This window comes from Micromys minutus, assembly GCF_963924665.1.
Source record: "Micromys minutus genome assembly, chromosome: 16".
Lineage (NCBI taxonomy): Eukaryota > Metazoa > Chordata > Mammalia > Rodentia > Muridae > Micromys > Micromys minutus.
The window spans coordinates 52750032-52872694 of record NC_137985.1 but is presented as its reverse complement, the minus strand read 5'-3'; the positions used below and the strand labels follow the sequence as shown (position 1 = coordinate 52872694).

General features: G+C 50.8%; 1 protein-coding gene across 3 annotated transcripts; it reads left to right on the top strand.

Moving 5' to 3' along the window:
• Positions 1-4051: 4051 nt before the first annotated feature.
• On the top strand, positions 4052-108405 carry CORO2B (coronin 2B). 3 transcript variants are annotated; one of them, XR_013975351.1, is made up of 13 exons: positions 4052-4355; positions 49990-50190; positions 82908-83024; positions 95775-95924; positions 96811-96975; positions 97937-98053; positions 98245-98349; positions 99303-99399; positions 101043-101155; positions 101438-101528; positions 101741-101880; positions 106143-106317; positions 106493-106515. XR_013975351.1 is itself a non-coding variant. In XM_080929671.1 (13 exons), exons 3-13 carry the CDS (start codon positions 49990-49992, stop codon positions 106622-106624), a joined length of 1428 nt encoding a protein of 475 aa, XP_080785797.1. In that variant the 5' UTR covers positions 4052-4355; positions 5109-5176; the 3' UTR covers positions 106625-108405. The 3 variants fall into 3 exon arrangements, 2 of the variants coding, with proteins under 2 accessions (XP_080785797.1, XP_080785796.1); XM_080929671.1 differs by lacking the exon at positions 106143-106317 and adding an exon at positions 5109-5176 and having other exon boundaries at positions 106493-108405; XM_080929670.1 differs by lacking the exon at positions 106143-106317 and having other exon boundaries at positions 106493-108405.
• Positions 108406-122663: the final 14258 nt, after the last annotated feature.

Below are 122663 nucleotides of genomic sequence, written 5' to 3'. Positions count from 1 at the left end.
CACACTGAGATGACAGGGCACAGGCGGCACAGGAAGGGGAGCAAGAGCAGAGGTCAAGGTGGAGAGAGCCCATGGCAGCAGGTGAGCGAAGGGTGGGTGCTGGGGGATTGCCCCACAGTGACTGTGACAGGGTCAGCGGGAGCAGTGGAGACAGAGGCTGCGGGACAGAGAGATGGGGAAGGAAAAGACAGCCGAGCAAAGCAGCTGCTGTGTCCAGAAAAGCCAGTCCCTGGAGTTCCACAGCTCACTCATTCATCCTTACAGGAATTGAGACACACACACAACACCACACTCACACACACACAACACCACACTCACACACACACACACACACACACAACACCACACTCACACACACACGCACTCACACATACACACACAAAACACCACACTCACACCATACCACACACACACTCACACGCACTCACACATACACTCACACACCAGAGAGAAAAAGTGTGAAATTCTGATCAAGCACACAGAACGGGCTCTGAGAAGCATCAAGGCTGGGGATTAAAACCTCCCTGGATGAACCTGGGAGGGCTTCCTGGAGGAAGAGGGAGGGAAGGAGGAGGAGGAAGCAGGAGGAGGAGGAGGAAGCAGCCGATAGAGCTGCAGGTCAAGGGTTAGGTGAGACAGTAGACCTAGAGGGACAAAAAGGCCGGTCCCCAGTCTGGTCTGGGCTCGGTCTGAGGGACAGCCGAGGGCCACTGGAAGATCTCAGCAAACACAGATCCACGTGCAGGAGCAGAAGTGCAGGAACTTCTAGCTAGAGGACAGATGGCGAGCGCCGGAGGCAGGCAGCCAAGGCCTAGTGAAGCACAAGAAAATGCTGAGGTCGAGGGAAGATGGAGAGGGGGGGAACGCTGGCTGCTGCTGCCGCTGACCAGCAAGACAGGCAGAGGACGGGACACCTCCTCTCTGGCTCCCGGCTCTTTGTTGTAGGACAGCCTCCGTCTTTAGAACCCAGGGAGACACACTGCTGTGGGTCTTTCCTGGGAACCTGGAGTCTCCTGCGGGCCAGGAGCAAGCCTTCCTCGCTCTGTACTGTGGCACCGAATACAGGGCTGGCCAAGGCTGGGCAAGGGAGTGTCTTTGGCGAGTGAATCCACTTGTCTAGAGGACCTAACGTTTGCTCATGGAGAAGGACCTGAGTAAGATGGCTACTGGGGCCAGTGCCGGGCAGCCGGAAGCTACCCAGAATCCCCTAGGTGTGTCTGCCTTGGAGAAAGGGGCCGGAGTAATCAGAGCTCATTAAAGACAAGTAAACAGAAGTCATAACACAGCGTGACTCGGTGACTCAGGGAGCATCAGGACATCTGCCTAGAGGATGCAGTTTGAGTTGGGCTTTGGAGGACAAGTATGAGCTTTGCCATGCTAAGAACAAGGGAGAAAGGCATGGAGGTTGGGGAGAGAGAATGGGAAAGCCTTGGGGCATCGATTAGACGCCTCTAAAAGACACGGTGGTCGATTATGGTCGCTGCACCTCTTTACCGTGTGATTTGTAACACGCAGCCAGGGCTTGCCTATGTTTGATTTTACATATAGCTCAGTGCATGATCCAAAGAGCTCAGACTAGAGCTACGTGAATACCGTGAATACCGCTACAAGTAAGAGGTAGTTACTCCTGGACTTCTGGTAAAGAACAGCGCTAAGGAAGAGTGTGGTTGAGCATTCTGCCCTGCGTGACTGACAGCAGCCAGGTGACTCTATGCATCCTCTTCCAATGGACCCCAGCAGTGCCCTCAAAAACATCTTTTTGCCAACATTGGGGGGCCACTGTATCTCCTCCGGCGGGTCTCTCTCCATCTGTGTTCTCAAGCTTGCCTCCAAGTGGACCAAACCAAGATGGGCACTGTGGCTGGAGCACGGCCATGATGGTACTCGCAGTGCACCATGGGAATGCTCACAGCTCTGAGTCCCTCCTTCCGGCTGATCCTGCACGTGGCTCCAGAGGACCGGGCTTCTTGCCGGAGCATCCTGCTTATCCAGGTCCTCTTTCTGTCTGCAGGGATGAAGATATGACAGAAGGTGTGAGCCAGCAGCCATGTGAGGGATTCAGTGTCTCCTGTCTGTCCCGGAAATGGCAGATTGATGTTCCTAATTGCATTTGGCTCAAGATAACATTAAGTATTTGTCTTACTCCCAGAGCCCACAACAAGAGCAGACAGTGGGGAAGGTGCCAAAAGGCATGCTGGGTAACTGAGGATGGCAATCTGGGATGTGAGATGGGTGATGGGTGTTGGTTGCTGGTGTTTTTGGCTGGCCTTTCAGTGTTTTCTGTAGGGTCATAGGGCTGGATGGAGTAGCCGGCCAGCGATGACTCCGTCCTCCTCTGCTAAGGCTACCGTCCCAACATGGAATCCAAATCCTTCCGAGAGTGATGAACTGGCTGATGGGAAACGTTTTTATGGGTCTAGTTTACATTTCTTTTGCTGATAGAACACTTATTTTGCTTGAATTGCCGTGTGTGTGTGTGTGTGTGTGTGTGTGTGTGTGTGTGTGTGTGTGTGTGGTATGTGCATGCTTCTGATAGCCAGAAGTCCACAATGGGTATCTTCTCAAATATGCTATTGTTGAGGCAGGGTCATGCAGGGAGAGAAATCATACCCAGGGGCCAATTAGCTCCCTGCTGTACTGTAACAACATGTGGAGAAAACCCAGACACTCTGAACTAAGTGTACTAGTTAGTACACTTAGTGTGGTTTCAGGTAAGGGTGGGGTTCCAGAAATGGGGTACAGAGGATGAGGCAGGCATTCCTGGGGCAAAGGGGCTGAGGGAGGTATCACATGACTACACCTAGAAAGGGTCTGGCGCAGTGCCAGTGCCTGAGGCCTGAAGTTACATCTGCTCTCCCTGGAGACCTAGTAAGTTGCAGCCATGCCCCTGGAGACTGACAGGTGTTCATACCCCTCCCAAGACGCGGAAGAGGTCCTGCAGCAGCTGTGGAGGAGCTCTGAAGCTCACAAACGCAAGTCCTGGCTCTGACACTGTCAGGACAGGTATGTCCCTCCCAAATCTGCTCACTCTTTGGGCTGCCGAAAACAAAACAAAGAACAAAACAAACCAAAAACCCACCCACCACCAACAAACAAACAAAAAATCCCAACCACGACAAAACAAAGCAAACCTGTAAATAAAGATATCAGGACCTATGCCAAAGCACTTCATAGAAGTTGTCCCTGTGTGATTGTGGTACTGGTCCAGAAATACAGCCGCGGGGTGAGGCAAGCACCCTACCCCTTGTTCCTGCACCTTCCTCCGAGGCAGGAGCTCATCTGGGGTCTGGGCCTGCTAAACCCGCTGAACTGCAGTGAAGAAACTCTGAGAGCAGGTGGCACACTTCAGAACCCCGGGAAAGAGAGAGGTGCCCAGAATACCTCGTTCCCTCCTCCCTTCTCCGTGGCTGCTGCACCTCCTTATCTGTCCCAACCGGTTTTGCCCAGTACTCGCGTGGCCAAATTCAGGTAATTGTACTTCAAATTCCTGCAGCTGCTGCAGGGTGCTGCAGGTGACCTGGCTGGGACTTGCCTAAGAAAACCTGCACCTGTCATCTCCCCAGTGGTTTGGACACTCTTGAGGAGGGTCAGTCCTGTCCCTCGTATAGAGAGCTCCCCTGTGTCCCTATAACTATAGAACACAGAGTCTGCAAAGGGGGCCTCTAGGAAGCTTGCCACCAAGCGGAGAGCTTCGGAGCGAGCCTGGCAAAGCCAAGAGCCAACTGGGCCCTGTGCCCTAAGTACTTTCCACTCATGGTCCTGCCACTTGCTACGTATCACGGACCACGTTGTCCTTAGGCGAGCTCATTTCTGAGACGCAAAGGAGTGCTTCCAAGAGCCCTCCTGGCTACCCTGAACTCCTGTGGCAGCTGTGGGACCCGTAGCGGGTGGACTTTGGGAACCTCCAGGGGGCGACCAGCCCTGGGAAAGCATCTCCGGCCGCGCGCCGCGCCCGTCCAGCTTGTGACTTCACCGGGCGCCCGGAGCCAACGCGGCAAGGAAGGCCCGGTCCCCGCCCACGGCCCCGGCCGCAGGTGCCAGGAGCCCGAGGGGGGCGCGCCTGGACGCGCGGGGCTGGGGACCGTCAGGCGCCCGGACTGCGCTCCCGCCTCTGCCTCCGCCTCCTCTTTGTAGCGAGTCCCCGGTCGGTCCTCCCCGCCCCCCGCGCGGCCCGCCGCCCGCCTTTCTTCCTGCCTCGCCTTCCTGCGGCGCGGCGGCCTCATCTATTATAGATGCTCGGCCGCGGCTGACATCAGCCAGCGGCCTCCCGAGCGCGCGGTCCCCAGCCCGGCCCAGCCGCCCGCCGCCGCCCGCGCGCAGCCCTGCCACCCGCTTTCTGTATGACTGTCACAAAGGTAAGCAGCACAGATCGTCGCCACGCTGGGGACCCGCGGGTGCTACGGCCCCCCAGGCAGGGATTGAGGGGCGCAGGAAGGGATTACGCGCGCACGCGCGCGGTCCAGCTCTTAGGAGTCGTTCGCCCCCCGGGGACTACAAGATGCCAGGAGGGGATGCTCTTTTGCATCCTGAACGGGGCGGGCCACATCTCTGTGACCCCCGGGACAGCATTTTTAACCCTTGTGGAAGGTGCTGCAGTTTTAACCCCTGGAGAGCTGCTTCGGGTTGGCAGGCGCACTGGGTGTCTGTCCCTCAGTGTCACGCGCCGCCGTGAGGACTGAGGGCCCCTGTGCTGATGATGCAGGGTGGGCTGGCCATCCTGGTCAGGCACACAAGAGAGATGAACCCCACCTGCCTGTCTATGCCATTTACCCCAGAAGCCTGGGCCCCACTCCAAAGCTACCCTATAGAGGCGCTACCCGATCCCTGAGTGGCAGCCAGAAACAGGAAAGGTTCTACTGCACCCGGTGGGATGGGCAGGGAGTGTGGCAGAGAAGAGAAGGTAAGCATCCTGGCACACTCCAGGTTGGAAGAGGTTCTTGGGCTTGTCACAGGAGCCCAGGCTTGTTGAAGAACTTTTTTTGGAATGTCAAAGCTGCAGGCAGGTGAGGCTGAGGAGTAATTCATGGGCCCGTTTGGGGGCCTAAGTGTTAAGGCTGGAGATGACCTTGCAGGGATTGACCCGGCCACCTCTCCTGTCATGTACACAGGTTCAGACAACTTTTCTCCCTTGGATGCAAAACTCTGTTGAACTGAGGAGAAGCCGAGGTTCGGAGAGGTGAGATCTTGCCTAAGATCACATAGCAAATATAGATATGGCAGAATTGGGATTTACCCTCAGTCTTCAGCTGAGACTTTGGTCTGACCGACTGTGGGGCTCCCACGGCAGAGGGACACTGTCTGGAGGCCTAGGGAGCTGAGGTCATGGAAGTGGGACTCACTTGGCCCACTGTCAGATCTTGCCCTTAGGCACACAGATGATTCTCACACTCCCTGACCAGCCCCCAACAAGCCCTTCCGTGTGTCTCTTGTCTCCTGCTCATACCAATGTGGCTTCAGCTTAAGCTAGATCAGAGGATTAAATGAAATCCCCACTTTAACCCTGACTTCTCTCTCTGTACCAGGCTTGCACGGCACAACCCCGTTCTTGTAAGGCACAGGGAGGCCTACTGAACAAGGCTCTCCATTATCCCAAGAGTCAGAAGACATGGCCTCTAGTCCTAGGTTGGCCACTGCCTGTATGACCTTGGACCCATCATTTTTTTCCCTCAGGCTTTGGGCAGAGTTAGCTCCAATGATCCATGTCTTCTATTCTAACAAGGTATATTTGGGACTGTCATCTGGGGGTGATCCCGTTACTCGCAGGCTAAAGAGGAGAACCCAACAAAGAAAGTGGGAGACGGGGGTCACTGTAGGGGAGAGAGTGACTAGGGATGATCCCCTGGTCATCTTGCTCCAGAGGAAGTCATGGTGTCCCTCTGTGTCCCCTGACAGAATCCTCTGGGCCAGTGCACAGCAGAAGTCACAGCACTGAGCTCTCAGGGACAGTAGAGAGGATAAAAGCTGGCAGAAAGTCGCTAGTGTCAGCCGGAACTGAGTCCCAGTTGCACACTGACCACCCTGTCTTTCAAATGTCCCCAACCCATTCCTCATGGGGACCCACAAATGCCTAGGGAGGTGCGGAGGGACATCTGCCCTAAGTGCCACCAGCCACCAGCCATGCTGTGACTCTCTAGCCTGGTGACATTGTAGGACATTTTTCTTATGATGTGCATGTATCTCTACTGACTGTGTTTTACCAAGCTATCCTAATTCCTTTATGGGGCTGGGGGGTGAGAAACAGTGGAGGGAAGGACCAGGTGCGGCTTCCCAGTCTGAAAATACTGGTCGAGCCCATGCCTCGACTTTTCTACAAAGCTAGCTCCTTAGAAGAGCCCAGAGACTGCTTCCTGGTGAGGGGCGCTCCCTGTCACTTTTTGTGCTCAGTTCCCATGTCTGCCCTTCCTGGTGTTCCATCTCGATCCAGTCCCAGTCACTCCTGGGCTGATATCCCCCCCCCCCCACAACATCTGAACCTCTGTCAGGTAGATCAGAGGGTAAGAGGAATCAGAATTGTGTGCAAAGCGCAAGTTCATGTGCTGAAAGAAGAGTCTGGTCGGTCTCTATGAAGATGTTTGATGATTCCTTGCTTGCCTTTTACCTGAGATATTACTAAGGGTGGGGCTTGCAGGTCTAGGAAGAGGTCTCTGACGCTGGCCAGGCTTCCGATTCCCCTTTATACTGTGTTGAGCTACAGCAGTGATTCTCACCATGGGCCGCGACCCCTTTGGAGTTGCACATCCGATATTTACATTACGATTCCTAACAGTAGCAACATGACAGTTAGGAAGTTAGCAACAGAAGTAACTTTATTTAGGCTCACCACAGCACAAGGAACTGTAAGGACCTCGGCATTAGGAAGGTTGGGAGCCACTGGGTGAGTTAGTGAGCTAGCTTTTCAGGCTCTGAGGCGAACCTGGAGATCACAATGTACCCTGGTGGCAGGAACTTGCTGAACATGAGGAGGACCTCGGGTTAGCGTGTAGGTGGAGACGACCCACTATGGCAGCCACTTCCTATCTGAAAGGTGACTCCAGGAAAGGGGTGACATTGCCACCATGTCTGTGGTCTTCTTTGTAGGCCAGCCTTCTCCCTCCTGCCTTAATCACAGTCTCCACCTGATCACAGGAGCACCTGGCTTCCACTGACAGGGAAGGGGCTGTGGGTGGCATGGCCCTGCCCAGGAAAAGCTGTTTGGGGCATCGGGGAGCCACCAGCAGAGAGCAGAATGTTATTGTGGGCGCCAAACATCCTACCCTTTTCCTTGGAAACTGAGGGACCCGAAATCCTTCCAGCACAGGTCATGACCTGCTCCAGCCATTTATCTCCTCGTGTGTGTGTGTGTGTGTGTGTGTGTGTGTGTACACGTGTGCGTGCAAAGGCCAAAATAATAATGAAGTCTCACTGTCAGGATGGTGAAGGAGTTCAAACCCACGGTCGAGTCTGGATCTCAACAGCCCATGGTTACTTCCTCCCTTTCCTCTACCTCTGACCAGGAGGTGAGCTAAAGCCTGCTCCAATGACCCCGAACTGCCAGAGGAAACCCAGCTAGCTCTTCATCCCGCAGCGCCTCAAGCCCCCCCTTGCCTCTTGTTCTGCTTCCGTGTGCCTGGTACTCTGGTGCAGGGAGGCATGTGGCTGAGCCAGTCAGCATTCACTCAGTCCCCACCCCCAGGACACCTACCTAGACCTGCCCATGGCTTGTTACCAGGGACAGAGACATAGTCCATACCCTCCGGGACCTCAGAGGAGCAGGGTCGGAAAAGATGAGACAGAGTCCCAAGGTAGAGCTCAAGGGTGCACAGGTGGAGGTCAGGAGGAGCCAGTCCTGCCTGCATGCTGTAAGCGCTCAGTGAATGCAGGCTCCTTCCTGCCTGCATGCTGTAAGCGCTCAATAAATGCAGGCTCCTTCCTTCCTTCTTCTATCTTTCTTCACATCTCTGCCACAAGGTAGTAAAACTCATTCTAGAAAAGTCATTAGGCCTTAGTTACTGCTAGACCCATAGGCCCCGTGTTCTCTAATGGCAGACCCCAGCCCTTGGCACCTGTGGCCACTCTTAGACTTGTCTGGGAAGGACTGTGAGGTAGTGGAGAGTTTGCCAGTTAGGGGCGAGCTGCTGGCAGGACCCCTGGCCTGGCAGCCTGGGGCCTGGAGGCTCAGGGATGGAGTGAACTTTTCCACGGCTCTTGGGCAGACACGGCCCCAGCCAGCACACAACTACTGGAACCACAGCTGCCAACTGTCTCACTCCTGGCACAAGGGCAGCCATGGCTGATTTGCATCTGCCTGGCTCGAAGAGCTGTTGAGCTGTCCAGAAGATGAGGCAATGCGTAGACTCCTTGTGTGCCCGGCCTTGCTCCTTCCCCCTTCTGGAGAGTAGCCTACACTGCCCTGAGCTTACTAGGTGGCCTCTGGGGACCCGGGCCCCAGCTCTAGAGCATCCTGCAGCCAGGGCAGCTGGAAGCAGCTGCCTCAGGGCAAGCAGTCCCTGCCAGGGCAGGGCAGATGCAAAGCCAGGGGCTGCCACATGAGCAGGAGCTGTTTAGAATGAGCCTCCCTTTGTGGGTCTGAAGTGGCACCAGCTGCCTGGGGGCATGAAAGAGTGGGGGAGGGGAGCGGCCGCTGGCTCTTCCTTCTTTCCCTCACCCCTGCAGGGGCCCTGGGGGACTTTGTAATCAGTTTCTGGCCTGGTCCTTCCTTCTAATTAATTAAGGAAGCACTGGGGGAGCTTCGGGGGCTTTGCTGGGGACTCAGTTTACAGAGTGTGTGCACACGAACTGCAGCCCCCCCATCCCCCATCTGCACCCCGGAGAGCCCTCTTGATTTGAGGTTGAGTAACAGAGTCTTGTGGGTGGAGAGGTCACCACACCCTAATCACAGAGCTGATGTGGGTCAGAGGCGAAGAAAGCAAGTCCCAGTTCTGACTTGGAAGCTCTCAGCCTTTTCAGTCTCCTCTTCCTAGTCACCATCCCCCAACGCAGAGGGACTAACGTGTGTGGTGTGTGTGCCTCGCACAACTGGGAGGTGAGTGTATCGTGTGTTCGAAGGACAGAAGACACCTTGTCCAGCACGTGGAGTCTGACAGGAGGCTACTGGGGCAATGCTGCCGGGCTGGTCATGCCAGACTCAGCTCCACTCCCCTGGCACCGAGAATGAAAAACTGGTGCAAACCCATCCGAAAGCAGGCTTCTCTTCTAGTTCCCGGTGAAGGAGGTGCCCATGGCACCCGAAGGCAAATCTGAGGTCAGAGCCATAGCCTGCTCTCATTTGCCTGCTCTGTGTCTTGGGCAAGCTACCTGATCTCTCTGAATGTGCGTCTCCATCTAGTAGCTGGGACTGGTAACAGGAACGTTCACAGGGACTATTGCTAGCTCTGAAGGAGCCTATCGGTGTAGAGGACTTACCACACCTTCCTGGCAGTGGGTTTGATACACCAGGAAGGAAGGAACTGAGCTAGTATCCTGAGCCCCATGAAATCAGCTACTTGGGGGCCTGGACCAACCTCCATTCTGCCTTGACCTGGAGAGTCAGGAGGTGATTTGAAGTGTGTTAAGGATGGAGAGGAGGTAGCAGGTGAAACGGGTCACCTAGGAGTGGGTGAGAGGTCAGGATGTGCAAATGTCTGGAATTGAACTCCAGTGCCCATGGGGACTTTGCACAGCTCAAGGAGAAGTGTGGAATATGGGTGTCTTCTCCTTTAATACCCAGGATGCCCTGCTGCAGGATGCTCTGAAGAACCCAGCACTCCAAAGCCAGATGACTTGCAGAAGGTAGATCAGACAGTGCAGGCTGGTCCACACCTAGGCCTCCTCACCGGGGCTTTCTTCCCTCCCCGGCCCAAGAGTCAGCAATGGGACAATGACCCTAACCTGGCCAAGGGAAGTGGACATGATGTGGTCAGTCACTCTGGCCCAGGCTGCAGAGTGAGGTCGTTTGTTTCCAGATGGGCTCTGGAAAAAGGCAAGCTGGCTCGGCAGAGAGATTCCTGCCTTCCAGTCCCTCAGGCTCAGTCACGGCAGTTTGCATTCTTGGAGCCTTTCTTACTATCTAGACTGGGCTTTGGATTTAAAGTGGTCCTCTGAGGAAGTAAGCACTCAAGGCCACTGCCCCACAGTTGGGCATCTGCACACTGGCGTGTCGAGAAGATAGGAACTGAACAACCACCACAGCACACGTGGCACAGGCGGAAATGCACAGGGGCCTGTGAGGACAAGGGTTCGAACCCCAGGTGCTCTGGCTGCACAGAGACAAAGGGAAAACCACGTCTCCACTGAGGAGGGTTTCTGGGACCCCATGCTCAGGGTTAACGCCAGGAAAGCCTAGTTCACAGGGTCAAGCTCCCGGAAACTGGGCCCCACAGCAACATCTGAGGGATAGCGATGGTGCTGGTCCTGTCTGTTCCTTCCATTAGCTCCTAAGTGCTGCTGGGTTAGGAAGCTCTCACTCCCTGTGTCGGTTCCTGTTTTCAAGGGCAGTAAGAGAGGGAGCTAATGCTTCCAACATGCTTAGGATATGTCGTGTGTGTGTGTGTGTGTGTGTGCGTGTGTGTGTGTGTGTGTGTGTGCTTGTGTGTGTGTATGTGTGTGTGTGTGTGAGTGTGTGTGTGTGTGTGTGTGCGTGTGTGTGTGTGTGTGTGTGAGTGTGTGTGAAAGAGAGAGACAGAGACATACAGAGAAGAGACACAGAGGGAAAGAGACAAAAAGAAAGAGACAGGCAGAGAGACAGAAACATACAGAGAGACAGAGCAACAGAGACAGAGAGACAAAGAGACAGAAAGAAGGAGGACAGAGAGAGAGACAGAGAGAGGGAGGGAAAGGGCACACGTAAAACTGGCCTGGAACCCACTGATTCAGACTTGTCTGGCCAGCAAGGCCCAGTGCCCCTCCCAGTCTGCCTCCTGAGCTCTGGGCTTACAGTGTGCCACCATACGGAGTTCCAACCCAAGTCTTTATGCTTACAAAGCAAGCATCCTACAGACTGAATTATCGCCCACACCCACGCTATAAGGATCTTAAGAGGGGCTGAGAGTGTGGCTCACTGATAGAGCACTTGCCCGGCAATGACAGGGCCTAGGTTCTATCCCTAGCACTGCGAAAAATTCATTTACATTATTCGTGTACCAATCAACCTACGAGGTCCTTGACCATGGGAGATCCCACAGTCTCAGAAACTGAGGCGAGGAAGGAAGAGGGATAACTAAGGGCACACAGCAAGTCTTCGGCTCAGCCTGACTCCCGGGCCTTTGGTCTAACTACTATCAGGCAAGGCAGCAAGCCCAGAGCATGGCCAGAGCGAGAGAGCCCGAGGCGGAAGACTCAGGCCTTGTCCTTTGCACTGTCCTTTGCCTGTGCAGGGCTGGACGGGGCCCTGGGCATCTCTGAGCACTCCAGCATCCTCTCTCGCTGCAGTGGGTGCTTCGTAGATGTCACAGGGGAGATGGTCTACTGTGTGGTGCCCGCTCCCCCGGCCCCGCCAGTGTGTTGCTGTCTGCAATGCTATGCGGTCTTAATAGCTGGCTCGTGTCCCCCTACTGCAGTCCCGACCAGAATTGATTCATAACGTGTGGGCAGAAAGGAAGCTCTTCCAAACAGCCCCTGTTCCTGCTCGGAGTAGAGGAGTTGCTGTTCTCTCTCCCTGTTTGGTCGCTCTGTGCCGTTTCAAGATGCTTGGGACGCACACTATGCCTGTGAAAGACTGTGTTTCTGGGGAGATGGCTCCATCAGTGAAGTGTTTGCCTAAGCGTGACGACCTAAGTTGGGACCTCCAAGACCTTAGTAAGAAGCTAGGAGTGGCTACATGTGCTGCAATCCTAGGGCTGGACAGAGACGTGAAGATCTGGACCTTGCCGGCCAGCTGGTCTAGCCTAATTGGTGAGCTTTAGGTTTAGTGAGAGGCCTTCTCAAAAGGGAAGGTGGGGATCAACTGAGGAAGACAACACACACACACACACACCCCGCAGCTGAGCGCCTCACAGAAGGAGGAGGTTCCACCCAGTCCCAGAGTCTGATCCTGTCATGTAGGTCACCATCAGTAGATGAACAGAAAGGAGCCTTGGTATGGACACACTCTGATCCCTGGGGTGCCAGCCTGCTTTGCCTTGGGGTTCCTGAGAGGGAATACCCTTGCTAGCGTAACAAACTTAAGCCCTAACAAGCCACTTGAATGCCTTGTATTTTCTTCATAACTAAACGGCTTTGGGATCCAGGAGCTGGCAGGACGGCAGGGACATGGAAAGATGTTGGCAAAGAAGGGGACAGAAGAGCTCCCGGGGGCTTCGCTTGTGTCCCTCCACTGACCACAGGAAAGGCTCCTTTGCAGAAATCCCCAGTGAAAGCCGGAAGAGGGTTTCTGCAGACCTGAGAGGTCATCTGCTAACTTCGTCGTCTTCTGTCTTCTAAAGACCCTGTCCCTCCCTACCTTCCTGTCGTAATCATTGTGACCTCTGAGAACAGACCCCAGTTACTATGGATTCAGGTTACTTTGAGGTCTGAGCTAGCCTTTCTTTCAGGATCCTAGGGCGCACAATTTCTCTGTCCTTGGATGCCCAGCATCCCTGCCGGGAGGGAGGGCCCAACAAGTGTGATGTATATGCTACTGATTTTTTTAAACATGGTTTCGGGGTCAGCCTCAAACTGATATGTAGCTAATGATGACCCTGGACTCTTGGTTCTTCTGCCTCCCTCCAGTGAGAGTCAGGATTCAGGCATCCAACCCCATTCCGGGCTTACAAGGTGCCAGGGATTGAACACACGTCTTTGTAATTGCTAGGCAAGAACTCTCCCCACCGGACGTGAGCAAACCCAAGGTATCGGCCAGATGCTGCTGCTGGGGCTCAGGTCTCACTGAAGACGTGTAGGGATGCACCCCACTCCCACTGCCCCTATTTGCCAAGGAACCAATAGCTACCCAGAAGCTCTGGCTGAGAGGGCCCCGGGAAGGATATATATAGCTCTGTGGGGTGAGGATTCCTGTTCCCCAAGCTAGTGAGTTGCAGTGAAGGTGGGGGTTCTCAGCTTGTACTTGCCTGATGCTAGCAGTTCAAGGGCCGGTTTGAAGAATGAGGGTGGGGGTCTAGAGTCTTGAGAAGATTGGACAGGGGCCCTGAGTGGAGAGAGTCGGCTCTTCAGAGGACCAGCAGAGATTCCCTGTTTAGAGGCCTGGTTTCAGCAGTGGCAGAGACAGTAGGAGCAAGCTCTGATCTCTTCTCCACCAGCTTCCTGGGACTGTGGAGGTCTGCCAGGCTGCCAACTGTGGCCGCTGCAGTCCCCGTTGGAAGCCTCTTCCTTGCATGCTGGGCTCTAGCCAGCTCTCCCCCCCCCTTTATTCATTGAGGCCCTGGGTTGGGAGCCTGGGTTGCTAAGAGCTTTCTTCTGGCCAGCCCCTATCACCAGCCTGAGGAGAGGAACAGGAAAGTTAATGGCTGAAATTCTGGCTTGAGGGAGAGAAAGAGAAGATGGGGGAGGGGAAGGAATGGTTACTTGGGAGCAGGAAACAATACCACCCCTGTGGGGCCCAGGAGGACCATCTTGACGGAGTTGGGACTGTGTGGACCTTGGCTTTAAATAAAAGTGGGAAAAAGGGTTCTCAAAGGCCTGACCCTCCACTGTGCACTACGTAGCCCCGACTTCATGCACCCCAAAACTCTGCCGTGACCCACATTTTTCAGTTGGGGAAACTGAGTGCCCAGGAAAGTGCACAAAACTAGGTTCACCCTGGCTCTCAGCAGGAAAGGCTAAGGATGCTGTCTGCATAGCCTCAGGCATCTACGGACCTTTGAGGAGCCCCCTCTCTCCGCTCCCTGCCCCTCAGCCTGGCCGTGGGGCGAACAGTGAATGGGACCCAGGCTTTTCTTGATTTGCCTTTTCAAGCTTCCAGCTTAGGCCCAGTTAGAGTCCAGCCCCTTTCAGACCTTGAATTTATCCCCAGGGTACCCTCGAACTCCTAACCCTCCGGCCCATGCCTCCCCAGAACTGGGACTGCAGTGTGTGCCGCCACACAGTGATCTCATCTTGTTCTTGTTGAAGTGCAGTGCTGGGGTCAAGCCCAGAACCCTGTTCATGCCAGGCAAGTTCTCCACCAAATGAGCTACGTCCCCAGACCCTTGGAGGGGACTTTCAGCAGTTGTCATTTTCTGGGCCTGGCCTTCAGAATGAAGCCCCCTAAGGGCCGAAAAACCAGGAGAGGTTCTTGAAGTGAAAGCTTGGCAGGGTGAGCTCTAGTGTCCGTCCACAGTTGAGCAGGTCTGAAGAGAGGCACAGCCAGGTTCTCCGGCCTGGCCAGCTCTGACCAGCTCTGACCAGCTCTGACTAGATCTGGCCAGCTCTGACCAGCTCTGACCAGCTCTGGCTGGCTCTGCACTGGCCGCCTTCCTCCCCCAGCCCCTGTTCAAACACAGAGACATGCCTCTGAAGATTGTGAGCTAGGCTTCCAGCTGCCCTGGGGATGCATACAGGGTTAAGCCGAAGCACTGTGTGTCTCTGTAGGAAGACAGGCCACTCAGAAGAACAGATGGATGCTGGGATACAGGGATGCTGGGGAAGAGGATGCCAGGCAGGGCACAGAGGACAGCGATTTGAGTACCTGCTCAGAATGGTGGTGCTCTGAGGAGTGGGCTGGGACTGTGGGACAGTATCTGAAGGAAAGCCTGGCTCCGTCTTCAGGATGCTTGGGTGAGGACAGGGGAGGGTCAAGATAGCCACTCCAGAAGGAGGAGTGTGAACAACAGTGGGGACGGGGCACACATTAAGTTCAGTGTGTTAAGACAAAAGCCGGGAGCTACTGGACTGGGGGCATGAGCAGGGAGGCTGAGCCATGGCAGAGAGGCAGGGAAGAGCCATGGTGGACGCCAAGCCTTACAGAGGCTTCAAGAAGTAACCCCGTGTGCAGGATTAGAGGGCCTGCCTCCACCTTGTGGCCCTGGAGACAGAAAAGAAGCATACACTCCCAGCACCTTTCTTATTTCCACACCAGGATACTGTCCTGCCCTTTATACAGATACAGGGGAGCTGGGTAAGGCCCATCTCCTCCCAGGAAGACATGGCCAAGGCACAGTGACAAGGCCGTGTGGGATGCCTGCCTGAATCCTGCCCTCACTTCCTGTGTGGCCTTGGGTTGCCTCTGCAACTGGGTTCGGGAGCCCTGGGGCTGTCCTGCTGTGGCCTTCGTTTATCTTCCTCTTCTTTCTGAGTTCCCAGACCCTGAAGCCTGCATCTCTTTCTGAGTGGTCTTCCACCATGCACACCCCCTATCCCTCTCATCCTTCCTTGTTCTGGGAGGACCTCAGGAGACTTCCGGTAGAAGGGCAGAGTTCAAGCCCCGCCGCCCACCCTCCCTGTGGCCTGAGAAAAGGCCTTCAACTGTCTCTTTGCTTCTCTGGGCTTATTGCTGCATCTTGTGTAACCTGGTAGCCATGATCTACGAGGAGGGCTCTTCCCAGCCAGGACCTTGCCTGGTTGTGTCCTTAGAGCTCTCTGATGAAATTCTCAGTGGTATCCGGGAGGGTGAGGTCACACAAGAACCTTCTGGAGTGGTAGTGGTTGCAGGAGTGAATGCGTGTATAAACATCCACCGCTCCATCTCTCCAAACCAAGGGTTTGTGCAGTAGGTCATGGCTCCTATATTTTACATATATGTCAAAGCATAAATAGGCGCACAGCGTTCCCTGGCTCTCATAAACTGCCTGTTCTCAGACGCTGCTTTGTGTGACAGCCCGCCCAGATATGGGGGTGGGAACCAGGTCTGGGGTCAGCACTAGGACCTTGGAAGTGCCAGGTCTGACCTCCTCCTGTCTCTGGGGCGAGCTTGTGGACCTGAACCCTGGATGTGGACTGATTCATTCACCGTCCTTCCGTGGCCATCTCGAAATTGTTCCGAGTTTTGCAAACAGATCGGTCTTTGGTCTTGTATCTTGGCATTCATCGAGAGCACTGAGGATCTCAGGGAGCTGTCCTAGGTGGCAGCGTGTTTCCTAGAGATCCCTCAACAGCCAGGTCTGGTTCTGTCCCTTAGACAGCAGGTGACACAGACATTGCTGTTGGCTGTCTTGGGACAGTGAGACGAAAGAGCACGCCATAGGAGTGGTCCTTGGGAGGTTGGAATGGAGAGCCACGGGGAGGAGGAGGGAAGGACGAGGCACTGTGGGGCAGCGATCAAGTTGGAGGTGACAGTGACGCTTGTGAGCTGGTGGGACAGGGAGAAAACGGAGGATCTAGGCTTCCAGGGTAAGGGGAGCAGAGTCCTGTGGTTGGGATGCAGGGTGGGGCTGGAGGGCAGCGTAGGAAATTACCTTCTGAAGACCAGAATCCCGTTGGCAAACAGGAGCCACTGAATATTCCAGATCCAAGAACAATGTGCCCTACAAACATTGGAATAAATAAACTAAAGGGGCTGGTGGGGGGGGGGGGTCACTCTTGGGGACTTTGGCTTTCCAAGCAGCTCAGGGCTCCAGGTAGAGGCTACTCCTACTTCTGGGGGTGGGGGACCCCCCTGAAGTACAGTCTTGGGCAGTCGTGACTGAAGTGGGCCCAAGAACAGCAGACAGAGCGGGAGTCCTCTGGATGGGTGGTGCTTAGGAATTCTTCTTTCTGACAGGGACATCCAGACTCCAGCTCATTGCAGGTTACGCCCCATGAGCAGCCTCAGCAGGAAGGGCGGTTTCCTGCCATCCCCTGTCCCCCACTGCCCTGGGGGCTCTGCAGAGCTGGGGGTGGGAAGTTCTTCATGGGAGAGACGCCCGGCTCCTGGTTTAGCAGCAGATCAAAAGCAGATCTGTTTGCTTGTGTTGCCTGAAATGTTTACAGGAAGATGAGAAAGTAGCTCTGTTTATTGAACATATCCTCCAGGGCAGAAGCCACAGGGAAATTCAGCTTCTGGTGTCTCAGTGAGCAGTCCTGGGCTTGGTCTGGGTTTTAAGGCAGGCAAAGCCTGAGAGTTTGGAGGAAGGAGAGAGGATGCTGAAGAGACCAGAGGGTCCCCTCATCCTTCCTGACTGCCCACCCCCACCTCCGGGGCTCCAGAAAGCCTTTCCCCAACTTCAAACAGCAATTGGAATCTCAGCCTGTCTCCTGCTATGAGCTCTGCCTGTCCTGCTGTGTGGCCTTAGGCAACTTACCCACCCTCACTGGGCCTTTAACTCCAATTTTGAAAGGAAGGAGTTATCAATCCAGTCCTGTCTGCTCCTTGACAGTGTTCAGAGGATCTGAAGGAGTCTGGTGTGGTCAGGCATGTGGAAGAATCGTTGCACTGTGCCTAGGCACCATATGCAAGGCTTAATGCCAGGAAAATGGCTGAAAGGGAAGTCCACAGCCCAGGTGAGCCTGTGGGCTCAGAACAGAGGGCAGGCCCACTGATATAGGCACTCCCCTGCCTCAGTGGCTGGGACAAAGGGCCCCTTCCTCCTTTAGCTAAGCCTTAACATCCTTGTCCTGAGAATGTTGGCAGGATTTCCTCCCAGGAAGGAGATCCGGTGTTCGGTTTACTTCCCCTGGGAGTTGCAGGCACCGAGGAGTAAGGTAGCGATCCGTCCTGACAGTGTGACAGGCGAATCTCCAGACGTGAAAGCCTGCGGCTCCACGCCAAGCTGGACAGTAGAGTCAGCTCAGCCGTCACTGTCTGCCCTGGGACCCTCCTGGACTGATGTCCTATTCTCAACTCCATGACTAGCCTGCTGTCCCTGGTCCAGGATAGATTTTTATTCCTGGTCTAGTTAATCAGTTTCCTTAGAGCAATCAAGGCTACACACAAACCTGCAACCAGTAAGCACCTGCTGTATGTCAGCCATTCCTCCTGGCTCAGGACAACAGATTTGTCTAGTTTTTAAGGGGGTACGTGATTGAGGGTTGAGCGAGACCCAGGAAGCCTGCTCAGGTTCTAGGAAGAGGGGAACAGTCTTGAGTATGAATGAATGTGACCGATAAGCTGTGGGGGCTGGAAAGATGGGAGGCCGTGAAGACCAGGTCGGGGGCGTGGCCTGTTCGGGGGCGTGGTCTGTTAGGGGTGTGGCCTGTTCAGCTGTGCAGCATTGCACCACAGGGAGAAAAACATGCTGCAGCCAAGCAGCCCAGTGGACTCTGCAGCATCTCTTACTAAGGGTGTGCTAGGCCAGCAAATGTTCTACACGCTGATCAAAACAGAAGAGGTCCCTGCCCTTAGGACAGGCCCAGGAGGGCGGGGGAGGCTGTACAGAGCACCAATAAACATCCCATCAGTTGGAAGTAAATGGCATTAAGAAATACACAGTCAGGCAAGGGCTGTGGTGACGGAGCAGCTTTGGATAGAGTGGACGGAAGAGAAGGGTGGAGCAAGGGGAGTCTGAAGACTCTGGCGGAGGGAGAGAGGCCGGCTGGAAGGCTGGGAAGACCGTGCCTGCCACGGACCGAGGAGAAAGCATCTCTGCCTCTAGCTACTGACTGACAGAGAGCTTCGGGAAGAAGCTAAAGCTGGAGGCTGAGCCCAGCACCCACGGTGAGCTATGCTGGTCGGAGCCAGGGCAGAGAGCTGTGGGAAGAGATGCCCTCAACAGGTGCATGAACGTTGCTGACCAAGTGGGACCAAGAATGCTGCTACCAAATGGCATACAGGGTACCCCGGACATTTGGGAGCCAGGCACTACTGCAGAGGGATGGATGCCTTCATCCACTGCTCAGGTTTGCTGACCTGTGGTCCACGGAGGACCCTCCAGACCGGGTCATGTGTTCGTGTCCCACTAGCTGCATTAAGAAGGCACATCCTCAGGGCTGTCTTTCCTGTCTCCCAGCATCTACTCATTAGTATTTGTTAACATAAGCCCCCCCACGCACACGCACACACCCACACGTGCTACACACACACGTGAACATGAACACACACTCGCGTGTGCACGAACACATGTACACACACGCACGCGCGCGCGCGCGCGCGCGCACACACACACACACACACACACACACACACACACCCTGTGGGTAAGTGGAGCTCTGGCTGAGTAAAACAGAGAGCTCTTCAGTCACAGACTTCTCAGTCAAGCAAAAGAGACAGGGAAAATGGCTCGCTGCTTTTCTGGCTTTGGGGCACAGCGATTCCGGGCCGGCCTGGTTTAGGTGGTGGAGATACTGTGAATTTTACATCTCCCTGGAAAGCCAGGGGCAGGGTGAGAAACACTGGGTTTCCTCATCGCCACCCTGGCCTGGCCTACCTGGAGTCTTCTACCCAGGGTCTCCCAGCATCCTGCCTGCTGCCTTTAACGCTGTGCCTATTTTGCGGAGGGGCACACTGAGGCTTACAGAGATTAGGTAACTCAGCCAAGGTCACCCGGCAGACTGAGGTGGCTCTGGATTCTGTCACACGTCTTATAACGTTTGCCTCTCTCAAAAGTCCTGCTTTTAGCCAGTAAGGCCTTCTGATGGCTGCTCTTCCCCATCACAAAAGGGAAAAAAAGGGGGAAACGAACAAACAAACCCTCCTGTTGCCATGGAGCGCAGGGCTGTCACCAGAGTGACTGTGGTAAACCAGGGCAGAAAGAAGAGGGCTCGGGCCGAAGTCCAGCTGTGTTCTGTGCCCATCCCTGCTCCTCATTCCCAGAGAGCAAGCACAGTGTGATGCACGGCCTTTGATGCGGGGGCGGGCGGAGTGCGCGGTTCAGAGCCGTTGTGGGGGGCCATGCACCAAGGTGCAAGTCGGCCAGGGCGAAGGCATGACGCTGGAGTGCTAAAGGCTTGGCATACCAGCCCAACCTCTGATACTAGAAGCTAGCCTACTGGAGGTAAGTGCCCATGAGAGGTGAGCACCTGGTGGGGGGCACTTCCTGTTCTAGAGCCCGCCCTCTCTACCGTTCCTTCCCTCCTGTCTAAAGGCCCAGTCTTCCCCTGTGGCCAGAGCTGGCAGCATGTCTGCCTTTCCCCCTCGCTCCTCTCTGCTGGGCTCATTGCCGGGTGCATTCCGGCGGGGAAACAGGACAGGTGTGGAGGTGACTGAGGCCCGGGAGGATACTCTGCAGGAGAAATCCTGTACTGACGAGGGTTGCTGGGATCTGAAATGGTGATTTCTTTTGAGAGAAGCTGCTGAGGACTGAAGTTGAGGTAGTCATGTTGTAGGTTCACCAGGGAGGGCCTGGCTGGAACCGAGGAACAGGAAGTAAAGGAGGGACCTGTTTTGGGACTCTGTAAACCCCACCCCACGGTTACCTGGCAACAGCCAGGTATGCTCCGCCCCAGTTACCTGACACTATACAAGGGGATGCTTACCCCCCTCCTCTCTAGGTCTCTTAGCCTCTTGGTCTCTTGTTCTCTCTTGCTCTCTCTGGTTCTCCCCTCCCATCTTGCCCCTCCTCTCCCCATTCCCTTCCCCCCTCTCCAGGTGCTATGGCCGGCCTCTGCTTCTCTACACCCCTCTCTTTCCGCCTCTCTGCCTCTACCACCCTCTTAACTCCTCCCCCCATGCCCTGAATAAACTCTGTTCTGTACTATTCCGTCTTGTGGCTGGTCCCTCAGGGGGAAAGGATGCCTCAACATGGGTTCCCCAGAGGCATGCCCCTGGCCCCCATGCCTCGTCGCACCCCCCCCCACGCTCACATCATCTTTTCCCTAACTACCTGCCCGTCAGCATCCTTCTGACCTAACCGCTCACCTGGACGTTGGGTGCCTTCCGTCTCTGGCCGCTGCTCACTTTAACTTTGGTTAGATCGCTCTCTGTTCTGCTTGCTGGCCTCAAACTCAGTCTCGGCCGGAGAAACTTCCTGTTCTTATCCTTCACAGCCAAGTCAACATGAGCTCTGGCCTCACGTTCCTGCCAGAAGAGATGGTTGTATCAGAATGTGTCACCCTTGCTGCAATAGAGGGAGGCCTGGGGCAGGAAGTAGGGATGCCTCCAGACAGGCTTCTTCTATGCCTGGCCCTGTGCGTTCAGTTAAAGCAGAGGCTCTTGACTCTCCTAATGCTGAGACCCTTTATTACAGTTTCTCATGTCGTGGTGACCCGCAGCTATAAGATTATTTTGTTGCTTCTTTCTAACTAATTTTGCTACTGTTACGAGCCGTGATGTATTTTCTGATGGTCTTGGGTGGCCCTTTTGAAAGGGTTGTTCGACCTCCAAAGGGGTTGCCACCCCAAAGGTTGAGATGAGAATATTGCATGACGTTCTTGTGTTTCTCTCCAGAAAGTCAGATCATCTCCTCTGTGTGCAGCGTAGCTTCAGTCACGTGAGGTGCACTGCCTGGCACATTTTCTAGGAAGTACAGAAGACAGCCTCTCCCCTGTCTCAGGAAGGGAAGCATCTAGAATAAATTGGGGCCTCACTCTTCACCCGCTTCTTACCCAGGCTGAGGCAGGGCTGCCCTGGAACAGTTTTAAAGGAGAAATGCTCCCCAGGACAAGTCAGTTCTCCATCCTAGAGCGGCAGGCCCTGGTGACCCTATGATTACAGTGTCCCCTCATAGGCTCAGTCCTCCCCTGGGAGATGCCACATGCCTTCCGGACATCCGGGTCTCATTATGCCAGGATTCAAAAATCCATCTTGTCTAATTGCGCTCCGGGCCTGAGTGAATTCAGAGACTATTATCCAGGCTCTGGGGGGGCCTGGGTCTCCATGGCAACAGATGATGCGTCCTAATGAACTATGTCCTTGGAGACTGGCTGGGGGTGGGGGTCCCCTGCCTGTCTATTTGTGTAAACTACTTCTGCTGTCTCTGCTTCTGAGATAGGCCCCCCTGAGAAGGGGCACAGGGCTAGGTAGAGGACACAGAGAGAAACTGCAAGTTGCCCCACGGTATGACCTTGTACTGTGTGGAAGGAAGAATGTTCTAGCTCAGCCCACAGCTGCTGCCAAACAAACGAACACCTTTTCATATAAAGTGCACATGCATACTCAGGCACACGACACACAAGCATACATGTATACATGTGTATATTTGCACGTGTATGAACACACACATGCATATGTCCATGCATACATGTGCACACACACACCACTTTTTCTGCAGAGCTTAAGCACTACTTTTTTTTGGGGGGGGGCAGCTTTGTTCCTAAAACAAGTGTTGTTCCTTTGACTCTTGGGCACCTCCTCCAGGAAGCCCCTTTGGGTTGACTGCCTCTTCTGATTCCAGAATGATACCTGGCTAATGCATGCTTCAGAGAGCTCTCTTGCAGTCCAGACCCAGGCCTGCACCTCACAAAGGATGCACTACTTCTCGGCTGTGTGGTGACAGCTCCTCCAGTGTGGGTCTCTTGCCCACCCCCACCCCCAGGATTTGTCCAGCTGGAGAAAGAGTTTGTCAGTAATCCCTTTCTCCTAAACCCGGGGCATGTCTATTGAAGTGGTTCCTGGGAACTCCAGCCAACCCTGATGCCCCTCGTGGTGGTTATGACGGCCTCCAAAGGAAGAAGGTGTCCTAAAACCAGAGCTCTGGAAAAGGAGGGAAGATAAAGGAAGCCCCAGTGACGTCAGCCTGGTGGCAGCAGCGTGTGGGTGGGTATGGGAGAGAGGGAGGGGTGCAGACCCAAGCATTTCTCTTCTGCCACCGCCCCTCACCCCTGCCCTGCTGACTGTGGGTTTTTAGAAAGAGAGGAGGACACTGGCGGGTTGGTTTTTAATTAAAAGGGACTGGACAGCTCCCAGCTACCCTTTAGGGCAGTGGCATTCCTGGGGTGTTGTGCCTCCACCTAGAAGAACAAGGTGGCACCCAGGTGTGTGGGCGGCCAGCAGAGCGGCCAGAAAGCCTGTGCAGAGAACCGAGGTTTCTGCGGATCTGCATCTCTTCCCCTCCCCACCCCCACCTTCTAGGGCTCGCCCACTCCTAAGCTTCCAACGTGCCCCGGAACCAAGCCTGAATCAGCTGCAGCTGCATCCAAAGTGACCTTGCTGCTCTGGCCTTGGGGCTGTTGGCAAGTGGCCTGTGGCGGGAACTCACAGATGTGGACCTGCCTGTCCTGGACTCCATCCATCCCCTAAGTGTTGCCTGTTAGAAGGCGCTGGAGATGAAGCCTTACAGTCAAGGGCAGTGTGGGAGCAAGGTTGCTGGGGCAACCACCAGAGACAGTAAGGAATGCTGGGAGGAAGGGGAGGTGGTTAGGGCATCACAGGAAGTTTGCTTCAGGTTGTGACACCAATGGCAGCCAAAGGGGAGGGTGAGTGACCCGTATTCGGAGGCTGAGAAAACAGCCTCACATGCAAAGGCCCTGCGGCGGCAAGGCTCTGAAGCTGGCAGAAAAGGTAGAGGAGCCAGTGCCTCGCTGTGCTTTGTCAGGTCTGCTAGGCCCTTACAATCCCACTTGTAGGGACCCATGCACTTGACCCTAGGGACAGGGACCTGAGAATGGCCTGGTGACACTATGCAAGAAGCCACACCACATTTGGGAACTTGCTTTTGTTTTCTGTTTCTAAAACAGAGTCTCACTAATGTAGCTCAACTCACCTGGAACTTGCAACCTTCCTGCCTCAGCCTGTGTGTGTGTGCACGTGTGTGCGTGTGCGTGTGCCATGCCTGACTCCAGGTTTATGCTTCAGAAGATCCTCCCTAAACTGTAAATGTTTTCAGGATGAAAACACAGAACCACCGGGACATAGTACCACAGGCCTGTAATCCCAGCACTTGGGCATCAGGGGCAGGAAGGTCTCAAGTTCTAAGCCAGCCCAAACTGTGTAATGAGACTCTGAAAAAGCGACACTTTCGATTAGATGTTCCCAGGGCTTTGGCAGCTTGGCGGCAGGGTCGGTGTTGGGCAGGTAGGAGACTCCATGGTCTGAATGAGGTCCATACCATAGGTCCCCTGCAGGAGAACACCAAGGCGCCTGCCTGTCCCCTGGCAGCTGCATTTCATAGAAGCACGCCTGTTTCTCAGACTCTGGGGACTGTCTATGCTGATTGTTACGCTAAACCTGTCTCTCCTTGGCACCTGTGTTCTTCTCTCTTCTGGGTGATTTGCAGTCCTTTGTCTAGAAACATGGCTACCTCGAATCAACAGTTCTGCCCCCACTCCAAGCAAAAGTGTGTCTAAGAGCCCTTGGTGCTTGAGGAGTCCTCTGAGAGCTCTGGAAGTGTCTGAGGTGGGCAGGCTGTGTTAGGATGCTAGGATGTTCACACCTGCAGGGCGAGCTAATGTGGGGCTGGGAACGAAGCTGTTCACTCAACAGATGCTAGGCTGAATGAATGAATGAGTTAAGGCATGAGCAGATGAACGAATTCCAAATCAGTATGATCTCATGAGAAAGAAAGAGGCATGCTTGTGCGTCACTGGTATGAAGGAGGCCTTTTAAAAAAATGTGGTGTGTTTGTTCGTGTGTGAGTTGTGTGCATTGGGGGAGGGGTGACATGCATGTACCTGTGTGTGTGTGTACATGTGGAAGATAGAGGATAATCTCAGGTGTCATCCTCAAGAACACAGCCTCCTTTGAGACAGAATTTCTCATTGGCCTGGGGCTCACCAGTTATGTTATGATGGCCGCCCAGCAAGCTCCGGGGGAATGTGTGATCTCTGCCTCTCTTCTGCTGGCCTTACAAGCTCATGTAATCATGCCTGCTTCTGTGAATTCTGACATGAGAATTCTTCCCGTGTGTGAGGCGGCCGCTCTGCCGAAAGCCATTCTCCCAGCCTGTATCTCCAAACAAGGTCACACGCCGGTGTCAGGGAGTATAGGTTTGTAGGGGACAGAGTATTGTGGACTGAGCTGGAGAGATTAAGCTGGCATGCTGCCAGGTTCATAAACACTTGAGACAGTGCATTTGATAAGGACACATTAAAGCTGAACGATGTGACAAAGTAGAGCCCTAACCCAAGGGGACTGCTGCTCTCCCATCCAAGTATCCACCAGGCCTGATCTTGCTTAGCTTCCAAGATCAGATGAGTTTGAGAACGTTCAGGGAGTTAAAGCCTTAGTCAGGACTGGTGTCATAAGTGGGGCACAGGGGAACGGGGAGGAAAGGTCACGTGAAGATGTACCAAGACAATGGTGGCCTGTAAGCCAGGAAGAGAGACTCCACCAGAAACCAGCCTTCCCGGACCCTGATCTTGGACTTCTGAGAAATGACATGTCTGTTGCTTAAGCCGTTCAGCCCGTGATGTTCTGTGCACAGCTGTTGCACAGAGGTGTGAAAACATTAGCCTGGAATGGGAGGTCAGGGCAGACAGAATAAAGAGGCAGCAGACATATTGCCCCAGAATTCAGGATAGCTGGACTCATCCTAGATTCAGGATGAGAGCCAGGCTGTAGGGTGAGAGGTACAGGTTCCAGTCCCATCCCTCTATCTTTCTGCTCTGAGGTTCTGGACAAGCTTTGAACCCCGAGTTTCCTCATCGCTAAGTGAGGAAAACAATAGTAGGCTCTCCACAGGCAGAAGTGTTGGGAGTGGTCTGTGTGCTCTACATGGGCAGAGCACCTGACACAGAGTCTAGGCTTGGCAAGGGCTCCACTGGCCTGAGCCAACCCTTCTCACCTTTACTGTGTCTGTTCGAGGTCGCCAGAGCTCCCAGTTACAGGGTCCCAGCATTGCTCAGAATGTCTGTGATCTCTGTTCAGCCAGCCGTGGCTCTTTGCGGCCTGTCCAGCATCAAGCCATCTCCTCACTGGGAATGGACCAAGCTTCTGTCTGAGTGAGTCTGCATCACACCCAAGAGGAAACAGACACGGGACTGGTGAAGACAGAGATGCTCAGTAGACATCCCCGAGGGAGCCTTGCTGGTCCTCAGAGGGATTTCACACTAGGAAAGGCAGGGAATGAGATCTCCATATGGCTAGACTATGCAAGTCTTTCTGGGAACTCTGGCAGGATCAGGATCTCCCTATGCATAAACCACGATTTAAAACAACCTCCTCCCTCCCTGGCGAATTCAGCCTGAAGTTTCAGCCTAGTATTCCAACACCGGAAACCCACCTTCTGAGAATCCAAGAAGAGAAAGAAGGGCCCGTGGTGCTTTTGTTCCGTCTGGCCACTGCTATACTGACTGCATTCTATACCATGCATTTATAACCCTGATAGTCTGGGGAGACTATTCAGCAACTTTAAAGACATTTCTCAATAGAGAGAAAGTCCAAACTCCCAGCTGCCCAGCGTCATCTTGGAGCCTGGGGTAACGTCCAAAACTGTATAAACCCTTATCAAAGACACACAAAGTAAAGAGGTGTCTGTCCTTCGGAGAACAATTGGCAACACGTCCCAGCCATAAAATGTCCACATCCTGTGACCCAGTAATCCCACTCCTGGGAATGTGTCCAATGCTGAGAAAAACTCTGAGCATCAAGATGCTCACCAAAGCTCTGTGTATACAGCTCCAAAGTGGAAGCAAAAAAAAAGGGAGCCTCAGGCTGGAGAGATGGCTCAGTGGTTAGAGCACTGACTGCTCTTCCAGAGGTTCTGAGTTCAATTCCCAGTAACCACATGGTGGCTCACAACCATCTGTAATGAGATCTGATGCCCTCTTCTGGTGTGTCTGAAGACAGCTACAGTGTATTCACATACATTACATAAATAAATTTTTTGAAAAGGGGGGGCTGACAATAGGAGACTGGTCAAGTGCATTAAGTGGCATATTTCTAATGGAGCATTCTGGAACTTTAAAAATTCTATGTACTGGGGATATTGTTTAGTTTGTACACACACACACAGCCAGGCATGATGGTTCCTAACCTACTGGGCAAGTTCCAGGCCTTATCTCAAAAACCATGGTGGACCGTGTCTGAAGAATGACAGCTCTGGTCTTCACATACACACATGTGCGAGCACACACACACACTTATGCACACACATACTGATAACACTGAAATACTCTTTTGATATCGTGAGAAATGTTCATGCCAAACAGAAACAATGGTAGGGACCAGTGGTCCAGGTCAGTGGGTGAAGGCACCTGCCGCGTGACCCCCTGAACGTGACCTCTGCCACCCATGTGAGGGTGACATGAGAGAACCAACTCTGGTGACCTCCTCGTGTGTGCTGTGGTACATGTGCCCACACGCACACACATCTGCACACACATGCACACACACACGGTTCAGTGAGAGACCCCAGCTCTAAAATATAAGGCAGAGAATGATGGAAGACACCCATGGTTAACTTCTGGTCTCCACATCTGCACATACACCACAAATGTGAGCACACACACAACAAGCTGAAAAGGCAATTAGCAATGGTGCTTAAAGGTAGAACCTTAGGAAGTAATCAGGCTTGGTTAACATCATCAGAGTGGAGTTCCTGAGGCACTCAGTATCAGAGAGTCCATTGCTCAACGAATCCCTTCCCACTTCTGACTTTGAGCTTCCAAACCTCTTTTCTTTATAAAGTTACCAACCTTAGGTATTATATTATAGCAATGAAAAGCAGATAAATATACCAAATCCTGTGTCTCTTTTTTATTCCTGCGTAGCTGTTTCTTCCAGGTCTCTCTGGTCTTTCACTTATCAGAATGGCCTGTCACCTTGCAGAATGAAATTCTCCAAGGTCCACCTGAAGAATTTCAGGTTCTGCAAGGTGTGGGTTTGGAGGAGGGAGCAATACAGAATCAGAACAGTATCAGAGAAAATTGGACCTGAGACTCCACCCTGCCCTTGACCCTAGAGTCGAGGGACATTAACAGCCCGTGGTGGGTGACAGGTGGCACCTTCCCTTTCACACCATAGAAGCAGCCAAGAAAAGAAGGGCTTTTGGACAATGCTGTATTTGTCTTAACAAGAGACTGGGAGATGAGCCATCCATGCTCCGGACAACTCAGCTGAGCAGGCCCCGAGCTCTGCCCGTGAGCATGGCGTGTGGGGACAGCTCTGTATAGAAGCAGTCCACAGCGATGGGAAAAGAACTCAGAGAGCACTGAGGTCCAGGGCGGAGCTGAAGTGTTGAGGTGAAAGAGGGTGTTTGGTAAGATCTGCATACTCCCAAGTCCCTCTGGGCTGAGTGTTCCAGAAGCTGGGAGAGTCTAGAAAGTACCCTGAACTCTGAACTTGGCAGGAGAGGGCCACTTGGGTTCAGTGCTGAGCCTGCCGATTGCTTGCTCTCCCACCAGCTTTGACTGTGACCTCAGATCTCCCCACCTTCCTTCCGTGCCCTGTAAACGGAGTGGGCTTGGGTGCTGTGTGGCTCCTTCCAGCTCTGCACTCGCCAACATAGCTAACTGCCCCCAGCTGCTCTGCTTCTTTGTGGCTTGTTTGTGTTTCTCTCGGCCTAAAACAGCCTCTGAATCCCTTATTCTGCTCCAGAATGTCAGGGCCCCTCGCTGGGCTGCAGAGAAAACGCTACAGCCAGGAGATCCCTGCTGCTCGGTCTTGGTGGGGGGTCGGTGGGGACGTGAGTATTAGCTTTATACTTTCCACTTTAGCTGGCGCTCTCAGAACCAGGTTGTCCACGCCCCTCACCCATGGAGTGTCATGAAAACGTAGAGGAGTTAAGACAGTGCTTGGGGCAAGACTCAGTCACCTAAAATGGCTCGCTACCAGGGTCACATGTCTCTCTATGTGAAATAGCAGGTGTAGAAGCAACTGACTCCCTACCTCCGCCCCCACCCCCCCAACCCCCGTTCCTCCACAGATTACCAGGTGCTGCCAGTGTTAAGTGTCTGATTGGCCAGAACTTTGTCATGTGGCCACATGCTAAATTGCTATGGTTGTTGGGAAATGAAGTCTTTTCATCTTCAGCTTAACCAAAGCTATAATTAGGAAGGACCAGGGAAATGAGCTATCTCAGCGAAAATCAAATCTGCAGACTCAGTGCTTCAGGGCTTCGAACATCTGTGTGGTGGTGGTAGCTGCTCGTTACCATGGCTTACCGAACTGACAAGTGTCAGAACAGATCCATCATGATTTCTCCCCCATCTTAGACCTCTCAGCCGGTTCATTTTCCGTGCAGTGAACCTTGAAGGACTGACCAGTCTTCCGTCCACTGTCAGGTACAAGGCTGTTTATTTATTTGTTTCTCTTTTTTGAGGCAGACTCTCCAGTAGCCCAGGCTAATTTCAAACTCCCTGTGCCCCTGAAGTTGACCTTGATCTTCTGATCCTCCTGCCTCCACCTCTCGTGAGCGATGTGAGAAATTTGATTGCAGATGTGTTCCTGGTTTATGTGGTGCTGGGCTTTGGCCTCTTAAGCAAGTGTTCTATAAACTGAGATGATTCCACCCTACCCTTCTTTGGCTCTTTCAAGATTGGTGACACACAATTCTATAAACTTCTATTTTATTGTACAATGAAAGCTTACCTTAAAACACCCTTCTGTTAACAGGGCTTATCAGACCATGGCACTTATAAACCTAAATTAAAACAACCCTAGAGGTTACTGGGTCTGGGACCTGGAGTCTAAGACATGTCCCCCATCCTAGCCCCTGGCAAGTCTCCTCCGCATGTCCCCGTGTTGGTGGACATGGCTGCTGAGATTCTCAGTGAAGACGCTTTGCTCCAGTGGCATCTTAAGATTCCATAATCCTGTTACCACCATTTCTGCTTCAGTCCCGGGGTTCTGTGTGCCTGGCTCATCTTTACAGATCCAGTGCCTGTAGTTTGCTTGGTTACTCTCCAGTGTATGGTCCCTGTTTGAAACCTGTGTCATCTCACTCACCTCTGTCCGAAATGTGTGGTCTCTGCAGACCTAGGTTGGCTTCTGTGGGGTGCTTATTAAAGACAGGTTCTCAGGCTCCTGACCTCCTGAATCACAAACTCTAGATGTTGGCCGTGGAATAGGTGTCTTTGCTCCTGGGAGAACCCCTGAGCTCATCTTTAATTTACTCACAGAATGGTTCCAAAGTAAATGTGGCAGACCCCTGTTGCTATAGCAGTTGAGTGTACGACGCCCACTCTGTTTACAGAGGGACAGGCTGAGTGCCTCTCAGTCTACAGAAAGAACACCACCAGCACCACCAGTTGTGCACAGCTTCTTTTAAAAGTTTTTTTTTTTTTTTTTCAGAAAGTACACCACCATGCAAAGTTGTGCACAGCTTCTTTTAAAAGTTTTTTTTTTTTTTTGGAAGCATGCAGTGACTAATTCATCACCCTTCTTTCTCCCCACGTGGTTTTCACATGCATGTGTGGGCACAGGTAGGGGAGAGAGAGGAGCCTGAGGAAAATGGGAACCAACAAAGTGAGAAACCATACAACACAAGACTGTGCGGAGCATTCCAGATCCTGAAGAGACTTATCGCCCTCCTCCCCCCAGTCATGGGGGAGAGCAGCTAATCCTTGAGGTCAAGGATACGGCTGGAGGGTCACTGGAAGGGTTTCAGGACTCAGCAGAGTCCTTGGGAGACTGGCTGGTTTTCCATCTCCTCCTGTGCTCTGTGGGGATGGGCCCTTTGTCCAGTCTTCAGCTCTGACTAGAAATCATTGTGTCCTAACTATGCCCCTCACAGCCTCTTAGTGACAGGCCTGTTGTCCAAGATGCGCCCGAGGCTGGTCCAGCCCCGCGTCCATCTATTATGCAGTAATGGCTGGAACAAAGCTGCAGTGTGTGGGAGCTGGCCGGGGTGAAGGCAGTTTCCCCATACAGGCCTGTTTACCAGGCACTGGGAGGAGAGAGGGTCCAGTGGGGGCACTGAGTGTTAAAAACAGGCTTCTCAGTGGTGTCCCTGAGAGGAAGGGGCAGGCGGAGACATGGTCATAGCATGGCAGCCTTGCTGGTACAAGGGTTATGAGAGAAATTGTCCCTCTGCCTCCTGGGATACACCCAGGCCTTCTTGGTCATTAACAGGAACTCTACAACTGTCTCTGTTCCCAGTCAGCCAGTCATGTCCTGAAATGCTTACAGTGTGTCCTGAGAACCCTGGCCACTCAAGAGAAAAAAATCAGGGTGTCCCTTGATCAGAGCAAACTTAATCATCCCCACCCCACCCCATCAGATCAAGTAGCTCCTTGGGTGGCCAGCCAGATCTTGCTTCTCTCTGAACTCTCTGATCCAGACCATGGTACAGGGCGTCCCCATGCTGCGTGTAGAGTGTAGAAGAGTTGCTGTCCCGTTGCTGTGTGCCCACAGCTTAGGAAAGCAGATATGATATGTGCTGATATTTTGCATCCTCCCCAGAACATTACTATTATTATTGTTACTGTTGTTGTCTTGTGGCACTAGAAACTGAACTTGTGCGACCTTGTATATGCTAAGAAAATGGCCTATTTCTCTAAAAAAGAGATCTTTGTAAGTTGCCCCTGCTGCCTTTGAACACACTACGTTGCCCAGGCTGGACTTGAACTTGCAACTGCCTTCTCTCAGTTACTTGAGCAGCTATGGTGACAGGCTTCCCCTGCCATGCCTGCCTCTCCTACATTATTTATGTTGAGGTTTTCATTCCCCAAGTGGTGGTTTTGGAAGGTGGGGCTTTTAGGTGGCGATTTTTACATCACAAGGGGAGAGTCTTCGTGAATGGTTGGTTGGTAGAGTGCTTGCCTAGCATGCATGAGGAGGCCCTGGGTTCAATACCTAGCTCCACATAAATGGGCCAGAATGGTGCACACATTGTCATCCCGACACTCAGGAAGTAGAGGCAGGAAGATCAGAAGTTCAAGGTCATCCTTGGCCAGATATAGAGTTTAAGAACAATTAGGGGACACATGAAAGCCTGCCTCAAAAACAAAACAAAACAAAAATCCTTAATTAAATAAATAAATCCAGACCTTTCCACCATGTGAGAATACAGCTCATACAGCTAGAAGTTTCCATCCACCAGAGAGTGGGCCCTCACCCGACACCGGAACTGTTGACACTTTGGCCTGAGATGCATAAACTACCCAGTCCAGAACAATCACCATGGGCTAAACCGAGAGCAACCCTGGAGTCATTGCTGGCCACTGACTGGCGAGTGGACCAGACATGATTCTCCAAACAGAATGGAGGGAGGGTCTCGGGAGAACTGGCGCTGGGTCAGCCGATGAAGGTAGATATGGGCAAGGTCCATGCTCTCCCCAAGTGGCCGTGTTCACTTGGCGTCTCCTGTCCTCGGGAAAAACCTGTCCTGATAGACCATCCTTGCTCAGGTTAGTAGGATGGATTCCCAAGCCTGTACCATGAAAAGCCTAAGGAGAGGCGTAAGTGGGCCACTGCTGGGGACCTCTGATCAGACTGCAAACCGGGGCCTTTGCCCCTTCTCTACCTCCAAGTCACCATATGTAGTAATGGGGGCAGGGGAGTTAAGTATCTCAGCGGCTGGGTGTCACCATGGTAAAGCAGTACATAGCAAGTGGGGGGTCTCTGGGTTCAACTGGGGGGGGGGGAGAGAGGGAGGGAGGGAGAGAAGGAGAGACAGAATGAAAATCTCGGGCAGGATGTACATTGCTTGAAAAAGCTCCTGTTGTCCCAGTTTCCTTCAGACAGATAGCGTTTTTTTTTTTTTTTTAAAGTCATATTTATAGACTTCAAAATTTTGCTGTGACTCCCACTGAAAAGAAAGGCCTCACTCAAGGTCACCCAGCCCCTGGTCCCTCGTTGCCTGGCCTAGCTGTCTTTGTCTTACAGCATTCCCTCACCCAGGAAGCTGCCTAAGGGACCCAGATTTAAAGATGCCCCTGGATGCCTCAGGCCATTGTAAGGTCTACTCACGGGACAGGCCATGGGTGTGCTGTCCCAGCCAGTGGAACACAGCATGTAGACAGCTGATTCTGGCCACAGCTGTCTACAGCATTGTGCACAGAAGACCTGGTTTACCAAGAGCAGGGAGCTGGCTCTTGTGTGTGGGAGTCAGACAGGCCCACAGGGAGACAGGCAGGAACTGGTACATTGTGTCCATAACTCACACAGCCAGACGCTTCCAACTGTGCAAATCTGAGAAGGGATTTGGAGCTGGGGGTTTGCAAGAAGGATGCGTGGAATCCACGCCTGAACAGAGAGCGTGGGTGTTCCCATGTGTCCACAGTTCTCGGCCGAGGAGAATCTGAGGTGGTAAGGGACTTGGGTGGACGAATGGTTTACTAAAAGAAAACAATGGAATCAATCCAACTTACAAAAAGGTCAGGGGGGTTCGGAGCCTGGAGATGTCTGAGCAGAACACGTAGCCAGAGGGGTTCTATTTTCATCTCAGAGAAATCTCTGAGGTGAAAGGAAATGATTTTGAAGGAATTCTGAGAGAAGGTGGAAGAGAAAAGGAAGGGCTCCCCTCACGAACACTTCCTAGATGCTTAACTTACCTCATTCCATCCTCCCAGTCAAAGCCAAAGAGGAGGAAGTTTTAATCTAGCTGCTGGAAGGGCCACCGGGCCCTAAGAAGTTCAAAATGGCTGGGGGATTGTCAGGGCACAGATGCAGCCTGAGACGCATCTGCCTTTCAGCCAGCGCCCTACAGCCTATGGTGGTACCGGAGCATTGACGCTAGGGAACTCGGGGACCGAGAGACAAGTCAGGGCAGGATGGGTACACCAGCCACTGCCCTTCCCTTCACGTCGGAAGACCTTGGAGCTATCCAATGGCTCCCGTCTCGTCAGAGGGACCTGACATGCTCTCTAGGCCCTTCTCCATTTACAATCTAATTTGTTCTTTAGTGTCTCCAGGGATGTTGATCTGTCCCAGATCCCTGGCCAGTTTGTCCTGGGCTTCAATTCTGCGTTGGCGTTCCACATTTCTACCTATGATATGAAGAGTGTGTATGTATAAGTGTCTGTCAGGAGAGTGTGTGTCCTAGTCAGGGTTTTACTGCTGTGAGCAGACACCATGACCAAGGCACCTCTTATAAGGACGACATTTAGTTGGGGCTGGCTTACAGGGTCAGAGGTTCAGTCCATTATCAAGGGGAGAGCATGGCAGCCTCCAGGCAGGCATGGAGCAGGAGGAGCTGAGAGTTCTCCATCTTCATCTGAAGGCTGCTAGTGGAAGACAGGCTTCCAGGCAGCTAGGATGAGAGTCTTAAAACCCAAGGCCACACTGACACACCTATTCTAACAAGGCCACACCTCCAAATAGTGCCAATCCCCGAGCCAAGCATATTCAAACTGTGACCTCGTGTGAGGGCAGGTCTCCTGTCAGCAAGCTCAGGAGACTTGGATGAGATGAACATCAGCCCTTTTCCTCTCTGTGTTCCCGCCTGTGCTGTCCCCACTTTCTAAGCAATAAACATGGGTTCTTCACGGTTTTTTTAAAGATTTATTTATTATATATAAGTACACTGCAGCTGTCTTCAGACACACCAGAAGAGGGCATCAGATCTCATTACAGATGGTTGTGAGCCGCCATGTGGTTCTGGGATTTGAACCTAGGACCTCTGGAAGAGCAGTCAGTGCTCTAACCACTGAGCCATCTCTCCAGCCCTGGTTCTTCACATTTAGTCTTAGGCAAGCAGGAACTAAGCATGTCATCCTCCTATTCACACACAGTAGCCTCAGTCTCAAGTCACCATGGAAGGCTTGCCTCCCATGGTACCTGGAAGGACCCTGGGCAATTATGGAGTGCAGGGTTGACCCCAGAGCAGGCTCTGTGCCGCAGGCTCCATGTCTGTCTCCGGGTTGCCGACGAAGTATTTATTGAGCCGCTGATATGTGCCAATCACTGCATTAAGCAGTAGAATCATAGGGGACCCAGGGTGAGTCTTCACCCTCTAGGAGCCCTCACTGCTGTGGCACTCAGACACGTAAACTGGCCCAGTACAAAAATACTTTGTGGACTGGAAGTTCTGTAGCTGTGTCGATTACTAGCAGCCAGGGTCCAGGCTGCGGGCTCCATCAGTGTCATACAAAAAAGAAAGAGAATAGAAGACATAGTGTGTGTTTTATATACGATTAATAAATAAATCAAAAGCCATGTCATGCGCAGAATTTACTATGGTTCTACTGTGCTTTACTGAAGCAAACAAACAGAAAAACCTACTGAGCTGTCAAGATGGCCCATCAGGTAAAGGTATTGGTCACCAAGCTTGACCTGGGTTTGATGCTAGCGACTCACCTGGTCAACCTCCACAAGCTTAACAGCCTGGACCAACACCAGCTGGTGTGTGTGTGTGTGTGTGTGTGTGTGTGTGCGCATTAAATAAAATTATAATTTAAAACATTTAAATGTCCTTTTAAAAAGTTACTGTCCGAAATGCATCTTTTTCGTTGGATAAGCCTGCTAGTGGGAGGCAGGCTTCCAGTGTGAGTTAACGGCCAGTAGTATTTCCTGTGTTGGTGGATTGTCTTGCATTTAATTCTGTATTGTGGGAAAAGAGAGCAAACAGGCTGTTTTGATTGAGAATCAGAGATGATCCCCAGTTCAAGTGGCACTTGAACCTGATCCAGAAGTGTGCTGGTGATTCAGTAAACAGAAAGGGAGGCTCAGCCAAACCAAAGCCCCAGCGGAACACAGGCTGTAGACACAGGGAGGATGAGCCAGGCGTGGGGGCGGTGCTGGGGGCGTGGCTGCGGGCGTGGGGGCGGTGCTGGGGGCGGCGCTGGGGGCGTGGCTGCGGGGCGTGGTTGTGGGGCGGGGCTTCTGGTCCTGAGGCCCCTTTGAATCTTTGTGATATGGACTAAGGATGTGAAGATTCAGGAGGGTTGTGTGTCCTGTCCGGGGCCATAGTGGAAGGGCAGAATTTGAATTTGGACATTTACTTTGGGGGTTAGTTCAAACAAAAATTGGGATACATGTGATTCTTTCAGGTAGGAGGAAGGCGTTGTTAGTGTTTTGTATGTTTTGTAGGGTTTTTTTTTTTTGTTAGTGGTGGTGGTGGGTTTTTTTTTTTTTTTTTTTTTTTTTTTTGGTTTGTTTTGGTTTTATTTTTATTTTTTAGAAAGAGAAATACTCTGATCAAAGTTTTCTTTGGGGAAAACCACATACGTACAGGAGATGGGTTCACCGAGGCAAGAGATAAGGGAATCAGGGTTTCTAGACAGCAGCCTCAGAGGCAATCAGCCATCTTTACTTTCCAGTGGTTCTCAACCTTCCTGATGCTACACCTTTTAATACAGTTACCTATGTTACGGTGACCTCCAACCATCGAAGTATTTCAGATATACCTCATTACTGTAATTTTTGCTACTGTCATGAATCATAATATAAATATCTGATACACAGGCTACCTTATATGCCACCCCCAGAAGGGGACTCGACCCAGTGACTGAGAACTGCAATTTTAAGGGCATATGTGAGTGCATTGACTCCTTTGTCACCTGCTGATTGAATAAAAGGAAAGTAATTCATGTTTCCCCTTTCACTTTGACTGCTGGGAAGCTCAGACCCCAGGGAGCAGCTGACAGCTAAAATTCCTTTGTTTACTCATTCTTGCTTTTCCGTGGCTCTCTAGCCTCACTGCCCTTTAACCTTATTGTCTCATAATTATGTGATATAATATGCCATTTTAGTGCAGTTTTAGAGTAGGCCTTATCTAAACTGGCCTTTAATCCCAGCATGAGGGAGGCAGAGGTAGGTGGGTCTCTGAGTTCCAGGCTAGCCTGGACTATGGAGTGAGTTCCAAGACAGCCACAGCAACACAAAGAAACCCTGTCTCAACCACCACCACCAAACATACCCAAACCACATGAAAATAACAGGTGTCTGTTTTTTCTTAGAAGAAATTGGAAGGAGGAGGGACTTCTGGGCATCTGTCCAAGTGTCAGTCAATCACACAAATGTGGTCTTTATCTCGAAGGGACCGCCTTCTCCTTGCTTTTTGAGGAATGACCAGAAACTATCAGTGCCTTGCAAGATGGATTCAGAGGCCCATGAATGTGCTTTGGTTTAAGAGCCATGTGTTTTTTTAGTATGTATCAGCAATATGATGACTAAACTTGCTTAGAAGGAGGCTCAAGACAGCATAAATGCTAATATGGATGACGTCTTATTGTGCATGTGCAGTACAGATCAAATATTAATGTGCAGTTGCTTTGAGCCCTTGGGTGTTTGACTCAGATTTGAAAGGTCAGTTCTGTGTACTAACATTTTGTCATTCTCAGTTGATCTGGTGCTGTAACCATCCTGAAATTATTATTTTACTACTTAAAGGTAACTGTTACTTTTGGTAGCAATGGTGACTCTATTCAGCAAAATCTGTTTGCAATCATAGAGAAAAAGATGGTTAGTCATAAGGTGAGTTCTACTTTAAAGAGTTGAGAAAACCTTTGACACTACCATTGCTGGGCCAGGGCCATCTTGTTGTAGGGGTCTGGCCTGTGTCGGATGTTTAGTAGCATTAGCACCCTTTGTTAAGACAACAGAAGGAAAGAAGGAAGGAAGGAAGAAGGAAGGAAAGAAGGAAGGAAGGAAAGAAAGAAAGAAAGAAAGAAAGAAAGAAAGAAAGAAAGAAAGAAAGAAAACAAACTAGGAAAGAGTGGGAAGGGGTGTTTTGAGACAGGTTTTCTTTTCTCTGTGTAGCCCTGGCTATTCTAGAACTCAATCTGTAGACCAGGCTAGCCTCAGAACTCAAGTTCTGGGATTAAAGGTGAGCATCACATGCCCAGCAACAACCAGAATTTTAAAGTTTGATACCAAGGGTTCCATAGTGGGTTACTGTTCTATAATCAGGGCGTATAGAGGTGGAAACGGGAGGGAGCCATGAGGAAACTTACAATGGCTAGATTGATGTTCCTGAATAGGCAAATATTAAGATTTTGAGGTTATAGAATAGGCATATATTGATATTGTGTTTTGATTAATATTCTTTTAAAAACTTGCCACAAAATGTATCAAAGCTCTTCAGACAGCTTTATTCTTAAATGCTGTATAATGGGTACTTTTTTTCTTATGAAAATTTTATAAACCTAATTTCTTGCTAACTCAGAACAGTTGAGTTATCATCGGGGATATGACTATGTAGCAAGTGTTTATTGAAAATTAAAAATAAATTATTTTAATATTAAAAAGAAGGAGGCTCAGGCAGATGCTTACGTTTCAGAACAAAAGCATTTAAACAAATGTCTGAGAGCTGGACCTACAGTGTAGAGCACATTCCCCGCGCATCCAACCATCGCATAGAACCAAACAGAGCTGAAACAACCATGCAAGCATAATTCAAGACCTGGAACCCAGGGGACATCTGGACATGGTGACTTTACCTTGTAATCCCAGCACTGAGGACATGGGGACAAGGGAGTCCTGAGGCTCAGTGGCCTGCCAGCCCAGCCACACAGTGAGATCCACTGAGAGGCCTGGTCTCAAGGTTGCTACTAAGGAAAATGTCTGAAATCGACTTCTAGACTACACACACAGAGAGACACAGAGAGAGACACACACACACATACACACAGAAAGAGACACATGCAGATACAGATAGACACACAGAGATGCACATACGTACGTACATATACACACAGAGACACACACACCATAATGTCCAAACAAAATGTTATTTGAATTGACAGAAATGGTGAGGCTCGGTGGCTATGCCATTCACATAATGACATTTGAAAAATTCTGACCCCATTCTACCAAACTCAGTCCCCAGAACGATGGGTCTCATGTTCGTGAGTCTTGCCAGTTATTTTAAGCCATGGAGTGAAGGAGAACTCCCCCTCGGCCGCACTCCACAGCCGGAGATTCAGGAATCTGCTGGCTTGTGCATCTTATTGTGAATCTTTGTTTGGGGACACTGGTTCTGTCTTAGGAACAAGAATGACACGAGGGGACAGAGAACAAATCCCAAAGCCTGGCCGACCTCCAGGGCTCAAAGATTAGTGATGGCAATGGTGGCCGTGGGGACAATGTGGAGTGTGTGTGGATGTGTACTCAGAGGCTGTCCTTTCTGGGTAGAGTATGTGACACAGCATGCAAAATGGTGACCTTCATTTGAGTGTGAACTGTTGGGCCAGGTGTGTCTGAAGGCTGCCAGTGGCTGGGAAGCAAAGTGGGCAGTTCAGCCTGACATTTGCTCTGCGTCAGAAAGACCTACTGTCAACAGTTCCAGCTTAACACCTTCACCAAGAAACTCTCAACTGCTCTCTTTTCTTTTTCTTATGTGTATATTCATACCTTTTCATGTGTGAGTATTATACATCTTCATATGTGTGTCTTATACATCTTTGTGTGTGTTATATATATCTTAATATATATAACATCTTAATATATCTGTTATATACACCTTCATGTGTGTGTATGCACATGTATGTTACATATTTTCATGTGTGTGTTATACATCTTCATGTGTGTGTTAACCATCTTCATGTATGTGTACGTATGTTACAAATCTTCATGTGTGTGTTATACATTTTCATGTGTGTGTGTTACACATCTTCATGTGTGTGTGTTATACATCTTTATGTAGTGTATGTGTTATATATATATATATCTTCATGTTGGGTGTCTTCCTCAATGACTTTCCATCTATTATATTTTTGAGATTTATTTATTGTTTGTATGTGGGTACACTGTCACTGTCTTCAGACACACCAGAAGAGGGCATCAGATCCTGTTACAGATGGTTGTGAGCCACCATGTGGTTGCTGGAAATTGAACTCAGAACCTCTGGAAGAGCAGCCAGTGCTCTAACCACTGAGCCGTCTCTCCAGCTCCCCCTCCACCTATTTCTGAATCAGAGTTTCCTGTGAACTTGAAACTCAACAATGTGTCTGTGCTGACTGGTCAGTGAGCTCTACACAGCCCCCGTCTCCCCTCCCCAGCACTGGGATTGCAAGCATGAATCACCATACCCAGATTTTTATGTGGGCGCTGGGAATTCAGTTCCTCGTGCTTGCATGCCACACACTTCCATCTCTGCTCCGGCTCCCTAGCTCTGCCCTCCCATTTCTTTATCTTCAGGGGTGCAGAGTTCACCTTCGCCCACCAAGTCCTTGAGAGACTAAAGTAGCTCACCACAGGGAGCGCTTCGGGGAGAGGCCCCTCACCCACTCACTCACGGCTGTGCCATGAGTTGCTTGCGCTTGTTGGAAGTACCTCCATAGGCAGGTTCTGATCACATTCCAGGCTGCTGCAGAGGGAAAGGCAGGCGTTAGCTCCCCCTGAGGAGCTTCCTTTACAGCCACCTGGTTTTCACACAGATGCTGGAGATCTGGACTCAAACATTGGAACAGGGCAAGTACATCACCCAGGGCACCGGCACCATCTTCAGCTTCCCTGCTTTATTTTGACTTATTAATCCAGTTTGCGTATGCTGTGTTATTAGGCTGACCCCATGCTCACCATTCTCCTGCCTCCGCTTCCCCAGATCTGGGACTGTCAGAATGTCAGAGCTCTAAGGCTGTAGCTCCGCCCTCATACGCCCCTCCCTGTGCTCAGCACACTTTGACTCCATAGGGCAGGCCAAGCAGAAGCTAGGTTTGCTGCCAGCCTAGGTCCTGTGTCCTTTCTCACCACCCCTCCCCCAAACAGAGCTCATTCAGGAACAGTGGGCACATGTGAGGAAAGCTGACAGTGTGACCTCCACCCCACCCCACCCACAGCTGTGCCCCACCCAACCCATCCCAGGGGACGGCACCGGTGACATCAGCTCTCCCACCCACCATGTGAACTGACCAACCGGGGAGACTGGGAGGCAGCTCCAGGTCAGTGGGTTAGGTTCTAGGGAGAAGGCCAGGGAAGTCTGTCTGGAAACCCTACTGGGATCCTCACTGTGGTCTCCAGGGAATGGCAGTGGTACCCTGGCTGACTCGAAGGCACCGCATAACTGCATACTGAATCCCAGGTCCCAGAAAACCCTGTTTGATATAGTACTGTCAACTTGACAGAGTCCAGAAGCGCCTGGGAGACAAACCTCTGGGCACATCTGTGAGGGACTTTCTAGAGTGGGTAGACTGAAGTGCCTGTGTCATACCGATGCAATAGGATCTTGGACTAAATAAGAAGGCAAGCTGAGCCAGCATTCATCACTCTCTGCTTCCTGGCTACAATGTAGCGGAGCTCAGCAGCTGCCTCCTGCTGTTGCTACCATCCTTGAGAACCCAAACAAACCTTTCTTTTATCTCTTGTGTATTGCATCAGGTATTTTGTCATAGCAGCAACAACACATCTCATTCGTGGCACCTGTCAGGATGGGATGGAAGGTGGGCATGTTTGAACCCCTGCAGCCCCAGGGATTAAAGCCAGGGCTTTGCATACACTAGGCCAGTCCTCTCCCCGTTTCCACATGCATACTCCAGGTAGTTTCTTAAAGTCAGGTTTATTGAGATGTAATTTATGTGAAGTCAGAGTCATCCCATCTGGGCTTCCTCATCCCCTCAGGATGCCATGCAATGCTTGTCACAAATGCACAAAGCTGTGAAACCATCATTTTAGGATAGAAAGTGTTTTCGTCACCCTCAGAGATGCTCTCCTGTCCTGTGGTCAGCTCACTTCCCTTCCAGAATTTGTGTTGTTTTAGAGTTGGGGCTTCACCAGGATAACCCAGAAATGGGATTGTTCAGCCTGTAGTTCTTGGCTCTGCTCCCTTTGTTCAGCAAAGGATGCTTGGGGTTCGTCCAGGAGCTGGTGGGGTCGGCAGCCAGGGCCTGTGTTTTTCAGCCATGTCTCAATATGGGTAAACCCTAGTCATCTTCCCAGAGCTAGCTTTCATCTCAACAGCACTGCTAGCCAGAAATGCAATTTGTCTCATCCACACGTAGAGTAGATTGTTCCACGTTGGCTACATCAAAAACAAAAAGGCCCGATCTCCAACAATTTAAAGAAAGAAACAAAAGAAATTAAAAACAAGACAATACAAAAAAAACTCCCAAACTAGGGATTGAACTTGGGCTGTCATGCTTGGCAGCAGACTCTTGCCTATTGAGCCATCTCACCTGCCCTCGAAGACGCTTCTAAGGAGAGTGAAGGCCCTCTCACCATCACTGATAACCTAGGGTCAGTGCTAGAGGAAGGAGAAAGAGAGGCTTGATTTTCTGTGAAATGTCCTGGTGTCCTATGGACATTTGTAATAACAAGTATTAGTCTCCCAATCATAATGCCCAGGACCCTCCGCTGAGCACCTACCTGGATCAGCAAAGCGAGTGCTTCTATGCCAATGGCTGGCTAATGGCAGATGAGGGTGTCATCCTGACCTCTGTGTCCATGGCCAAAGGTTACACCTCTCCATTCTTGGGATCTCTATCTCTCTGTCATCCCCTAGTTTTGTCTGGAGGTTGTTGGCTCCAAGGAGACCCTGATTCCCGTGAGTCACAGAGACAGAACTGCAGAAAGAGCAACGCAGAGGTGGGAGGAGGTAAGGCATATTGTGCCACAGGGGCAAGGAGAATGAGATCTGGGTGGATAGAGAGATCTCGGGTGATGGGGACAGAGTGGAGATGCCAGGGAGCTCCAGAGTGTGTGCAGGGACCTCGTAGGGCAGCCATGGTCTCCTCAAATGGACACTCAGGGGGGTTTTAATGCTGAGAATGGTGTCAAGGTTGGCAGCTCAGGGCTGTTTGGAAAACTCCTTATTGTGTGCCCTGTGCCGTTGTTCAGGCTGTACCCAGCAGCAGAGCACCCGGCAGGAACAAGCAGGAGCTACACACCCAGCCTAGATCCAGACTGTGGCTGTAAACTGTTGTGTGACTGTCAGGGGGAGATGCACACACTTCCTGTTTCCTGCGTGCTGTGTCTCAAATGCGTGGATCAGGGTCGGTAGAGGTTTTAGTGACAGAAGCCAGTCTGCAGGGTGCTGACAGTGTGGCTCTCAGGTGACCACACCTTTGATTTGAGACTATCAGAGAGGACGGCTGTTGTTAAAGGATGACACCAGGGTTTTGGCACCAAGGTTAAGAAAAGGATGAAGGGGGCGGGGATTTTACCCATGGAGGTGTGGCGATGCCTCGAGGCAAGGGAAATGCTCTGGGGGATCCATGTTGAGAATCCCTTCCCTCTGAAGGACCAGCCACATCAGAGTTTATTCATGTCATGGGGGAGTTAAGAGGGTAGTAGAGGTAGAGGGGGGGGGGAGGGAGGGAGAGAAGAGAGGAATAGAGGAGTAGAGGCTGGCCATGTGCATGTGGGGGGCGAGAGAGGAGGGGTAAAAGTGGGAGAGGAAGAGAGAGAGAGCAAGAGAGGAGGGGGCAAGCAGCCTCTTTTATAGTGTCAGGTCACTGAGTTGGAGCACACCTGGCTATTGCCAAGTAACTGAGAGGTGGGGTACACCTGGCTGTTGCTAGGTAACTGAGGGGTGGGGTATACTTGGCTGGCTGTTGCTAGGTAACTGAGGGGTGGTGTTTACAGAGTCCCAACATTGTTTCTTAACAATGCTATAGCCAGGTGGGGGGGGGGGAGATGGGGTGTGTCTTAGTTGCCTTTGTTTTCCTAGGAAGAGACATGTGACCAAGGTAACTGATTTAAACCAAACAAACAGCATTTGTTTGGGGTTCCAGAGAGTTAAAGAGGTCATCTGTTGTTCTCCCAGCGTGGTTCTGACCCCTGTGCTATGTAATGTGTGTACCAGGCACTGGCTGTTCAGGGGCCTCTTCAGAGGGGTGTGAGGTGTCCTGGAGAGGCCCTCCGTTTCCTGCTCCCTAGCAGGGGGACACCTGCTTGCCATTTTTTTTTAAAATCCTTCTGGTCTGCCTTTCCCGTGGGTTTGTGCTTGTTACCTCCTGGCCTCACGATGGCTGCTCCAGCTCCAGGCTTCACATTGTCAAATGCAAACAAAGACAGGAAGCAGTGCCTTAGATAACATGCTGAGAAAGGACTTTTCTTGTCTGTCTCTTTTCTTTGGTAATTCAAAAAAAAAAAATCTTTCCCAGAAGCACCCCCACCCCAGCAGATTTCCTCTGCATGTGTGTATGTGCAGATGCAGATGCATGCACGTGAGCATGTGTGCGCATGTGTGTATGTGCGTGTGTGTGTGTGTGTGTGTGTGTGTGTGTGTGTGCTTGAGCTGAGAATGTGTGTGCATGCATGTATGAGCATGTGTATGCAGGTGTGTGTGTGTGCATGTATATTCAGGTGTATATGCAAGGTGTGTATGTGCATGTATATGCAGGTGTGTGTGTGCATGTATATTCAGGTGTGTGTGTGTGTGTGTGTGTGTGCTTGAGCTGAGAATGTGTATGCAGGCATGTGTGAGCTTATGCATGTGTATACAGGTGCACTTAGGTGTTACTCCTCAGGAGCTGTCTGCTCTGTTATTTGAGGCAGGCTCTCTCATTAGAACTTGGGTCTCACCTATTAGACTGGCCTACAAACCACATAAGGCCACCCGCCTCCATCTCCCTATCACTAGAATTGAAGCACTTTGCACCATGCCCACCCTACCCGTCTTTTTGGTAAACAGTGGTTCTAGAGATCAGACATAGACCCTCATACTTGTCAGGCAAGTACTTTACGGCTGGACCATCTCCTGAGGCCCCATACACCCCATTTCCACAGGTGAGAACACAGCTCTTAGAGTTAATGAATGAGGACAGCTTTGTAAGGCAGTGCTAGGGTTTGGAGCAGCTAAGTCTGACTTTAGTGTCCCTGCACAGCCTTGATGCTGACAGGTCCCAACTGATGGTTCTGCTGAGAAGTTAAGTTCTACTCACCCCAAAGCTTAGCCAGAATCCACAGCTCATGTGGGGTGCCAGACAGGTGGCAGCTCAGATACACTGCAGGGTCTGGGTGCAGGGCCCCTTGGGGCCAGTTCTCCAACCACCAATTTGCTGAGGTTCCAGCATCCCCTGGAGGGAGAGACCTCCCCTGGAGTTTCCAGGAATGAGCCACCTCTGCTAGCCAATGTGGCCAGGAAGCTGGAACAGCTGGGCGTGACTGGGGTTGAGTGACCATCCCTCAGTACCTCTGAAGTTTGCTAGAAACACATGTGCTGTCCTTCAGTCAGGGGTCGCTGAGTGACTGTTGGCCAGTCCTCCTGCCTCTCATCAGGAGCTTCTGCTGCAGAGTCAGCAAGTACTCAGAGCTTCCTGGTTGTCTTGTCTGCTCAGCTGACTCTCTGGGATGACAATGGTGGCCTGTTCTGTCCTCCTGCACCTGGAGTCCCTTCTTCATGACTCCAGGGACATCATTCACACTGTCCCTTAAAGCAATATGCAGCCTTCATGCCTCATATGACCCTTCCCAACTCTACTGCACAAAGATACAGATGAGCTCTACTGCAGGTGCGTTAGTAAAGACAGCCTGATCCACATTGTCACGGGAAGGGTCCAGCCTTGTGTGGGTAATGTGACTTCTGCTTGGATGTCTGCAAAGATCAGGGGAAAGATGGTCCCTGGCTCTGTACCCTCCTTTAACATGTTCCGGAAGGCAACCACTAGAGTAGCCAGTTTGTCCCATCTTGGGCGTTTTTTGTTTGCTTTTGTTTTTGTTCATCTGCAGTTGACTAACCCCTGTTTCATTTTCCTTCTGGCTCTGTTAGCAAGATGTTTTCCTCAACAGGGCCTTGATGGGCCTTAGTCTCAATGAGCAGCTTGCTCAGGCCCATCTAGGCTCCTCATGGCCTCTAGTGCCCCTGCCCCAACCCCTCACGCTGCATCTTCCTGTGGCCTGTGGCTCTCAGACTGCCACACGCATCAGAGCTGTATGCCAGATGGTGTGTGCTAGCCATCCTGACTCACTGGTAGCTCTCGACCCCTTTGGTACCATCAGAAAACACAGATATTTACATTACAATTTGTAACCATAGCAAAAATCACAGTTATGAAGTAGCAACAAAAATAGTTTTATGGCTGTGGGGTGTCGCCACAACACGAAGAACTGTATTAAAGGGTCGCAGCATTGAAAAGGTTGAGAACCACTTATTGAAGCCATCTTTTCCTCCGTCAACTATTCCAATGTGCCCTCTTTCCATCCAGATCCCAACCTGGAAGTCCCAGAATCTCCTGTCCCCTCACACCACCTCCAACCCACATAGCACATTAAACTGTGAGTCACTGGCTCAAAGTGCCAAAAAATGTCAAGGCACATGCTTCTGGCCTGTTGTCCCTCTTTCCCCTGTAGTCACAGGCTGCGAGAGGTGACTTTGTACTCCTCTGAGTTTAATCAGGACATCTCTAGGTTAGGGTGGCTTCTCTGCTAACCTCCTGCGGAGGCCAAGTTAGCCGAGTCTTCTCGAAATAAACCTGCATCTTACATCTGAGCAAATGGCTGTTGTATTGCTGAGTACTCCCTTCTGGGTGTCAGAACTGGGAGTATTTGAACACTGCCTTAACAGCCCCATCTTTCTCAGGGCTAAGTGAACGCTAGTTCTTAGAAAAGCAATGGTCCAAGTTCTTTCTGTCACTGTGACCAGCACTGTCACCAAAATTGGCCCACAGGAGAAAAGGGTTTGTTTAATGGGTTACAGTGCATCACTGAGGAAGACAAGGCAGGGACTTGAAGCCAGGCCTGCTGTTCCACAGCCCCGACAGTGGAACTCACCCCACACCGATGTAGTAGGAGGAGACCGCTCACTCTTGCTGAGCTAGCTTTCTTACACATCTCAGAACCACTCGCTTAGGGAATGGTGCAGCCATCATTGGGAATGTGTGAGGACCAGAGTTTGGATCCCCAGCACCCACATAAATACCAGGTGGACTTGGGGGACCCCCTGTAATTCTAGAGTTGGAAGGCAGAAATGGGGAATCCTCAGAGCAGGCTGACTAGGGAAACTAGCCATATTGTTGAGCTCTGGGTTTGATTTAGAGACCCTGCCTCATCAAATAAGGTGAGAGAGGAGGATGATTTTACCTCAGGCCTCCAGTACGTGGGCATACACCACATATGCATGTGTGCATGCACACACACATGCCACAACACATGCAGATGCACACACATGAAAATGGGGGAAAGTATATATCAAGGTGGATGGCTCCTGAGGAATGCAGTAGCCAGTTTGTCCCATCTTGGGCATTCTTTGTGCATCTACAGTTGACTAACTCATGTTTCATTTTCCTTCTGGCTCTGTTAGCAAGATGTATTCCTCAACAGGGTCTTGATGATGAGTCTCAACAAGCACCTTTCCCTCCAGTGACCTCTGACCTCCACACACCCCATACATGCACCCTACAAACATGCAAGGATGAAGACACAAAGTCAGCTCCCCTCTTTCCTCCACTACTCCCTCGGCTGCATACCCTGCCTCTGCTGCCCACCATGGCTCAATGTGTTTTCATAGATGCCCTTCAAGGGAGCAGCTAGCTACTCTGCCACCCCCAGAGTAAGCCACTCCTCTGAGGAGTACTCTGGCTGAAAGGTCACATGGAACACAACACAGTCACCTAGGGTGAGTTTGCGTCCCTTGTGAGTTGGGAGAGCAGAGGATTGTCCAGGAATTGTTGGCCAAGGATCATAAAGTTGCCCCTTTCCTTGCTAACTCTAGGAAGGCAGAGAGAGAGCCAAGCAGAGAGCACCAAGAGTTACCACAGGATTTCTGCACAAAGCCGCTTTTATTTTCTCAGCAACATGAAGTTCAGTGAGAAAGTTGCTGCTCCAGTTTCAAAGCCTTAAGCTAATAAGGCCCCCTGAAGGGTTTCTAAGGCTTAGGAGGAGATGTCACACACACTCTGGGCACATGGCGTGGCACCTGCTTCTCTATGGGCAAGGTGACGCAACGCCTACTTTCCTGCCTGTGACTGACAGGACTGAAGAGTTCTAATTATTTAGACTGCTGAGGTAACACTTCCTCTCTCAACAGAGATGTCACAGTTCCACTAGCAAGCCTTCCCCCACTTAGTGGTAATCCAGAGAAGTCCTCTCCTGACAAGGAAAGGGGAAGCCAAGCCCTGTCACCAAGTTTGCCCGAGATACCTTGTCGGCCCTTCCTTTTTCTTCTGCCAAGTGACAGGAAGCCAAGTGCTTTGAAAGCTGCAGTTTGAAGGCCAACTGGCTATAGGGACCAACACGTAGGGTGCAATGTGGGACCATAGGGCCAGACAGAGGTAACAGCATTCCCTCTAACCCCTGGGCAGCACAGATGCCCCCTCCCCAGCGTGCACATATGAAAGGTTTCCCTACCTAGGTCTACATGACCATAGCTTTGCTGTCTTTCTGTGTACCCTGGCCTGGAGCCTCCCAGAGATCCTGAGATCTGGGAGCTGGGCCAAGGAAGATCGGTACAGAGTGGGGGAGAGCAGGGAAAAACGAAAGAGAAAGGAAGGGGGAGGCGACAGCGTGGGTGATGTCGGCTGAGGGCTCCCCAGGAGCATCTTGGGTAAAGGTAGGCATGGGGGGCTCAGGAAAGGTAGCATGCCCAGGGCTGGGCATGGATTGGGCAGTTTGGCATTGACTCTGCCAAAGTCCTTGGAGGTGAAGAGAAATCAATAAGTCTCTCTCTGTGAGAGCAGAGCAGATGGAGGGGCACAGAGAGGTTCAGAGGCTTATCCCCAGCCACACAGCCATCCTGCAGAAACATGGGACTTGAGTGTAGGTCTGTGTAGATTCCAGTCCAACCTTGTCACCCTTTCTCTGAAGCTCCCGGGAGGCCTCACGGCATGGTCTTTACTGGAAATGAGCAAGTCCCAGGACCCAGCCACAGGAAGTACAGACCCTGGGAGGTTATCTGAGCTATCTGCCTTCTATCTGAGGTTATCGGAGCTATCTATCCCAAGGTGGGACTCCCTTGAGGATGTGGGGAGCTGGGCCATGCTCAGGCCAGGGACCTTAAAGGCTTCCTGACTACAGAGCTCTGCTGGGCAGGTCAGGAGCAGCTGGAGCTCAGCCCTGCTCAGAAGGCTCTGGTCCCTCTTCCGACTGTCCCCAAAGGGAACCTGGGCTGAGGGCAATACCAGGAACAAGAACAGGTCTGAGGCTAGCCCTGAGCTGTGGCTGGGCAGAAAAAAAAAGGGGGGGGACATGCCTGACCAGAATGGCACTGTCAGAAGGTTGGAATGAACAACACAGAACCTCCCTATGGAACTGGAATCTAGAATGTTCTATTTTGCAGGGACAGCATGATTTCTGTAATTTCACACAGGAATAGCTCTCTAAGTAGGTGACAGATATGTAGTATATTTTTCACACCATAGTTTTAAACTGATCCTTCCTCCTCTTTCTCCTCCTTCTCCTCCTCCTCCATTTTATTTTACGTTGTCTCATTACCTCTCATTTACAATAGTATCTGTGACATCAAAGGTCTGGAATATGTGTTACTTTTTCTAATGTATCAAAATAAACACACAACGGCTAAAATTAAAACTTTAATCTCCCAGCACCTGGGAGGCAGAGGCAGGCGGATCTCTGTGAGTTCGAGGCCAGCCTGGTCTACACAGTGAACTCCAGGACAGCCAGAGCTATATATTGAGGTCCTGTCTCAAACAAAAACAAGATTCCTTCTTGACATTTGGCTAAGGTCAAGTACAGAGCTTGGGAGCCAGGTGTGTGGTCACTGCACAGAGCCACAACAGAGTTGCCTGCTTATGTGTGACCCAGGCTGAGCTCACTACAAGGTTGGTATGGGTTCCCTGCAAAAGACACCATCTCATAGAAGGCCACCATAGACCCTCCGCTCACCCTCCAAATGCATCAACAGTAGAACCTGCTACTCGTCAGAGCCTAGACTATGAACGGTGGGCGGGGTCGGCTGAGGAGAGCCTCCTCTAGTCTATAAAACAAGGACTCTCAGACCTCAGGGTGCTTCTGTGTCCTTTGGGAGTTGCCAAGCGGGTAAGGAAACTGAGTCAGCTCGCCAAGTGTTGGACCACACTCCTAAAATATTGCAGTGGATTCCTTAGGCGCAGAGTGGGGACCTCAGACACCGTCAGTGGTTCTGACATAGGTGATCTTTGAGTCACACTTTGAGGACTTCATCCCAGAGCCTTCTCCTCCTCTTAGTCATTTAGCCTTCCTGCGCCTGATGGGGACAACGTTGGTGGCAATGATGAGCTATGGAACGGAGAGGGTTTGGAGGCAGCTCCCTTCCTTGAGGTGATGCTCCCCACCCCCTCTGCCACTGACATTGTCCTCAGTGGTAAACAAGCAGCCTCCTTAACCTCCAGGGCTGAGTGAGAGGAGTCAGGACAGTGTCACGTGTGTGGACAGCTTACTGTATCACATGTCATTATCACTGGTGGAGAGAGGGCCCTACGCTCTTTCGAGAAGATGGCTGGGCATGTGGACCATATGCAGGAATGTTGGGAAGGTCCTCATGCCGGGCTCTGTGTCACCAAGACCCTTTAGGCAACCAGCCAAGCACATTATAGGCCCCATGCTCTTGGTGGCTCCGTTGCTCCTCATCCCTTCATAAAGATGGAAGGGCCCACGGGATCCCTTGTTCCCCTCACCTCTCACTCCCCAGAGCGCCTTCATGAAGTCAGCCTAACCCTGCCTCTGCCGGTTCCTTGCAGATGTCCTGGCGACCGCAGTACCGCAGTTCCAAGTTTCGGAACGTGTACGGGAAAGTGGCCAACAGGGAGCACTGCTTTGACGGGATCCCCATCACCAAGAATGTCCATGACAACCACTTCTGCGCAGTCAACGCCCGCTTCCTCGCCATCGTCACTGAGAGCGCAGGAGGCGGCTCCTTCCTCGTCATCCCCCTGGAGCAGGTAAGTGGCCCTGGTGGCCCCGAGATTCCGACTGGGGACAAGGCTGGACCTGTGCATCTAGATGGGTCCCTGCCTGGAGAACTGGATTACAAGTCTCTGGGGACAGCTTGGGCCCTGACATTCTATCTCAGGGTCCATGGTATAGAGCTGGAGAAGAGACTTAGGGAACCGCCCTCTGCTGGGAGGCTGGCCGCCATATTCTGGGCCCTGGTGCCCACTTCCTGCCTGGAGGCTGCTTCCTGACTGCCACAGGTTAAACCCACAAAGCTTACCACTGCGATTTTGTTGAGGTAGCCCTTCGGGAACAGTCCCAGGAGGCCTGTGGGAGGTCACACGCCCCAGGCAAAGTGCTTGTTGTCAGTTTCGCTTGTTTATGCCTGAGTTCCCATCCCAAGCCTGACTAGAAAAGCAGTCAGCTGGTGGTGAGGCCAATTTCCAGACTTTCCTCCTCTGGAGGGAGCACAGCTCTGGGGATGCATAGGTCTCTTTCCCTCCACAGGGCCAGTTACAGTGTCCCTGAGGACAGAGCTAGAGCCCAGAAAGCTCTAAGGAGCAGTGACTTAGAGGCTGGAGGTCTGGGCCTTCCTACTTGCCAGCCAAGTGGCCTTCCTGGTAACATCTCTGCCCTTTGTTTCCCTGTACTGATAAAGCAGGGTCATAGCCCCTCATCCTGCATTGGTCACATGGGTCTCGAGTAGGAACCGGCATGGTTGCTGTCCAGGAGCTGCACGGCAAAGGAGACATTCACTCTAGAGCCGCACAGTAGAGATGGATTGCTGTTTCCTTAGTAAAGTTGTCTGCGCTGCCTCTGGGTTTCTGAGATGCAGCTTGCCTCGCTTTCCAGACCAGATCAGCTCAGGCAGCTGTGTGGGTTTGTGATCCCTGGGGTGGGTGGGGCAAACCCCTGCCTGCACCAAGCCACAGCTGCTTCATAGCTCACAAGAGTCAACACTTGGTACCGTTCTGTATGGAGTTCTAGATGGAGTGACAATATAAACGTTTAAGGCAGGGGAGGGGTGAGGGGAGAGGGAAAGGAGGAAGGGCGAGGAGAGAGCCTGGCAGGCGGTGCACCGTTATAATCTAGAACCTCGGCGGTTGAAGCAGGTACATAAATTAGATTTTTATCAAAGGGAGAGAGGGAGGGAGGAATAGAATAAAGAAGAGTGTTAGTTTATCAGAAAAAAATAGAAAACATTTTTAAGGATTTTTTTATATTAGTTTTAAAATTATATTTATTACTTCGTGTCTGTATATGTGATGTGGGGATGTGTATACGTGCATGTGTGTGTGTGTGTGTGTGTGTGTGTGTGTGGTATGTGGTGTGTGTATGTGATGTGTATATGTGGTTTGTGTATATGGTATGTATGTATATGTGTGTGAATGTATGTGTGGTATGTGTGTGTGTGATGTATTAGTGATGTGTATGTGATGTGTATATGATGTGTATGTAAGCGGTATATGTGTGTGTATGGTGTATGTGTCTGGTGTGTATGTGGTCTGTATGTGTGTGATGTGTGTATATATGTGGTATGTGTATATGTGTATGTATGTGTGATGTATTACCAGGGTTTGTGTGTGTGTGTCTGTGTGTGTGTTAGAGTCTGTGCCATGATGCGTGTGTGGAGTCAAAAGACACCTTTGAGAAGCTAGTTCCTTCCCTATATCACATAGGTCCCAGGTATTGAATTCAGGTCAGGTCAACAGTTGGCAGCAAGCACCCTCATCCACTGAGTCACTTCACTGATACCAGAGGACATGGAGCTCCGTGGAAAGGCTTGGTATGTCAGAGCATCTCCCCAAACCGTCAGGGAAGCCATGGATACAATAGAATGTATTTTTAAACAAGTTCCTGTACTACAGTGAGGTGCCAAACAAAGTTAAAAGGAAACGCATGCTTAAGCAGAATGTTTTCAGTATGTAACAAATGAAAGGCTGTATTTGGAACATAGAAAGTTCCAGAAAAATCAGTACAAAAGGAAAGTGGACAAAAGACCTACATAAGCAATTCACTGAAGCCTCAACATTTCACAGAGAAGAGGAGGGCTGTGGAGTGTGTAAGGGCAGGTGTGCAGCCCGGGAGAGATAACATGAGTCAGGAGGCACCGGGAGACCCCGTTCACCTCTGAAGACACATGGCTACCAGCCAGCAGTCCATCTTGGGAATCTGTCCAGCTGGATTGTCCCCAGGATAAAGAATGTCAGCAGACAGACGTGGAAGCTCAAGCCTGTGACCCCAGGGATGGCACCACCCACAATGGGCAGGGCCCTCCCCCCTTGATCACTAGTTGAGAAAATGCCTTACAGCTGATCTCATGGAGGCATTTCCTCAACTGAGGCTCTTTTCTCTGTTATAAGTCCAGCCTGTGTCCAGTTGACACAAAACCAGCCAGTACGTGAGGTAACACACATCTAGAATACCAGGGCTCAGGAGGCTGAGGCAGGAGGATCACATGTCCAAGGCCTGTCTGAGCTACACAGAGAGGCACTCAAATGTTTTCAGATTTTTTTTTTTTTTAATTTGAAACAAGGTTTCACTATGTATAACTCTGTCTGGGAAGGAATTTTTTGTGTGAACCAAACTCCCCTTCTATTCACATTGAGAAATAGCTGAGAACTACATTCTGATCCAGAAGCAGAGAGAGAGAGAGGGAGAGAGAGAGAGAGAGAGAGAGAGAGAGAGAGAGAGAGAGAGGGAGAGGGAGAGGGAGAGGGAGAGAGGGAGAGGGAGAGGGAGAGGGAGAGAGAGAGAGAGAGAGAGAGAGAGAGAGAGAGAGGGAGAGAGAGATCCGGATCTAGCATGGAATAAGGCCACAGCTACTTTAACAAGGCCACACCCACTCCCTCTAATCCTATTAAAGCTCCTCTCCCTGATGATTAAACATTCAAATATATTTGTTTGTGGGAGCTAGTCTTATTCACACCACCACAGCTTGAGTAAAAGCTTCCAAATTCTGCACTCTGTACAGAAATTGCCCTCCCTGGAAACTGAGACACACACACACACACACACACACACGCCCCTCTCAACTTTGTTCACCTTCCTGGGGTACCACTCACTGGGAGTGGGTACCCAGATTCACAGTCGTGCTGTAATGGTGAATTGCACACACCCTGTTCAGCAAAGTCTCCGGATTACTTACCGAACTTCCAGAAGACGGACCAGGAATTCCAAAAAGCTTTCCCGGGCCTGGATTATATCCGTCATCCGTCAGCATGATCATCACAAACATGAGATCATCTTGGGCTGGGGATGTAGCTCAGCCGGCAGGCTGCTTGTCCGGCATGCACGAGGCCTTGGTCTCAATACTCAGGGCTGCACAGTCACAGTGTGTTGTCTCCGAACACGGGCTTGTGACTCCGGTTCTCAGGAGGCTGGAGGACCAGAAGTTCCAGCCTATTCTCTGCTACATGAGGGTTTGAGGCTACCTTGGCTATGAGACCCTGTCTTTAAAACTAGAATCTTTAAAATATGTACCAATTAAGTAAAGTCATAGCAAATTTGTTTCGCATACCCCTGGAAGACATGTTTTTTTATGAAAAATATATTTTAATGAGAAATAATATTTTCTAAAGGCAAAAAAGTTAATGAGGGGTTAGGAGTGGGGCTGGTGGTAGAGCCTGGTATGTAGAAGGCTCTTGGTTAGGTCCTCAGCACTGAAAAACAAAGCATGAATGAGAAGAAGGGCATTGTTTTCTACTTTTCAAAATTCCTCTGCCTTGAGGGAGCACAGCTGGACCCTCACATCTGTTTCTGCATTCAGCCTGTGGCTTAAAAAACAAACAACAGGGGCTGGAGAGGTGGCTCAGTGGTTAGAGCACTGGCTGCACTTCCAGAGGTCCTGAGTTCAAATCCCAGCAACCACATGGTGCCTCACAACCAACCATCTGTAATAGGGTCAGATAAAAAAAAGAATCCTAATAAAACAAAAATCAAAAAAACAAAAACAAAAAACGAAACCAAAACCATATACGAACAGGAGTGTGGTGTTTGAGTGTTGAGCCAAAAGTCGTTTTGATTTCACGAATTCCCTGAAAAAGTCTTGTTATTTATTAATGGGAGGGGCCTGCGAATGCCAGCCATCCTCCACATGTGAAGTTAGAGGACAACCTACCGGAGCTGGTTTTCTTCCGACATGATGTGGGCCCAGAAACCAAACTCAAGTGTCTTGACCAGCTAAGACATCTAGTTGGTCCCAAGGAAGGTCTTGAAGAGCCTAGTTGACCTCAGATCACATTTTGGAAATCGCCTGTGCGGGACACTAATAGAAGAAAACTGTTTGTGACAAAACGTGCTTGGTCTCCTTAGAGATACCACAGGACTGGTCATGGGAGGCAGAGGCAGGGGGATCTCTGTGAGTTTGAAGCCAGCCTGGTCTGCAGAGTGAGTTGCAGGAAGACAGGGCTACACAGAGAAACCCTGTTTCAGGAAGGGGGGGAACAACAAACAAACAAAACCGCCATGTATCTAGAAAAAGAAACAAAAGAATGTTACTCAGTGATGAGTTCTACTTTCTAAATTCTCTCCTTTCTCTATGATGTTTTACAATGAACATTTAAAGCATTCGTGGGTAGAAAAGGCATTGTGTAGGGGGAATACAACCCAGCTGGGCCGGTGTGCCTACCTACCGAGTAAAAGGCCCTGGTCCATCCCTCGGTGGTACATGAGAGATGGAAAAGTTCACAATCATCCTTGGCTACATAACAAGTTTGAGGCCAGCCTGTTGGAATTCAGGGACATTAACCCCATCTTCCATGTGTGAAGACTGAGGCTGCAGAGACAACAGGGGCTTCCAGGCCAGGGCAGGAGCTGACCAAAGCCAGCTCTCCTACTTCTGCATCCGAGACTCTCAGCACTGTGATGCTAATGGACAGGTCCCTTTGGCCCTGGGTGGGTCTGGAGGAGGGGCCAGTCTTCCCAGACTCTGGGTTAGCCTCTGCAGAAGTAGCCGGCGCCTGCCTGATGTTTTCCTAGTGTACACGCAGCTCCTGGCTCCCACGTCTCAGGAGCGGAATGTTAAGCTGCGGATGGACCGGTAGTCGGCACCCTGATTGCCTGGCACAGCTGTTGTGGCTTTATGAATATTGCAGGACCCAGGCGTTGTGCCCAGAACCTCATTAAACCATCCAGCCACCCAGTGCCCCGCCCCTTTCTTGCTGCACTCTCCAAGACTGAACCAAGCCCCAAGAAAACCGGGGCTGGAGGCACAGGTTCTTGGCAGCCACCAAGTGACAGCTGGGGAGAAAGAAAGGCTGTAACCTGGATGACAAGTGTCTAACGTCTCCCCATAGCCAAGCAGGAGCTATATAGCTGTCACCTGTACTGTTTGAGAGTGTAACACACCGTGAAAATGCCGCTGGTACCCCAACCCCATTTTACAAGATACAAAGAAATGGACCCCTTGGTTCTGCACAATACACAAGTAGCACAGCCCAAATTTAAACCCCCAGGTCTCCCGATGCATGTCCAGTCACCTCTCACAGGGCTAGAAAGCACCTCTGCACTCTTGGCCTGCATTGCTGTAACTGGGATACGGAGTTCTTGCTGCCCCGCCCTATGGAAGTCACTGAACAGAAACAGGAATTGAATCGAGCTGTTGGGGGAAGCCAGAGGACTCCGGTCTCCAGATCTGAATGCACCCCTCCAGAACAGCTCCGTATACCAGAACAGGGGCAGCCTTTCGCCCATTCCAAACTTTAGTTGTGTCTCTCTGGGAAGGGCGTCAGCCTTGTCTCTGAGTCTCTCTTGTTATCTCTTTCCCCATATTTGTATACCTTAGGAATCTCTCCTGCCGGGTGGTGTCTGGATTTAATCCCAACACTCAGGAGGCAGAGGCAGGCAGATCTCTGAGTTCAAGGCCAGCCTTGGTCTACAGAGCTAGTTCCAGGACAGCCTGGGCTACACAGATAAACCCTATCTTTGGGGTGGTGGGTGTCTCCTCTTTCTTCACTTCTCTTATTATTGTCTCTGTGAATCAGGGATTTTCCTGGGTCCTCAGGACTATGCTGGGAATCTTGACTCCATGTACCACCAGGTCTGATCTTCCAAAGGCCCTGTGGGTTTCCACTTAAGTGGGTCTGGTGGTTGGGCCCCACCAGATGGGTGGCGCACCTGACTCCAGTATTCTCTCTCTGTTGGGTGGATGAGCTTTTGGATTCGAATAGGTAGTGCTCCCTCTAGTGGATAAACATGGCGGGGTGTGATTGCATCCTCCATACACGGGATCCTCTGGCTGACATGGTCTCAGCTGTCACTTATCTCTGGGTGGGGCCAAATTCACAGCTTCACTGCCTCCTGCCCAAATCATGCCCCTACGGCTCAGTAGGCTGAGAAGTTGCTTCTTTCTGGTCTTGGGTATCAGGGAAATGCAACCTACTAAGACCTGGGTTTCCCTGGTCTAGGTCAGCTTGGACTGTTACATGAGATTCCGCCTCTATCTCCCAAGTGCTGAGATTATAGAGGGAGCCCGTGGCCTCCTCTTTCCTTCCCTTTGTGATCTCTGGAGGAAGCACAGTCTTCTCGGCTGTCAGAGGTCACTAGAGCTCTGGTGGAAGGGGAGGAGGCCAGGATGGCTCCAGGGACAGACACCTGTTCCAGGCTCTGTCATGCCACTCAGGGGCTGTGTGACCCCAGAGTCACTTCCTATGCCTTGGTTTTTCTACCCAGAAACAGATGAGGTTGGACCCCGTGGTCTATAGAACTCCATGTGGCTCTTACATTCTGGCACTTGCTAACTCTGTTTTATTCAAACTTGCTGCTAGTTGGTGTAGAGGAGACAGTGGTTGTTGCTCCCTCTCAAGACCCACATCAAACGCCAGCTCTGTGAAACCTTTGCCAGCCCAATGCCCAGCTACACATAGTCAGTCTCCTCTGCTAGAGCACTTCCCTGATCCTTTATTCACCATATGGTTATACCATCCACCGCCCATCCATCCACCCACCCATCTACTCTCCCAGCCCCTCAACCCCCCACCCACCCATCTACCCACCCACACGCACACCCAGTCATCCCTCCATCCAGATCCACCCAACAAGTGCTTACTGAGCACCCACTATGATCTGGTCACAGCCCTTGCCCAGACGTGGTGACACATGCCTTTAATTCCAGCGTTCAGAAGACAGGCCAGCCTGCTCTACAGAGTGAGCTCCAGACCGGGGCAAGCCCCTGCCAAAACCAAACAAGAAACAGTTGCTACACAAGGCCGAGTCCCTACCCACATGCAGTTCACAGTCTAGTTGGCTGCCTGTGTGGTGAGGGCATGGACCAGGAGGCAGTGGCAAAGGACCAGCTATGGATGGGTTCACACCCAACATGTTGGACTGACCTGAGGCTGGACCCAGAGGCATGGTCCCTACCGCTTACAGACCGACTGGTGGCCCAGCAGCAGGCTTTACTATGGGGTCATCTAAAAGTCACTGATCCGGGCGGCTCCTCGGCTCAGAGCATGCCTACTGCCAAGGACCCAGAGAGAGAGCAGCCTTCCTGCTGCCCAAAACCTTCTCTCTCATTCCAGATCGGGTAGCTTACCCCACCTCCCCTAAAATCAGCTCTGAACTACTTCCCACTTAGACAGCCACCCACTCCCACCCTCCCTTCTCCTGAGGGAACTGAGCTTTTCCAAATCCATTTCCCCTTCTTTCCCCAGCCTTCCTTTGTTCTTCAAGCCGCCTTCCTTCCCCTTGGTGCAATTTGCATCTCAGAGCTGCTGACAGGCTGAGTACAGTAGGTGACTTTGGGAAAGGGGGAGACTTGGGCAGAGAGACAGAGACAGAGACAGAGGGGGGAGGAGGGAGAGACAGAGATAGAGACAGAGGGGGGAGAGGAGGGAGAGAGAGAAACAGAGACAGAGACAGAAGGGGAGAGCAGGGGGAGAAGAGGGAGAGAGAGAAACAGAGACAGAGACAGAGGGGGAGAGCAGGGGGAGAGGAGGGAGAGATAGAGACAGAGACAGAGGGGGAGAGGAGGAAGAGAGAGAAACAGAGACAGAGACAGAGGGGGAGAGCAGGGGGAGAGGAGGGAGAGAGACAGAGACAGAGAGGGGGAAACGGGGAGAGGAGGGAGAGAGAGGGGGGAGCAGGGGAGAGGAGGGAGAGATAGAGACAGAGTTGGGGGAAGGAGCAGGGAGGGGAAAGAGAGAGAGAGAGAGAGAGAGAGAGAGAGAGAGACTGCATTAGAGGTCCCAACTTTACTGCATTTCCTCTGAGGCCTGAGATTAACGGCTTTGTGTTTTTCCCTTTTTTTGGAAGAATAGCTGCTTATTTTGGGGGGAAAGCGAAGGCAAGCCCTTCCTCAGAGAAGAAAGTACCTTGCATTCATTTATTTCAAAGTTATGAGTGAGATGAGGTACTCTCTGGCTTTGGGGGTCCCTAAGCCAGGGATACAGCATAACTAGAGAGCATTTGGGGAAGGTCTGAGAATTGGTGTGCTGAGCCGGTCCCTGCACCAACAGGCCTTCCCGTTCCCCACAGAGCCAAAGTGTAGAAACAGTAGCAACTGAATCTGACTTGAGGTTGGAGATTCTCTGTTCTGAGATAGCCTGATGCCACAGGATCCTCCCCATGCACCCCAGAGTCCCAATCCTAGGCTGAGACAGATACAAAAGCCACAGGGGACCTGATGGTCACCTCTTTAAGAACCTCACAGCTGGGACAAATATTGACCCTTAAGAGGTATGTGGTGCTGAAGTGTGCATGGCACACCTGGGCACTCCCTGTCCCCATGCCAGGAATTCTGTCCTTGATCCCTTCTTACAGTTTCAAGTCCCTCTACAAAGGTGTTAGAGGTGACGGTACCTCCTTCCCCAGGGACCATGCACTAGGTTAAGGCAGGAGTCCCAAAGGAGATGCTGATGGAATTCCAGATGGCAGTGAATTGTGCCACATGGGGCAACCATCCCCAACCCCTGGGAGAGAGACAGAGAACATGCGTGCTCAGCACTCAGTCCCCACAAGACTTCTACCCTGTTCCTTCCCTGTCAGTGAACACTGGCAGCCTGTGTGCCTCTCCTGAGAACCCCAGCGGGCACTTTCTATTTCTGAGTGTCCCTCCTCGGGCCCCTGCCCTCACTTCCATCCCAAGGCTTTTGAAGTCATCCTGACTTGGGGAGGGGGTCACTGCATCCCACGGCCTCTCAAAATAAATGGTGTCTCTGTTGCTTCTGCTCACAAGCTCCCTCTGCCCCCTCCCAACTGTACTCATCAAAGACCTTGATTTCAGTTGCTAAGCAACTGTGCCTAAATTTCTAAGCAGGTCTTCAGGTGAATGCAGGAGGAAGAAGGGGGGGTGGGGGGTGGGGGTGTGGGGGTGTGGGGGGGAGAGGAGTGTTTAAAATGATACAGTTTATGTGTGGAAATGCGAGGCCCGAGAGGGTGAGGGACTTTGTGGAGGTTTCGCAGCTAGTGTGTGTAGGGGTGAGTGTTTGCATGTGTGGTGGCCAGAGGGTGTGTGTGTGTGTGTGTGTGTGTGTGTGTGTGTGTGTGTGGGTGTGTGTGTGCGTGTGTCACCACTACTTCCAGTGGTCGCTTGAATTCAGGTCCTTGTGCTTTATGAACTCACCCATTTCCCCAGCCCCAGGGCTTTACTAAGAGAGGCACCCAGGTGGCACCAGCATCCTGGGACCTTTCTTATAAAGTGCCATCCGCCTCAGTAGGAAGAAGTGGGATGTGCCCAGTAGGAATCAGGCATAGAAGACCCTCTGGCATTCCAAAGAAGTTACTGAACTCTCCTGAGGACAGAGTTAAGGAACACAAACCAGATAAATGGAAGGAAAGAAATGGGCTCCATTCAAGCCGCCGTTACATGTGTACTAGCCTAACAAACACACAGGGTAGAGCTTTAACTGTATAGTATGCTAAAGAATTTCAAACTATCGGCAGGAGGCAGGGACATGGCTCAGTGGTAAAGTGCTTGCCTGGCTTAGTGTTTGTGAGGCCTTGGGTCCAATCTTTAACAATGACAATGAGGGCGGGAGGGAGAGAGGGAGAGAGGGAGAGAGAGAGAGAGAGGGAGGGAGAGAGAGGGAGGGAGGGAGAGAGAGGGAGGGAGGGAGAGAGAGGGAGAGAGGGAGTGAGAGAGAGGGAGGGAGGGAGAGAGAGGGAGGGAGGGAGAGAGAGAGAGGGAGGGGGGGGGGAGAGAGAGAGGCAGATAGCATAAACAGTATTTTGAAGCCATCGCAGAATATGACCTGAATATCTTGTGCTGCCTACTAATGTAAGTGTCACAGCCTCTGCTAATCTCAGAGGGTTCTTCCTATATTTCTAAATAAAAATGTATGAGACTTCAGAGTCATGTTTAAGAAAATATACCTTCGATTTTCCTCAGAAAACTCATGGGCCTTAATGAGGAGTGTTTGTTGACCCACCTGAGTTAAATACCCTGGGAACAATGTCAGATAGGCAATACCACAATACCACAAGGACAGCCAGAGATGCCCTAGATGAAGGAGAGTCTCAATGCCCCACACCCCGGGAATGTCCCAAGATGTAGAGTGATACCGGCAGCCAGAAAGCCTGACTTTTCTCTCAGGTTCTTTGAGCCTCGGGTGAGCCCTTTATTTATCTCTTCTGGGCTTCAATTTCCCTCTCCTATAGAATGAGCTGTGGTGGTCCTCCAGGGTCTTGCTGGCTCTGACATCCTGGGAGTCTGCCTTCCCAGAGAGACAAAGCCCAGAAGCATGGGTGTCTGCACACCCTGGACCGCTGAGTGGGAACAGCTGGGGCAGGCTGGCTGGCTCCCAATTGTTCAAGGGAGTGGAGGGGGCCTCTCCAAAGTGACAGCTGGGTGAGTCTGGCTGGGGGCCTGGGCCACGCCTGCCATCTGGGCCTCCTTCCTGCCTTCCCTGCAGGGCGGTGGGGGTGTGGACCAGGCCAGGGCTGGACTGGTCAGGGAGGGCAGGGAGCGTTAGTCTGCTGGCTTGTGGATGACTGTTGTCCAGGTCTCCATCCTGGAGAGGAAGGGACTCACAGTCCCAGGCCACTTGGTCAGTGGATTGAGCCTCGCCTTCCACTGGGTGGGTACAAGGAATCTAACTCAAGTCGTCAGAGCTGGCTGTAAGTGTTGACTGGCTCTGTGTCTTCTCTTTGCACCGCCCTTCCCTCTAGATTCTACCTACAGACGCACTACCACCTGGGACCCCGCTACTCACACACAAGTCCTGGGTTTCAGATACCGGAACCTGCATGCAGCTTAACCCTCTAAGCAAAGGACTCAGATTCCCCATGGGAATGCAGTGTCTTCCCCAAGATTTACACACACACACACACACACAGAGAGAGAGAGAGAGAGAGAGAGAGAGAGAGAGAGAGAGAGAGAGAGACAGAGATAGAGAGAGGGAGAGACAGAGACAGAGACAGAGACAGAGACAGAGAGAGGGAGAGACAGAGACAGAGACAGAGAGACAGAGAGAGGGAGAGACAGAGACAGAGACACAGAGAGAGGGAGAGACAGAGACAGAGTTTTCACTTACAAATAGCTTGCCTTAAGGTTGGGGGTAGCACTGGGGGGGGCAGTGAGATAGCTAAGCGAATAAAAGGGCTTGTTCCCAAACCTGACAACTTGAGTTCACTCCCTGGAACCCATATGGTAGAAGGAAAGAACTGATTCCTGCAAGCTGCCCTCAGACATCACACCGTGGCATAGATGCCCACATCACACAAAGTAAACAAACAAATAAGTAGGAAAATACGTCATCTGCTCAGTGGAAACCGTCCTCCAGGGTCGGAGTTTCGAGCTTTCTCCGTGTTTGCAGTTGCTCACGGCTGTCCCTTGTGAAGCAGGTCTAGTGCCATAGCAACCCAATCTTGTGACCACTAAGGGGACCCCTTAGCATGTGGCTAAGCTGTGATATTCAGGGGTCAGCATGTAACTGTGTGGCATGAAGGGGCACCTGCACACATCCCTGCACACATCCCTGCACACATGTGCCCTTCTTACACAGATATCTTGTTCTCTCTGCATCTTGACATCATCAAATATCAATACAAATATCCCTTGTTTTTAACCTCAGGGCGAGGCTTCCCCAAGCACTTGTATCTGTGCCAGCCACATCTGCAGGCAGATGGGTGATTACTTTAGAGCTTTCACCTTCCTGGTGTGGCAGAGAATTGTGGACGGGCCCCTTTTGCAGGCATACATGTGTGTGGAGACCACATCTTACTTCCTATTTTTAGATTTACTTATTTTATGTAGAAAAGTTCTGTGTGCCGAGGGCATGCCTGGTGATTGCTACAAGCAGAAAAAGGCACTGGGTCCTTTGGAACTTGAGTTATAGATAGTTGTACGCTGCCTGTGGGTGCCGGGAATCAAACCCAGGTCCTCTGTAACACCTGAGCCATCTCACCAGAGACTAAATCTTTAATGTTGGGTTGATAATTCGAGGAATATGTCTTCTCTCCCGGGAAACACACACAGAACAATGTATGTCCAGCACTTTATCAGGCAAAGAAAGGTTTCTTTTTCTTTGTTCTAGACAGGGTTTCTCTATCTAGTCCTGGCTATGTAGTCCAGGTTGGCGTGGAACTCGCAGACATACTCCTGCCTCTCCTACCAAGTGCTGAGATTACAGATGTGTGCCACCACACACTACCCAAAGAAAGGTTTCTTAGCAAGACACAGTACGCAGTAACCACACACAGAAACAAACACACAAGACCAAAACAAAACAAAACAAAACAAAAAAAAAAAAAAAAAAAAAAAACAAGTACCACATTGAAACTTTACCAGTGTAAGGCATTTGCAAATCACAAGTCACTGAGCTAGAGACAGGAATGTGGCTCAGTTTATGCAGCCTGCCGGAAGCTCTGGGTTCCATCCTAGCCCTGGGAATGGTGGCCCTTGCCTATAATCCCAGTACTTGGGAGGTGGAGGCAGGAGGATCAGAAGTTCAGAATCACCTGGGAGGCAAGGCCAGGCTTTATTAAGCAGGGGTGATATTCTGTTCCCCAACCCAAAAAGGACTAGGATCTACGGTATAAGATGGACGTTTTAAACTGTCTCTGTGCAGTCGGCCTGGGAAATGCTGTTTCTCAGAGCGGCTTCCAGGAGCACTTGTCCAGCTCAGGTAGACAGCTCATTTCTCCCAGTGTCTATGCTCTTTGACCATCCTTGTCCACCAGAAAAATGCAAATCAAGTCCCAAGTTCCTGCCTCGGAGGCACCACGCTGAAGAAAATTTGCTTTCTCTGTTTTTTGGGGTGTTTTATCTCGTTTTATTCTGAGACAGGTTCTCAGGCAGCACCGTCTGGCCACAAACTCTGTGTAGCTGAGGCTACCACTGAGCACCTTGATCGCCCTGCCTGCTGAGCTTTCAAATGAGTTTCACCCCGCTTGGCTGTCTGAGTAATAGTGCTGAGGGGTTGTTAGCTCAGGGTCTAAGGGAAGGAAAAAGGTGACTGGCCACATGATGACCAACTAACTTGCCAGCTGATTGTTTTCCTTTTGGAGTATATTAAAAACTCGCCATATATCTCTTTTTAAAGTAAGTTGTTATTTAGTATATGTTCATGGGGAGGGGTGCATACCCTGATATCAAGTATGAAGGCCAGGAGAGGATGTGGGTGTTCTGTCTCTCACTAAATCTGGGGTTAGGCTGGTAGCCAGCAAGTTCCAGTCATCTGTCTCCACGCACAGCCACACCAGTGGGGTTACAGGCCTGTGTGTGTGGCTACATCTGGCTTTTTACGTGGTTGCTGAGGGTTTGAACTCACATCAGCATGCTTGCAAAGCAAGTTTTCTTACCCACTGAGCCATCTCCCCGCCCATATACGTCATACATATTCCTTGTTACATGTATTTGCCACTTTGTTGCCTTTTGCTACTGTGTCCACTCAGCTTTGAAAGCCATGGGCAGAGCACACTAGTGTTAGTATGTTACAGGGTTTGTTAATTGTTTATGGTGATTTTGTACGGTTTCTCTAAGTTCCCTAGGGATACTGGGTTTGCAAGTACAGACTGTCTCTAACTTTTATCATTTTTTCTTTCCTAATTGTATCAGCTGCCATCTTTGAGCTCTATGATGACAGCCCTTTCGTAACTTTGATCGCAATGCATGGGTGAGAAGAACAGAGATGCGCCACAACCTTTTATTGTTGGTGTTTCAAGCACACTATGGTGTCTGAAGGGTTTTATAGTGAGCACCGTCTAAATTCTACTTAAACAGTTTCTCTATTTGTCAGTGCCCGGGACAATGTGTTCAAAGAAAGGCAGAGTCTTTGTTTTCTATTATTATTTACTTATTTACTTGCATGAGTGTGTGTGTGTGTGTGTGTGTGTGTGTGTGTGTGTGTGTGACAGAGAACAGCTGTAGAAACCAGTTCCTCTCCTTCACTCCATGGGCGAGTCTTTTTCTGTGTCATCTCACCTTCCCAGAGGAAGGGTCTTGAAGACAGTTTCTCTAGGGACATTTCCTGTGGTTGACAAACCCAGGACATGATAAGTCACTGGGCTTTGCTCAAATATGTGGGCATCAAGTGAGGCCATGGGGGGCATAGTGCTTTGCCCATTATGCAGGCATTGGGGCCTGAGTTCAAATCCCCAGGACAAATATGAAAGAAACAAAACCCCACCAAGTACGGTTATGGCTGCTTATACCCTAGCACTCTGAGGGCTGGAGACAGGATTGCTGGGACGTGCCAGCCTTGACACCCTCCCTGTCTTGTGGGGATAAATGGAGAGGGATAGAGCAGGGTGCCCAACGCCCTCTTCTGGCCTTTACATGTGTACCATCACATACATGTGCACATACACCACATACACAAACACGCACAGTAAATATACTCACATACATGAATATAGGCATCATATAGAGGTAGATAGATACGTAGATAGATAGGCAGGCAGATGGTTGATACATAGGTGAGTCTGTGGATGGGTGGGTGGGTGGATGTATAGGTGCATGTATGGATGGATAGATGGATAAGAATACACACAGGTTTTACTCAGGATAGAGTGTGGTGATTATGCTACCAGAAACTACATCATGGCTGTGGTTATGTCCAAATTGTTGACTCACAATTCTTGCTCCCCAGAGAGAAATGATGCCCTTCTTAGCTAAGAGCAATGTCCTTGTTGGGCAAGTCTTGGCTCACTGTCCTCAACTTAGCCCACCCACCATAGTTGGTGTTTTTATGTAGGTGTGGGGGATTTGAACTCAGGCCCCAATGCTTGCACAACAAACATTTTATCCACAGTCACTTAATAACTTTTCTGAGTAATTTTACTCAGGATAATTGCAGTAGTGTTTGCGGTGGTCCAGACCCACCCATTACTTTGAAGCCCCTAAGGCTCCCTACTTCTAGTTCAAGCCCCGCATGACTCATGACTCCACCTCCTGCCTCTTCTGTCCTTGGCTTCAGAAGGTCAGAGGCTGAGCTCTCCTGGGCTTCCTCACGGCTATGTCCTCCTTTACCCATTCTGGGTCAGCTTGCAGTTTCCAACTGCGTCCGCTCCATGGTAGAGCTCAGCCGACCTCCACCCTTGCCGTGCTATGCTCAGCCCCACTGAGCCAAAGATGCTCGCTAGTTCTTTGAGGCTGCTGCTACACCAGGACATCCTTCCATTTCCAAAAGCCAGGATGGGCTGGGATCTCAGGCAGGGTTGTTGCAAGGAGACCTTTAGCGGCGGAGGGTGCTGAGGACTCTTGACCTCGTCTGAGTCTGTCTGTCCATAGGGCTTTAGATTTCAGACCCTGGACCAGTGAGGTCAGCAAGCTTTGCAAACAGGGCAGGGTTTCTTGCAGACCCTATCCACCCACAGCCACTCCCTCGTGGGCGAACAGCCTCTTTGAGGGCAGCCACTTGGAATCTAGAAGCCAGGCTTGCACTGGGCTTGCCTCCTTGTTCCCTCTCAGCCTCACTGGGCCTTCTCTGTGGTATGGGAACGTGCACTGAAGACAGTTGGTAAGATGGCATAGGAGCTAGTTTTGGGCTGTGCAAAATAAGCTGCTAGAACCTGGGGAGAGTGGGAGACAGAGCAGTGAATAGCTCGTGTGGCCATAAAGGACACTGGTGTGAGGCTTAGAACCCTGACTCAGCCACTTCCCAGCCAGTGGGAGCTTAAAGTCTAGGCATTCTGTGTGTGTGTGTGTGTGTGTGTGTGTGTGTGTGTGTCTGCATCTGAGGTTGTATGTAGGTACTTGAGTGTGCACGTATGCATGTATATGATACATGCTAGAGAGACAGCTACTGCGTCTCCCTTATTAACTGAATGTGCCCCCCCCAGTTCAGGTAGGCTGGCTGGCTGTTCCAGGGATGCACCTGCCTGCCCCTCCCCAGAGCTGAAATTACAGACAGGTACAGCTTGGCTTGCCATGTGGATTCTAGGGGATCGGACTTGGATCATAATGTATGGGAAGCAAGCACTTCACTGACGGAGCCATCTCTCTAACCCTGTCTTTTGTCTGCCTGTTTGAGACTGGGGCTTACTACATATCCCTACCTGACCTCAAGCTTGCTCGGACTCTACCTCCACCTCCAGAGTGCCAGGGTTACAGACATGAGCCACATGTGTGTGAGCCACCATGTGTGGCTAGTTTGCCTTTTTACTTAAAACCAGGAGCCAATAAATCCTACCTTGCAGGGTTTTGGGGGATGATCACCCATTGAGGATTCTCATGGGCCCAGGGGCTGTTGGAATCTGGATGGTTCTCACCAGATAGTCACAACAACCCTATTTTACAGGTGAGAAGGCTGGGGCACGGCGAATTTGCTTGGGCCACTGACCCTAAGTCGCCCACCCTGAAAGTGGCAAGGCCAGAATAGAACAGGTGATTCCAGCCAGCTAACTAGCATAGTGCCTGGCACTCGGTAAGCCATCTGCGAGCTGGCCTGGGCCATCTGTCGCTCCAAGCATCCATCTGCAGACTGCAGTGGGGAGAGGCTAGGGAACTCCGAGAGAGCAGAGAACCTTCTGGATCTTGGCAAGTCAGGCAAGAGACAAACAATAAGGAAAACATCTGCTATGACTATTTCCAACCATGATGTTACGGTAGCCACTGGGGGAAGAGGGGGAGGGTTAGGAGGTGAGTGTGTCAGGGGGGCCTCCAGAAACTTCCGACACAAAGGTACCAGGCATGCAGCCATGTGAGTAAGAATATCTTAGCCAGAGAGACATGAACTGAGGCAGGAGACAGGCTCATAGAGGTGGAACCCCAAAAGTGAGCTTGCACAGTACATAAGGCAGGCAGAGGCTAAGAGATCCACTAAGGCTTTGGATTTTCTTCTGTGAGCCATAAGAAACCACTGGAGACTTTCAAGTTCACGTTGGCATCTTACTTGAGCTAAGCAGTGAAAACCACGTAACAATACGTCTCTTTGATTTTTGAGTGGGACCATTAGGTGAACGTGGCTCAAGGCTTTTTTCCCTCCGGTCATACCTGGGTGGGGTTTTGTTGTTGTTGAGACTGGGTCTCCAGTAGTTCAGGCTGGCTTTGAACCCCCATACAGCCAGGAACTTCTTTCTAATCCTCTCACCTCTACCTCCCCAGTGTAGGAATACGGGCATACAACACCACATCCATTTTACCTGGTTCTGGGGGTAAAGCCCAGGGCTTTGTGAATGTCGGCTTGTACACTTCCCAACTGAGCTAACCTCACACCTTAACATTTAAGTTTACATGGGGCCTCTTTGCTTCCCTGCAAATGGACAGTGTCCTAGTGGGAAGCGCCTCTGCCCCCTCTGGCCCAGGCAGACTAGGAACAGGTAGGGCAGGAGTGTGTGTGGTAGGTCTCCTGAGGAGGGGAGGTGAAACTTTGACCCAGGGAACCAGTAAGCAGAATCCATTACTGTGGACTTGACCCTGGACCCCAGTTTCCTGAGGCATGAGGCTGCCTCTGGGTTCGCTGGGATGTGAACTTGAAAAGGAAAGAAATTTGCATTTGCTGGAGAGATCGATCCTAGAGCAGAATATGGATTTAACAGAGAAATTCCTGACAGTCTCCATGTAATGAAGATTTTTTTTTAGAGCCACCAAGATATCTCAGCAGGGAAAAGAGCTGCACCAAACCTGATGGCCTAAATTCTTGAGACTCACAAAGCAAAGAAGCTACGTCTTAAAGTTGTCTCTTGAGCCCCTGTCCATGGGAAGGGTTGGGCTGCATCCTGTCTGCAACCTGTCTGCAGCGCAGACACCGCCCTCTGCTGGTGAAATTGAAGTAGCACAGTCTCCTTGTTGCAAAGGTGACCCTTCCTGGTAGCGACCCCTGTGCCTGTAAAAGGAGAATGACGTCACTACTTACTTGCCTCTGGGCATTGAGTGTGTGGCCTCTGTTTATCAAGGAACTGCCCTGGCCCTGCCGTGACAGGGTGCTACAGACCGTCGGTTCTGCTGGTGCATAACTGGAAAGTCATAACAGCGTTCAGAGGCAGAGGCAGGAGAATCTCATGTTCGAGGCCAGCCTGGGATAGAGGGCTATCGAGATGGCTTGGGAGTAAAGAGTTTGCTTCCTCAGCATCTGTGCAAGACTAGAAGTGACAGCTGTGTCTGTAATATCAGTGCCCTTACACCAGGCAGGAGAGACTGGAACCCTGTAGGTGGGCTAGCTTCGATTTCACACTGAAGAGCACAGGAGAGGCTAGAGAGATGCCTTGGTGGTTAAAATGGAGAGATAGCAGCCCAATGGTTGAGTGCCCTCCAGCTCCAGGGATCTGATACCCTTTTCCAGCCTCCACAGGCACACACTGACACACAGACACACAAGTAAAAAAATAATTATAATAAATCTTAAAAGCAAGCCAAACAGCGCTAGGTGTTGTGGGACACTCTCTCCAAGCAAGTGCATCTCTCCGGGTTCCAATCCGTCCTGTGGTGGCTTGAATGAGGCGACCGGAGTTAAGTCTTGAGCATTTAACTTATTTGATCTCCAGTTGGTGACTCTGAGGTTTTGAAAGACTTGGCTTTTGCCATTCCCAGTTATTTTCTCTGCCCGCCCCCAGGCTTCCAGAAGCGGGGTGAGCTCTCGGCTGTTCCTGGTGCCGTTCCTCCGCCAGCACGAACTCTAACCTTCTAAAGCTGAGAGCCCAGTTAAATGCTTTCTTGTATAAGTCGCCTTGGTTGTGGTGTTTTATCACAGCAATAGAAACCAACAAACAAAAGGGGAGCCCCTGCATCTAACAACTTGGACGGTCTGAGCCCTCTGACCGCCACACGCATGTGCGGCCACTCAAGCTCTCCCATTGGGCCCGCCTTAGCAGCAAGGCGGAGCACTTAAGGAATGGGTCTGGGTGGTAGAGCTTCTGGCGGCCTCGGCTAGAGTCCTTTTTACAAGGTTAGGCGTGGAGGCGAACCTGCCCCTCCCGTTCACTCTCGTCTGCCCCGGGCTGAACTGCTGCGTTGCTCTCAGCTCTCCGAGCCATGCTGTAATTGGGAAATAGAGCGGAAGGTAATGTGGAGGAGGCAGGCACTCTGGCAGGATGCTGCCGGACTACCAGGGCCTGGGGAATTGGTTCCCTGCCCCCCGCGGTGTGTTCCGAATCCTACTTCTAGTCATTGTTTCTAGATTCTGTCAGCCAGTCCTGGACCTCTGTGACTTGAACAAGCCTGTGCCCCTCACCCCTCCTTGGGGAGGCTACCAGATCGGCGCCACTTCCATGAGCTCCTTCCCAGCTACTTCTTCCTTCGGAGGACAGAGCTTGCTTTCCTGGGATCCGGAAGGGCCTGGGGGCTTGGAGGAAGCGACGTCACAGGTTCTAGTTTTAGCACCACCAGTTACTTACAATGTGACCTGGAGCAGGTCCCTCACCCTTTGGAGCCTCAGCCCTTCTGTCCCTAAAGTTAGGGAGATGACACCTCCCTCCAGGGGATGATGAGACCCAATAAGGTGTGTGTAAGCTTGTTTGCAAACCTTACATGCAAGATGGTTGGCGGGGTAATACAGTTACAGTACCCAAGTACCTTGACTTTGAACTCCGCCTCTCTGCTGTGACCTTGGGCAAGTCCTGTGTAAAACAGCCAGAGGAGGCTAGAGAGGACACTCAGCACTTCCCAGTGTGTGACACTCTTACATCAGACAGCTCACATTGCCTGTGACGCCAGCTTCACGGAATCACATGCCTTCTTCTGACCTCTGTCACATGACCTTCATTCACATGCGAACACACACACACACTCAGAAATTGTCTGTGTGTGTGTGTGTGTGTGTGTGCTTGTTTAAATAAATAAAATGGAGATAGTAATAGATTAGGACACATTTAAAGCACTCAGAAAACCCTAACACATAGACTACCAGCTGGTATAGAACACCCCAGAAGACAGACTTTTTTCATTATGTTCTCTGAACACCTACTATGTGCAGGGCATCATGGAAAGTGCTACTGATCCCGAAAGCGGGGAGTGGAAAAAAGAAAGAAAGAAAAACTCAGCCTTCCTGTAGCCTACATTTGAATAGAGGAAGCCGATGATCAAGTAAGGCACTCACAGAGCCCAGGAGAAGGGAAAGAAGGCCAAGAAGAGAAATCCATCAGGGACACGTAGAGGGGCGTGAGATGGGGTTAAAACTTTGGAGAGGGCGAGGGAACCTGATTGGCTTTGTTTGAATTAAATATTCATCCTGATCTAGTCAGCTGTGTGTATGTGAGAGGCTGGGAGTCAGGAGACCAAGAAATATGATTGGTTCAGCTTTAATTAGATGCTCATTCTGATCCAGTGTGCTGTGTGAGAGAGAGAGAGAGAGAGAGAGAGAGAGAGAGAGAGAACATGCTGAGTGTGTCTCAGATTTACAAGCTGAACATAGTTGCCATTTTCATGTAGTCTCAGCATCTAGAGTATGTGTGTGTTGGGGGGGGACAAAGCTAACACTCAGCCAGTCCCTCCCTCCCTCCTCCTCTCCCTGCGCCCCCTTTTCACATTCGCCTTCAGTTCTCAGGACACTGGCTAAAGGCAGTTCTGAGGTAGGAGGGGAAGGGTTAGCTCCAGTACTGCGGGTAGCCCTCCCCCACACTTCTAGCTGACTCTGCTGTTCCTGGCTATCCCAGTACCAATCAGAGGCAGGGCTGGAATCCAGCACCCCAACACCCATGGCTGTCTCTGAAGGAGTCAGTGCATAGGAAGCCTGGAGATGGTGTCAAATGCTCCTGCCTGAGACCCACAGCCAGTAGGCACGTAGGTGGGCACAGGGCCATGACCTTGCCGGGCCTCTCGTCTCAATCACAGCACCCTCTCTCTCACTGGACTGGTGTTGCTCACCTTACCTTCCTGGGGTCCCTAACCCTCTGGGGTCCTTCCTCAAGGTGCCCTTTACCACATGAGCCTGAACAGAGATCAGAGCTGAGGAAATCAGACCTCAGGAGTTACCCATCCCTGACCTTCCACAGGGAGTGCAGAGGCAGCGCAGGCAGGAGTGAAGCCCTGGGGCTTACAGGAAAGCTGCTGAGACCAGATCCCAGGATTATTGGGATCTGGCCTCAGCAGGCCCGGAGAGATAAAGCTTGTCTGGGAGGTGGAGGCATACCTCAGCTGGTAGACTACTTGCTTCATAGGTACAAAGCCCTGGGATTAATACCCAGCACCACATGAATTGGATGTGGTGGCACACGCCTGTAACAGAACCCCAGGGAGGCCACAGGGGCATGAGGTTAAGGCAGTGAAGCGTGAACACGTGCTGTAAATCAAGTAGAAGAATCCTGACTCCCATATACCACAAAAGTGGGTGTGTATTCCACAGCAGATGGTGGGTGTAGTACACGGTGAAAGTCTCAATTACAGACAGAAGGCCTGTCCCACTCAGGGACATGTCAACTGTTTAGAAGCTAGCCAGCCCGGGTGCTGAAGAGGCAGCCCGGTGAGCGCTTGCAGCCAAGGCTGAAGACCTGGGTTCAATCCCAGGAACCAACTTGGTGGAAGGAGAAAACTGACCTCAGAGTTGTCTTCTGATGTCTTTATGTGTACCCTATGCTCACCAAGTAAAATGTTTCTCTCTCTCTAGAGAAATATGCATATACATGCACACATATATGTGTAAGTATGTATACGTGCATATATATGTATATATAGGTATGTACGCCTGTGTACATACATACACACCAGCTGTGTGGCACCACCCACAGTGCAGGACCCTCCAACATCAATCTCTAATTAAGAAAATGCCCCACACGACAGTCTGGTGGTGACAATTTCACCCAGGCTGGCCCTTTAAGCCACCTTTGCTTTTCACTTTGAGACCAAAAGGCAAAACCTCAGACAGCGATACACAGCCACAGAGCCACAGGGGTGAGATGAAAACCCGGGTTCTTGTCACTTGCTGCTGTTGTTCAAACTGTGGTGGCTTGGTAACAGTCCTGAGTCTCAACTGGGCTAGCCAGTGACAATGCCAGAGGGACTGAGAGGGGGTGTGTGTGTGACAGGAAGTGCTTCTGGCCACTGGCTCCTCTCCTCTCCCTTGCCTGGCTCTGCTGAGTTGTGGAAGAAAAGATCTGTGGATGGGCAAAACCACAAAGGGTTGGCAAGCCCTTGGAGATGCCTCTGTACCACAGATGCCAGGCCTCACTCAAACCTGGGTGTGGCTCTCTGGTTCTCTAGCCTGGGGTCATCCATGCTGTATCTCTGTCTAGGACAAAAGCCAGAATGCCTTAGGTCCCAGCTTGCTCACCCTGCACTCTTAAACACCCGACCACCTGCCCAAGGGTGGTACCACCCACAATGCACGGCCCTCCACTGCAATCTCTAATTAGAAAACACCCCACAGGCCAGTGGGTGGAGGTACTCTCTCAGATCTCCCTCTTCCCAGATGTCAGCCTATTTGGGCAAGAAATGAAAAGCCCCTGAAGTCACTAGTGCTCACTTCATGGTGGTCTGGGCTGTGTCTCCAGCATTCCATGTCTTCCAGTTCTGTGGCTGGTGCTGACAGCCCAGGGCTGGCCTCCCCCACCCCAACACCCCCCATTTCTTATTTTTCCATGGCCTGAACCAGAAACGTCTTTCTCCTCACTGCAAACCACGTGACACCAAGGTTTCATCTCCAGACCTGTGAGCATCCAGATGTTTGCAGCCACTTCTCAAACATTCCCGATAGCCAGTGTCCATGGGCCACAGTCTGCCCCGTGTGTAGAGAGTCAGTGCTGGGGGTAGACTTTGGAAGCTTGCCCTCCTCCCCTGCCTTCCCACCCATCACACAAGCCCCCGAATGACAGAACAGAATGATTTCCACAGCAGGGCACGAGGCTTTTCGTGCACAGCTTACTCCCCAGAGGCCAAGTCCCAGGAAGAGTCTGCCATTGCTGCCAACACTCTGGGACTCAGTGGTGTTGTATGACCTCGAACAGGTGGTCAGTTGCTGGCCCTGAGCATTGGGTCTCTCTCATCTGTCACACAGGAAGGAGGCATCTACCTGTCCTACTGGAGAACAGGTGACAGGTGACTCCTTCCTGGAGGTTACCTCAACTCTGCCAGGTGGGCAGGAATAGAAAAAGAGTCTGCAAGTGGTCCTTCATGAGAGCTGGCTTGGTGACATCAAACATACCTCAGCACTTTCCTGGGCCTTCATTTCTCTGGGGAGAAAAGGGGACTTGGGAAGATGTGTACGAAAGTTGTCGTGATACGCTAATGTAGAGCTCAGCTACCTGTCTGTCTGCTCTTACAGAGGAACGGCTTGGAAATGACTAGCTAAAAAGATGGGAAGGAGCCCCAACTGTGCTGGATGTCAGACAGAGCCTCAGTGGCACAGGATGCAAAAATATGGGTGTCTTGAAGGCCTGCTCCTGCAGTCAGTGCCCCCTGACCTCCCTTGAACTCCTGGGCTCCCCAAGAATACTGGTAACTTCATGGCATGCTTCTGGGTGCCCCAGTGGAGTGTTCGCCATGCATGAAGCAACCCAAGGCTCCCACTGCGTGTAGAGGTCAGATTCCTTCCCAGGGCGGAAATCCCTTGGCAGTCTGAGCCAGGCCTTCCTCTCAGGTCTTTACCTTCTCTGTGTGTTTTGCTCTTCTAAACAGATCCAGTCATCGGGAGCTAGGGCGTCTCCTGCAGCTTAGGTGTCTGGCTGCCTCCCTCTTAGGTGTCTTGCCTGCCCTCAGTTTCCCTGCCCTCCAACCCCCTATACACAAAGACTTCTCTCAGCAAGACACAGTTCTCCGTTCTGCATTTCTCCAGCTCTTTGCCTTCCTCATCCTATAGTCAGGGAATGGCAGGGAAGGGCTCAGATCCCACCCTGTCAGGTTGTCCCTGGAAACATGATCTCTTCTCCACAGGCCTGCCGGGCTGTGTGGAGAGTCCCTGTTGTCTTGGGTTTGAGGACAGGGCTTTATGAGAACGTTCAGTAACCAGCACACAGCAAAGAACATACACTCTGGTGTTTGCAGCAACAGGAATCCTTGGGCCCCAGGGAGCCAGCGGCCTCCTCCCAACACATACTCACATGTGATTCTGCTACTAAGTCTTGGGAAACCTCTTGTCCATTTTGAGGACCCTCAACAGACACTTCCCAGGATCAAGGACAGAGGTGACAGCAGTCCCTCTCCTTCCTGGATCGAGGAGAAGTGAGTATGTTCCCTTACCAGCTGGAGCAGCTGGGGGAGGGGCCGTAACTGGCACTTTGGAAGAAGGGCCTCTGAGTGCAGAAACCTGAGGTGCTCTCCCAAACCCGTTCCAAGTCCTCCTGGCTCTGTCACAGCCGGTGGACTTCAGGAGTTTCCGGACTTATCAGGTTACCTTCTCTAGGAGATATTCATGGAGATGAGAGGTGTGGAGGTGTTGAAGGATGTACCAACCTAAGTTAGGGCAAAGACTCCAGAGAATGCAGGCCTGAGGCACAGGGCATCCGACCTCTACAGCAGGCTTCAGGGAAATGGAAAACAGCTCTCTCGAGCGCACACTCACATACATACACACACACATACACACACACACACACACACACGAATGCACACATGCATGCACACACTTGCACACACGCATGCACATGCACACACGCCACCAAGTGATAATGGCCTCATTAATACTAGTGTCTTAGGGTTTTACTGCTAGGAAACAACACCGTGTCCAAGGCAACTCTTACAAAGGCAGACATTTAATTAGGGCTGTCTGACAGTCCATCATCATCATCATGGTAAGAAGCACAACATCCTGCAGGCATGATGCTGGAGGAACCAAGATTTCTACATCTCAATCTGAAGGTAGCCGGGCGGAGGTTCTGGATCACTGGGGCCAGACTTGAGCATATATATGAGACCTCAAAGCCCCGCCTCCACCCTGACACATTTCCTCTAACAAGGCTACATCTCCTCCAATTTGGCCACACCTCCGAACAGTACCACTTCCTATGGGCCAAGCATATTTAAACCACCACAACTAGCTTCCCTCCAGAAGAGAGCCGAGTATACAAACAGTTTATCTAATGCCTTGGGAATAAGAGACAGCCTGTAGAAAGAGGGGTGTTGGAAAAGGCAGTGCCTACAAGTGTCACTCAAACTGAGGCTTAGGACTTATAGGGGACAACCGTTCTGTGGCCTTTCACCATCATCAGTTTGGTCTTCCCATGTGTGATACTGAATTTCAGGCAGGCTGATGTTTCATCATGTTTTGAGGTTGCACGACTCTCCCTTACCCTACCCCTGCTCCCACCCCAGCCCTGTGGATAGGCTGACTGTAGCACTGACCCTATAGAAAAGTCTCTGGTACCTTCCTGCATGGGGGATCCAGGCCCCAAGGGAAGACAGCATAATGTCTTCATAGGTTCTCAAACACAGGATCCCACGCGAATAAAGGAAATCCTTCAAAGGCACAGGAGTTCGGCTGCCTTCTTAGATGTGGTGGTAGCATTGTCAAGCTCTTTAGGTAGGTATGGGGGTTCTGGAAACTTCCTAGGGGATGCTAAAATGTAGCAAGGGTTCAGGAGCAGGAGAAAGAGGGGACACAGGTGAGAGAGGGAGGGGGTGGAGGTCCTACTTATGTTTGAGACCCTTCCTTGATGCCTTACCTCCAACATGGACAGAGGGTTCTGGGAGGTGACCAGACCAGGTACAGGCTGTCTCCCATATGCCTCCCCTGAGACAACTGTCTTTCTAGGGTTCAGTTTTCTCATCCATAAAACAGGTTGGGGGTGGGGAGCCAGCTCAGCAGTTACAGCTCTTCCTGTGCAAACGATGGCCTGGGCTGAGTTCAGTCCCTGGGACCCACGTGAAGGCCGACGGAGGGCATTGGCATTGCCCTTTGACCTCCACACATGCACGTCATAGACACATACTAATACCACTAAAAACAACAATAATGAATCAAACGGGGGTGGGCAGTAAATGGCTCAGCAGGTAAAAGCACTTGCCATCAAACCTAATGACCTAAGTTCCAGCCCCAGGATCAATACAAAAGACAACTCCCTTCTCCCACAAGTTGTTCTCTGACCTCTGCATGTGTACCACGAAACAGACACAAGTACTCTTCCTCCCTCGTCCCTCTCTCTCTTTCCCTCCCTCCCTGCCTCCCTCCCTCCCTCTCTCCCTCTCCATCCCTCCCTTTCCTCTCACCCATCCCTCCCTTCCCCTTCCCTCCTTCCCTCCCCTCCCTCTCTCTTTTACATAGGGTCTCACATAGCCCAGGTTAGCCTCAAATTCCTAATTCCTAATGTAGCTGAGGATGACTTTGAGCTTGTGATCTTCCTGCCTCCACCTCCTAAGTGTTAGGATTACAGGTTACTCCTAGTTTATGTGATGCTAGGGTAGAACACAGACCAGGAGGAGCTCTTTTTGGATTTGAAGCTTCTGTCGAGCCACCCAGACACAGCCAGGCACACACTCCTGTGACTACGCGTCTAGAGGTGACCCAGAGCTGAGTGAGCGGGGGTTTATAAAGGTAAAAACCATAACCTTGGTGCATCCTGCTGACGTAGCAGTGACGGCTGTTAGCATTCAAGGCATGGTATGAACTTTTAATAAGAACAGGGCACGGTTGTGTCACTGTGGTATTTCTGTTTGATCAGAGGGCAGAAACCCTTGTAGTTACAGACGCAGAAAAATGAAAGTCAGCAAAAGTTCCTATAAATACTCCACATGCCGAGGGTCAGGCTGACCTCAGTTTTAGCCCAAGGTTATGTCAGGACTAAACAAGTGTTCACTGCATCCCAGCGTTGGGGAGCGTCTGCTACCATCTTCCTCTTCTTTTAGAATGAGTGTGGGTGTTTTGTGTGTCTGGGCACCATCTGCGTGTTTGATGCCCAAGGAAGCCATAAGAGGGCATCTGATCACCTGGAACTGGGGTGACAGACTATTGTGAGCTGCCATGTGGGTGCTGGGAATCAAACATGGTTCCTACGCAGTAACTGGGCATCTCTTTAGCGCTGGATGTTCGGTTTTTAATAATATTCATGGAGCTACAGGGTGTAGCTCAGCTTGTTTGGCACACACCAGTCCTGGGATCAATCCCCAGCACCACACACACAAAGAAATGTTTTAAATTTAAAAAATAAAGCTTATCTTTTTAAACTAAAATGTTAAATATTGGGGTCAAGAGCTTAGCTCACCTAACATACCCATATTCTCAGTTCTATCACTAAAACTAAAAATAAGATTTTTTAAAAAATTTTTAAGGTAAGGGCTAGAAAGATGGCTCAGTGGCTACAGAGCTCACTGTTCCCAGAACACAGCAGGAGCTCACAGTCCTCCTGCTTCGAGAGAGACAAGACCTTCCTGTGGCCTTTACAAGCAAGCACACATATGTGCCAGACATGCACACTGCACACATATGTGCTAGACACTCACACACAGCACACAGAGACACATAAATAATCATTCTTTTTTAAAAGTCTCAAAATTAACCATATGTTTGCTACTGTCTTAGGGTTACTGTTGCTGAAAGGAAACAGCACGGACAAAACAGCCTGAAGAAGGAAGGGTTTATTTCACTCACTGTTCCACAGAACAACAGTTCACCTTCAAAGGCCATGAGGACAGGAACTCAAGCAGAGCAGGAACCCTGGAGGCAGGAACCCGGAGACAGGAACCCAGAGGCAGGAGCTGATGCAGAAGCCATGGAAGGGTGCTGCTTACTGGCTTTCTTCTCCTGGCTTGCTCAGCCTGCTTTCTTATAGAACCCAGGACCACCAGCCCAGGGATGGCACCACCCACATCAATCACTAGTTAAGAAAATGCCCAACAGGCTTGCCTATAGCCCTTATGGAGACATTTTCTCAACTGAGGCTCCTTCCTCTTGCATAACTGGTTTGTGTCAAGTTGACAAAAAAAACAAAACAAAGAAACCCAAAAACTAGCCAGCACAAGTCACTACTAATTCTCACTTGGTTAGGAATGCTCATGATGGACATTATGGTATATTTTCTCACAGATAGTGTGGTTTCTAGTAATGAGGATCATCTCATGCATACACAACACAGTTTAGCGGTTCTCATGACAGTAAACGTCCCTCAGATCCGATGCTGTGACAATGTCATGCTGTCATCTCTCTATGCAGATAATTCAGCAATGATGTCTTGGTGTGCCTCTCAGTGGATTACCCTGGAGTAAATTCCCAAAGCGGAACTGTTAACCAAGGGCCACAAACCTGCTAAATGTCTGGTGAGGGAGAAAGGGATACAGTTCAGTGCTAGAGTGCTGTCTTAGCAGGCACAAAGCCCAGCACCACAGAAGCTGGGCACTGTGGCACATGCCTGGAAGCCCAGAATTCTGGAGGTACAGGCAGGAAGATCAGTCAGTTCAAGGTTAGCTACAAAATGAATTTGAGGCTGACCTGGTAGGCTGCAAAACAAAATACAGGACCAGTAAGATGGTTCGCTGTGTTAAGGCACTTACTGCCAGCCAAGCCAGTGACCTGGGTTTGACCCCAGGACCCAGGTGATGGAAGGAGAGAACTGACTCCTGTATGTTATTCCCTGACCATACGTGGACACTATGGCATACTTAATCTCATATTTGTGCATGTATGCACGTCTTTGCACACTAAATACATGAATAAAAGTACTTTTAAAAAAAAAGCACACCAGAAGAGGGCATCTGATCCCATTACAAATGGTTGTGAGCCACCATGTGGTTGCTGGGACTTGAACTCAGGACCTCTAGAAGAGCAGACAGTGCTCTAACCACTGAACCATCTCTTTAGTTCTCTCTTTTTTTTAATTAAATAAAAGTACTAGAATGATCTTGCACAGTGGATCCCCAGTAAAGCCATTCCTCCAGGTAGAATGGATTCCCATGCAACCAAATCCTAGGCTATATCCTTCCCTCCCCACAATCCCTTCCCATCCATTCCTATGCTAAGTCCCTGCCTGGCTCGTAGAAGCTGAAGCCCTGGGAGGCTCAGGGACCAGATGGTATCTTACATTCCAACCTCCAGGGAACCCACTGCACTGACCGTCTATCAAGGCTGTTCAGCCTTTTGACACTACAATATAACATTGTATCTACAAATATATTGGGATGTATTCATAGCTCTCCTGGGATGCTTGCAGCCCACAGGCCACAAGAAATACAAGCCTGCAAGTCATTCTGATGTGCCACACTGGAATACCCAGACCACACTCAGGAGCAATCAAACTTGTTTTCTTGGCTGTTAAAATGGAATTGTCCTGAGATTTAAATCTGATCATATTTGGTTAGATAGATTAATAAGAGCATTCTGCACTAGAATTTGCAACAATATTGTTGAGGGACTTGTATTAAGTATGAGAAGGCAGCATTGGACAACAGCCAGGAGCCACTTTGAAAACAGGCAGGTCAAGGGGATGCTCTGTTCATAGGCCCCAGTGAGTGTGGGTTGGCCAGTTTTTCCTTTGAGTGTGTGTGTGTGTGTGTACAGGTGCACATGTGCACACATATGATGTGTGCCTGTGTATAGAGGGCAGAGGTCAGTACAGAATGTCTTCCCTAACCACTGAATACCTTAAGTTTCTGAGAGATCTTTCACCGAACCTGGAACTAGCCAATTCCGCTAGACTGGCTGCACGTTCAAGGTTATGAACAAGTGCTACTGTACCTGGCTTTACGGGGGTCACAGACCCAAGCTTAGGTCCTCAGGTCTATACCAGTTAAACCATCTTCCCAGGCTCCCGTCTAACTGTGTTACCTTGGTGTCAGAATGAGAACTTTTGGGGGAGGGTCAGCATTGAGTATTAGAAGGAGAAATTAGATAGCAGCCTGCCGCCAGGCTGGAGAACAGACAGATTAGGGGCTACTCGGCATTCATAGCCCCCGCGGGAATGGATTAGCTACTTTATCTGTTTGTTTGCTTATTCATTTATTTATTTATGAAGCAGAGCCTATCTACACAGTCCTGGGCTTGCCTCAAACTTAGATCCTCCTGCCTCTGCCTTCCAGATGGTATATATTATAATTATATTATATATATTTGTACATAATACATGCAACTTTAGAATGTCTGTCAAGGCATCTGACTTGTCATTTCATCTTTATGTCAAAGTCGCAAGTGAGCAAAAGGTCTTAGTAATGTTAGGAGTTGCTGTCAGTGTGTCCTGTCTGCAAGAGCCCACGGCTAAATTTCTAGGAAAATTTTAAAGCCGATTGTTAAGCACAGCCTTTATTAAAAATTAAATCGTATTAAGTACAATTAAATAAATTATAATAAAAGCTGAGGTACAGAGTATTAAAAATTCATCACATCTTAACTGTTTCACTGTGTTTACAAAATTATTGGCATCTATTACATTTGCCCAACTGTGTGACTAAGAGTCTTTTTGGGGGCTGGGGATGTAGCTCTGTTGGTAGGGTGTTTAGCTTAGCATGCACCGGAGCCGTGGGTAGAGGCATAAACCCTCGAGGGATAACCTGTAATCCTAGCCCTCCGGAACAAGAGGAGCAGGTTAGTTAACCATAGGTATCAAGTTCAGAGTTAACCGTAGGTATCAAGTTCAAAGCCAGCGTGAGCCACCCGAGATTCTGTATTTAAGACAAACAAGTCAAAAAGAAATGGCGAAGTGGCCCGAAGGTAAAGGCGCTTGCTACGTAACAGAAGCCTGCTGACCTAAGAATTCATGTAGAGGCAAAACCCCCACATAAGTGTCCTCAGACCTCTACATTCCTACTGAGGGATACACATTCAAAACACACACACACAAACGCAAGCACTCGAATAAAATTAAAAAAAAAAAAAAAAGTAAAAGCCTTATTTCATACCCAGAGCACAGCCTCTGTCTCTCCTCACTCCTCTCAGGGTCCAGGGGTGTGGCAGACCTTTCCCTCCAGGGCCAGCACATCCCCCACAGCTCCTAGCTCAGTGTTCCTGATGGCCAGCTTGAAGCTGCACCTAGCCTCTCAGAGTGGCCTGGCTGGGCTGGGTGCCAGAAACTTAATGCAAACAGCTTTGCTAAGCAAACACTCAAGTGCAGCTTTAAGATGAGCTGTGAAGCTTCCCTGGGGAGGGGAGGGGGAAGGGGGGAGGGGAAGGGAGAGATGGGGAGAGGGAGGGAAAGAGGAGCAGGGGAGGGGGAGGGAGGGAAAGAGAACAAGTGATCCAGCCTGCCAAGTTAAGGGGAACTGGGGGAGGGGTGCTGGCAAGGAACAACAGGTTCAAAGGGCTTGCCTTGAGGAATCGCACTGGAAATCTCAGGCTCACTTTCAGCTCTTTGATTTGAGGGCCATTAATTAGCCTTTTCTGGGCCTTGCATTCCTCATGTAGAATTCGGTTTGTTGCGAGAGCTAATGATAGTGCCTAGCCTTAGTGGATCCTGGGGTCATATATGGCTCAGCTTAAAAGTTACAGGCTGGGGCTGGGGGTGTAGGTTGGGTGTCTGCCTGGATTGCTACTGTCCCAACCTAGTAGCAAGTGAACTGGACGTGGTGGTACACACCCGTAATCCCAGCCCTAGGATGACTATTAGAAAGAGCTGGGTGCACAGAAGATGTTGCTGGGGAGATGGTGAAGAGCACTGGCTGCTTTCCAAAGGACCCAGGTTCGGTTCCCGGCACCTATGTGGTGGTTCACAACCGTCTCTAACCCCAGTTTCGGAGGATCTGTCACACTCCTCTGGCTGCTGAGGGCACACATGTGGAGCAGGGATGACATCGATGGAGCTGTTGAGATGACTTGCTGCTGTAAACAGTGTCTCCTCGGAAGCAGCAGAGTCTGAGTTTAACCCCAGAGCCCACGAGGAGAACACAGTAGCGAGTGCTCACAGCCCAGTGATCAGACATAGCTATCAGAGGATCACCGCACTGACCACCTAGAGGGTGGGTGAGAGACCCTGTCTAAAAATAAAATGGACGGCTTCTGAGGAAAGCCAGAGGTTGACCTCTGCCCTCCAACCTAAACATACACACACACACACACACACACACACACACACACACACACACGCACACACATCATGCACACAATAAAAAAAAAATCATAATTCCCACCAGAGAGCATCTTCAAGGTCTCCCCCAGTCACTTCATGATTACACTGCACTGAGGTTATAGCTGACCTTAACATGCCCCCTCCTACTAGTAAGGGGGCTTAGTGGAGCCTATGTGAGGGTTTAAGGAATTTGGGCTCTGGAATGAAGGAGGCAGGGCTTCTTGCCTCCTGTTTGGGGTAACAGCCTTGACAGCTTATCAGAGCCCTGGAATGTTCAAGGCCCTGCCTGTGGCTCCAGCCTGCTGAGAAAAAACCACCAGCTGAGTCACAGCTGTCACACAGCCTAGGACTTTCCATCAGAGAAAAAGAAAGGAAGTTAAGGGCCTGAGGAGCCCCCCCCCAGAAGACCCTCTCCCCAGGAGTTCAGAAAAGATCTTTCCTTTCTGAACCACTCTGAATGGGGGCACCAAACTAATGATTTGTCTCTCCCTTACAGACAGGCAGAATCGAGCCGAACTACCCCAAGGTGTGTGGTCATCAAGGCAACGTGCTGGACATCAAATGGAACCCCTTCATTGACAACATCATCGCCTCTTGCTCTGAGGACACTTCGGTGAGCTGAGCAATGGATGGTCCCCAGGAAAAACCCTGAGGACCCTCGCTGCTTCCTTAGAGAGCTTCTATACACACTACTCTCTTTCTCCTCTCAGTCCTGTCCCCATTCTCTCCCTCCTTCTCCAACCAGTCCCAGAATAGAGAGGAAAGGGTCAGGAAGGACTGAGGGAGAGAATCTTTGCTGGACACACCCTGTGCGTCAGTGGTTGACCGAGTTTGGAAGTGTCGCTTTGTAGGTGAGAATTAGAACCCAAAACTTAGGTGGGTGATTCAGTCTCTGCCTGTGTTCTGTGGTGAAGGAGAAGAAGGTGGAGAGGTAAAGGAAGGAAGGGTAAGAGGCAAGGGGAGGAGAACTCCTGAGCTTTGCAGGTTCACATGGTAAATGTCCTATAATTTATTATCTGGGACTGTAGCTTCAAGGACTGGGGTGACAAGGATCACTTTGGGGGCACTGAATTCCACTTTCCACCTCCTACCCTCATGGGAAGATGAAATAGACAGAAGAGAGAGAGAGAGAGAGAGAAAGAGAGAGAGAGAGAAAGAGAGAGAGAGAGAAAGAGAGAGAGGGGGGGGGAGAGAGGGAGGGAGAGAGAGCAGCGGGGACCGTGGGTGGGTGGAGAGCAGGTAGAGCTGGAGATGGAAGGGGAGAGGAAAAACTGGAGATACTGCTCAAGTTGGTTAAGGGCTTGCTACATAAACGTGAGGACCCAAGTTCGATCCCCAGACATGGAGGTAGAAAGGGACTGGAAAATCCAGGGACACAGATATCAGTGGAGCTTTGTGTTTATTCTTCCTCGGGTATGGCTGCCTCAGAGGGGCAGTGGCACAGAGTAGGACGCAGCCAGACTGATACAGGGGTGCCCTCTGTTCCCAAGTGAAGGCCACTCTGCTTTTCAGCCACTGTGGCTACCTAGTGCTCACTGGCATAGTCTGGGGACAGGTTATGAGCCCAGGATGCTAGAACTGGAAAGAACTCCAGAGCTGTGTCTCTCCATGTTCTCCGGCTGGACCATAAACTTCAGAGCGAAGAGAGTATGGCCTGTTTGGCTCTGAATCCCTGGCGTTGAGTGAGTGGATAGAGGTGCTGATGGAAGAACTCGTGTGTAGGTGTGTGCACAGATGGAAGAATGCACACATGCACACATGGATAGATGGTTAGTTGTCTGGATGCATGGACTGACAGAAAGATGGCTGAATGTATAAGACCCAACTGAGTCTTATCTATTTGAGGCTCCCATGAATGAGACAAGAGATCGGGAATCGATGCAAAAGCAAGAGGTTTATTAGTCCAGTGCACTGGGGTGGACTACATCCAGAGGAGAGGTGACCCCGAGCCCTCTATCAGTACAGTTTTTACATACTTAGTAATGGTGGGCTACAGCGATGGTGACCAGGCGTGCAAGCATTGGTGGGTTTAGTTGACTTTTAAGTCGATTGGTTGCTGCCAACATGGGTTGCATCTCAGGACCTGTGCCCCACATTCCAGGGCTACCCAGATAAGACACTGAACCCCAGGAAGTACTATTATTTCCCTTATATCAAGTGGGAAAGGGAAGCTGTAAGGAGGGTGTGAGACTGTAAAAGGCTTTAGGGTCCCTCAAATGGGTGAATATATGGTTGGATGATAGATAGATAGATAGATAGATAGATAGATAGATAGATAGATAGATGATAGATAGTTAGATGGTAGATAAATAGATAGTAGATAGATGGTAGATAAATGATAGATAGTAGATAGATGATATATATATATATATATATATATATATAGATAGATAGATAGATGATAGATAGATAGATAGATAGATAGATGATAGATAGTTAGATGGTAGATAAATAGATAGTAGATAGATAGATGGTAGATAAATGATAGATAGCAGATAGATGATATATATATATATATATATATATATATAGATAGATAGATAGATAGATGGTAGATAAATGATAGATAGTAGATAGATGATATATATATATATAGATAGATAGATAGATAGATAGATAGATGGTAGATAAATGATAGATAAATAGATAGATGATAGATAGTAGATAGATAGGTAGATAGATAGATAGATAGATAGAGGGTAGATAGATAGATAGATAGATAGATGATAGATAGATAGATAGATAGATAGATGGTAGATAGATGATAAATAGTAGATAAATGATAGATAGATAGATAGATAGATAGATAGTAGATAGATAGATAGATAGATAGATAGATAGATAGACAGACCAACAGATGGATAATGAATAAGTGAATAGATACAATGGAAAGGGAGAAACCGACGGTAGCATCTCCATGAATTCTTTAAGTAAGGGTAAGACTGCAGGCTCAAACTTACATAACAAAGAAATGGGGAGGGGCCCTGGAAAAGCAGTCTGGACCTGGCTGGCTAGAGAGATTCCTGAGGGCAGAAAATGCCTGTGGGGACAGTGAGTGGAGGTGCTGAAGGAAATCTATTGGTTTTGTTACTTTCTTTAGCAGCTTCAGGGTCCAAGTGACCAGATGGCAGCTATCAGGGGCCAGGTCACAGGAAGATTAGAGCTGTAGACGTGTGGACAAGAGGTGGAGCCAGGAAAGGCCACAGAACCAGAGGAGTCACTGGCTGCTCCCTGGGCTGGGAAGGGGGCAGATGGAGCTCTGGCGTCTGGTGAGTGTGATGTTCAGAAAAACGGGGCTCAGCAGGAAGAAGGGCAGGCAAGGTGGCTCCCCATCTAGGGAGCCCAGGAGGACAAGAATTGCATCTGCCTCTGTCCCTGCCTGCTGAAGTACTGAGTGACTCACCAGCCAGCAGGGAGCAGACAGTCTTGAGATTTGGGGCTCTTGCATGCACTCTGGCCTGGGTACTCCTCATGCATAAATGCCCTGGGGACAGGTGGCACGCTGGGGACAAGGACAGCACACCAAGAGAAGGGTAAGACCCAGCTGGGAAAGGGGGAGACCATAAGGCACATCTCGGTATGAAGAGGACCAGATCTGGCCTCAGCTTTGGAACTATCACCCCCCCCTAGGGTCACAACTGCCATCATACATCGCGGCAGGACGGACCTTCAGCCTCTTTCTCCAGCTCCTGCTGCTTCATACTTCTGGGTGTAGCCAATGCACAGGACACCCATGGTGTGTGGTCAGACAAGCTCAGCCCTGCTCTACGGGAGTCAAATAATTGGTACCCACTGCTCTGATGGGCTGCTGAGGGCCAAGAACTCTCCTGTGGAATCCAAAGGCCTTGAGATGAGACCTCAGTTCCTCTACTTAGCCCGGTGCCCAAGAGCATGTGACTTCAACCTTCTGTCCCTACCTCTGCTCACTTCAAAGGCTGTAATAGTAGGACCCTCCTCAGCATAGTGGCCATGATACCATGCCCAAACCTGTGCCTGGCACCTCACAGATGCCTTCTGTCTCAGTCCTGCTCGGCAAATGGCCCCAGCAGGGAGGCAGAACCCACTGGCCAGAAAAACCCCACACACATGCAGATGAGTCAGACTGCATGCCCTTCAGAAGGCAGCCTGCCTACCATCACTGAAGCTCCACAAATGATGTCGGCGCAGACAAGAGAGAAGAGCTAATGATGACCTAGATACGGGAATCGGGAACGAAGGAGGGATGGTCCTGGAAGACAGGCTTGCTTGCCTGGGCCACCCGTCCTCAACAAGCCAATTAAACAGACAAAGTAATCGTGAAACGCAGAGAAAGGAGACTTATTTGGTAAATTATTTATTCCGAAGGCATTCCTGGTTCTACCTATCACTGGCCCATCAGGGTGATCACACGAGCTGTGGAAACCGTGAAACCTTTCCTGGAGCTAAGCTGCCACCCCCACTGCCGGCTGGCACCAGATTCCTACAGGAGTTCCAATGTATTGGGGGAGGGGAGCATTTTCTCAACAGTCTAATAACCAGGAAGAGGGAGGGCACACGTTTCTTTAGGATAGTTCATTCCTGCCAGTACTTTCACACTTTGACCAGAGAGAAAGGGTGTAAGCGAACCCAAGAAGAGTCCTGGCCTCCGACAAGACTGGAGGGACTACACAGGGTGCCTGAGAAAAGGAGGGTCCTCTAGCTGGGTTGGAGCTGTGGGTGATGTCGCTGGGCCGGGGGGGGGGGGGGGGGGGACCGAGCAAGACAGAAGGTTGCAAAGGGAGTCTGGGACAGCTAAGGCATGAAAGGCAGGATGAGTTTAACTCTGCAGCCTGAGCTTCTCAAGCCATCTAAGAATCCTGTGGGATCCAGGGCATGGGGGTGGGGAGTCTGAAGGGGCCACAGCCAGCTCTTTGGAGGACGTGAGGCTCCAGCCAGCAGGATGGAAGCTGCTCGCGTGGATAAGCAGGGGAGGAGCTTAGGTCAGGGTGGACCAGAGGCTCGGGGTAAAGCTCCGTTCCTGAAGACCTGGACCCTGAACTCAAGATTACATTAGTCTGTATCCATCAGCTCCCCAGACTCCTGCCCTGCTGCCTCGCCAAGGCCTCTAACCCTTCTATGGAGGACAAACTGAGGCTCAGAACCACGGCTGGCTAACAGTCCCACAATCCATTGCACACTCTGTATGTGTGCTCTCTCTGCGTGTCCCGGGCCGAAGAAGAGTCCTGCCCACCCAGCCTGCAGCCTGTGTGTCAGGAGCGTCTGACTGGCCTTCCTGCCCTAAGTTCTCCTGAACTTCCTCCACCACCCCGCCCATTCCAGCCAGAAGGCTCAACTCACTATCATATGAGTGATTCATTTTTTAAAAAAGATTTATTTATTTTATAAATGTGAGCACACTGTAGCTGTCATCAGACACACCAGCAGAAGGCATCGGATTCTGTTACAGATGGTTGTGAGCCACCATGTGGTTGCTGGGAATTGAACTCAGGACCTCTGGAAGAGCAGTTAGTGCTCTAACCACTGGGCCATCTCTCCAGCCCGAGTGATTCTTATATAAAAGTTTAGATTTGTGATTCTTTTAAAATTCTTCTGAACTATTAAGATAAATAATAAAGTAATTACTTCCCCCCCCCTTATAGCCACAAACTGCTGCCTGCCAGTAAGAGAAACCGGCTGAGAGAACCACTTTGCTTGCTTGCGCTTTGCTGATCTATAACAAGTTGCTTGGTTATGAATGCACGTGGGTTTTTTGAGAATAATTTGTTTTCTTTACCTGTATTACATAATGTGATGGCTCGTAAAGGCATCGAAAAACACATTGTTGGTTTTATGATCATTCACTAGAAGAAAGCTAAAATGTAATCACATTGTAATTTTATACTGCTGGAACAATTTTGCGAAGATATATAAGCTATGGGAGAAATGATAAAGTAGGGTATGGTATGCCATGGCGTGGCTGGAACATTCATCAACTATGTGTGTGTGTATAGTTTGTATGAATGGGTGTTGGAACATTGTTCCTTCCATCCACCGGTTGTGTGTATGTGTGGAATATTTGGAGTCTGTTTGCTGGAACTTTGCTCCGACAGTTCTATGTGTGAATATGTATATGTTTCTCTGTAGGTCTGTGTGCATGTATGTATGTGTGTATGCATGTATATTTGTGTATATGATGTTATTGGACTCTGCCTTTTGTTTCATCCATCCATTTAGAGAGAGAGAGAGAATGTGTGTGTGTGTGTGTGTGAATTTCCTCTTTCCTTCTCTTTCTCACCGTCCTGAAGGAGTTAAAAGAGGTCACAATTTTCCTCTGGCTACAGACAGGGCCAGCCCCAGTAAATTAAGCTTTGTTCCCTCAGAGAAAAGTCTACTGAGCAGCTCCTCTAATCAATGGCTGCTTTGGCAGCAGCCCCTGTAGGTATCTGGATCCACCCTGGTCAGCGGCTCTAAGCACTAATCCCCAATGGCTGTCTGCCTCGGTTTACCCACCACATGGATGCCAAAGCCAGAGTCATTGGCACTTTCCCCTAGACATAAGCGCTCATCCCTCCCTGACTCCTTTGCTCTCTGGTTCCCAAACATTCGGAGGATGCTAAAGGGATACAGCAGCTCCTTCTCATCTCTTGCCCCAGGGAAGTCTTTAACACAGTCAAGATGCTGTGTCCCTTGGGATGAATTCCCTTCCTCAAGGCATGGAGTCTTTTGCAGTCAGTCTATCCTCCCCCACATCCCTGCAGAATTCAGGGAGCCTGCCCAAGCTCTTTCCCCAGAGGCTTCATCCTGGGGGAGAAAGGGACCATAACTCTGCCTGGCATCTGGCAGAATCCAGTTCTTTCCGCCAGCCTGCTGGGTGATGTCACCTATTGTTGAAGTGCTGTGCTTTTTATAGCTTCTGCTGCAGCTAGGGAGGGCAGCTGGCTGCCAGGCAGGCAGCAGGGAAGGGCAAGTATCGCTTTCTTTACAAGGCTCAAGCTCTTGGCCCTTCTCTGGGTGGCACGGCTCAGAGAGAGAAGATAGAGCATCAGACAGACAGACAGACAGACAGGCAGTCAGTGTTCAAGAAAAGGAGAGAAGATTCCCAGGAGAAGGGCCAAGACCCACATCTTCCTTTTATCTTCTATTTAAGCTCCACCCCCCAGCATCTGCCCCACCCCCAGCATCTGCCCCACCCCCAGCATCTGCCCCACCCCCAGCATCTGCCCCACCCCCAGCATCTGCCCCACCCCCAGCATCTGCCCCACCCCCAGCATCTGCTCTCTGCAACCCAAAGATAACACCCCTCCTGGGGAACTCAGAGTACTTGCCTGGCAGACTCAAGTGCCTGGGTTCAATTCCTATTTTAAGGAAGGGATAGATAGATAGATAGATAGATAGATAGATAGATAGACAGACAGACGGACAGATTAGATAGATGGTTGGCCATTTGGGGAGTAACTCTTACCGTGTGTGTATGAGTCCCTGAATACAAATCTCTAGAACCCACATAAAAACTGTACACACACATACACAGGCACACACAAAATAACATCAATTTTAAAAATAAAAGCACAGCACATTGTGACAGTCAGCTCATGGGACTTGATAGTGACAATAAACCACCTCGTTTCCAGTTTATGTGCTTGTGTATAATTTTAATTGTTATTTTATCGTGTACTCCTACTTCTGGAAATCTAAGTTAACTGTCAAACAGAATCAGGCAGCCAGATTCCAGAGGAGGTGCTGTTGTCACGGGAGGCCATGGCTGTATGTGTTGCTTCCCTGAAGACCTAGACATAACAGGGACAAAAGATGCAGAAGCCGAAGACAGCGCTATCCATTACCCTGACCCTACAGGTGTAGGCTGGTGTGGCATTGTGTCTTCATTTTGATAAGAAGGTTAAAAAGTAAGCACCGCAGAACATACCAAGGAGGAAAAGAAAAACAGAGTTCAAGGTTGTCCCCTGGTCTATAGTGAGTTCAAGGGCAGCCTGGGCCATATGAGACCCGGCCTCAAAATAACAACTATTTTTTTTTTAAAGAATTGTTTATTTGTTTATTTATGTGTGTGAGTACACTGTAGCTGTCTTCAGACATACCAGCACCAGAAGAGGGCATCAGATCCCATTACAGACGGTTGTGAGCCACCATGTGGTTGCTGGGAATTGAACTCAGGACCTCTGGAAGAGCAGTCAGTGCTGAGCCATCTCTCCTTCCCAAAATAACAACTTATAATGAAAGAAAGGAGAGGCCAGAGAGAGGTTCAGTGGCTGAGGCTGCTCGCTGCCTTTGCATCCTGCACCCTCGTCAGATGGCTCACAATCACCTGCAACTCCAGCTCCAGGGGATCCAGTGCCTTCTTCTGGCCTGTGTGAGCATCTGTATGCAGACACACACACATACACACACACACACACATACACACAGATACAATTACATATGTGTGTATATATAGAACTAAAATATAATTTTAGTAATTACTTTTATTCTCTCATATATTACATTCCAACTGTAATTTCCACTCCCCTCCCCTCAGCCTCCCCCCATTCCAATATAATTATATTTTTTAAAGAAAAAAAGAATCCCATCTAAAGTTTGACCTATTTTAAAAAGATGTCTGTGATCCTTAATTTTACATAAGCATTACTCAAGTAGGTATTGCAAACCCATGGTCATTGTCTTAGTTAGGATTTCTGTTGCTGTGATGAAACACCATTACCAAAAGAACCTTGGGGGAAGAACAGATTTATTCTATTACATTTCCATATTATAGTCTACCGTCCAAGGCTGTCAGGACAGGAACTCATCCCGGGCAAGAACCCGGAGGAGGAGCTGATGCAGAGACCATGGAGGGGTGCTGCTGACTGGCTTGCTCTTCTTGGCTTGCTCAGCCTGCTTTCTTATAGCACCCAGGACCACCAAGCCCAGGAGTGATACCACCTACAGTAGGCTATGTTCTTCCAACACTGATCAATCATCAATCAAGAAGATGAATCAGTTGGAGGCATCTTCTCAATTTTGATTCTTTCTTTCAAAATGAGTCTAGCAGGCTAGAGAGATGGCTCAGTGGTTAGGAGCACTGACTGTTCTTCCAGAGGTCCTGAGTTCAATTCCCAGCAACCACATGGTGGCTCACAACCATCTGTAATGGGATCCAACGCCCTCTTCTGGTGTGTCTGAAGACAGCTACAGCGTACTCCTATGCATGAAATAAATAAATAAAATCTTTCAAAAAAATGCGCACGCGCACGAAATGAGTCTAGCTGCGTCAAGCTGACATAAAACTAGCCAACAGCCATCTTCTGGGTGGGTGCGTATTCAGTTTTCTTTAGTCTTCAGGGCAACTGTGTGGTATGGGTAGAGTCACGCCCCCGCTGAGAAAACGTGTTCAGAAAATCTAAGAAATTGGCCACAGACTCACAGTCACACAGGTCAGAGCCTGGGTTTGCAGGGAGCTTGTCAGAGCTTAAGACTAAGCTTTGCTGGCTAGCCGCCCTGTCCCCACTCTCGCGCGCACTGGTTTGGAGGCTCTATCTACTCTCCTTCATGCGCTGATCTTGCCCTCGCTTGTCTGCGCATGTCTGCGTCTCTCAGGAGACTCTGAGCTCCTGGAAGCCATGACATGCCCTGCCCCACCCCCACCCCCACTTATCTAAGTTGATTAAACGTGACTGAGTGTGACAAGACCCTGGCTCGGGGCTGGAAGGGCAGTCTCTGGCACAACTGGCTTGCTGGGGAGAACGCTCCACTCTTCTCTCTCTCCACCCCTTCCTTCCACAAATCCTGTTTGGCAGACAGGTTTCCTGTGTTATTGCTGTAGGCTCCCAGCACACTCTCTGCGCAGAACCAGTGTTCCGCCCACATCCCACCTCCACTTTGTTTCCAGCAAATTCCATGCATTCTAAGAGACAGGAGTTTCCTTCTGGGTGTTTTAAGCCCACTGTGAACTGCAGCTACTACTCTCTCCACAGCTTTTTCTTTTTTGTATCTGGTGCCAACATTTTGCTGTGGGTCAAGCCTAGTGGTTTCTTCCCACAATGTCAGAGAAGTCTGGGAGATCAGCTAACTTGGCTCAATGTGCAGGTGAGAAAGCTGGGCCCAGGAGGGGAACTTCCAGGTATCAAATAAGAGACACCTCTCTTTGGGGTATTGTTTCTCCCTGGTTCCCCAAACCCTGCTTAGGGGCTTGGCTCAGATCCTACATGGAACAATCACCAGTGTCTACCTGTTTATGCCTCTCTGTCTCTGTCTGTCTCTGTCTATCTCTGTCTGTCTGTCCGTCTCTCTCTCTCTCTCTCTCTCTCTTTCTCTCTCTCTCTCTCTGTGTGTGTGTGTGTGTGTGTGTGTGTTTCTCAGAAACATAAATCCATCCCAGAGGCTTGGAGCTGGGGTCCCACCTCCCTGGTGTTCCCAAGGCATAAGCCAGCTGTCATTCTAACAACTCATTTCACATGACTCCAGACCCAGCTTGATGTAAGCCACAGGCCTCTGCAAGGCCCATGAATCCCTGTACTTTCTACACCCAGAACTAGAGCCTCAGAGGGGTTAATGGCTCATCCAGTGTCACTCAGATAGAGAGTGGGTTTGGCCTCAAGACACATGCAGGCACGTGCACACACATGCACAAGAACATGCAGATGCATTCATATTACATGCATAAGCACACATAAATGTCTATATAATTTATTTCTTATATATGCTTGCACATGTGTCTTATGTGTTCTATACACGTATGTGCATATGTATGACATATCTGTACATAGCAGTATGTAAAGATACTCACTACCTGCATTCACATGAAAATAAGCTGTGAAACATGCATAATAGCATCTTTTGGGAACAAAAGGAGAAAGTGTGTGTGTGTGTATTGTACACATGTCTAATCTAAGCATTAGTCTTCTCAGTTGGGAGTAAGAGAAATGTCTGTCTTCTTGGTCATCACCCAAACTCCTGTCCCCATTATTTCTAAACTAGTCCTCATTCCACAGTCCTTGAACTGTTGAAAGGCAGAAGGTAATGCCAAGTCCCTCTTCATGTCACTCTTGCACACTCACAGGTGACAATGGGTGGTGGGCTAGAGCCACCAAGGGACTCCCAGTGAGGAACCTTGTTCTCAAATGGGCTGATTTCCTGAAACTGAGAACGGTGGTTTCAAGTTCTCCATGGAAAAACTTCCTTCTTATCGAGTCAATAGATGAGTTTCAGGTGCTTCTGTGAGTTCCTTGTTTCCATAGTCCGATTGGTCAGGAAACTTGGCAAAGGAGTTCTCTTCAAGCACCCCAATTTCAGCCTTGCTCCCTCTCAGATGATCTTTGTGATGATCTAGCCAAATGGTGAAGTTGACAGATTGACATCACATACTAAATTGTTACACTCTTGCTAGTTAATAGTTTTCTGTCTAGATGATATCTAAGGAATATCCTGTGCCTTCCTAGGTATACTAGTTACATAGTTACTTCTCTTGAGCTACTGTGAGAAAGCACTACTATCAAGGCAACTTGTAGAAGCGTTTATTTGAGCTTATGGTGCCAGAGGATAAGAGTCCATCAAGGCAGGGAGACACGTAGCCACATTGGAAGCTAAGGGTCTATGTCTTTTACCATAAGCATGAAGCAGGGGGTCAACTGGAAATAGCTTTAAACACTTAAAGTCCTAGCTGGGTGTTGCATGTCTTTAATCCCAGCACTTGGTAGGCAGGGGTAGACAGAGTTCTGAGTTTGAGGCCAGACTGCTCTACAGAATGAGTTCTAGGACAACCCGGGCTGCAGGGTGAAACAATGTCTCCAAAAAGGAAAGAATAAAAGCCCACCTCCAATGGCTTACTTCCTCCAACAAGGTTACACTTTCTAAACTTCCCCCAAACAGCACCACCAACTAGGGACAAAGTTCAAATACAGAGCCTATGGGGGACATTCTCATTCAAACTGCCACAGTAGATCACAGGACAGGATACAAGGCCTAGAGAAATGGCAGTGGTTAGTTAAGTGTGCTTACGTCTCTTCCAGAGGATCCAAGTTTGGTTCCTAGCAGCAGCCATGTCAACTGCTGTAAGTCCAGCTCCGGGTGATCCAGAGCCATATTCTGGCCTTTTCGAGCATTGCACACACCTACACACACACACACACACACACACACACACACTACACACACACACTTCTCATTATCTCTTATTCTGTAGCTATCAATATGGTACAGCCCCTCATAGCTGATAAGCTGCTACCAACGCTGTCTTATTCTGCATCCCAGGAAGCCGGGCAGGGCAAGAGCAGGGACAGCCTCCCTCATGACACACATGTACACCGCCTTGCGGATAGCATGGCAACAATTGAGACCCGTACCTGGACGGAGCTACTCAAGCCCGATGGGATGGGTGTCAGAAGCCAAGGCCTGTCTGGGGTTCCATGCCTTTCTGGAGCTGTGCTCTCTTCTCCGTAGCTCCCTACCTGGACCGTTTTTCGGCTCCCTCCTTCTCCCCACAGACCATCCTTTTCTGCTTCTTGGTACGCACAAGACCGCAAACAGCGCCACCATCCAGGTTTGCTTAGGATCGCCCCTCAAGCCTGACTTCTCGACTGATGCTCTGCCCTTGAGCCCATTCTCTCTTAGCCTAGACCAGAGCTTCCCTCTGCCCAGATGTCCATCCAGGGTCCAGGAGTAGGAGACCCACCATGAAGGACAGAGGAGCTGGAGCAGGAGGAGAAGCAGATTTCCTTAGCGGGTTGCCGGGGGAACGAAGGCCGATTTAACTAGGAGCTTGCTAAACGCTGCTGTGGCTGTCTGAGCCTGGCAGGATGATAGCTTGCTGGGGGATAGGGAGAGGTCCAGTTGGCAGAGTACTCATCCGGCATGCATGAAACGCTAAGTTCAGTTCCTAGTATCCAATAAAGCGGGTGTGCTAAAAACAAGTCATGGTGGCACATTTCTACCATCTAAACACTCCAGAGATGGAGGAAAGAGAAGTGTCCGGTCATCTTGAGATACATTAGATCCTATTTGGAAAAAAACAACAACAACAAAAACTGAAAACAAAGTTCATTGTCTGGGGTTATTTGGCAGAGAACACCTGTGCCCAAAAGAGGGATGCTCCTCCCCCAGGTCTAAAGTTTCTGCCCTGTCTAGCACTAGCTCCTCCCCCAGGTCTAAGGTTTCTGCCCTGTCTAGCACTAGCTCCTCCCCCAGGTCTAAAGTTTCTGCCCTGTCTAGCACTAGCTCCTCCCCCAGGTCTAAGGGTTCTGCCCTGTCTAGCACTAGCTCCTCCCCCAGGTCTAAGGTTTCTGCCCTGTCTAGCAGCACTAGCTCCTCCCCCAGGTCTATGGTTTCTGCCCTGTCTAGCACTAGCTCCTCCCCCAGGTCTACGATACACCCTATCCCATCTGTCCAACTAAAAGCATGACTCCTCCCTCTGCAGGTGCGGATCTGGGAGATCCCTGACGGCGGGCTGAAGCGGAACATGACCGAGGCTCTCCTGGAACTCCACGGACACAGTCGCCGTGTGGGCCTGGTTGAGTGGCACCCCACGACCAACAACATTCTGTTCAGTGCAGGTTATGACTACAAGGTGCGGGGACCCAGGTGTGGGCAGCCTGGCTGAAGCTGGCTTTCTGGGAGACGATGGGGGAGGGGAGAGCAGGGGATAGTCTAACGTGTTGACTGACAGGGCCCATTTGGTCATTCATTCATTCATTTGCTACGTAATACTGACCATCACCTATGCACAAATGTTCCCTGGAGGTCTTGGGGGGCTAAGGCATCTTTCCTGTCCTCTCTGGAGTTTAGTGGACTAGAAGACCACCATGCCTGTAACCTTTGTCTGGTAACTTACTAACCAAGAGATGATCATGCCTTCCTAGTAGGAAAAATGAGCAACCTGAGCTACAGGGCTGCAGGGAAAATTGCAACCCCAAATCATGCCAGCCATGGACCAGTCCATGGGGTGTCTCTCCTCATGTCCTGAAGAAACCGAGTCAAGACGGACCTGTCAGAGACTCTCAGTAGATGTGTGTTGGTTACTTTTCTGGCTGTTGTGACCAAATACTCAACAAGAAGCAGCATAAGGAAGGGTCGTCTTGGCTCACAGTTGGAGGGCAGAGATAGCGGACTCATGAGGCAGCGGGTCCTACTGCTTCAAGGTCAGGAGGCAGAGATGACTGTTGGTGCTTAGCCATCCATGGAGAAGTGCCGCTCACATTTAGGGTGGGTCTTCCTGCCTCAGTTTACCCAGTCTAGACATTCCCTCACAGATACTTCCAGACCATTGTCTTCTAGGTGATGGCCGATGTGAAGCATCTGCCTTTCATTCAGAAGCCTTGACAATGAGGCTGTAGCCCCGCACAGCCCAGGCCTTGTGCACACAGCTCCTCCCAGGGCTGCTGCTGTGAGCGGAGGAGAGGCACCCAGGACCACAGCAGCCGATGACTTTACCTCCCGCGCATCTGCCTTCACAGGTCCTCATCTGGAACCTGGACATCGGAGAGCCAGTGAAAATGATTGACTGTCACACGGACGTGATCCTCTGCATGTCCTTCAACACGGACGGCAGCCTGCTCACCACCACGTGCAAGGACAAGAGGCTTCGTGTGATAGAGCCCCGCTCCGGCCGTGTCCTGCAGGTGGAGCACACATTTTGTTGAGGGGGAGGAAGTGCTGGGGCCCTGCTCCTGCATCTCACCCACGCCTTTGGACCAGCCTGTCGGCTCAGGACCATTCTCGGCCTGTAGGAGCTCTGATTTGTTATGGGCAGGAAGGGACCAGAGGACCAGAGGACTCTTTTCTGCCATGGTAACATCTCCTCTAAAAGGGATTCTTCTGCCTATTGTGATGGACCTTCAGTCCCCGAGTCCCTGGGGTTAGCCAAGTCTCATCATGGGTCCAAGGGAGGGGACCTTGGACTCACTGCACAGGATGTGCCTGTGGTAAAAGGCATGTGATCCCAGGTCCACAGATGACTCCATGTGGGGAGGGTGGTGGGAGGTTACTCCCTGAGACTCAGATGGAAGGGATTGAGCTACTTGGGAATAACCCATGATAATTTCCTGAGTTCTTACTACATGGCAACCATACGTGGTTCTGGAGGATGGGAAATACGGATGGGTAGGACAGAGGACCGAGGACTACTTAAGAGGAAGCAGTTGATAAGGAGTTTGATCCCCAGAACCATCTAAAACCATAGGAGGTGGAGCATTCCTGGAATCTCAGCTCTTGAAGATTGAGGCAGGATTGAGGGGTTGGGGTATTTTCAGGTCAAGTTTTGTGGGTTAGAAGAGGTGTCACTGTGACAGTATTCAATACAGGCCCCTGGGGAAAATAGTGAAGGACAACCTGGCCCTTCCCTGTTTCCTGTGCTTTGGACAATGCAAGGCCCTTGGCTCCTGAATCCCAGGGCTCTGGGCAGGAGTACAACTGTGTTAGTATCCTGCAGCTACCATAACAAATGACCTCAAACTAAGTAGCCTTAAACAACAGAAACTCGTCCCTCCCCCCACCCCATCCTGCATAGGGGGATCCAGTTGTCCCAGGTGGATGTGTCTGCAGGCTGCTTCCTGACTCACCTATGGTCTCTGTCCCCTCCAGGAGGCAAACTGCAAAAACCACAGAGTGAACCGGGTAGTCTTCCTGGGCAACATGAAGCGGCTCCTCACGACAGGGGTCTCCAGGTGGAACACGAGACAGATTGCCCTCTGGGACCAGGTCAGAACCCGGGATGTCAGAAGGAGGGCGCGGCGGGGGGGGGGGGGGGGTGGGGTGGGGGGGAGCCTGAATCTGAGCTCCTGGGTCTCTGAGTGTGTTGGTCCCTCCGCTGGAGGGGGCTGTGGCTCTGGTGGCTGTGCTGGGATTTCCTCCTAGACGCAGCCTGATCCACGGCACCCCCCTCCCTACAGGAGGATCTGTCCATGCCAATGATCGAGGAAGAAATCGATGGACTCTCGGGCCTCCTGTTCCCATTCTATGATGCTGACACCCACATGCTCTACCTGGCTGGAAAGGTAGTGGGGTGAGGGAGGGGCTGTCAGTGGGAGACCCCTCCCCTCTAGAACACCACTCTTGCCTGATCCTAAGAAAACCAACCTAATCTCTGTGGCTTCCCACGAGCCAGCCCAGCTCTTGGCTCTCACCACTTCCAACCACACCTCGTTCGTGCCGATGTCGGTGACTGAGCGCTCCTTACAGGACCAGCCGGAGGGGAGGAATAAAGAGCCAAGCTTGGCCTGTAGTCAGTGACCAGTGGCAGAAGACGAAACACCTGTCAGGAGATCTTCGAATATGGCCTCGTCAGAAAGGCCGTATCGACATGACAAACACACCACACATCACACCAAACACCACATGGAACATATAATGTACATACCACAGACATAGTGTACATACTGACTGCACCATAGTACACACTTCAGAGACCATACATACATAGTACACTACACATACATACATACCACACATGATACCACCCATATAAGCCACTACATCCATGTCACACAGACTATACATACAAACCACATTGCATACATACACATTATACAGACTGTAATATATACTACAGTGCACACAAACTGTGCACCATACCTACATATACCATACCATCTATACATACAATATCACACACATACCACACATTACATCATATACATCACAGCATATATACTATACAAACGTGCTATACTGCACACATGCCACATACATACACACACACACTGCACACACATGACATAAATTCCATGTACCATGCAGACACCCACTGTGAGCACATATCACATAAATACAGCACATATCACATAAATACCATCCCATATTCACCCCTGCCCCTAGTAGAGCTACCAAGGCCTAAAGGCCTCCATTTCCTGACCATGTCTGAGGCACAAGGGCAGCTTTTCTACAGCACCCTGGGCCTAGGGCTGCTGGACCCTGTCCTCCATTCCCATGCTTCTCTGCTTACTTTCAGGGGGATGGAAACATCCGGTACTATGAGATCAGCACGGAGAAGCCATACCTGAGCTACCTCATGGAGTTCCGCTCCCCAGCCCCACAGAAAGGCCTAGGTAAGAACCCGGAGGCTGCAGGGCTGCTTTGTGCAGAACAGCAGATGGCATTGGCTCGCGAATACGCAGGATGCCCATACACAGTAGTCCGACTCCAAAGCCACAGCCAGTGGGCAGATGAGAATGGGACCCAGGCATACTGCCTTGGGCGGGTCAGCTCCTCCACACACATTCATGGCACCAGCTTGGCCATCTCCGCTCAGCAGCAGCCCGCAGGGTACAGGCTCCGTCCTCTCCCTCAGCTGTAGATGGAGAGATCCTCTCCACAGTGGTAGGAGGTGGCTCGGTGGCTATAAAGCCAGGACTATAGCCCGGCTGCAACGCTTGCCAGGCCCAGCAGGGCAGGCAGAACCCTCACTGTTTTCCTTGGATCCCAGCACCCAGAGAGGGGAACAGAAGACTGTGAGTCTGAAGGCAGTCCAGGGGCTATTTAGTGAGACCCTGTCTTGATAAAGAGGAAGAGGAATCGAGAGGGAGGAGAGATAGGTGGAAGAGAGAGTATTCTAGAATTCTCTTTGGAAGAGCCGCTTCTATCCATCCCCCTCTGTCACACTCACACTCCAGGGAAGACACATGTTCTGCCTGTGCTGGGCACACGGCCAGGCAGGTGCCAGTCATCCGTGTGCATCACCCTCCCATGACCTCACACGGGGCCATTTCTGCCCAACAGACCAAAAGTTCAGAGTTCGTGACTCATCCAAGAACTCCTGTGTGGAAAAGGAGCTGAGTCCCAGTTCGAATCCCGCTTGTGGAAGCCCAGGCTGAGATCTTAGCACCATGCCACCCTGCCTTGGAGCAGCTTTTCTGTTCAGGAGACAAAGCTGCTCCGGGCAGTTTGGCTGGTGAGGCGTAGACAACACACACGCACTGCAGGTTCCAGTCAACAATGAGCTGCGTTGAAACCTCTGGAGTGGGGAATGGCTTTACCCCCGTCTCAGTCAGGGTTTCTATCCCTGCACAAAACATCATCACCAAGAAGCAAGTTGGGGAGCAAAGGGTTTATTCAGCTTACACTTCCACGTTGCTGTTCATCACCAAAGGAAGTCAGGACTGGAACTCAAGCAGGTCAGGAAGCAGGAGCTGATGCAGAGGCCATGGAGGGATGTTACTTACTGGCTTGCTTCCCCTGGTTTGCTCATCCTGCTTTCTTATAGAACCCAGGTCTACCAGCCCAGGGATGGGACCACCCACAATGGTTTGGGCCCTCCCCCCTTGATCACTAGTTGAGAAAATGCCTTACAGCTGGATTTCATGGAGGCCTTTACTCAACTGAGACTCCTTTCTCTGTGATGACTCCAGCTTGTGTCAAGTTAACACAAAACCAGCCAGTGCACCCCCTTTCTGTTCTCTGCAGACTGATACAAAATGGCTAGGGGAAGACAGTTCATCCCAGAAGGTGCTAGACCCTGAAGCCTTGTGTAACTTTGTATCCTGAGTTTGAGGCCAGTATGGGATACATGCCCTTAACCTTGCCTGCCCCCTCCCCTGGCAAAAGTGACTGTCTTCAGTCAGAGGCTGGCTCAAGACACCATGGCCACCCTTGGTCGTTTGAATGGGTCCTTACACCCAAACTTCATCCAGCCTGAGAACATCAGACCGTGAGCAGGAACAGAGAGATTCTCCAAAAAGCCGTCTCTCCACAGGGGTCATGCCCAAGCATGGGCTGGACGTGTCTGCGTGCGAGGTCTTCCGTTTCTACAAGCTGGTGACACTCAAGGGCCTGATTGAACCCATCTCCATGATCGTGCCCCGGAGGGTGAGTGGGCCCAGGTCGGGCTGTAAAGGGCCTCATGTTGAATCCTACTAACCAGAAGCCCAGAGGAACCCAGATAAAGGAGGTGTCAGGCACTAGAACATAAAGCTCCACCTGAGGTAGATGGCAGAGGATGGCTGGTTTGGATGAAAGGGGGCAGTTCTCTGCAGGAGGTCCGGGGAGGACAATGACTTAGAAGTGGGATGGCTGGAGTGTGCCTACCTGGATGGCCAAGGCTTTCCCAGCAGTCCCCAGATACCCTTCCTGTTTCTCCTCCTCATGCAGTCAGACTCCTACCAGGAGGACATTTACCCCATGACACCAGGCACAGAGCCGGCGCTGACCCCTGATGAATGGCTCGGAGGCATCAACCGAGGTATCTCTAAAGGCGGGCGCCACAAAAGAGCCCAAGAGGCTGCAGGCTTCGCCACCCTCTAGCTCAGCCAGCTTCTCTGCATGACCCCGCCCCCAGCCCCACCCCCGTCCGGATGTGCCCTCCCTCCCACACAGTCGGTGAGCTCTGCGCAGTGATACTCCTCGCTCTCCGGTCCAGCCTGTTGGACGACACTGTCTCCGTTACCTCCTCAGATCCCGTGCTGATGTCTCTGAAGGAAGGTTATAAGAAGTCTTCAAAAGTGGTGTTTAAGGTCCCCATCAGAGAAAAGAAGAGTGTGGTCGTCAACGGCATAGATTTATTAGAAAACGTCCCTCCCAGGACAGAGAACGAGGTAAGGCTGCAGGGTCCCTCCCCGCACCCCCAACTCAAGAAGAGCCAGCCCTTTATGTGGCCACTGTGAGGTTCAGGCTTGGAAGCCAGCTCTATGCTGGGACTTTTTTTTTCTGTCAGGGACACTTTCTGTGAGTAACACGTAGTTGGCTCCCTTTGCGTCTGACCTCAGTGAACGTGGAGGCTGGAAAGCCAGAGATCTGCCCTGCTCCAAACCTCAAACTCACTGACACAGGGGGTTGGACATCATCCTTCTGAATTCACTGCAGAGTGCTGTGGGCATTGTAAGTCACCGAGAGGATACGGCCTGGCCTCCTCACAGCCTGCCTTGCTGCTCTGTCACATGTCCTGTTTACAGAAGGCTCTCTGCACCACCCAGAAGTAAGACAGCTAGAGCTGTTCATGCCCTCTGAAGTTAGCACTCAACCCACAGGCCCACATGCCAACACAGCCCAGCTTAGCTGGCATCACAGGGCGCCCGCTGTGCGTCCGGCCACGGGCCTGGTGCGGCTGGAAAACTGATTGGTTGTACAAGCCCATCTGTGTATGAATTCTAGCTCTGCCATTTCCTGGCTGGGATTGAGCTTCCTGACTTGTCCATCTGTTGTGGCACTAGCGAGATGGCGCACAGTTCCCAGTAGTCTTCATGGCTCATACTAAGCGCCCAGAGAGGCTGGCTGTGTCAGCCTCTACTGCTGTGTAACACATCACCCAGAGCATATTAACTTCATGATTAAAATACCCGAAGGAGCAAGCAGAGAGGGTTTGGGGGAGCCTACAGTTGGAGGGGATACAGTCCACCACAGCGGGGAAATCACAGCAGCACTAGGAAGAGGCATCTATCTGGTTGCCCCACCTCCACAATCAGGAAGAATAGAGTGACAGGAAATGGGACAGGGCTATAAGACTTATAATCTCACGTCCTAGTGACAGTGACCTGCTTCATCTAGGGAGGCATCACCTCCTACAGGCCCCGCAACCTTCCCGGATAGCACTCCCAGTTGGAAACCACGTGTTCAAACACATGAGCCTCTGAGGGGCCCTCCATACGCAAAGCACAACACCTCACAAAGGCTAGTCAGCTTGCGGCATCTCTGGGTGCCCTCAGTTTACGTCACTTATAAGCTGCAGTTATTTCAACCGGGGTTGTGGCCACAGCCCGGGTCCTAGCTAAGGGAGGACCTGCCTGGATAGTAGCTGCTCATACAGAGGACCTCAGTCCTCACTGTCCTAGCTTTATGGACTTCGCTAAGTGTTAGCTTTCACCACGTCAGCCAGCTTCCCACAGAGCAAGAGAGGAGTCCAAGATGGAAGCCATTGTAGTTCCGTGAGGTGGTCCGGGACGATACATCATCAATGCGGCCATGCCCTGCTTGCTTGACCCAAGCTGTTAGGTTCCATTGAGTTCAGCGGGGAGGATGACAAGTACCACCTTAGACTAGGCTGTTGGTCCGCAAACATAGACTGTCACCATCATTAGTGAAAAATCACTGCGTTTGACCTCAGGGATCAGCCTTAAACAGAACTGGCCAGGCAGCTCGATCACAGGCAGGAGATGTGTTTATAGACTGGGGATGTGGCTCAGCTAGTAAAGCGCTTGTCTAACATGGCCTGGGTTCTTTACCCAGAACCACATACACTGGGCCTGTAGTCCATAGAGCTAGAGACCTGGGATAGGACAGAAAGGGGGTGGGGCCGTTTCCCACTGCAGAAAGATGTTCAGATTTCTAGAATAAATAAAAGCTGTGATAAACAGGATTCTTCTCAAAACAACCCAGGCGGAGGGCAGTGGTTGAAGACTTGGAACTGGAGCAAAGCTTACAGCAGAGACTAGGGAGCTCTTGGGACCCCTTTTCCCATTTTTTTAATAGTTAACATTTTCAGTTTTTAAACCATTAACGGGGCTGGAGAGATGGCTTAGTGGTTAAGAGCACTGGCTGCTCTTCCAGAGGTCCTGAGTTCACAACCATCTGTAATGAGATCCGACACCCTCTTCTGGTGTGTCTGAAGACAGCTACAATGTACTCACATACATAAAATAATAAGTCTTAAAATTTTTTTTTTAAAAATGCCCTGCCTTTTGAAGGTAGACTGGGTTGCTGAGCTTGAGTAAGAAACAGCGAGGGCTGGAACTCTGTCACAGACCTGAGGGCAAAGAGGAAAGCCCAAGGGGATTAGGTGGAGTGCTGGCCAGCTAGGCCAGCTACCTGGGGGAGCATCCGTAGGTTCTCTGTGCAGGTGAGACAGCGCACCTCCTGCAGCTAAGCCTCTCCCACCTTGGGAAGAAATAACTCAGACCCAGAGTTGTAGTCATTCCAAAAGCTTGGAAGCAACGAGTGAGCCAGAGGGGCAGAAAAGGGAAACAGCAATCTAAGGGTAAGGAGACAGCTCAGAAGCAGGGCACGATGGTGCATGCCTGAAATATCAGCACTCAGGAGGCAGGAGGACTGCCATGAGTTTGAGCTAGCCTGGGCTACAGAGTGAGTTCCAGGCCAGACTAGGGTAAAGAATAGGCTATCTTAAAAATGGGAGGGGGACAAGAGAGAAGGGGAGAGAGAAGTTGGTGGACAACTCAGTAACTGTACTGAATTACGCAGTTAAAATGTGGGGCTCGATGGTCTGAATTACACCTCAAAGAGCCATGCTGCGAAGTGGTCACAATGCTGCAAGCTTGTAATCGCAGCAGCTGGGAGGCAGAGGCAGCAGAACAGCCACCAATTCCAAGCCAGCCTGGGCTACAAGTCTGTAATCCTAGCACTCGAGAGGTCTAAGCAGGAATAGATCAAATCCCAGGCTAGCCTGGGCTATATATAAGGGGCCCCTGTCTCAGCACCCCTACACACATAAATGATAGTATAAATCAATTAATTGATTTTAAAACAGAAAAAGTCAGTGAAGGGAGGGAATCATAAAAATGATGCATTCCTTAAACCGTTGACTTTCTCTTGAAACATTAAATGTATGTATTCATACTTCAGAGTGAGGAGTTGAACTGGATCTCCCTGTGCAGCCCAGGCTAGCCTCAAACTCTCCATCCTCCTGCCTCAGCCAGCACTGGATTACAGGCCTGTGCACTGGACCCAGTCCCTTTGAGGACTTTGACGGGGGCAGGGCCCGGCCACTTCCCTGGCTGCTGCCTCCCCGGTTGGAGTGCCCTGAGGCAGCCTCTCCCATGTTAATCACGCCTGAACTCCCATTCCACCCGCCGTCCTTTTGGTTTGGTTTTTGCTTGATCTTAACTAAAAGACTGAGAAGCAGCTCAGAATCTTAGGGGTGAAACCAGACAAACAATGTCAGTCTGAAAGCCAAGTCCCCATTTTACATTGTTTTCTTCAGCCTGTTTGTATTCTGGCTACGCAGGGATTGAACCCAGGGCCTCACACACGCTGAGCAAGTGCTACACCACTAGCCCTAATCTGCTTCTGACATAGGTACCATGAGGTAGAACACTCATTCTCTGTGACATATGTGCGTATGTGTGTATACATGTGTGTATATGTATGTGTGCATATATATATCGTGTGTATGTCTGTATGTGTGTATATGTGTGTGTGCATATGTATGTGTGAGTATATGTGTGCATGTGTGTGTATGTGTATATATATGTATGTGTGTGTATGCCTGTGTGCGTTGTCTACTTTTGTGACAGCCTTTCCTATAGCCCTCTCTGGCCTCAAGCTCGGTATTTAACCAAGGGTGATCTTGAACTTCTCAAACCCAACACAAGCTAGGCAAGTACTCTACCAGGTGAGCTGCATCCCAACCCCAGGCCTGGGACTTTTGACAGGTGCATTGGTTGGAGGCTGCATAACCAGTCTCCATGGTTACATCACCTATACCTGGTTGTTTAGCCATCACCTTTAGCATGACTACTCTCTACTTATGTGTTCTATAGATGTGGCCATGCTGTCCTCATTGGAGTACACTATATTTAAATAAATCATAAAGGCACATACATAATCAATGTAACTATGTCAGATCTCACAACACGGTGACTGTGGATGTCCCAGCTTGCTTTCCATCGCTGGGGAATTTGCCATGGCTAAAAAGGTGGAGAGGAAGGAGGTCACCTGACTCACACTACCGTGTCACAGTGTCACTCACACTACCGTGTCACAGTCTGTCACTTACACTATAGTGTCTTAGTCCATCAGTGAGGGAAGTAGGAGTTGGGGTGCAAAAACTCAATTTCCTCCAGAAGAGAAGAGGGACTGGCTCTGGATATGATCCTCTAAAACAGTGAGGACAACACACACTTGACAGGAAGATCCTGAGTTCAAGGTCATGCTCAGCTACTCAGACTGGAAGGAGCTAGAGTGAGTGCCCATCTCAAACAAACAAAGGCTTCATAGTTCAGACCCATAAAGGGCCAACTTAAGATCCTGAAAACCGGCCTCCATCAGACAGGCCTGCATGCTTCACTGTTCTCCCGTCAGGGGTAAGTAGAGGCCCTGGAAATAACTGCAGGTAATCCCGGGCTGGCTGTCCCAGGGTGGTAGGACCGAGGAAGGTGAGCAGGCATGGCGGGTCTGGGTAGGGTGGGTATCTGAGAACCAGGGTCCTCCAGAGTCCTCCTAACCTACTCTCTCCCTGCACCCTTTGTTGTACCCCAGCTCCTCAGGATGTTCTTCAGGCAGCAAGATGAGATTCGGAGGCTGAAGGAGGAGCTGGCGCAGAAGGACATCCGGCTCCGGCAGCTCCAGCTGGAACTGAAAAACCTGCGCAACAACCCCAAGAACTGCTAGCCCCGCCCCGGGCTGCGTTAGCCCCGCCTCGGGCTGCGTTAGCCCCGCCCCAGGCTGCGTTAGCCCCGCCTCGGGCTGTTTTCCAAGCCGATCTCTCCGTGGTTTCTACTAGTCCCTAAACTGCCTCTAATCTGTAGGGCCCGGACTGAAGCTGGGGACCAGCTGGTAGACCCTACCTACCACCTCGAGAACTGGAAGCTGACCTTTGACCTCCTGACTTCACGCAAACACCAGTTCCCCAGCCTCTCCTGAAAAGCCCACCCCTGATTGGCTGCCCTTTTCCTTGCAGCCCCAAGAGCCAGGCTCCACGCCTTGGCTCCCTGCTAGTGTCCTCGGAGGAACAGGAAGAGTGGGGTTACAACCTGATTTAGAACTTGAATTTGTCCCCCTGCAGAGGGGCTGCCAGGACCTGTCTACACAGGAACCAGTCGCTCAGACCCCTGCATTACTCTGAAGCACTGTGGGGGCTGGACTGAGGGTAGAGCGCTCTGCCCACCTCCTGCCTCATTATGCCCCCGGCTGCCCTGCGAGCTCAATTTTTGTCCCCCAGTGGTGAGCACCTGGCAGCCAGCCCTTTTCTTTCTGGACTCTCTCCCACCCCCTTGTCTTCAGGGAATGAAGAGGACGCTCTCCAAGGCCATAATGCCCCTTTGCCTACCCCGTGGTTCTCTTCGAAGCTCTTTTCCAACCCTTTTCCATTTCATTTATGAAGCAGGCAGGGTAGGGATTAGTGTCCCCACTTGTCACTGAGGCAGAACTGAGGGCTCCCATCAGGAAGCAACTTACAGTCACCCAGAGGGTCAGCAGCAGACCAAGTACCCTTGGTATGCAGACCCCACGGCCAGAGCCCTTCCCACTGCACTGAGATCCCAATCTCTTTGTGGGCTTCCGCGGAAAGAGACCTGGAAGCCACGCACAGTCTGCCCAACACCAGTAGTGCCAACATGCTATACTGCCAGGTTGAGGTCCTCACACTCAGTGCCCCTGGACCCCCTGGCCCGCACTCCTTGCTCTCACTCCCTGCGAGGGGTGCGGGGCTCCATCTGATGAGAGGCCTCTTCCTGGAAGCCGAGGCAGAGAAAGGGTAAGAGCTTGGCCCTAGGGCAGGCAGAGCAAGATGGCTTCCAGGGATGCTCTACCTGTCTCCCTCCACTCCCCAGTCCCTTCCCACTTCCACCACCCCCCCCCCCCCGCTATCTCAGCCACTTTCAGCCTTACACGCACAGGATGACCACAGCCACCACCACCCACACACAGAACTTGAACGTTTACCCAGTTTTTTGACACATAGATCTCACCGACTCGCGCATCGGCCCTGCTTTCCAGTGGAGGGAAGCGGGAAGCGGCCCTCTGCACGCAGCTCCACGATGCTGCATCTACGCAGGTCTTCTACACGCTTGATTTGACCCCCCTCCCCTCCCTCTTTCCATTCCCCACCTAACCAGGGAGCTCAAGGGCACTGGTGTCAGGGACAGCCACTGCCATTTGGGCAGAGGAGATGTGAGCTCTCTGTCACTGGCTAGGGTCTGCTATACACAGGACACTACACGCCACCCTGCAAAACTTCCCAACTGCAGAGGCGCTCCTGGGGAGCTGGGAGGTGAGGTTCCCCAGCCCTGGGGCCTCTCCTGTCCAACCGCAGATGTCCCTGCTCCCGGCTGCTGAAGCAAGCTCTCCTGCACCACTGCAGCTAGACTGTCAGCTCCCACCCGCCCTCCACACTTCTGGAGCTTTCTTCTCTCCATTGACCTGTGTGGTCTTCTGTGATTATTTATGCTGCCTCCCAAGGATAAAGTTGAAATAAAATGTTTTGAAGTTATCAAACGAGGGCACGGACTTTGTCATTTGGCCGCAGGGAGATCCTACGCTGTCACCTCCTTGTCTCTGCGGCCAGCTGCACGCTCACAGCTCCTTTGTCTTTCTGAAGTGACAGCTGCCACTTTTGATGTCCCAGGAACAACAGTGCTTTGCCATGGGTCGTCCTGGACACTTCACGTTCATCAGTGTCCCAGCCATAAAGCACCAGATGTCGGGGCGACCTCCACATACTTTTGACAGACAAAAATGGTCCCACATATTATTCAGGTTTCCTGGAGCTGGAGTCACAGCCGGTTGTGAACCACTGTGTGGGTGCTGGGAACTGAAGCCGGGCCCTCTGCAAGGGTAGCCAGTGCTCTAACCACAGAGCCAACTCTCAGTTCCTCTTTTTTTAAATGAACTACTTCTTACAGCTATTCCAAAGATATTTGCTATGGACAAATATAGTGACTCATACCTATAATTCCACTCTCAGATGTGAAAGCAGGAGGGTTATCCAGAGCTCCAGCCCAGGGGCTGGAGAGATGGCTCAGTGGTCAGAGCACCCGACTGCTCTTCCTGAGGTCCTGAGTTCAATTCCCAGCAACCACATGGTAGTTCACAACCATCTGTAAAGGGATCAGATGCCCTCTTCTGGTGTGTCTGAAGATAGCTACAGTGTACTCATATACATATACATAAATAAATAAATCATGGGGGGAAAAAAGTTCCAGCCCAGCCTGAGATTCACAGAAAGACGTTGTCTCAAAAGAGGGAGGGGCACACCAAGGATGTAGCTCGGTTGGTAGGGTGCTCACGAAGCCCTGAATCTGAGCACAGGCACTACGTAAACTAGGGATGGTAGCACAAAATTGTAACCCTAGCACTTGGGGAGTGGGGGCAGGAAGAGCAGAAGTTCAAAGTTAATCGTGGCTACGTAGGGAATTCAGGCCCAGCCTGGGTTATATAAGGACCATGTTTGTTCAGTATCTAATCCAGTGTTGGGATCTGGGAAGACGAGAGTCTTACACTGGAATAGCACTTCATGGACTGCACTGTACTAATCCATGCATTTGACTCCCTGGGTTCTACTGGTGGGTCACTGATGGGTTCAAGATCAGTGGCTTGGGGAAGCCAAAAGATAAGGGTTTGGGGTTCTAGGGACAGAGGAACTGAGAGGAGCCTGCTTTGGAAGGATGCTGGGCTCTATCATGAGACCAGAAAGGGTGGATACAACTACCCCCTCACCAAGGCAGTCTATCTGAGAAGAGGGTTGTCAGCCTACAAGGGGATGCCACAGGTAATGGAGGGGAGGCAGTAGAGAATCAGAGGACTATAGAACTGTACCCAGGGTGCTGGGACAGGTGAGAGTTTAAATCCCGTTCTGGCACCGTGTGGGAAATCCTGCACATCACTCTATCATCCCTATCTGTACAATAAGGGGTGAAAACAATCCCCAGGGCCCCTTCCTGGTCCAGGTAAGCGTCTTCTCCTCAGATGTCAGGGAACACAGGGGACAGGTAAATGGGTAGACATGCTGGTCTGCCTTCTCCTCTGGCCCACCTGTTCTGACCCCTGCAGAATAGCTCTTTAATCATTGCAAATCACCCAAAGTGAATAGTTACCTTCCCATTGGTTACTTATGTGTCGTTAGATTCTTCATGTGCTGTGCTGAGTTCCGTCCCCATCACTGCATAAATCAGGTGAGGTAGCATCTGCCTGCAGTCTCGGCACGTAGGAGGTGGGGGCATGAGGTCCAGAAGTTTGAGAATATCTTTGACTATATAGTGAGTTCAAGGCCAGCCAGGGCTACATGACGGTGAGTTCAAGGCCAGCCAGGGCTACATGACAGTGAGTTCAAGGCCAGCCAGGGCTACATGACGGTGAGTTCAAGGCCAGCCAGGGCTACATGATGGTGAGAGTTCAAGGCCAGCCTGAGCTACATGATGGTGAGTTCAAGGCCAGCCTGAGCTACATGATAGTGAGTTCAAGGCCAGCCAGGGCTACATGATGGTGAGTTCAAGGCCAGCCTGAGCTACATGAGTCATTGTCTTAAGAAAAAACTTATGCTATGATATCTTCTACTTCTAGTCTTGTATGCTGGTCTCTCTGCCAGTGCCAACTAAACCCTCCACACAGCTTTAACTGCTTCAAGATGGGGATGGGAGGAAGCCCCCTGGCTCTTTGAACCATCTCTATTGCCATGCTTCCCACCAGATGTTATTCTTGCTCTTTCTCCAGGTAAAGACGTCATGGGCTAAGTTTCAGATCCTTTTGCCCCTGTGAATAAGCCTTTATGTCTACACAGACAAGACGACCTCTCCCATGTCTAACTCCTGTCCTCCCGAAACCAGCCCGGATTTCCAACTTAGTTTAGTACTTACTCCGAGTAGCTGGGTAACTCAGTACTGTAAGCTGAGCCTCAGGAACACCAGCCACACCTGTCTGTGGCATCCAACCACCAGCAGGACACAGACCCCAACCCTGGAGGGGTTTCACTCTGGGGTGGGTTCAAGGTGGGGTGGACATCAGTCTGGGGAGGTTGCTGGCTCCTGAGCTGTCTTCCAGCCAGTCTCTAGAAATCTCGAGATGGGTTCGGGCATTTTTAGACTCTTAGCTCTGGGCAGGCATCCAAGACTGTCAGCAGACCCATGCAGAACCTGGCTGCTTCTTCACTGTGCGAAATGATTTCATCCTGAAAACAACCCCCAGCCCTGCCCTCCCTTCCTGCTTGGAAGAGCTAAGATGCCGCAGCAGAGGCGTGGAGCAGTGGCGGACACTTAGCCTCGGCCAGGAAGAATTACCAGATCCAGGATCCATCAAGGCCTGTAATGCAGAAGGAGAAAGAGTAATGTATTTGTGTGTGTGTGTGCATGTGTGTGAGTGTGTGGGCGAGTGAGTGAGTGAGTGTGTGTGAGTGTGTGTGTGTGTGTGTGTGTGTGTATACCCCCACCCCCTGCTGGATAACAACAGAAGGTTCCAGTTCTGGAGAATATTTCCTGTTTTGAACCTGCGGTTTGTTAATTCAATTCAGTAACAAGCACAGTGTTAGCCTTATTCAGACCCCTTCCCTGACACCTGGGTTCTTAGGTGGTCACTGTCTGACAGCACTGCCTTGTTAGGGAACACTAGAGCACTGCCCCCAAGACACACACACATGCTAACCAATAGAGCCTAATGGGAGGAGAGAAAGAAGCTGAGGATGCGGATCTTAGATTTCAAGGTCATAGTGATCACCCAAAGATCCAAAGACCAGAAAGAATTTGCTAGAAACCTGAACCTAGCCAACAGGTGGCAGATTGCAGCCCTCTACTGTTCTAAGCTGGGCACTTTTTGCCATCTCCCATCCAACCCCTGAAAGAATAACATAGTCCACCGGGGTCTCCGGGTGTAGCAGGTCTAGGCAGGATCTGAACCACTCAGGCATGAGGGAGGGTCTCTGAAGGTCCTCAGGCTCCAAGCCCCGGAGGACAGTGTTCCGAGAGCGGCCAGAGGAGGGCGCTCGCCTCGCCCTTCCGCAGATTCCGCGTCTTTGCCGGCGGCGCGCCTGCTCGCCTGGGAGCTGGAAGGAGCCGGGAGACTGGCTTCCCGTCCCAGCACGGATCTGACCTGCTTGGTGACCTTGAGCTACATTCCCACGGGGACAATGACAAGGAGGGGCCCTTTCTGCCCAGAGTCTGCATTTCCACGAGGTTTGGGGCAGAGCGGGAAAGAGGAGGGCAGAAAGGAGCTGAAGGAGGACCCTGGCGGCTGGGGGTCACCGCCCAGCCCAGTCCTGGAGCTCGCTAGCTCTAGCCCACGCAATCTCCAGGAACAGCAGCGGTCCTCCCCAGCTCTGCCTCCCGCCCCGGAAAACAAAATTCGTCCAGGGCCAGAGGTGAAGGTGGAGCCCGCCAGGGAGGCTGCACTCCTCTCTGGTGAGAAGCGGAGGAAGGGCCTGGAGTGAACTGATACTGGTTTCGCTGCTTCGACCGGAGGGGGTTAAAGGGCATCAGTCAAGCGGAGACACCAGGTCCAGCTCAGGAGCTAGGCCTGGATAATGGAGATAGAGAGAGAGAGAGAGCGCGCGCGTGTGCTGAGCTATGGAGTTGATCTTGCCTGACGGAGAGAGAGGGCACAGGGACACGTTAGGAGAATGCTCGACAATGGAACTAGAGGTGAGATGATCTCAACTTTCAAAGGGGGACTACGCACCATCAAACTCAGCAAACGCCCCTTGAGACACCCAAGGGAGGAGACAGTCTTAGGAAACTGCGGTGACTCTTCTCTGTGCCGTTTAGATCAGATGTAAAATATTTGCCAAGTCCTTTTTTTTCTCTCCCTGAGAGACAGGGTGCAAAGTCTCTTGGAGCCCAAAGTGCCCTTGAACTCAAACGGTAACTGAAGATGATTTTGAACTCCTGATCCTTCTGCCCGGTCTTCCTAGTGCTGAGATCATCTGCATGAGCCACCACACCTGACTTATGACTTGCTTCATGTTAGACAAGCACCGTACCGGCTGAGTTGCATCCTAACCCTGCTGGCTACTTTTATCACCGACAGACCTGCGCTGCCTCGTGGCAGGATAATTAGAAAGTTCCTTTACACTTTACAGGTCTCCTTCCCTAACATCATCCACTGTCGACTTCTTATATGACTGAATTTCACAGTCCCCCTCAAAAAGAATCATTTGCAAAAAATAAATCTTTCTCTTTGCTTACTGGGTTTTGGAGAGATTTTCCTAAAAGATATATTTAGTCAGATGCTCCTCAAATGTCCCCTGCACCGGGAACCCCTCGGTGCTTCAGTCCTTAGTCGCAGTGTCATGTATAATTCACACAGAGACAGTAGTCTGGCAGATGACTCAAGTGCATATGCAGAACGCGTGTGCAAGGTCTAAGAGAGCAGGGGCAGTCACCGCGTGAGGGGGAACAGACCGAGCGGCAAGGCTGGAGAGATGTCTCAGAGGCCAAACCGCTTGGAAAGGATTTCAGTTCCAGTCCTAGTGTCACTGTACTGTGGCTCACAATCTGATGCCTCCTTCTAGCCTCTGTGGACACACGCACACACACTCGTGCACGAGCCAAACTCTTATACAACACATTTTCTTTTTCTTTAAACGAAAATCTACATTTTTCTACTGCACACAGTTGTTTCCACAGGAGAAGGTTTATTTGTCTTGCTGTTGTTTGGGGGCAGTGAAGGATCTTGCTAAGTAGCTCAGGCTGATCTCAAACTCATGATCCTCCGAAGACTCCTGCGTCTGCCCCGGGGGTTAGGACCACAGGGATGTACCATCACATCTGGAATGGCTTGTTTTTGTTTTTTATGAACGTTTGCCGGAATGTGTAGCTATGTGCCACAAGCCTACAGGGCCCAAGGAGGCCACAAGCCGGTTGTCAGATCCATTCCAACTGCGGTTGCAAATGGTTGTGAGCCACCAAGTGGGTACTGGGAACTGAACCTGGGTCTTCCAGAAGAGCGGCCGTCCTCAAACCCCTTCCTGGGACTTGATGTACAGTGTCCGTCTTGATGGTGTCAGCCTGTCTTGCCTTTAGAAGGTACAGCCGCAATGGCGCCCACCCTCCCCCAGTCCAGTGCCTGCAGCGTAGACCCTGTGCTCTCCTTTCCCTGCCAGTGAGCCCTTTTCTTCAAGTCAGAAGTCAAAAGCCTGGCTTTCAGGCCTACTGCGTATTGCTTCAGCCATGAACTTTGATTTGGTTTCGTTTTTGAAACTGTCCAGTAGCTCAAGCTTGTCTCACACCCACTGCACGGCCAGAGCTCCCCGCCCATTTGCCTCCATCTTTTAAGAGCTGAGGTGACAGAAGGGCTTGCTCCCCACACCCATGGCAGCCATGAACTTTTGAGACCTGTTCAGAAAGCTACAAGCGGAATATTGACTATTTGTTTATCTACGCCTTCCAATGATCACATACTGACCGTTGGGAACTGAACCCATAGGGTTGGTGAGTGTATGTAGCTCAGTTGGTAGAGGGTTTGCCCAGCATCACAAAGGCCTGGCTTTGGTCCCCAGTGTTGCATAAACTGAATGGTAATGTCATCTGTCTTAAAAAGGAGAGTGAGTGAGACAGAGAGGAGGGAGGTGCCTCGGGACACACTCACCACCTCCTCCCACAATACAGATATAACTGGATCATTAAAATGGCCAAAGAGATCCAGAACATTTGGAATGGGGGAGCTAATGATGTGGTTTGAATTAAATGTTCCCCACAGGCTTATAGGGAGTGTGGCATTATTTGACAGGAGTAGGAGTAGCCTACTTGTAGCCTTGTTGGAGTGGGTGTGGCTTTGTCAGAGGAAGTATGTCACTAGGGGTGGGCTTTGAGGTTTCAGAAGCTCAAATCAGGCCTGGTGGCGTACTCGATCTTCCTGCTGTCTGCTAATCCGGGTCTAGAGCTCTCAGCTGCTCTCCAGCCCCATGTCTACCTACCTGCATGCTGCCATGTTTCCCACCATGACCATAATGAACCGTAAGCCAGTCCCAATTAAATGTTTCCCTTTATAAGAGTTTCGGTGGTCATGGTGTCTGTGAACAGACTGGAAAGCCAGGCTTGGTGGTGCACGCCTGTGACCCCAGCACTCAGAGGTATAGACAGGAGGATCAACAGTGCACGGTCACCCTCAGCTTCTTAGTCCATTGGAGTCTAACCTGGGATACACTAGACCCTGTTCTGAGTGGGGAACAAAAGGGAACAGCGAGACTTATATCACTGGTTTAGCAAGAGATGCAAGGGTGTAGGTCAAGAAGGAAGTCACAGGTGTGCAGGCCAGGAAGTCACAGGTGTGCAGGCCAGGAAGTCACAGGTGTGCAGGCCAGGAAGTCACAGGTGTGCAGGCCAGGAAGTCGCAGATGTGCAGGTCAGGAAGTCACAGGTGTGCGGGTCAGGAAATCGCAGGTGTGCGGGCCAGGAAGTCACAGGTGTGCGGGTCAGGAAGTCACAGGTGTGCAGGCCAGGAAGTTGCAGGTGTGCAGCCTTTGAAGAGGCTCGGGTATGAATGAAACTGGTAGAAAAGCAAGACAAGGGTGAGAGGAGGCTTAGGGGGGCAGCAGCCCTGGCTTCAGTGCAGTGGTGTGCAGGAGCCTCCCCAGCTTTCCCTGCCTAAGAGCCCAAAATGGCTGTCTTAGGAAGATAGCATTCCATACCATGAAGAAGCAAACTCCCATGACAGCTCTCTTCCTCCTGCACATCTGTAAAACCCATCTGCCCATTAGCACCTATCTCCTTGGACCTTCTTTACAGGGAGAGCGAGTTTACCCTTAAAAACACTGTCAACTTGACACAAAACCAGCCAGTACAGAAACAAACCCCTAATACTAGGGGCTGGAGAGGTGGTTCCTTGCTGCTCTTGCAGAGGAGCCAGCAGCCATATAGTGGATCACAACCAAATGTTTCTCTGACGCCCTCTTCTGGTCTCCTGGGGGTACTGCACATGTGTGGTACACATAAATTCATGCAAGCAAATACATAAACACATAAATTGGTTAATTTTAAAACACAAGTTTGAAGAAGAAGAAGAAGAAGAAGAAGAAGAAGAAGAAGAAGAAGAAGAAGAAGAAGAAGAAGAAGAAGAAGAAGAAGAAGAAGAAGAAGAAGAAGAAGAAGAAGAAGAAGAAGAAGAGGAGGAAGAAGAAGAAGAAGAAGAAGAGCTTCATAGGTGGAATATTGTAGATGCTCCTGTTTTATTTGCTTAAGATTTATTTAGTTTATTTTATGAATATAAGTATTTTGCCTACATGTATGTGCAGATGCCATGTGTGTACCTGACTCCCACAGAAGTCAGAAGAGGGCACTGTATCCTCTGGAACTGGAATTAAGAATGGTTGTGAACCACTATGTGGATGCTGAGACTTCCAACCCTGGTCCTCTAGAAGAACAGCAAGTGCTCTTAGTCACTGAGCCATCTCTGCAGCCAAGAAAACTCTTTAAGGACACATTTTCTCCAATATAATACACATCTCCAAAGTGCCAATAAATGCTGTACCAACCCCCTGATAGCAAATGAATGGGGGTGAGAGAAGAATGGGCTGTGCCCAATTTTGGGAGCAGCTCTGGGGGATAGATGAAGGTGTGCCCACAAGACAGCTAAGAGGGAACTTTAGAACCCTGGGCTAGGGAATTCTCAGAGCTAGTGGCAGCCCATGAAACCTTCCTATACGGAATTCACACAGTGTCATGTAGTCACTGTAGTAGGATCAGCCTGACAGCCACCAGAACGGGTTCGGGCTCAGTTCTGTCTTATCAGGGTAAACATTTTCTCTAGGCTTCTCTCTGGCTAAGGTTAGTTCTGTTAACTGTTATGGCTGAACTTCAGCCCTGACTTTGGAATCGCCAAGATAAGTGATTACATTTAGCTTCTTGCTTCCCTTTTCTGAGTGCCTGGGGCCAGTGTAGGTTCTTTGCAATGCTTATCTGATACACTGATACCTCACTGATAACCACGGTGCTCTCGCGGTGAAGCCTTCCCACCTTCTTGTCTTGTTGAATCCTAAGTGGTCAGACAACCCTGAAGAGCAGAAAGGCCATGAGGAGACATGGCTTTTTCAAAGCCCATTTTTAATGATTGGTCCGTAAATGCTTTAACCTCGTAGCCCACCACCCATCAGAGGTAGTGGAAAAGGAAAGATGTGGGGAAAATGGACCTGTTTAGGAAGGTTCTTTGGAGCCACTCCTGTCTGTGTTGTCTGGAAGTCGGCAGTTCAGGTCACAGGTCAGCAGCAGCTCAACCCACTCGCAGACGCTTCACAGATATATCAGCATCCGGTTCGGTAGAGGTGGGATAGCTGCCATGAATGAACAGCCGTGGCACAGCCTAGCAGAGTGCCACACCTCCGCCTTGAGTCATCAGGAGGGACCCGAAGAACTGCAGGAGAAGTTCTCGGCTGTGTCTCTCTCACGAGAGACTAAAAAGCATCACACATCGAACTGTACCAGCAGGCCAAGGTCTACTCTCACTGTCTGTCGAGCCCTTTTATACTCTCTCCAAACATCACCGGTCCTCCATGTGTCTCCATCATGTCTAGCCTCAGCACATGGGACTGTCCTAGCTGACATCACTCTGCCAATCAGCCTGAGTCCACCGAAGCGGCAAGAAGCTGCAGCACAGCCCCAGAAGTTTTTTGTTGTTTCTCCCTGTGGAGTCCTGACAGATGCAACTCAACTATGCAATGTGAGGCGGACGAGTACACGTGTGTCGTTAGTTCACCACGAGTCCTTTCACGTGCTTGCTTTAGCAGAATGCTTCAGTGATACGTTCCTTCACGAGTTTGCCTTAACCTTTCACCTGTGTCCACTTCAGGAAAACACTCCTTCATGTGTGTGCCCCAGCAAAACACCACCCAACAAAACAGACTCTCCAAAGAACCCTTATGGTTCCACTTCAAGAATCATGTGGGAGGAGGGGGTCTTAGAAAAACACTTCCGTAAGACTGGCCTGCAGGTAAGTCTGTGAGGCTTTTCTTCATTAATAACTGATGTGAACCTTTCTTCGTTAACAACTGACGTAGAACGGCCCAACCCACTGTGGGTTGGATAAGAAAACAAGTTGAGCAAGCCAGTAAGCAGCATCCCTTCGTGATCTCTGCGTCAGTTTGTGCTGCTAGGCTCCTGCCTGAGTTCCTTCCGTGATGGAGTGAGACCCAAGAGCCGTAAGTTGGATGGACTGGATTACCTTTTACTTTTGCTTTTGGTCATGGAACTCTATCACAGTGATAGAAATCTGACGAAGACACTGCATGTTAATTCCATGTCTCAGCAGCCCCCTCTGAGTTCCCAGTAATAGTTGCAGTTTTAGGTGCCCAAAAGGCTAAGTCAGCATCATCCTGGCTGCTTAAGGATGTTCCAAACCAGTAGATGTGGTGATCAAATACTGGTCCCTGGTGTAGGTTGATGTCAAGGTGAGACATGATTGGACAGTAGAGAGTGGGCGGGAACAAAATTTGGGAAAGCAAAAGATAAAGCAGGAGACTGGAGAGGAGGCAGCAGGGAAGGAGATGTGGATGTTTCTCTCGGCGCATCTCTAGATGGATAAGGTTGTTACGATTCTTTCTAAGGGTTTCTATGGGTCGATTTATCTTATCTAGGTGGGCAGTTAATATCTTTGTCAACTGGTTGTATGCTTATTATGTAGAGGGATTGTGGATTGAGAATTTAACATATAAACCTGTTTGATAGGCTATTGATTGTTGAGTCGTGACTTGCCCGGGCTGTGGAGGACAGTGTGTGAAAACAGAAAACAACACGCTGGGGGGGGGGTCATGGACCACCCGGGACAGAAGCAGCCGGGGCGGGCGGAGTGAACAGCCTGGGAAGTGAACCGAGTCGTGTGATAGCATCCAAGTGCCCGGCCCCACACTGAACGGCTTCCGCAGCGTGAGACTGTGGTGCCGATAGCAACAGAAACTTTTTTAGTTTTTACTGCTACATCCTGGAGACTGACAGACTCTAAAAACAAAGACATGACTCCATCTGACAGCCTGTGGGCACAGGAACAAAACCCTGCAACCCCAAGAAGCTGAATCCTACTGGTACCCCAAACGAGTTTGGAAGAGGGTTTTCTCCAAAAGCCTCTGTACAAGATCCCAGGAATGGTAAATCCTTGATTTTAGCCTCCTAAGGACCCAGCATTAGTGGTCCTTTATCCCACACTGCTGTGACATATGTCCAGCGGGGGCCCATGCCCACAGTCCTGGCACTAAAGAGGCAGAGGCAGGAGGGCCTCTGCAAGTTAGAGACCAGCCTGGGCTGGACACCATCCAACCAGCCAGAAAAACTTGGCAAGACTTTCAAAATCATAATAATAATGAAGAACTTTTGAAATGTGTGTTCTGTGTTGGGGAGATGGTTTAAGTGGTTCTTTCTCCAGAGGACCTGGGTGTGATATCTAGTAGCCACATGAGAGTTCACAGCTGTCTGCAGCTCTTGTCCCAGAGATCCAATGCCTTCCACAGGCACACACATGGTGCATAAACACACAAGCAAACAAAACGCTCATGCACATAAAGTAAATAATATTTTTAGTGTTTGTCTAGCATGCCCCCAGGTTCAACCCCGACATAAGTAGATAGATATGTTCATTATTTTTTTAAGTGGGTGAGTACATGAGACTGGGAATGTAGATCAGTTCATATGTAATATGCACAAAACCCTGGCTTCAACCTCCAGCTCCTCACAGACCTGCGATGCATCCCTGTAATGCCAGCACGTGGGAGGCAGAGGCAGAGAATCAGAGGTTCAAGATCATCCTCTGCTACGTTGTGAATCTGAGGCTAGCCTGGGTTACATGTTCTCTGCCTCCAGAAGAGACTACTAGGAGGAGGAGGAAGGAAAAAGGTGGGTATGGTGGTTCACAGACACTTAGAGATAAGCAAGAGAACTTCTGAGTTCATCGTTAGCAATGGGAACATAATAAACTTCATTTGTGGTAATTAATGGGGGCAGTAGCAGAAAATGACCACAAGGAAACAGACCCTGTGTTAAGATCCGTAAAACAGCCCTTAGCCCTGTGCTGCAGGGGCTGTTCTCTTGCGTTTCGGAGGGGGACTGAAGCTTTGGTGTGGAGCTGAGAGCCTGGCTCAAGGCTGAAAGAGAAAAGGAAGGAGAACCATTCTTCATAGGCATCAAAAGATTCTCTCCCAGGACTGTAAATTCAGAGCCAGCATGGCATATACCATGAGAGAATGAGAGGGATGGGAGAGGGAGGGGAAAGAGGAGGGAGGGGGAGAGGGAGGGGAAGAGAGGGGAGGGGGGAGGGAGGGAGAGGGGAGGGGAGGAGGAGGGAGAGAGGAGGGGATACGGAAGGAGGAGGGAGGGGGAGAGGGAAGGAGAAGAGAGGGGGGGAAGGAGGGAGAGGGGAGGGGAGAGGGAAGGGGAGGGGGAAAGGGAGAGGAGAGGGAGGAAGGAGGGGGAGGAGGGAGAGGGGAGGGGAGGAGGAGGGAGAGAGGAGGGGAGAGGGAAGGGGAGGGGGAGAGGGAGGGGAAGAGAGGGGAGGGGGGAAGGAGGGAGAGGGGAGGGGAGGAGGAGGGAGAGAGAAGAGGAGAGGAAAGGGGAGGGGGAGAGGAAGAGGAGAGGGAGGAAGGAGGGGGGAAGAGAGAAGAAGGGGAAGGAGGGAGGGGAGGGAAAGGGGAGAAGGGGAAGGAGAGGGAGGGGAGGGAGGGAGGGAGGAGGAGAGGGAAGAGGAGAGAGAGGAGGAGAAGGAGGAGTAGAGGGAGGGAGGGAGAGGGAAGGGTAGAGGGAGGGGAGGGGTAGAGAGAGACAGAGAGGGAGGGCAGGGGAGATAGGGGGAGAGGGAGAGAGAGGAGGAGAGAGAACACTTGGGAACTATTTGAAGAGCCCCACCTAGCAGTTCTCCTTAGGTCAGCACCACATAACGCTACCATAAAAGTATAGTTTATAATCCCAACCCTCAGAAGACAGAAGCAGGGGGATCAGAAGTTTAAGATCATCCTTGGCTACATAGGAAATTTGAGGCCAGACACTGTCTCCAAGGGGCTGGAGAGATGGCTCGGTGGTTAAGAGCACTGACTGTTCTTCCAGAGGTCCTGAGTTCAAATCCCACCAACCACATGGTGGTTCACAACTATCTGTAATGAGATCTGATGCCCTCTTCTGGTGTGACAGCTACAGTGTACTTATATAAAATAAATAATAAAAAATAAATCCTAAAAAAAAAAAAAAAAAAAAAAAAAAGATTGTCTACAAAAGATCCTCTTTCAGGAGAAAGACCCACCCCACAAGCACCGTGTGAGAAACTAGGTGTGGGCAGGAAACACGAAGGATGTACTCAGAGAACACAAAGTGCCCCGTGGGAGGGCCGTAAGGCTGGTGGCTCTAGACAGAAGGACCAGTGAAGGATCGAGAGCCTCAGCTTCCCGCAGCTCTCTGCAAGAGGACGAGTCACAGAAACACGTTTTCCATCAGTGATGTAATCATAGCCAGCACCCCCCACCACTGGGATGGCTGGAGAACCAGGACCCCAAACTGTTACCCTGGAGCACCCTGTGAGGTTTCAAAGGGTCAGGAGGAGGGAAGGAGGCAGATGCACTGTGGCTGACACAGCAGGATTCCAGTCCTTCCCCTGGTGGGTTGCAGAACTTATTTCGCCCTCTGAGCCTCCATTTCCAGACTTGAAGAGAAGACTATATGATCTATATCCCTAAGGGCTGTTGGTCACTACATCACACGCACACAAGCAAACATGTGTCCTATGTTCTGTGCTGGGTTCCAGGAGCCTCATCTCTTCCCATCCCAGCCCACCTTATTTATTTATTTATTTTGAGATGTTTTCATGTATCCAAAGCTGACCCCAAAGTCATTATGTAGCCCAAGATAACCTTGAACTTCCAATTCTCCTGCCTCTGCCTCCTCAGTGCTGGGATTACATGTGTGTTCTACCGTGGCCGGTTAATACAGTACAGGGATGGGATCCAGGGCTTCCTACATGTTAGAGTCTAGCAGCTAGTAGACATTGTGTTCCAACCCTCATGTCCCTTTGACGTCATCCTAGCAACCAAACAGCAATCTCGGCACTTGCAAGTCAGTGCCAGCCAAGGAGGAGAGTTACAATGAACACAAAGTGACCTTGGAGGAAGGAGGCATCTCCAGCTTCTTGCTGACACAGAGCACGGCTTTGTGTCCAGAAATGTGGCTGCCACAGATGCCGGGCAACAGTATTGCGGAAGAAACCGATTGCAGGCATGGGGAAGTCTGAGGAGATGCAAGCGCCAACCAACTTTGCTACTGTTTTTCTTTTTTAATGTTCGTACTTGAGAGGCGTGTGATAAAAGAACCGCACCCCGTGTCAATCAGTTACAATGAGCGTTTCAATCAGTACAAGACTGACAGGAAGTTCTAAGGGATGGAAACGTACAGAGATGTTGGGAGATGACGCAGTTGGCAAAGCGCTTGCTGAGTAGGCATGAGGTCCTGAGTTACATTCCAAGAACCCTTGTTAAAAATAAAAAAGGAGGCATGGGGTGGGACCTCAAAAAGCAAGCTAGTGAGGCTGCAAAGATAAGTCAGAGCCAACCTCGTTAGGCAGCTGACAACAGCCTGAAACCCCAGCTCTGAGTTTCAGCTTCCCCTCTGACTTCCCTGAGAACCACCTGCTCTTGCTTGCACATAGCCACACACATAAGCATAATCTTAAAAGTAAAATAATTCTAAAACCAAAACAAACAGCACCTAGCAGTGGTGGCACATGCCTTCAGTCCCAGCACTGGGGAGGTTGAGGCAGCTGGAGCTCT

Excerpts from the sequence above, each read along its gene's own strand:
- CORO2B (XM_080929670.1), top strand. Across the intron at positions 83,025-95,774 it reads CTTGCTCTGAGGACACTTCG|GTGCGGATCTGGGAGATCCC; the intron begins GTGAGCTGAGCA and ends CTCCCTCTGCAG. Across the intron at positions 96,976-97,936 it reads GCTCCGGCCGTGTCCTGCAG|GAGGCAAACTGCAAAAACCA; the intron begins GTGGAGCACACA and ends TGTCCCCTCCAG.